The 144,179-nt window shown below is 32.8% G+C and overlaps 3 protein-coding genes across 5 annotated transcripts in view; 2 read left to right on the top strand and 1 right to left on the bottom strand.

Annotated features, from left to right (window-relative positions):
- Positions 1-32,650, top strand: part of LOC145305729 (gem-associated protein 2-like) — a 37,507-nt gene extending 4,857 nt beyond the window's left edge. The window contains exons 6-15 of one of the 2 annotated variants that reach the window (XM_080147469.1): positions 1-47; positions 9,584-9,637; positions 10,668-10,720; positions 13,635-13,673; positions 24,812-24,925; positions 25,879-25,939; positions 26,518-26,569; positions 28,290-28,399; positions 29,782-29,852; positions 32,095-32,650. The exon at positions 1-47 is cut by the window's left edge and continues 5 nt beyond it. In XM_080147469.1, coding sequence (XP_080003595.1) covers positions 1-47; positions 9,584-9,637; positions 10,668-10,720; positions 13,635-13,673; positions 24,812-24,925; positions 25,879-25,939; positions 26,518-26,569; positions 28,290-28,399; positions 29,782-29,852; positions 32,095-32,231 — 738 coding nt within the window. In that variant the 3' untranslated portion in view covers positions 32,232-32,650. Of the gene's footprint in view, positions 48-9,583; positions 9,638-10,667; positions 10,721-13,634; positions 13,674-24,811; positions 24,926-25,878; positions 25,940-26,517; positions 26,570-28,289; positions 28,400-29,781; positions 29,854-32,094 lie in introns of both variants that reach the window. The other variant, XM_080147470.1, reaches the window with a different exon arrangement.
- Positions 21,939-23,182, bottom strand: LOC145305673 (uncharacterized). Its single transcript, XM_080147385.1, has 2 exons — positions 22,855-23,182; positions 21,939-22,316 (listed from the first exon to the last, which is right to left on the bottom strand). Exons 1-2 carry the CDS (start codon positions 23,138-23,140, stop codon positions 22,228-22,230), a joined length of 375 nt encoding a protein of 124 aa, XP_080003511.1. The 5' UTR covers positions 23,141-23,182; the 3' UTR covers positions 21,939-22,227.
- A 31,246-nt stretch (positions 32,651-63,896) lies between the features above and the next one.
- Positions 63,897-129,421, top strand: LOC145305728 (glycine receptor subunit alpha-4-like). 2 transcript variants are annotated; one of them, XM_080147467.1, is made up of 18 exons: positions 63,897-63,976; positions 69,007-69,116; positions 69,809-69,876; positions 72,341-72,387; positions 81,643-81,703; positions 82,488-82,606; positions 94,083-94,165; positions 95,647-95,718; positions 97,313-97,430; positions 99,876-99,948; positions 100,607-100,714; positions 104,550-104,641; positions 111,075-111,186; positions 111,935-112,030; positions 112,626-112,696; positions 113,251-113,323; positions 114,808-114,861; positions 129,231-129,421. In XM_080147467.1, the coding sequence occupies exons 1-18, from the start codon at positions 63,918-63,920 to the stop codon at positions 129,354-129,356; spliced, it is 1,542 nt and encodes a 513-aa protein (XP_080003593.1). In that variant the 5' UTR covers positions 63,897-63,917; the 3' UTR covers positions 129,357-129,421. The 2 variants fall into 2 exon arrangements, with proteins under 2 accessions (XP_080003593.1, XP_080003594.1); XM_080147468.1 differs by lacking the exon at positions 63,897-63,976 and adding an exon at positions 65,458-65,506 and having other exon boundaries at positions 111,935-112,031; positions 112,624-112,696.
- Positions 129,422-144,179: the final 14,758 nt, after the last annotated feature.

The following is a 144,179-nucleotide window of genomic DNA, read 5'->3' as shown; positions in this document are numbered from 1 at the left end:
GGAAGAGTGAAACCAGAAGTACCTGAATCCTATTTGCCAAGTAAGAAGTAAGTAACTAATATCCTTTCCTATAACTTCTCCGTCAGATGAATATTAAACCTGTTATGATCTTAGTTGATACCGGAAACTCAAAAAAAACTATTTTTAAATATACCTCCTAGAAACCTTTTTTCATCAATTTTCACACTATTTTGACTCAGTAGAAGTAGGTAATTTTCTTATGAGTATTATTATAAAAAAATACCTATACATTTTCAAATGTCTGATTTATATCTTGACTGCCCTTAAATCACTTACATACTTAATAATTATCGACATTTTAGAAAATAAAATTTTAAAGACCAATCAAACCCTTGGTTTAGTTACTTTTTGAAAACGTTTTTTTTTCTAATTCTGGTTAATACAAATACACAATACACACCTTTAGGATACAAATATTGAGTGGATGATAATTTAGTTAGATTGTATCTTTCATCTAAAGTTTACTGTTGTGATTCTCACTTATCTTAATAAAGAAGGAAAGATAAACAATAAACAAGAGTGATTAGGTCCATAAGTGGCGCAGTTTTAAGTAACTAATATAACATCATATTGAGCGATAAACGATCAATAAATTAAAAAAGATGTATGCTTTTTAGTTTTTCTATGCATGTCCCATACTTTTAAAGTTCCTTGTTCGGTATCCTGCTCCTTTGCTATTTTTCAACTAATTTTTGTTAAACCTAACTTAAAATGATTTTCAAACATTCTTTGCAGCAATTGGATGTCTTATCTGCCTAAGTAGTAGGGTGTAAGTATAATGAAATGTAGTTTTAACTATAGTAAGTGTGTCTGTCTGAAAATAATTTCTAGTCGTTCTAAGCTACCTATAGGTTTTTTATGTCAATAAGTATTAGTAATCTAATTGACTATAGTAAGGCCTAAATTTCATAAAACTAATCTGTTTCTTTTTAAAAATCCATTAAAACTTATGTAAAAGTTTTGCTTTCCTGCTTAATTGGACGTACGTATATACAATTGTTTTAGAGTAGCTTTGCTTGTAATGATGTGAAGAAGGAAGGATAAATAATTGAAAGTGTCAATATAAAAGTTATTCTGACAGATTCCATTGTATGTATACCTACCATGCATTGAAAGGACACTCGGGGAAAATAATATTTCTGTAAATTCTCAAAAAGTTTAAATATTTTAATGGCAAAAACTCTATCGGTAAAAAAATTTGTGAAATATTCTATTAACGACAAATAATAAAATACTTAAGTCTTTGAACATGCGTGTTCATTATCATGACATAAATTTGTTATTCTAATTCTAATATTCTGATTTTTGATTTTATTTTAAAAGGGTAATTTCTAGGACGATAAGTTTTTAGCCCAACATCTGGTCATTTTTGATACCTTAATTTTTAAATTGTTTCTTCTAATTTAAATTGTTACTTCTGATTTGTAAAGCCTCCCATTTATTGAAGTAATCCTTGTTAAAGATTACAAATCTATATTCTACATATTGTCCCTTGGATGCATTTCTTTGCTTGCAAATTAATTTGGTAGTGTAAAAATTATCACTGTCAATTTCAATTAAAAACTCTGCAAACTTTTTGGATAAATCTCAACTGCATTTGTGTACTTTTCAGGACGTTAAGTAAGAAATAGGCGTATTTTTAATCGACGAATAACGTTTTAATGGTTTCTTAGAAGTAATATTCTTCATTCAAGCTGTATTAGAGTCAGGAATCTAAAGAATAAGCATATGCACGATAAATTTATATGGGACCCCAATGATGATAGACAAAATTATCTCTTCTGTAGATTGAAAGTTTTGGTGGAAATGTTAAGACCAATCAAAATATAATTGAAGTACTCTAAGTTTTTAAGCCAGCGAATAAGAAAAAGGGAATGTAAAACATTGGACATTAGTGTTTCTAACAGTCCAATGTCCCCTGCCTCCCTTGTTAGATTTGATTTTACTAAGGTAATTAATAATTATGTAAGCCTAATGACGTTCTGTTTATTTGATTGACATAAACTGTTCCAAAAATAATCTGAAGTAGCTGTAACCAAAAAACTAAATTAATAAAAAATTGGTAATATCAGCTGATTTTTCCATGATTTTTGGGGGCAACGCTTCACTCTAAAGACGACAATTTTATCTGTTCCCCAAATATTATCTTAGATTTATTTTTCACGTTGACTACCTATACCTTTTCATGAATCTGAAAATATAAGACAAGAAAAAATGATGGACATCCATAATTATGTTTCTCGTATTTATTTGAATCCGGTGGATAGGAACCGGTTCTCATGAATACGAAAAAACTATGTCTAGCATCGTTTTATATCCAGTTTTCTACGAATATAGAAATGTACAATCATAAGATTAAAACTATTTTTTTTTAGCCGGCGCCTTCGGCACCACGGGGCAAAAAAAACTAGTTTTTATCTTATAATTGTACATTCTATATCCGCGGAAAGCCGTTTATAATGTGGTATTCGGCAACCGTGAGCCATGTCTATGGCACCCCTGATCTGGGGTTCGGTGGAGGGTCAATGGCCCTCCCCCGAGTCCTGGGGAAGGGGTCTAGTGACCCCCTCCCTACGCTTAGAATTAATGATTTGAATCTGTCATGTTTATTATGGTTAACTGTATTCTTAATTCTCCCCCACCCTTTCCAGGGATGGGGGAATCATTATTGCCCAAACTGACCATTGTATATGTATTATTTATGCTTTTATGTTATGATTATTTATTCCTATCCATGTAATTATTGTTTGTTGTATATAACTCCAGTATCCTTTACACCTTCAATAAAGTGACAACTGAAATAGATGTTGATTCTTGTCTAGTGAATGCTAGAGAAGCGTAGCTTCTCTATAGTAAGGTGTCCACGTCTGTTCACACTGCCGTAGTCTTTATTCGAACTCTGGTGTCTGCCATTTACCCTAGGCAGATACCACAACTTTGGTGACAGCTGTGTGAGATTACGGCGAACCACAAGTGTAGAGCAGACGCGCATCTGAGGCTAAGGTACTCCCAGCAGTGAATCTGGCAAAACTGACGCAAGCAACCTGAATTACCCACCCTGGACAGCAAAGTTTAACTCTGCATCCGGCAGTTGTGGAAGCAAAACAGCGAAATCTGACGAATAACCGCGAGCAGCGCTGATATCTAACGGAGAATTGAGCGCCAAAAGGGCTGAAACAGGCCTGCGGACCGGCTGAAACAAGCCAAATACGTGTAGACGGCTGAAAATAGGCCAACTTTACTGCAAGAAATAGCAGGATCCGAACCAGTGGCGCTAGCAGGACGGGACATTCCCTGCCGCCGATAGGCTGAAACATGCCACATAGCTGCAAGCTGCGAGCTAACATACGGGTGTAGTGCACCAGAACAGAGAAAAACTACGTCAACCCCGAGTATCCTGAGAAGCTACAACGCAGCCACCCATCTAGAAGACAGATATTATATCACATTTGCAGGGATTACCACCCTAATGTGATGGCCAAACAATAGATTTATGAGCAAAGCTTGGCAAACAAATTGTTGTGTTGTGATAAATCTAAGAATAGAACAGGCTTGGATTACTGTGTATTGTGATAACAGCTAAAAATAGAACAGAGTTGGTCAACAAATCTGTTATGCAATTGTGATAAGGACAGCAATAAAAGCTAGATGTAATATAATCAAAACAATCTCAAGCCCACAGCACAATAACAATACACCCCTTATTCCAAGGGAAGGGGAGGGGGCCCCTCTCCATTTGAAGACAAATACAATCAGGGTTATATAACAGATAAGCCTAAGATTAAGAAGCAAAGGCCCCATTACACCAGCACACAGTTACCCCCTCCCTCACAGTGGGAACGGACGGAGTTACCCCCGTCCCCTCACGCGCTTCCCCCTTCCTACCCACACTAGACTAAGTCCGTCTGTAGTGTGGAGCTAGCGATCGGATATACAGAGCGCCATTCACGGGTAGCGCAACAAAGTGCGGAAAACATCATAAATCCAACGGACGAAGCGGACCAATGAGGGAGCGAGCTGAGGGGTGAGAGCGCGTTTTCCCCGTGTGCGCGGATTTGACGGCGCGAACGCGCGTTACAAGGACAGAAGATTCCACGCACACACACACACACACACACTTTCACACCAGAGCAGAGCTACTCCATAGCATCTAACAGGGGTATTTTTAGCAAATAAAGAATTGCAAGTTTCTTTCCTCCTAGCTCTAGTGTGATAAGGGAAAACCCAATCAGTTCCTGACAGCAGTTCAGACCCTCAACATCTATCTACCTCAACACCTAACTATTGATAAGTACAGCTAAGTTATATCTTTGCAACTAAAACTCCCAACCTAGTGATACAAACAGTGTTGGCTGTTAGGCTAGGAAGCCTCAAGTGACAACCCATTCATTGTAGTCCTGTATAACTTTGTGCCCGCCGTTTCACCGTTGACCCAATGGACCAGCATCAAGTCCCAGGAGGTGACCAAGCCCCAGGATGGCTCCAGGATGACCCTCAGCCGGCTCCAGCCGAGTACCGCAAGCTGATGCTGAGCAATCTGCCGGAGTTTAGAGGGCCGCCCAAGCAGTCCTGGTCGGCACATATCCGCCGACTGGAGATGTCATGGGCGGCTTACCGCGTGCCACCTCATGATTCCCTCAACCGCCGCAACGCCCTACTACTGTCATTGGTAGGGCAAGCGGCGGAAATGGCGTCCCATCTGTTTGGCGAGGCAGGCCAAGCCTTGACCTACGAACAGGTCAAGACCGAGTGTGAATTGTTATTTCGCCCTGCTTTTGAGTCCCAAACGCTTAAACAAGCGTTTAGGGACTACAAGCAACACTCGACAGAACCTATACAGGCGTACATATCAACAAAGTGCGCCTTGTATAGGGACGCCTACAATCATGAGGATCTTGAATTGTTGGTGGACGAATTAAACCGTGGAATTCGTAACGCCAATGTAAAACGCCTCATGATGAACCATGAAATTGCGAGTGTACCTGAGTACACTCGCAAGGCCATGTTCACCGTGACCATGGTTACTAAGCAGCTGAAGGAAGGTGTGTGCTTAGTGGACTCGACCGACGGGCTGACTGGATCTGCCTGCATCCAGTTGCCCCAATATGACGAGTCGGAGCCAATGGAGATTGGCTCCTTGGCTCCGGGTCTCCACCAGATGGGGAAGGTCGCTCCAGATGACAAGGTTCCAGGCCGCTGCTACCGCTGCCAGGGGAGAGGCCACCGAGCTCGAGACTGTCCAACGCCTGTGGAAGTTAGCCTAGAGGAGAGGCGCACCCAGCCACGCCGTGACCGTTCTGCCAAGTGTGAGCGTTGCCACTATGACGGCCACACGGCGGCCGAGTGTAGAGCTGACTGGGCCCAGGTAGCCAGCCGCAGGCGCACCGCCGACAAAGGTGCCCCTTCAGGGAAGCCCAGCAGAGTGGCCCATATGGAAGGGAGCGCGCCCCCAGCACCACCACCGCAAGCAGCCGCCCCCAGAGCTGCGGACCGAGCCGATGGGATGCCGCAGTTCGGGACTGTCCCAGCTAGGATCAACGTACTGGGCGGCGCGGCTGAGCCCAACCGGGTTGGCCTAGGCTTCAGTCTTAACCATCTGGGGCCAGAGCTGATACAGCCCAACAACATAGCTGAGCCAGAGGTGCTGAGGCCCCAGCCTTTCAGCCTCAACATGATGGAACCTGCCCGACTGAGCCTACCCAGCAAGAGTGGAGGGGCGCTGCCCAGCGTCCCTGAGACGGTGTATGGGGAGGCCCTGGCAGCCGCTGAACGAGAGAGGCAGGAGGTGCTAGCCAGCACCTCTGCATCGATGTATGGGACGCCACCCGGCGTCGCCACCTGGGATGATGGGGGGGTGCTATCCAGCGCCTCCCACCGTGTGCCTGGGGCGACAACCGTCGCCGCCACCGAGATACCTGGATCCTGGAACGAGCCAGCATCCAACCTGATGTCTGGGGCGACAACCGTCGCCGCCACCGAGAGACCTGAGTCCTGGAACGAGCCAGCGGTCCCAGAGGAAGGGGTGACACCCGTCACCCCCAGCCAGCCAGCGCCACCAGCCTGCAGGGAGAGCCCAGCTACATGCCAGCCAGCGCCACCAGCCTGCAGGGAGAGTCCAGCTACATGCCATCCAGAGCCCTCTACCAGCCAAGGGAACCCAGCGGCTCACCATCAGGATAAGTTGAATTTGTTAAATGTATTGAATCCAAAACCTTGTAAACACCCAGCCTTGCCTGTGCCCCCTGCACTTGAGGCTGGGGAGATTGAAAATTGGGAAAATAAGGACTTGCCTGTGCCACATGCACCTGAGTTCCTAGGGCAGGGGAGGGCATTGAGTAAGGGCGAGCCTGTGCCACATGCACTTCAGCCCCATGCCACTGGGCATGCCTTGGACCAGGGAAGGGAGCATTTAGGGCTAGGGGAGCCGACACCCAGGCAAGTGCCAGTCGCTTGCCAGTCTGTCATTGGGGAGGGTATCGGGGTGCCTCGGCCGCATACAGATAACGCTCAATGGAAATTGGTGTCTAGCCAGGAGCAGCCCAGCCGTGTCCAGCCCCAAGAAGCAGCCGTGACCAGAGCCGGAGATCCCCAGCCGCGTGCACGAGGAAGATGGTTACCTGGAAGCCTCTCCCATTGGTGGATGGTCCTGTGGGGCCTCCTGCTGGCAGCCGTGTGGCCTACCACCAGCTACGTCCTGGTGGGGTGGGACTGTGCCAACCCCACCCATGTCACGTCTTACAACAAAGAAAAGATGTGTGACACGGAGCCCCTACACCAGGAGGTGCCCCTGGGCCATGACATCCACGTCCTGCAGCAAGTCAAGGTGAGGGAAACCACTGGGTTCAGCTGTCAGCTCACCGTGTCCCAGTGGACATTCAGGTGTGGGGTATGGGGTCACCTCAAGGTGACCTCGGTCCCCACCCTCATGAGGCCAACCAAGATAGACCCAGAAGCGTGCCGAGACCTGGCCAGGAATCGAGTATACACGTTGCCAGGCAAGACCCAGCCACTGACGTTCCAGCTGAACCACCCCCTGTTCTTCACCATTGATATGGTGGGCGCCCTCGTCAACAGCCCCGAGGGGGTGGGTTGCGAGGGGGAGGACGTCCACTTTGAGGGCCAGCTCTACCGCAATGAATTAGTGCTCCAGGAGCGGCGGCTGCTGGTCAAGGAGGAGACCTATGTGGTGGAGGATGGACGGGTGGAGTCCCAGTCTGACCACCTGACCCTCGATTGTCCCCATTCTGAGCTGTCCTGTATCACTGGGGAAGCAACCTACGTGTGGGACCACCTGGGAAGAGATTGCCCCTTGAGGCTGATCCGCAGCCTCCAGCCCAGCCTGGTGAGGGATGCATATCTGGTTGACCATCAGGCCCAGTTTTTCATCAACATGACCAGCCCCACCTCAATTGTGAACTGCGACTTCGAGGCCCATGCCACCAACCATCCAGCGTTGTTTGTGGCAGCTGACCCAGCCGCGGCTGCGCTGCCCCGAGTGTCGGCCAGGGATGTTGACGTTCCCCTTCAAGCACAGATCCATGCCGGTTATATTGGATTTACCCTGGAAACACGCATGAGAAGCACTGCAGCAGAAGAAGTAGCGGCCAACTGCTGGAAGCTCCAGCAACTAGATCCGGCCCACCCGGTGCGTGTCCAGGGGAGCACGTTCTCGGTACTGAGGGGAGACATCCTGCTGCAGCTGACCTGCCAAAGGCACAAGTATGTTGTCCGCGAACACAAGGAGTGTTGGGACAAAGTGCCAGTGGAGCCCACAGGTTTTGTAGACGCTGTGACGCGGGTATACAGTGAGCACGCCACCAAGATTCCCTGTTCCTCCACCTACCCCCTGACTGTGCACGCGGAGGAAGGCTGGATAGAGTTAACCCCTGCTCCCAAGAAGAGGCCACCCCCGCTGGATACGCCTAAGCAGTTGTTGACAGACCCCTTAGATGACTTCAGTTCAGGTGGTTTGTATTCACAGGCTGAGTTGAACGACTGGCAACAACTGCTGGCGTTCCCAGCATACAAGAGTGCCATACTGACCGGCCTATCCTATGGCTCCTGCGTTCAGCAAGGCAGCTGTTCGGCCACAGGAGACCATGGGATAGTGTCCTACAACATTGACCGACTGGCGGAGGAAGGAGAGGCAGCCCTGGATGTCTGGGCAGGATTTAGACAAGCCATCCACAAGTGGGGAGATGGCGCCGCCATCCTGTGCTTGCTGCTGCTGATCCTCAAACTGCTGGGGGACCTAACCATCATTTCTCTGGCAGCAGCACAAGGAGGAGTCCGGGCAGCCCTGAATGCGATATCACAAGTGTTCCTGTACCACCCAGCCTTGTATAAGAAGGCGATGGCTAGAGCCAGGCTCAACCATGCCAAGTCCCGGGACTTTTCAGTGGACTGGGATGCCATTCCCATCGGCAGGGAAGCAGCCGAGGAAATGGTGTCTATGAAATCAACGGACAGCGGGCATGACCGCCCAGGTAGGCCAGGACCGCCCTCTGGCAGACCCCGCGGCCCCTCAGGAGGACAGGCCGCTGCTCAGACAATCAATCTGGCAGCCAGCGCCCCAGCCGCTGCCAACAACAACCCGCAGGCCCCACTGCTGACCGTTCCAGCCACAACTGTGCCACCAGCAAACCTGATGCCTGCCGGCGCTGACCAACGGATCCAACCCAAGTCAGCCTCTGCCTTCTATCCCACATTGGGAGCCCATCAACCCTAAGAAGATACTCACCACTAGGATTCCATTGAATCATTATCGTTTGTATATATTTTAGCCCTAAGGAGCGGGCCGAAGGCCTCAACCACTGTCGGAAGTCTGGTAGGGAAACCATCTCCCAGCCTTCCGAGGGGAGAGTTGTGGTATTCGGCAACCGTGAGCCATGTCTATGGCACCCCTGATCTGGGGTTCGGTGGAGGGTCAATGGCCCTCCCCCGAGTCCTGGGGAAGGGGTCTAGTGACCCCCTCCCTACGCTTAGAATTAATGATTTGAATCTGTCATGTTTATTATGGTTAACTGTATTCTTAATTCTCCCCCACCCTTTCCAGGGATGGGGGAATCATTATTGCCCAAACTGACCATTGTATATGTATTATTTATGCTTTTATGTTATGATTATTTATTCCTATCCATGTAATTATTGTTTGTTGTATATAACTCCAGTATCCTTTACACCTTCAATAAAGTGACAACTGAAATAGATGTTGATTCTTGTCTAGTGAATGCTAGAGAAGCGTAGCTTCTCTATAGTAAGGTGTCCACGTCTGTTCACACTGCCGTAGTCTTTATTCGAACTCTGGTGTCTGCCATTTACCCTAGGCAGATACCACAATAATACGATACGAGAAATAACTATTCTCAAATGCACCTTCTTTAGATTAAAATTATTGGTTGAAAAAATTTGGTCACTCAAAGTTTAAGCCAACCAGTCAAGATTTAATAAAAGCTATCGAATCAAAGAACATGTTTATAAAACTTTGGCCACCAGTTTAATTTACAGGCCCCATATCCTCTAGAATATAGAAAAGCTGTAAATACTAAATATTATTTTTTAGGTGGCAAAATGAACAAGTAACTGAGTTCAGTGATACAAGGCTTAAATTAAACAGGTAAAAAAAAGAACATTAATGATATGTTCATTAGTAGCGCAACAATATTAAAACAAAAGTACAGGAAAGATAATGGATTAATGATACTGGATATATGTTTTATGCACGTCTATGACTATACAATGTATATATAGGTGAGTCCATGTGATTAAGTGAATAAGAAAGAAAGTATTGGGGTGAATGAATAAAAGTGGAGTAAAGGGGTGATAACCATAACCCTCCACCCCCAATAAAAAAGCTTGGGCGTCCTTGCCTATATAATATGCCATAGGCACTCACAATTTTTTAAAAAAATTTTAACCTCCTACCCTAAATGAAAAAGCTTGGACGTCCTTAGGAGTATGTATTGGTCCACTTCATTGGTTTAAATAGGAGATTTTTAAACAGAGCATTTAAAATACATTAACTTTTTAATGGATGGATGGACACAAGTATAAGGTATAAGCAACAAGTGAAATAAATCTTATATGATATTTTTTTTTGGGGGGGGGGGAATGGAGAGGTTGTCAATTTTTCGATATGTTGCCCCCAAACGACAGTCGAAAACCACTTATAGGTTTCGTGATTTTTTCGAATTAACTTCATTATTGTTATAAGCAGGAATGGACCCTAATTATAAAGTAGGAACAGTTAAGACGTCACGTGAAGGTGAAAAGTATGACTCATCATACACACACACCCACACACAGTCACCACATACACACACACCCACCACATACACACACACCCACCACTTACACACACACCCACACACAGTCACCACATACACACACACCCACCACATACACACATACACCCCACATACACACACACCCACCACATACACACACACCCACCACATACACACACACCCACACACAGTCACCACATACACACACACCCACCACATACACACACACCCACCACATACACACACACACCCACACACAGTCACCACATACACACACACACAGTCACCACATACACACACACCCACCACATACACACCCACACACAGTCACCACATATAACAATATTTTTTTATTTTCAGGCATTTATCACTTATCAAAAGTAAAGGAGAATTCAAACCCTTAAAAATTCCAGGCATATTATTATTTTTCAAATCAAAGATTTAAAAGATAAGTAGTAAGACACAAAAATTAAAAATTAAAAAGTACAAATGTAAGGAGAAGATGTTCTTAAAAACGAAAATCTTCTCAATAAATTCCATCCCCCACCCCTGTCCTGGATAAAATGTTTATTTAAAAAAACATGCGCGTTCAGTTTTTTTCATTTCCTGAAAAATTTTTGTCCCCTGATTCCAAAAATATCTTTCCCGAAATCCTAGCTGTTCTATAAGATCTCCAAAAATGCAAATTACTTTTTCACTGATTTTTCAATAATTATTTAAATAACTAATACAAAATTTTGTTCAAAACATGTTTTAGTGAACAGTAAAAAGTGTCTAACACACCTAAGAATATACATTTCTTGAATGCCAACAAGACCTAACAGAATCAATAAAAATATACCTGCCATTTTGACCGTTGTTAACTGTTAAACAGAGCCAATTTGGGTTTTAACTAGAAAAGACATTGAAGGAGCAGTTTTTCAGACTTGACTAAGAAAAACAAAGTTGTAGAACTTGCCGAGCCTAACAATAGTTGTAAGATGCACTGTTGCAGCAGTGGCAGAGATTATCTGTGTCAGAAATATATAAATCAGCGAATAGCAACGTTGTGCCCATTTTTAGACAAGAAGCACTCATATTAGGGGGACCTGAACATCAAACACGAAAATAAAACCAATGAAGACCTAATAGAATTTAAGCCAAAAATTTGAACCTGCCAATGACAGTTTAATCCATAGTGGTGGTTAGCTGTGGTTAAGAGAAACTGAGTTCCCACATAGACTTTGCACTTGGTTGACAAATGCTGTCGCAATTTGTCAGGTTATTATCACACAACCACCACTGAGCTGCCCTAAGGTTGTAAGGAGGGAGATTGGTAGGAAGTTCTACATATCAAGCAGCTTTTAACATGCTTTCCCTTGTCTATGCTCCTTTTATGAGAGTGCCATTAATTAGTGTGGCTTGATATGGAACAGCTGCCAAAACTTTAGGCCAGGGTGATGTAATAATTGAGTAGCTTCCACGAGAATGGCGGTTCAGCTTGTAATTTAACATAGAATACAATCAGGTGTGTGCAAAGCTTACCAATCTAAGATTGGCCAAAGGATTCTCACTTCCAGTCTCCGTGTGCATCTGAGTCCTAACTTCAACAACAACTATTATCAACCATTAAATGTCACAACTTTCAGTCTTTCCCAAAACAACTGTTTTTTGTGCTTTAACATTAAATACAAAGTTGTAGAACTTGCAAGGCCTAATATTGACATTATTGGCATCTACCTGTCTAAAAATGGAGAACATCATTGAAATGTTTGGTTTTATTTACTTTTAACACAGATAATCTCTACTACCATTGCTAGCAGTGGTCTGTATGGTCAGATTGATGGCCAGTCAATAGGTATTGGTTTTATTTCATCACTCAATGTTCTTAGATTGGTAAAATTTTTGTTTCTTGATATATATGTTGTTCTGGGGCCATCTTAAGGTTAACAGTAATGAGTTTGAGAGTTTCTGTGATCTTTGCAACTTATTCCAGCTGTTCTCTGAGATGACAGAACTACATTTGGGTCTATTTGTCCAAGTTTCAATGATATTCTCCATTTTTTTACAGGATGCACTAATATTAGTGTGGTCTGAACAAACTAACAAACCAATTAGGACAGAATTAGATAAAAATTGTAACCCACCAATCACTGTTTTGACCGTTATTCATGTTAAATTCACAATTTTTAGTTTTTCTCAGAAAAGTGTGTCCTAGATGGATGCCAATAATGTCTATTATTATTAGGCCTAGCAAGATCTGCAATTTTGTATTTATTGGAAAAGCACAATAACATTAGTCCTTCCAGTCTAAAAATTGGCACAATGTTGCTATGCGCTGTTTTATATATTTTTGACACAGATAATCTCCGCCACTGGTGCAACAGTGTATCTTACAACTATTGTTTGGCTTGGCGAGTTCTACAACTTTGTTTTTTTAAGTCAAGTCTGAAATCTGCTCCTTCAATGTCTTTTCTAGTTAAAACTCAATATGGCTCTGTTTAACAGTTAATAACGGTCCAAATGGCAGGTATATTTTATTGAAACTATTAGGTCTTGTTGGCATTCAAGAAATGTATATTCTTAGGTGTGTTAGACACTTTTTACTGTTAACTAAAACATGTTTTGAACAAAATTTTGTATTAGTTATTAGTTGAAAAATCAGTGACAAAAGTAATTTGCATTTTTGGAGATCTTATAGAACAGCTAGGATTTCGGGAAAGATATTTTTGGAATCAGAGGACAAAAATCTTTCAGGAAATGAAAAAAACTGAACGCGCATGTTTTTTTAAATAAGCATTTTATCCAGGACAGGGGTGCCCCTACCCAGATCATTTAGTAAAGCCGAAAAAATGATGTTTTCTATATTCAAATGAAATATTCTGCTTATAGTTTCAGGGGTGTATATTCTCAAATTTGACCCGGGTGTAAAAATTAAGAGGACTGATAGCTTTTTTTCTATTTTTCTCCCCTCTTTGGTGAAAAAACAAAAAAATATGTAGTAGGGGGCATAATATGAATAAAATAAAGAGTTCTGAAAATATTTTTCCATTTTATCACCTTCCTTGCTGGAAAAAAAACTAGGAGGGGAAAAAAATAAAACAATTTGCAGCAGGGGAAAAAAATGAATCTTGTGCAGAATATACACCCCTGTATAGTTTTGAACAGAAATGGTTAAATATTAGATGATCGTTGCTAAGAAGAGACTGAACACAAATATTCATCCGTTTATCTTTATTATTAGCCGAGAAAATTACGTTTACTCATAGACAGACAAACTGGAAAAGCAAGATTTATTTATTTAATCAATTTCAATGACCTAATAATAATACGAATACAATGATACAGATAAAGAAAATGAGATGCTGTGGTGTCTTTTTTGTTTTGGTAAGTTTTTTTTAAATATCAGGGGTAAACTAAATAAAACTGACTCTTTTTTTGTCACACCAGTACATTATGTAAAAAAGCGGTAACAATTTTTTTTCTCTGTATAAAAGTTTCAAAAACATGACGAACAAGTAGGTACCTTGTCGATCATCTTATGCTTTTGTAACTATTGTTAAATAACTTTATAAAGTCGTCTTATAGCTGCGTTTCTGGATAATTTTTCCTGTCCCTTGGTCACGTTTTCCTGTTCAGTTTGGAAGATTTTCTTTTTATACATCAGGTTTTTAAACTTTGTTGCTATTCATTTTACCCTCATATTCTGTATAAAAATCTTTCATCTTCCAATTCCTTTGCAAATAAGGTATTTGATTCAAAATGGCTGCTCGTTTGCCGTTGTGTACAGTTATCTATTTGACTGCTTTGGTGGCAGTTAAGGTTGCCAAAACATAGACAACATGCGATGCTTTGAGAGTAATAATATCACTTATGCTTAATTAGTAGGATGTGTGTTTGCTTGCATTATTGTGAGATTTATAAATCACTGAACCCATTAGTATACATGCGATCATAGGGAATTTGCTTCAGTTAGGTATGTGTTTGGAGTAAAAGGAAGTCGAGTTTGCCTTTTTTGGCACTAAGCCTTTGCCATATGAGAAAGAATGTAATTGTTTAGCAATGCATTTTTTGTGATGCTATTTTTTACTTCGTTAAATTTTTATTTTCCTTGTTTTTTCTTTTTACTATCTTGGCCCGCAAAGAAATGTAAAATATGAGAAAATTATTTTCATTACCTGCATCAAATTGAAAGATAAATTGAATTTGTAGAATTTGGACACGTGTTTGAAAATATGTATGAGGAAAAAATCAAACATGTATAAAAGTGGAGTTGAAAAAGTCAGATTTGAGGTTAAAAAAACAGTCTGAACAAATAAAATACAGAAATGAAGGTGAAAAATCTATTACACAAGTCCTTTAAGTTTTATAATAAAGTTTTTTATTCATTGGATTAACAACTATAGGAACTTTTATTGAAATTTTATTGGTTGGATCAGTAAGTTAGGTGCCCAAACGTTTCAACCATTAATTGTAATCTACAGAAGAGTTAATTTTGTGTTTATATTTGAGATACACATCAATTTATCGGCCATTGTCTTATCCCTTAGATCCCTGAATAAATTCCCTGATTCTGTTTCATGTAGAATCATGTTAAATTGTTCATGCTTCGCTATTTATGTGCATGATTGTTCATGTTTTATAAACAAGGATGACAACATCCATAAAAGCGAAGCACTGAAACGGTAGGACAAAGGGACATTAACACTTGTATAGTATCTGAACTGAAAAATCGGAACATAAATGTATAAATGTCGAATCAAAATTGTAAGTAAATTTGTTGAAAAACTGCTTAAAAACAGGATAATGTTTATGGACATACTTACATTTTGGACTTGATTATAGAGTTGCTTCGCTTTTAATATTGTTCTTTGTTGTCTCAGGAATCAATATACCAAAAATCAGATCAAACGGATAATTAGATCAATATAAAAATTTGTTCTTAATAAAGTAGAAAAATCAACATGTTTAAAATGGACGTACGGACATTCTGGTAATGATTATAGAGTTGCTACGCTTTCTAAATCGTACCCAACTACTACAGGAATCATCATAAAAGTTTGAATTCGATAGGACAATTCTAACATGCCTAAATTAAGGAATAAAAGCTATCTATCTCGGACGGACGGACCGACCCTAATTTTAGAAAAGCTTCGCTTTTAAAAAGTTGAAAGTAAAAGTTTTCTATACCTAATTAACTTGTCTTCCTTCCTGACTCAGGAAGGGATGTGTATTAATCACTACCGCACGCAAAAAAAACGTTATCGGTGCTTTCTCATAAAGTGCCTATTGAGCCCTGAAATCTCTCCCCTTATCTATAAATAAATAACAAATAAGAGGGTGTATTTCTATGATTGATACTGCTGTGCTGTGCTACCCAGTATCCATTATAACCAAACCTAACCTGTCCTAAAGTAATGATAAAAACTTAAATCTATCCACTCCCCCCTCCCCCTCCCCCCCTTATTTTCAATCTTGTTTCAAAATATGCGGCTGAACAATGCACTTAAAGTGTAAAAGGTAAATTATTAACCGCATATTAAAAACAATACCTAACAAACTACCCCTTCCCATTTTCTATCAGTTATTAATCAGTTAAGGACTGTTTTGAATTATTTTGTAATTTCATCCTTTTTCAAATATTGAAAACTATGTGAATGGTGTTAATGTTCGGAAGTGAATTCACACCTCAGGAAGGATTTGATGCCAGGAAGGGGGATTGGTATGGAATAAACAAATCTGCCCTAGATTATCCAACACCATTAAATAGTACCTTACAGTTAAAGGGTGTGCAAAAAAAATGCGGACATTTTTAAAATTGAAATTGAGCAGCTTGTGTTAATAGTAGAACAAGGATGACAACATCCATAAAAGCGAAGCACTGAAACGGTAGAACAAACGGACATTAACGCTTGTATAGTGTCTGAACTGAATAATCAGAATATAAAAGTATAAGAGTCAAAGCAGAAAAACTGCTTGATATAGGATAATGTTTAAGGACATACTTACATTTTTAGGACTTGATTATAGAGTTGCTTCGCTTATAATATTGTTCTTTGTTGTCTCAGGAATTAATATACCAAAAATCAGATCAAACGGATAAATAGTTCACATAAAAATTAGTTGTTTAAAAAGCAGAAAAATCAACATGTTTAAAATGGACGTACGGACATTCTGGTAATGATTATAGAGTTGCTACGCTTTCTAAATCGTACCTAACTACTACAGGAATCATCATGCAAAGTTTGAAATAGATAGGACAATTCTAACATGCCTAAATTAACGAATAAAAGCTATCCATCTCGGACGGACGGACGGACCGACCCTAATTATAGAAAAGCTTCGCTTTTAAAAATACTACGCATCCCGTTAGAACCGCTAAGAAGTCTATTTTTAGGAAATATAATAGTTATTTCTCGCATCGTATTATAAACGGCTTTCCGCGGATATAGAATGTACAATTATGAGATTAAAACTAGTTTTTTTAGCCCCGAGGTGACGAAGTCACCGGCTAAAAAAACTAGTTTTAATCTTATGATTGTACATTCTTATATTCGTAGAAAGCTGGATATAATACGATGCTAGACATAGTTTTTTCGTATGGATGAGAACCGGTTCCTATCCTCCGGATTCGAATGAATACGAGAAAAACGATTCCTGTGCTACGTTTTATATCAGTAGGGACATTTTAACACGTAGCTCGTGAACTAAACGTAGCACAGGAATCGTTTCTATATTTACTAAAAATAGACTTCTTAACGGTTCTAACGGTATGCGTAGTATTTTTCTACTATTAACACTAGCCGCGCATTTTCAATTTAAAAATGTCCGCATTTTTTGCACACTATTTATAATGCTTGACATGACTGCTTGTAGGTTTTAGATTCGCATTTATGGATTCTTCCCTATAATAAAATGTAAACTGACATCTGACTAAGTAGTGCTGCAATATTATGCACTACTTTTTCCCAGTTTATTAAACATGATAATTTAAAGATTTCTGCAAAAAGTTTTTGAGGAAATAATGTTTGTTGGATATTTCTGATTATTCATATAATTTTTAGCAAAACAAGAATCGTATTGCAGGAATAAGGTAAAGCCAATAAACGAAATAAATCTAAAACAAGGATGACAACATCCATAAGTAGCGAAGATAAAAAAATATGATTGTATATCAGGAAAAAAATACTATAAAGCAGTGTCATATAATAAATATTAATATTGGTAAAATAGGGAAATCATCACACCTCTAAAATCACGCAACCTTATAATCATGAAAACTTAAAAATCTAGGAATCGATCTAGCACCGCAATTAATAGACAAATCTTAATGAAACTTGATGGAAATATGTAGAACATGACATACTCAATCCCTGATAATTTCAACCGTCAATCCTGATTAGGAATTGAGAAAACCATGAAAACCTAAAAAATCTAAAAATCAATCTAGCACCCCAATTAATTAAAAAATATTAATAAAACTTGGTGAAAATATGTAGAATATAAAATTGATTAATCCCTGAAAATTTCAGCCCTTTATCTTGCTTCGCTACTAATAATATTAGGAGGCCAGATACAAAGGTATCTTTACTATGAAGCATCCCCCCCCCCCCCAAATCATGAAACTTTTATGAATGTTTTTTTTTCTTCAGATTAATTCTTTTGTTGATCACAGATGCTCCTATTGTCTACAATATTATTCTCGGTTTTATCGACTTGTTAAAGGAAAGGCCTGTGCTTGCAAGAATTTTTTTTTATGTGAGTAAAATAGATATTGATTTTGAGGAAGATTTGATGATGAAAGTAAAGCTGGGGGTTTTGTGCTATTGTAACTAAATGAAAATGTGTGGATATCAATGCATACTTCTGGTAGTGTGATAGTTAACACGTGGAGAGAAATAGAGTTTCTTTTTTCACACCAAAATATTCTAAATAATATTTTGTTTGTCTAATGTATCTACTAACCGCTAGCTTGTTGGGAGGTGATGGATTTGACTTTAAAATGTTGCCTATTGCTGCTAAGTCACATTGTTGTAACAAGGATGACAACATCCATAAAAGCGAAGCACTGACTTAGGACTTGATTATAGAGTTGCTTCGCTTATAATATTGTACTTTGTTGTCCCAGGAATCAGTATACCAAAAATCAGATCAATCAGATTATTAGATCACATAAAAATTTGTTGTTAAAAAAGTAAAAAAAATCAACATGTTGAAAATGGACGACGGACATTCAGTGGTAATAATTATAGAGTTGCTACGCTATCTAAATCGTACCTAACTACTACAGGGATCACCATGAAATCAATAGAACAATTCTAACATGCCTAAATTAGCAAAAAAAGCTATCCGTTACGGACGGACGTACGGACGGACCGACCGACCCTAATTATAGAAAAGCTTCGCTTTTAAAAAGGGGGAGTAGAGGGAAGTGCCTTTTCCTACAAACTGATTATACTGTTGTACGGTTAGAACCTACAGATGAAAGTTGTGAAATTGAAGTGTTGAAAGTTTAGAATGTTTTTTCAACTTAACAATTTTCCTGTTTTGTAAAATACTACGAATAAATACATTTTCCATGAGTTTGTTATTTTTCAATTTTTTGCCAATTTTGATATATTTACAATCTATAAGTATATAGTTATTTTTATAATCTAAAAAATAAAAAAAAAAGATTATCAAGATGAAGAAAAATTGTTAATCATCTAAACTAATGGTAATTTGAATTTATATTTGCTTAATCATCAAAGAAATCATCATTGTTCCCGACTTCTGATATAAAATTGCTATTTACCATAGCTTTGTAGGCAATTAGACAGATTAATGAAGGGATGAAAAAAGATCTTTAAAACGACTAAGCTAATATTGCTTGCTTTACTTCCACAATTGATGAAAATGACAATAAGTATTTTTTTACCTAAAATAAATTTTTGAATACCTAATAAAAAAAACTTTTTCCTTTCAAATTGGGTTGAGAAAGATTTCTAACTAATTGTTTTTTTTTCTTCTAAAAAACCATGTGGTTGAAGGACACGGCACAAGACAAAAACGAGCAATTCTGTAATACGAATGAAGTAGTAACAAAGTTAAGTGTTACGTATGATATAATGTTCACGCACACCCTAGTTTTAGAGCAGCTGCTCTACCAGAAAAGTCTGGAAAATTTTTTTCTGAGATTTGTCGATTTCCTTCCAATATTGATATTTTTAACAGATGTTATGTTGTATGTATAAGTGCAAAAAAACATGAGTTACCATAGATTAACCAACATGTGCATTAAGATATATAAGTTTTCCAGAATTTTAATGTTAGGGGGAGATTTGAAATCTGCATCAAATTTTAAGGATTTTTTTTTTATAAAATTCGTTTTTTGTATAATTCTTTATCTAAAAGCGGAAATGCATTTTAAGTTAATTAATTTTGACCAATAGGATAGGTGGATTTTAAACTACCCTCGCTCTAATTGGTTGAATGATGTACGCCATCCAATCAGAGCGCAGATTTTTTAAATCCACCAATCACAGATGCCAAAATTAATTAACTTAAATTGCATTTCCGCTTTTAGATAAAGAATTATAGAAAAAACTAATTTTATAAAAAATCCTTAAAATTTGATGCAGATTTCAAATCTCCCCCTAACTTTAAAATTCCGGAAAACTTATATATCTTAATGTGCATGTCTGAAATTTTCTATGATTGAAAGGAATCTACTACATAACTTGTTTTGTCCGTTTGTATAATGCTGTATATAATATGGTATGTGATATTTAAGAGCACATTTCAAAAATTGATGGCCACGATTTTCTATATAAGGGGCCATAGACTGTAAAAGATATTGCCCCTTTATGTCGGAGTGTATAAATTATTGATTTCCAAACTTATCCGCCAATAATTTTCAACTTATACTCCATTAAATTGGTGGTTTTATTAAGAAATTGTTTATTATTCAATCCCTTAACATGCACATTGTCGGTTTTATCTTTACCTTGTTCAATTTATTTAGTTCACTGTTAAGTTAAGAATCTTTGAGCTAATCCTTTTATGGATCTTATACACCTTGTTGTGCTTGACATTTATAGGAAATTATGAATGTATCCAATTTAATATCCGTTTAAATAGAAAAGAAAAATAAACATGAATATGAAATATACATTTAAATGTATAGTTAGATAGGAAGTCTATATTTAATTTTTTTTAAAGTCATAATTTTTCAACTCCCCTATCAAATAATAAAAAGTTTCATCTACAGATATACTAGTTTAGCTGTTTCTGAGATCTTCCTGGAAACACATACTTATTAATGTTAAGCTATATAACTAACTATTTGTCTCGCCCCTAGAATCTAGGAGAGTGTGGTAGAGGTAAGGAAATTAGCCTAAAACCATTCCAAGACATTTATAAAGCGTACCTTAAAAGGATAACCCAATAAGACTAGCAATTTCTGAGATCTTTAGCTTCAGACAAAAAAACTTGCTATTTTATATTATAGGATGGGCAAATAAAAAAGAAAACCAGGAAAAGCTGCACAAATTTGAAAACACGTTCTATTCAGCGACATACAAAAAAAAGTAGAAAAAATAAGATTTCCAAGATTAGAAGCTGATAAACCGTGTGTATCTGTCAATTATGTTCAAATCATCTTGTCAACGTGCCCAGAGCTAAATAGGAACTTTTTTTTATTAACCAATATAAACTCAATTTTCTCGGTGTTTATCTTTAACATCCTGAAATTGTGAACATGAAAATGCACAAATATTTATAAAACAAAAATTGGACAATAGAAAGGTTATTAGCCTTACTACTTTGGGTAGGTTAGGTTTTCAGTTAATTGCTGAAATCGAATGAACCTTTGCATATTTGTCTATGTTTGGATAAGTTTTTTCGTTTTTAGACAACAAAATGAAAAACTTTAATTTATTAGAAATTTTATGTTCACTGTTTTACATTAGCTTAAATTTTATTAGCTTTAAAATGGATTTTACATTGCACTTTCCACTCTTCATTCCTATATTTTTATTCTTTGCAATAGAAAAAGCTTAGAGCATATTTTAATGTACATATTTTAGTAATTGAATCTAAATATTCACTATTATTTTCTTACTTAAATGCTTTATGACCTCATTGGCCATGGAAAATTAGATTCAAAATAAATTTGAAAATTTAAAAGAGGGGTTGGGTATATCTTTACATGCCTTCAAGAACTCCTGGGACAAGTTGATAACAACAGAAGTATGTTTCAACTGCCTCTAAAAATGATTTTTTTTTATAGCTTCTTTAAATTTATTTGTTCTAATGTCGATGCCTTATGCAAATTGAAAGATTGCAATTTTATTTTGTTAAATTTTGTTTACACTACCTGGTCTTGTAGTGTAAAATATAGTAAGTAGCCTTTTTATATATAGTTATCGCTATAAATCCCCGAATATTTACACTGTTACAAAAATTATGAAAAAAACTAATGGTGCAAAAAATTGTATTAATCAATATTTACTAATATCCAATGTGTTTATTGATTATTGATTTTTATAATATTTGGAGAAAAATAACATTACAAAGGTTTAAGCTAATCTGAAGCCTGTAATCTAGATAGTTTTTCCAAAAAAAAGTAGAAACAACAGTAGGTTTACATGTTTATAAATAAAGAACATACCAACAGCTTTTAAATTTATTTCTTATAAAACAAGAAAAAAATAATAAAAATCGAAAAATAACAAACATTTGTAGGTTTTTAACATAGCCAAGTTAGATACATGGCAAGACTACAGTGCAGTGGCATGGTTAATTTAGATATCCTGTAATTTAAAGAAGATCAGTTTAATTTTGGTTGCTTTGTGTAAATAAATATGCTTGTAGCAGAAAAAAACAGAATATTGGCTTATTAGTATTTGGCAGATTTAGTTTTGATAGAATCTTATACAATATGCAATGAAGATTACAGTTATTAACCAGTTGATGCAGTACATGTTGATGAAGCTATACCAGAACAGGTGTAGGGTCCACAGGTTATCAATCCAAGAAATCCACACCTACCTGAAAACAAAAAAAGGGTATTGAGTGAAAACATAATTCAATAAAGAAATAAAGATATGATTTCTAGTAAAAACAATGTATTACCAGTTGTAAAGTTATTGAGATTTAAACATCTGGAGTGGGGTTTAACTTTGAAGGAGATTTAACATATAGATTACAGAATGAAAATTTTAAAAATCGAAAAAGGATTTCTGTGAGGATATTACCCAATTATCATCAGTAGAAATTTATTTCTTGAATAACTTTAAGCATAGGCTAAACTTTAAAAATCCGTCCAACAGATTTCCCAAAGTCTGTGTTGGCTATCAAACAGTATGGTTTCAAACCCAATACATCTTTGCATTACAAAATCTACCTTTAATTTTTTAAATAAAAAAAATATTTTCTCTTATTTTAGAACATTTTATAATCAAATTTGGAAGATTTAATTTAAAAAAATTTTTTTTGTAGGTTTTACTTAGGAGATGTCGCATTAGGATGATTGTTGTTTAGGAGGTTTGTCGCATTAGTACGTTTGTTGGTGTACCATATAAATTACCTGCACAAGTAGCTGTACAGCTTTGTCCAGCACAATTTGTTGTACATTGAGACTGGGTAATTAAACAGCAGACTCTTTCCAGAGCTTGACGATTGTAATCTTCCTGCTTCACAACAACCTCCAGCTGGCCGCTGGCAACCTCCAGATCAACAAGGCAGATAAAGAGAAGTGCAGAGAGGGAAATGAGCTTCATGATATAAATATTGTTGTATTTATAAAATATTTCAAATAAACAGATGAATTTAAAAGTTTTCAGCATTATGTACTCAATTTTTAGAGCTGACATGTGTTTGTTTATCAAAAGTGCACTAAAAAAGGATCAAATGTTAAATGAAAAAAAAAAAAGAACAGTCTAGATTGCAAATATGCAGAAGTGTACATTTGATAATTTCATATTTTATTTCATATTTAAGTGTGTTAGGTATTGTGTGTTAAAATTTAATAATTTGATAACTGTTTCAAAGATAAATAATCATAATTAAATTATTTTAACATGTATTTTGCTGAGGATCCATATTCCATAGGAATGACTACTTATAATAGCCTTTATCTTTCTGAATCTAATTCATATCTGTCCTCAATCAAATTGGATTAGGTATTAAACATATATTGGTATGTAAATGGACCCAAGCATTGAAATAATAGTTATTTCTTGCATCGTATTATAAACAGCTTTCTGCGTATATAGAATGTACAATTATAAGATTAAAAACAGTTTTTTTTTGGCCCCGAGGTGCCGAAGGCATGGGCTAATAAAACTGGTTTTAATCTTATGATTGTACATTTTTCTATTTGTAGAATGCTGGATATAACTAGTTATAACAGTCCAATTATGAAGAGTCTATCCCTGCTATGTTGTAGAAGTGTTTATGACGTAGTCATGATTTAGAAAATTATATTGTTAAACACCTCACCTCAATTGGATCAATCAAACATTCAATATCAGATAATAATACAACTAATAACTTTTTATGATTATGTGTGATGGCAGGGTTATATATCCACATCAGTTTTATTAGTTCTTATTGTCTGCCATTGTGACTTTTTTTTGAACACTCGGCAAGTTGTTGCATTTTGATGCGGCCATTTAATTTTTTGACAAAGGCTAGATGCAACATGGCTTCAGAACATCAACTGCAGTGGCCTTTTTAACTGATTGTCAATTAGTCAAGATGTAATCTTTGTTAAAAAAATGATATCAAACAACAATGTTGTCAGTCAATTTTAAGACAGTTGAGAATATAATTTTTGCAAATAAGTTTTGGATCCCTACCACTGCACTGGAGATACTCAGAATAAATGATTTGTATATTTTTGATTGGTCTAATATACATTTGGCAAATAGAATTCTTATTTTCATAAGAGAATAATATGAAGTTGATAGATTATTTTTAGCGCTGCTACTGTACAATTTAGGCTAGTCTGGCCAATAAAAATTACTTGGATTAGTTCTCTTATATCATACTAGCAGTTACGCCCCTAGATCATCTAAGATGCCTCTAAGAGCCCTAGCGTTAAGGGGGAACATTGCTTTGACATTTATGATCCTTGTTCTTGCAAATAAGATATATGATTTAGAGATACAATGTTTATTGTAAACTGTATCCTTAAAGTTTTATTTTCTATGAAATATATTTGTTTTATTTCATTTAGACAGGTTAAATTTATTATTATTTTGGCATTTAAACATTAATTATAAGATTTTAACAATGATCTTTTAATACATCTTGTGTTCATACTAACAACATAAAGCCTTTGTATTGGGTCCCAAGGTGATTACATTCAGCCAAAAAATCCTTTGTTGGACGATCTTTGTCTAGAAGTCCTAACTACTTGATCATAAAAATCACTTTTAGGACTGACAGACAAATTAATTTATAGATAAGATTTACAATTCAAAATAATACACAGTACGTCATGAAGGTTTATTACTCTAATTAATATCTTTGTTTTTTAGGTGCACAGATGTGGAGTGAAATATCTGACCGTAGGAATGAGGAGAATATTGATGAAAATCTGGAGGGCGGACAGAAAAGAGGATCTGATAAATCCATTAAAACCAAAGATTTAGGTAAATAGGGAAAAGGAAATAAACAATAAATAAAGCTACTTCATATTCTAATTATTCTTTCCTCGGTAGTGGATAAATTTTGTAGAGAATAAGGAAATAATACCAAACCAGTTGTACCATCCCTTTCTCTATTTGCCTATGAACAACAATCAACAAAATTAAAATTGTAAAATCTTGTGACAAAGGTTAAATATGCTTTTAATTGTATGCGTTTGGTTAACATTTAGACTCAATAAGCGTATTTGACTGGAAGCTTGCTCACAATTTTACGGATAATTGCATAAGCTACTATTCCCTTTATAAAGAGAGGGGGGGGGGGGGTTAATGCAACCATCTCGTAATCAGTGACCAAATGGCACTTAGAATTCGAATTTCCATCAGAAATTTTGCATAAGTAAACCTTGGTAGGTCTATTTTCCCTAAATCGAACACAAATTTTGAAAAGTAATTGGATATCTATACTGCAAATTAGTCACGAAACCTATCTCCTCGTAATACTCTTTTCCACTACAAAACGCTATCAAACGGTTCTAGACGGTAGCTGTTGGTACTAGAAGTTTTAAAAATGGTTATTGCTATCATTTAACATGAATTAAACCAAAAATATGTTTTAAAAAATTGATTCCTACGTTATTAATGATGAATTTGCCCTGAAAATAGGCAAACAACGGCTAAACGGCTGAGCCGTCAGTCGTTACTTTTCCACCTTTTTGTTCGATTTAGGGAAAATAGACCTACCAAGGATTACTCATGTAAAAGTTCAGATTTAAATTCGAATTCTAAGTGCCATTTGCTCACTGATTACGAGATGGTTGCATTAACCCCCCCCCCCCCCTCTTAAAAAACCACAAATTCATGATATTTCAATATTTTTAAATTGTCCTTATAAAAAAAAAAATTAGGCACCAAGTTTAAGTTAAACTGATTGAATATGAATATTTTTTGTCATTTAGATGAGAAGGTTTTGAAAGAGGTGATGGATAACAGTGAAGGTGGTACTCCTCCTATGATAAGGTATAACATTTTTAATACCATATTACATTAAATAACTTGGTTCCATCAATAAATAAGGATTTCGCATTTTATGGACAAACACTCACTCATCGGAATCCATGACTAATATTAAAATCCAGGGAAAAGGGAATGTGATTCTGACAAACAATTCTAAAGGAAAATTTCACCACAATTCCTTCCTCTTTTCCTCCCCTTCTTACCCACCCCTTTTCAGTTACATTAAAAAAAAAGATATACCCCAACCTTACTTCCAAAGGTTTCGTGCTTTATTGTAGAATTGATTGTTACAATAGCCTAGCTAGGCCTGATTATAATCATTCTATATTCAACCACCTAGATTTTAAGGCTTATTAGATTGATTAATGATAGTGGCTAAGCTCCTAGAGGCCTCTAGGATAACTTGATTTGAATGGGGGGAGGGGGTCGATTGACCCCTGTCCATTTTTAAATTCAGTTTTTAAAAGTTATGGGGGTTAATAAATTTTTTCTCTTTGTTTTTTCTCCCAAACTAGGTATTAATAGTACATAGAGGCACAGACAAACATTCTGAAATTTTAAAAGTAATATAATTTTTTCAGTGTGATATTGTCGATGCCAACACATGTTGTCGAACAGATTCTTGAATATCAGGTCAGATTTGTATTTTTTACAGATTTTTATAAGTGAAGCTATTCTATAATTCTCTTAGTCTGTTGACCTATCAGTCCTGCTTCATAAATATCATAAACATATAGTTGGTGCATTATTTGCCAAATGTACCACTTTTCTGCACTACCTCTCCGATTTTGTTAATACTCTATATTTTGGTCCGTTGGGTCATTCAAGGATGCTGGATGGCCAAAAAAAAGTTTCAGAGTCCCTGGATGTCTAGATATCTAGCTATCTATGAAGGTAGGTAACAAAAATGTAAAAAACACCCATTTTTTCACAATTTTAAAAATTAATTTTTTCATCAATCTTACATCCAATCTATACATTTTATACACCAAAATGATCGTTTATTCATGTAAAAAGCGCACATAATGCTATTTTGGCCAAAACTCTAATTTTACAGGGTGTCCAACAAAAAGTGTATTTTGGATATCTAGCGTAATACCCAAAATACCTGTCTGAAAAAAATCATTTTTTTTTGGCTTAAATCCTGTGTTTTATCTGTGTGCATATGTGGTATATAACGGTTCGGACCACCCGGGACTATAAGGTTGTCAAATTTCACTTTGGGACACCCTGTAAATGTGATTTTTGCGTCTGTAGAGCTAAAACTTTTGGCCATAGTGTTTTCTGACTAGATCAATAATTTCATATTTTTTGGACACCCTGTATTTTCAAAAAAAGAGAAAAAATTTTTTTGTTTTTTTTAAATTTTTTTTCTATTTTTTAGTTACTTAAAACTGTCATATAGATACAGATTTTGACTAATAACAATAATATTTGCCTATTTTACAAATTTTTACACTTTTGGGACACCCTGTGCATGTTTTGAAAAAATGATGGTTTTTGCCCATTTTTGGGGGGAAGGAGTCGTTTTAGGGCCATAGACTATTTTTTTATTTTTGTAGAACTTTTCAAGACACATCATTTGTTATTTATGCAAAAACCGAACCGTTTAGCCGTTATTCACCGCCAAAGGCGGAATTTTTTTACGTTTTTGCCGTTCCGGAGGTTATAATGGGCATTTGTGGTAAGAAAACGTTGATTTATCAAGATCCCTCTTAAATACTTTTATTTAGGTAATTTAATTTACTAAATTTCATATTAAGTAAAAATTTTGTGCAGCTAACCGTTTGTCGTCGAGATGGATTTCAATTGTTAAAACAAGAAAATGAAGTGAATATAACATAAATAATTGCTATAACATAAGTGATAAAAGAAACATAAATCATGTGCATTTGAAATTCCTTTCGACAAAAATCGGTTGGATATACAAAAAAATTTACTTCACATGAAATTTAGTAAATTAAAATGCATAAATAAAAGTATTTCTCAGTTATCTTGATAAATCAACGTCTTCTTACCACAAATGCCCATTATAACCTCCGGAACGGCAAAAACGTAAAAAAATTCCGCCTTTGGCGGTGAATAACGGCAAAACGGTTCGGTTTTTGCATAAATAACAAATGTGTGTCTTGAAAAGTCCATAATATAATATATCAATTGTTTAATCATTTGGTTAAAATTTTTCATGTGAACAAACGAAATAGAGATAGAAACTAATCCACGAAAAGAACTATTAGGAGCTTCTTTAAAAATGTGGTTCTATAATATGTCCATTGATAGGGTAAGCAAGATATTTTGGTATAGGCAGGCAAATAGACAAACGTTTTTGATTGGTAATTCTTCTAAATTCCAGGTATCCTGGGTGCAAAGCACAGGTTGGCTGCAGAATTATGGACCCTGGCTGTATGCCCTGCTTACCAGAATTGAGAAACCTCTCACACCTGATATGGGATCTATATTGAGGTAAATCTCAATCTTTTTGAAACTTAAACTAAAACTTAAAGGAACTCAATTAAATAAAGAGTTACAGCTTTGAGATTTGGCATGGTAGTTGCTTTAAAAAGGAACAATATGAAACTGTGAAAAAACGGCGGCGGAACCGCCGCTCCCGCCGAAAACCGCAGTTTCCCGCCGAATCTTTTTTTGCCTGTTCTCGTCAAATTAGACAATTTTCAATCATTTGAGACAAACTTTTTTTCAATAAAACAAAATTCCTAATATTTGCACTTGACATTTTTTAGGAGCTCCTTTTATTTTATCTAGTGGTTAAATTATCTTTTAAAAGCCAATTTATTCTTTTCTATAAGTATTTTACAATCAAAGTTTAATTTTCAAGCCTCTTAGGCTAAATTTAAATTTATAGTTTTTTGTACTCCTCAATTTAGTACACTTTCTTTTTAGTCGCTTATCTTTTTAAAACTAAGATATGTTCGTATATCACTCTGTTATAGTGGACTAAGAAAGTCTTTTAAAAATGTATATAAGTAAATTTGGCCTAAAATTAAGGAAAAATTTTCCAGTGTGGCTTTAAAACTGAATATCTGTAGGATTAGAAGTGGTTCTAAGTTATATTGAAAAATTATGTATCTTATTATAGACAATTTTCTACGAATAATAGAATAAAAATATTGCTACCAGTTTTAGTATTTATCTGTTAAAAATAAATTTGTATGGAGACAATTTCTCTTGTTTATTCTATGTTTTACTAAATTGTAAATGCAGTAAAATATTTACAGTTGTCTATCTTGACACTTAGTAGTTGATTTTTATGTAAGTATAAACGGAACAATTTAAAGGCAAAGAAAATCTTACATAACTTTAATCATTCAAAGAAAAGATATTTTACATACAATATAAAATATATGTTATGCTCTTTTAAGTAAAGCAATAGGTGTTTTACGTTATCTAATGTTTTATATAGTCAGACTTTTTAGTATTTTATTTACAATATAAAATATATGTTATGCTCTTCTAAGTAAAGAAATGGGCTATTTTACGTTATCTAATATTTTACACAAGCAGACTTTTTAGTATTAAAATAAAATAAGTATACAGGTACTTCCAATTTGTTGTGTTGCAACTCGCAGCTTCTTGCGAATAAAGTTAGCGTTTGTTATGTACATTCCATTATCATTTAAATACATAATACAAATCTGGGACACATGCCATACTTAACTGAAGTTGAGGTAATATTGATAACTAGATGTTCAGTTGAGACAGTGTTTCAGGGCTTACTATCCTTAAACCTGTAGTTGTAGTCATAAAATCCTTCGTTTCTCGTCCAACCTTATGAGATCTAAGGTCCTAACCCTCATTAAGTTATGAATAATAATTTTTATTTCTAGGGACCTGGCCTTGTTTTGTAGTCAAGAAAGAAGTCGGCTAGTCAAACTATCTCAAGACAATGATTCTCAAGGAATAACAAAATTTAAATTATAGATAAGATCTCTTAAACGGCTTGACAGAAGATTATTAAGGATGTACGTTTCGGTTCCACGACAAACGCAGGAGTCCCAAACGTCGGAGTGGACAAACGCAGGAGCGTTAAAATATTAATTTAAGTTAGTATTTCTATACAGGTTAGGTTAGGTTAAGATATGAATATACAAATAAGCCTCCCGCAGGGGTTAGGCATTTAAAATAGGTTAGGTTGGTTAAGGGTCCACTCCTGCGTTTGTCCACTCCGAGGTTTGGGTCTCCTGCGTTTGTCCTAGGACCTTCGTTTCTTTTCACAGTGGGGCAATTTATTTATGACTATTGTGTAAGCCGCGAAAGGCATCTAGGGCTACTCTTTTGTAGGGGAGGGGGTATTTTTTATAGAGAGGCTTTTAATACCCTTTTTGAAAAGATTATGAATGAAATAAAAACTTGATTGAACTGTCCTAGTGCTCTGCAGTGCATAGTTACTTTAATTTGTCAAAAAATTTAAATTGAAAAGTCGGATCAAGTCTGAGATAAGAGGAATACCCCATAACAATTATTTACATCCTTGTTAAATGTCTGATAAGGTCTAAAAACCTGGCCGCAAACCCTACATTCGTCGATCATTAAAACCCTCACATCCAGTCCTTCAAAAAGTCTGCAAATAATCTTTAAATTACTCACATAATTCCTATTTTAAAGCGCATTTTGATTGGCTGCTAGTTCTCAAGACTTTTTTTGAGTAAGTTTAACAATGAATAATCAACACTTTGGTACTTTCCCATTAAAGTGTCTGTATAGCACTAAACCCCTTCTTTCCCCCTTATTATTAAAATCAGGGGGGAGGGTAGTTATTTTTTCTTTCCCTAACCCATGCGGGGGACCTAACCCTACCGGGCTACCAGTACCAAATATAAATAACCTAACCTCACCTGACCTAAAATTATAAGGAAACAAACGAATAATAGTCCCCTTTTCTTTAAATTAAGGGGAAGGGGTTCATTTGCTCCTAAAGGCACTATGCAGAAAATCACCACAGCTTTTAAAGTAATTGAAAAAAGATTTTTGGAGGGTTCTTTACTTTTTTTCTAACTTGTTCCTTTTTTCTTTAATTTAGATGATTTCAGAGGAAATTTGCAAAATTGCACCTAATTGCTTTTGTGGGTTTAATATAATTTTTATGATTTTGGTTTGTTATTGGTCATATTTTGTAATTGAATTAGTGGTGTATCTGCTCTTAGATTAACTTACACGGAAAAATATATGACATATTATATGGTATCTTTTTGTGTGTTTGTCTGTTTACAAGGTAGGGTTTGATACATCGAGAAAAAAATAAAAGAAAGGAATTGAAGCAACTAGAAGACGAAAATAGGCAGTAGGCCCAGGGGCCTAATTAGCGCTGTTGCCGCGCTAAATTTTATTAATATTCCACCACTTTCCAAATGGGAGGATTACAAAATTAATATGTAAAGTTTTAATAATAAGAATATAATATTTAAATTAAAAATAAAAGAAAATTTTGTTATTGAACATAAAAAATACTAAAATAACAACATCTAAAAAAATATTTTTTTTTACTTTTTACTTTTAGATATTGTCGTTTTAATGTTTTAATTAAAAATTACAAAGAATTTATTTTTATTTTAAAAAAATTGTGCATGAAAGATGAATCCTTTCATTTCTAAAAAGGGGGAATTTTTTTTAATAAACATTTAGCTGATTCTGACCGCCCACGGCTGTTTGCTAAATATCGGTTTTCTTTTTATTCACATTATTATTTATGATTGACATACAAAAAGACCTGGGCGGCTTTTGATTTTCGCCTGCTAAATTTTCTTTAAATATTTAGGGATGGGGAAGTAGTATTTTACCATGAAAAGGGGGTGAGTATTCATCCTCTTCTCCTTTTTCCTTATGGGTTTGATAAGATATTTTTGCGTAGAGAGAAACTGCTTAGTCTTTATGTTGCAAAGAAACTGAATTTTCAACGAATGTTGAGGTTCCGTCGGACGGTTGTAAATAATAAACTTCCACTTTTAATTGTGCATTTATTATCGCAAATGATATTGTTCCATATTCACAAAAAGAGAATGAGCAGAGAAAGAGTTTGCAATAAAGGGGAAGGTACAGTTTGAGTTGTAGCATTAAAATGCAGTCTTGCATATTATCATACATTTGCGAAAGCGAATACACACTCAAAAAAAACTGTCTTCAAATCAATTTTGTTAACACAGATGCAGGGGAGAAAAGCAAGTCTGAAGAAAATACTGAAGATCCTCCGCTGAAATATGAAGCTGAAATTGCCTCCTTTAACCTGTTCATCTGTCTGGTGGCTAAATACTTCAACCAAGGAGATTTGGCGGATGTGTAGTGGATGGACAAAAAATTATGGCTGTGTTTTTATTTTTAATATCATTGTAATACTATTCAGAAATTAGACAGTGGATGATAAAAACTCCCCCCCCCCCTCCACACACACACACACACACACACAATTGTAAGCTACCAAATGCAGGAAATAGTTATAAAAGTTTTGGGGTAATTTATAATTCATTTTCCTCCCTTCTCTCTTTACTATCTAAGGATACAAGGAAAGGTAAACTCATTAATTTTTTTGCCATATATGTTTGTTTATAATATTAAGTCATAAATAAAATAAAATAGTATCCCTATCTGTCATGAAATTGTAGTAATGATCTTCCTTTGCCCAAATATTAATTTTTACCTATGTAATTTTGATATAATATAATACCCAGTGAAAATCATGATAATAAATATTTTTTCATCTTATTGGTTATTATTAAATAGTAGAATAAAATTATTGTTTGAATATTTTAACACCCTTTGCTTAACAAACCAATCCACTTATGGCAAAAAATACCTAAAGTTTTAAAGCCAAAGATTGATAGGGTGTTTATTAAGTTTATTTTTCTCGCTACGCATGTATAAAGCAATTGTATTGTTTTAAAACGTCATAAACGAACGGACGCCGCACAACATGAAGTATAGAGTTGCTCTTCTACCATATAATGATCCTGTAGGCATAATCTGTTGATATTTATTTATTGATTTTCTCAGCACCCCAAATAACAATTTTCACTATAATAGTATCACACGAAATATTATTAATACATAGTTTCTTAGGGTCTATTTATTTTAATTTAAACCATCGGCTGCGCCAGTATCTTAATGTAGCTTTGGTATGAAGAGGAGAATTTTTGTGGTCTTGTAGTAAAGATACTCTACAAGTCACTAGGGTATGTTATTGTCCGAAGTTGATTTCTGATTCTTAATCTTACTAAAGATTCCATAAAATAATTATAACTTAATTGTTTTTTGACAGAACTTAAAACATGAGTTGAAAAATGAAAAGGTCACAGTGGTGTTTTGGAAACACCTGCAAAAAGTTTTTTATATTTGGTGTACTATAGTACTAGGTTTAATTTACCGACATTTAATAGTTATTTATCACATCGAACTATAGGCAGCTTTCCGCGGAAAGTAAAATGAATTTTTTTTATAAGAATAACTCCAGCTTCATTTGTGAGAGGCCGAAGGCCCATGGCAATTAAAGTGGCATTAATTCTATGATTTTTAAGTATTGCGCAGAACTCGTTCTAATCCAAAAAGTATTAATCTGTTTCGAAGCATTACTGGAAAATGTCAGAAAGGCATTGATTATTGCTGAAATATAATTGTTGACAGTTTAACTTTAACAAAACGTTCGATTTAGATTATTTTTTGCTTAACCTTATTATCACTAGGGTTGGGCCGGATATTTTTTTGGCCGGATACCGGATATCCGGCTAATTTCAAATGCCGGTATCCGTACGGATATCCGGTCAACGCCGGATATCCGGCAAATATCCGGTTATCCGGCCAAATTACCGGATATCCGGCCGGATAACCGGCCAAATTACTACATATTAAAGTATCAAAAAAGGATAGTCCCTTTCGTGGCAACGCACCTTAAGGGGCGATTCGTTTTATTTTTTAAATTGCTTTTAATAGGTTATTTTAGGTTAGGTTAGGTTATATTTGGTAAGGTGATTTCCCCGCAGGGTAAGGCAATTGGCCCCGCAAGGTTAGAGTCCCCCGCGAGGGGCTAGAAATAGGAGATACGCTACTGTGAAAATACGAATAATTGCTCTTTAAGGGGCGTTGCCACGAAAGGGACTATTCCCGCAAAAAAATTTCTTCATAAACTGGTGTTTTATATTATACTAGCGTCTGCGTCCCTAGTATCTAGGGATATATATTAGAAGGGACATGAAAGTGCAGAAAAATAACTTAAAACCTTACAACGACTTTTTTATAAAAATAAAACAGCCTAAAACCACCCTGGGACTTATAAGAAGCTTCACTCTAAAAGAGAACCATATCAGTTCAGCAAGATCCTTTGCTACAGACAAAAAAGCTTAGTAAATAAATCTAATTAACTATTACTCTTCTCAATCTGTAATATCAATCTCTAACGGTTGGAGGATTGGCGGGGAGGTGGTGTTGAATGCCTCCCCCCCCCTCCTCTGATTTTTTTCTATCCCATTTTCTGTGTATAAAAAGTAGAGGGCTATAACTGAGTTACTTTCGAAATATGGGTATGACACATAACTGAGAGTTGAAATTTTTTTAATACCTCCTTCCTGGCAAGCACAGGATACCAGCAAATCTGGTAAGGTCATTTAGGTAAAAAGTAAAAATATTTACTTAAACAAAGCATTTCATGTTATCTAATACTAAAATATCCTATAGTCGTATCTCATATGTAATATAGGTGTTTAAGTCGATTTCAGGTTCCAGGTATAATCCTGCAAGTCCTGAACCTCCAGGTCTCCAGATATGTTTAAATGGTTCCTGTGACCGCAAATTTTTACTTGAATATTTCAAATTTTAAACTTAGGCTTTTTTATATATCTTCATGACATATTACAATTTCATAAAATCTGTTGCCGTTTACCTGCCAACCGTCGGTTTGCGGCTGGCAGCTGCCAAGTACTGCTGCCACCGCCAAAATTTATGTCTTGAGATTTTAATATAAAATTTACACAAAAACATAAACATATTCAGAAAAAATTGTTTTTCTAGCTTCAATAATAAGAAAATTAAAGCCATTGAAGATTTAAAAAACCAGAGATTTTAGTTGTAAAATATAAAAGATTATATTGCCGGATATCCAGCCGGATAGTTTCAATATCCGGTATCCGGCCGGATATTGAAAATGGCCGGATATCCGGCCACACCGGATATTTGGCCCAACCCTAATTATCACCCTATTGATTTTCTTTTTAACAAATGTCCCTATATACAATGATTGCCAATGGTCATACTGTATTTAAATCCTTACATACATGTAGCCCCAAGAAAATTTGTTAAACAAAGCACATATATTTAGGGATGGGATTATTATTATATTTATTAACTAAAATAGTATATACAGCAAAATAATAGCAATTTAATTTATAAATTTAGTTAAATGTACAATGTACATAGTTCAAACTGAGATGACGTCATAGATTGCAGTTTAACCAGGGGGAGAGGATATGTAGATTCTGTTCTTATAAATTCAAATTATTAAGCTTTTAATGGATATTTTCCATCCTTCCTTACTTTTACTGTAATAAATTTGTTGTTCTTTTTTATTAAAATTTTTAGTTTTCCGCTTCAAATCTTCGCATGAACATATTTTCCTTTGCTCCCTGTATTTTTAAAAAGTAAAGCTTCTCTACATTTATGCTCAGGCCGGACGTTCGTACTTGATAGCTTTGTTTGTAGATCAGTAATGATGAATCCTGTAAAAGTTAGTACAATTTTGATGACGTTGCAACTCTATTATCATAACCACAAAGTCTTAAAGTCTATTACAAAACCTTTTGACTTTTCAAATACATAAAGTTATTAAGCTTAATTTCTGGAATATACAATCCTATTAAGTTTGGGCATAATGTCCTGTATTGAAGTAATTTTGTGATAGATAGATTTACATAGAATCTTTTTTTAGACAACTAAAAACTATTAAATATTAATAACACTGTTTGTTTGTCTAAAAATCTAATTTGTTTAACATTGCTATAATGTGATGTTATCATCCTTGTTTTGTAAGTATTTTTCATCAAGTTGAACCAGGATATTCATGTGAGAAAAAAAAGTTTTGATGCACAATTTATCGCAGTAAAAGTTTTAGTAATTACATACTTTACAACAGAGATTAACAAGCGGCTCTGAAAATCATCCTTGTTGTGTTAAACAAGTTGTACTTACCCTTAAAGTTTCTATCGAGCACTAGAACCCCCATTACCTTATTTTTGAAAAAATTTAAAAATAAGTTTAGGGATTTTTTTTATAATAGCTAACCTCTACAATGTGCTAACCCTGTGGGGCTACCAAATACATAATCTATAGTAATAAGCAAAAACAAGTATGTCAACATCCATAAAAGCGAAGCACTGAAACGATAGGATAAACGGACATTAACACTTGTTTATTGTCAGACTGAATAATCAGAATATAAATGCTTAAGAGTCGAAGTAAATTTGTTGAAAAACTGCTTGATACAGAATAATGTTTATGGACATACTTACATTTTTAGGACTTAAATATAGAGCTGCTTCGCTTATACTATTGTTCTTTGTTGTCCCAGGAATCAATATACAAAAAAATCAGATCAAACGGATAATTAGATCACATAAAAATTTGTTTAAAACGTATGGACGTACGGACATCTGGTAATTATTATAGAGTTGCTACACTTTCTAAATCGTACCTAACTACTAAAGGAATCACCATACAAAGTTTGAAATCGACAATTCTAACATGCCTAAATTAACGAATAAAAGATATCTGTCTCAGACGGACGGACGGACCGACCCTAATTATAGAAAAAATATATCCCCAAACATTTTCTTAATATATTTCAAAAGAAGGGAGGTAGAGGATTTCTGTGCTTGAATTGGAACTATGAGGAAAATTGCTTAACAAGCTCTCTACTGATTTAAAACCTTGTTAGCTTGCTGCGGCTGCGCTATTTATGGACATGTCTATCCTTGTTAAATTTCAAGTACATTCAAGGTAAAAAATGTTATAATAGTTATTTCTCGCATCGTATTATAAACAGCTTTCCGCGGATATAGAATGTTCAATTATAAGATTAAAACCAGTTTTTTAGCCCCGAGGTGCCGAAGGCACTGGCTAATAAAACTGGTTTTAATCTTATGATTGTACATTTCCGTAGAAAGCTGGATATAATACGACTAGACATAGTTTTTTCGTATGGATGAGAACCGGTTTCTATCCACCGGATTCGAATGAATACGAGAAACAATTTTTAAAATTATTTTTGAAGAATATGTAAGTTTATACTTTTATAGACAGGGATGATACTATTAATTAGTGGGAGCAACCCCGATTTTAAAAAAAGGACTGGATCAAGTACGTTTCACGGTAAAATGTTCCTGGTAACGTTTATCTCCAAAAATATATCAATTTTAAAGGCTGCTATAGCTGCCAAACGGCTGTACGTACGTCTCATGCCCACACACCAAGTTAAGAAGCATTACAAAGCCTACAAATAATCTGGAATAGTCATTAAAGCGAAAAAGACTTATTTTACGCTTTTTTCTTCAGTGAAGCTCTCCTTGTGAATCATTGGATCTTGGCTATTCAAAACTATTTATAGGCCGCCTTAAGCTGGTTAACACGGTGTAAGGGCATGACATGTAAATTCAGTCGTTTAGCAACTAGCAGTCGTTAAACAACTTTCCATCATTATACCCTTTAAATGTTAATTATAATATTGTTGTTTTACTTATGAAATTAATAAGTCTCAATAACTTAATTTTTCTTTTAACTTATTTAGAACAACTCAATCGTTAAAATAAAAACATAAAGATTACAATTTTAAGTGTGAACAAGGATGACAACATCCATAAAAGGGAGCACTAAAACGGTAGGACAAACGGACATTAACACTTACATAGTGTCAGAACTGAATAATCAGAATACAAATGTGTAAGAGTCGATGCAAAATTTTAAGTAAATTTGTTGAAAAACTGCTTTATACAGGATAATGTTTATGCACATACTTACATTTATATCAATAAAAATTTGTTGTTAAAAAAGTAAAAAAATTAACATGTTTAAAATGGACGTACGGACATTTCGGTAATGATTATAGAGTTGTTACGCTTTCTAAATTGTACTTAACTTCTAAAGGAATCACCATGCAAAACTTGAAATCGATAGGACAATTCTGACATGTGTAAATTAACGAAAAAAGCTATCCGTTACGGACGGACGGACGGACCGACCCTAATTATAGAAAAGCTTCGCTTTTAAAAATACCTTAAATAACTATCCCTTTATTTAAAATGTGCACATATGGGAAAATCTAAATATATTATTAATATAAATTTGATTATTATACTATTTCAATTATTACAACTATAGCATGTACAAATCCATTACAATTGAACATACAATAGTATTAGTTGATATGTAATATTCGAATTTATATATGAATATGTTGTATTTATAACAATAAATGGAAAGCTAAATCAATTAATAAGTACCTCCCAATTTTGACTGTGTTTTTCCTTTTTTTTGTTGAAATTTTAAACTATTTCTGAGATCAGATCCAAAGCCCCTAGATGCTAGTATGATAAGAACAATTTGAGAAGCTCTGAAACAACAACCTTTTTTCTTCATACTAAAAATCTCGTAACAGATACTCTCAAAACTTTGAACATGCCACTTCTTTTAACTATAATATTTTACTTTTATACTTCTTACTGTTGTAGTTATTATGCAGCTTTAGAGTTATCTAACTTCTGAGATTCCCAAAAATACAAATAAATAAAAGGGGGGGGGGGGGTTAATGCAACCATCTCGTAATCTTTGAGCAAATGGCACTTAGAATTCGAATTTCCATCTGAAATTTTACATGAGTAATTCTTGTTAGGTCTATTATCCCTAAATCGAACAAAAAGTAACGGCTGGCGGCTCAGCCGTTTTGTCATTTTTTTATATCTATATTGCAAATTAGTCACGAAACCTATCTCCACATAATATTCTTTTCCACTCCAAAACGCTTTCAAACGGTTCTAGACTGTAGCTGTTGGTACTAGAAGTTTTAAAAATGGTTATTGCTATTATTTAACATGAATTAAACCAAAAATATGTTTTAAAAAGTTGATTCCTATGTAATTGATGATGGATTTACCCTGAAAATAGGCAAAAAAAAACGGCTAAACGGCTGAGCCGCCAGCCGTTACATTTCCAACTTTTTGTTCGATTTAGGGAAAATAGACCTACCAAGGATTACTCATGCAAAAGTTCAGATCGAAATTCGAATTCTAAGTGCCATTTGCTCACTGATTACGAGATGGTTGCATTAACCCCCCCCCCTCCCTTATGCCATTTCACAACTTATAAAACTGTTTCGTCCTACGTAAAGTTTAAACCTAATTTTAATAAATTTTAATTTCATTACCCAATATTTCAATTTAATAACAATTTTGTCTCATTTAATTATTCTCGAAAATCCTGTGATATTTTTCAGGTAGGGAGGAGACATTGGGCTGTCTATTACACTAGTCCCAAAGTTTTACAATAACGTTTGTTTGTTAGTAATCTAATAACTTTGGGGACTTTCATTGAATTTTGATTGGTTGGTTTATTTAGTTGAGTATTCAAACGTTTCAGCTTCTAATTGTTATCTACAGAAAGGGTAATTTAGTTTAAATCATTGGGGATCTACATTAATTTATCAGCTATTGTCTTATTCCTTTAGATATTTTTTAGACACTCTTATAAAATTCTAATAAACTTTACTTCTGTAGGGTTTCAATTAATTAAAATATTTTATTTCAAAACTTTAAAGCTAGAGTATAATAGGTTTTAATAAATATAATTTAGGTACGCGTCGCCTATCTAATGATAAGATTAATTTATGTATTACAAATGAAGATTGGGTAATAGGTATACTTTTAATGTTTCCTGTATAATAATTGCAACTAAAAACTGAAAAAAATAAAATATCAATCAGGTGAATTAATTTGAAACCAAATTTAGATTTAATAACATTTCCTAAAGTTTTAATGCCAACGAATGAGAGGGTGTGTTTATAAAACTTTGGGACGAGTATGGTTTACAGTCCAATGTCCCATTCCTGCTGAGATAAAGATTCATTTTATAGGAGGAAAAACAATAATGTATTTTCAATCCAGACCATCTCAAGAAGAATACATTTGTTTAAATAGTGATCATTAATTAGACCTGGATAAAAACTGATCAGACATGGGTATACAGATAAGGAAATAAAACAAGGATGACAACAATCATTATAACTGTAAGGGAAGCATAGAAAAAAACACTAAGTTAATAAAACAATATTTTTCTTGCAGAAATAACTTCAGAGGCCTATCTGGACGCATTTGCAATAATGATAATAATTTAGACCCAAAACTTCCCACTTATATAAGATTTTGAATTATAGCCCTTTACTTAAGCCAATATAAAATACCAGCGGCTTTGTATAGCTTGTCTAGCATCTAAGGGCTTAAAATTCGAAGGGATAAGGAAGGGTAGAAAAATAGCCTAAAACTATACCCATTACCCATACTTATCTATAGGATAAAATAGATTAAAACTATTCCAGGACTTATAAAAAGCTTAACTGTTAAAAAGACCATATCGGTTCAGCAGTTAGTGTGATCTTTCGTTACAGACAAAAAAAATATGTTATATGTTATAGGATGTAAAAAAAAATCAAAAAGTTTGTAGTGGGGCCCGTAAAAAGCCAATGCCTGCCTATAAAAAAGAATATCTCCCCCAAAAGAGACATACGGTCGGACTTTTTATGTTATTGTGAAGATTCGCAACTAATTTATAACCACACACTATAATTGTATGCTTGGATTAAAAGCATCTACTTTATCCAATTTTATGTTCTTGGAAACATATTGGAAAAATCTAATACAAAAGTAGTAGGATGTTTTTCTGTTTGAAAGTTTCCTAAGATCTCGCAAACAGCTGATTTAATTAGATTCATCTTTTTTGGAGGAAGCTTTGTATTGGATCCTAGTATGATATAATCTTTTTTAGTAGAGGGTAGATTGGTAAATCTCCCGTTACTGAGTTAAAATTAAGGCCTTTAAATAATTTTTTACCAGATTTTTATATTTAATATATTTTTTTTATGATCAAAGAAAATTTCTGACTAACTTAAAGATAAGGGGGGGGAAGTGAAAACTTTTTCTAAATTTGGGAGTTTCACTACACCTACCCCCCCCCCTCATCCCAATTGTTTCCATGACTTCCTTTGGTTTGTACTAGGCCGGATACCGGATATCCGGTTGATTTCTAATGTCGGATATCCGGTTCCGGTCGGATATCTTACCAACGTTCGATATCCGGCAAATTACCGGATATCTGGCCGGATATCCGGCGTTAGATATCAGCCGGATATCATGTAACCGGATAGTTTTAATATCCGGTATCCGGCCGGATATTGAAAATGACCGGATAACCGGCCAGACCGGATATCCGGCCCAACCCTAGTTTGTACGGACACCATAACAATTAGAATAGGTATTGTATTGTGGGTGCAGTCTAGTAGTCAAATAATTTATCTCACTAGAAATCAGGGAATTCAAGGGATAAGACAATGGCCGATAAATTGATGAACATCCTCAATGTTGATACACAAAATCATCCCTTCTCTAGCGTAAAATTAATTAACACTTAAATTAATAATCCAACTATTCAAAATTCACCTTAGTCCCCAAAGTTGTAAGGCCAACGAATAAGAAACCGTTATTATAAAACTTTGGGGACTAATGTAATAAACAGACCATTATCCCCTCTCTCCCTGACTATAAATACTATAATAGAGGATTTCGAAACCGTAGCATTAGCGTAAATTGCAGATTGTCCGCTTGTTCTTTGTTATGTTTAGGGTTCCATAGACGTCCAGGGGGGGGGTTAAGTGGGGATACCCACCCCCAAGCAAATTTTACCCCTGGGGTAAAAATTTTGGGAGAGGTAAAAAAAATTTGCGGCGCGCTCCGCGCGCCATTCCCCCCCCCCCTTAACAAATTTTTTACCACCCCCCCCCCAAAAAAAAAGCTTGGACGCCCGTGTAGGGTTCTATTCTAAATTAAAATTTGTCAGATTATTGGTTAAAAAAATAGTACCTACTGCTCTACACACTGTCCCAACTTATTTCCATGCAAATTTAGGACTTTCAGACAAAGGTTGTCCAATCAAGACTTTCTAAAATTTCCATTAAACATAATTTTTATTTGAAAAGAAGCTTTTAAAATATTTAAACATTAACTAGAATTATAAAAGACTTTCTACTTTTAAGTTTAAAGGTTGGGGAAAAGCCAAAAATACAATATTTAAAAATTCCGGCCACGATTGTTAAACACTCTAATAAACATATTATACAACGAATATAGAGATACAAAATAGGAAGATAGAAAAGAAAAGAACACAGTAAAAGTGTCTGACTGATTATGACGTAAAAAAAATTAGCCAATGAGAGGCCATTATTGACCAATGGTAAAATTTATAGTGGCCTCTCATTGGCTAATTTTTTTTTATGTCATAATCAGACCGACACTTTTACTGTGTTCAAAGAAAACAATTAAAGATTTAAAACAAAATTTGGATCATGGAAAGAAAACAAAGTCATTCCTAAATTAGGACAGAAGTCATCTTCCTAGGAAGGACATAAGTGGCCTTCCTTAAGTGAGAATTTGTTAGATGAAGGGCATACCATGCCTCCCTTAACAAAGATTTTGCAAGATTGAGGACATAAGTAGCCTCTCTTCACCTCACAAAACCTAGCTTTTTGATCCTTCACATAGCAAAATCATGCATAAAATTGGTTTTTGGTCCATCACATAGCAAAATATTGGAAAACTTAGCTTTTCTGTCCTTCACATTGCTAATTCTTGCAAAACATAGCAAATTCTTGGAAAACTTAGCTTTTCTGTCCTTCACATAGCAAATTCTTGCAAAACATAGCAAATTCTTGCAAAACATAGCAAATTCTTACAAAACATTGCAAATTCTTGCAAAACATAGCAAATTCTTGCAAAACATAGCAAATTCTTACAAAACATAGCAAATTCTTGCAAAACATAGCAAATTCTTGCAAAACATAGCAAATTCTTGCAAAACATAGCAAATTCTTGGAAAACTTAGCTTTTCTGTCCTTCACATAGCTAATTCTTGCAAAACATAGCAAATTCTTACAAAACATAGCAAATTCTTGCAAAACATAGCAAATTCCTACAAAACATAGCAAATTCTTAGAAAACTTAGCTTTTCTGTCCTTCACATAGCAAATTCTTACAAAACATAGCAAATTCTTGCAAAACATAGCAAATTTTGCAAAACATAGCAAATTCTTGCAAAACATAGCAAATTCTTGCAAAACATAGCAAATTCTTGCAAAACATAGCAAATTCTTGGAAAACTCAGCTTTTCTGTTCTTCACATAGCAAATTCTTGCAAAACATAGCAAATTCTTGGAAAACCTAGCTTTTCTGTCCTTCACATAGCTAATTCTTGCAAAACATAGCAAATTCTTACAAAACATAGCAAATTTTTGCAAAACATAGCAAATTTTTGCAAAACATAGCAAATTCTTACAAAACATAGCAAATTCTTGCAAAACATAGCAAATTCTTGCAAAATATAGCAAATTCCCAAACACAAAAACGAAGTTTCAGCGTGATCCGACCACCGGTTCCCAAGATATGGTGACCTGGTGTCCTTGGTAGCGATGGTAAGATTTGGGAAATGATTCGAATCTTTAGTAAATTTGGCTAAGTCTAAAAATTTTTTGACACTTAAAATATTTTCGACCTGGTGTCCTCTCAGTAGGTACGCTTGGTGTCACCTGGGTAATTTTTTTTTCAAAAATTGGACCAAGTGTCAAAATATTTTTGGACTTTACTAAGGATTCGAACCATTTCTCAAATCTTACCGTCAGTACCAAGGACACCAGGTCACCATATCTCGAGAACCGATGGTCGGATCGCGCTGAAACTTCGTTTTTGAGTTTGGGACCCTTATTGCAAGTATTTGCTATGTTTTGTAAGAATTTGCTATGTTTTGCAAGAATTTGCTATGTTTTGTGAGAATTTGCTATGTTTTGCAAGAATTAGCTATGTGAAGGACAGAAAAGCTAAGTTTTCCAAGAATTTGCTATGTTTTGTAAGAATTTGCTATGTTTTGCAAGAATTTGCTATGTTTTGTAAGAATTTGCTATGTTTTGCAAGAATTTGCTATGTTTTGTAAGAATTTGCTATGTTTTGCAAGAATTAGCTATGTGAAGGACAGAAAAGCTAAGTTTTCCAAGAATTTGCTATGATTTGCAAGAATTTGCTATGTGAAGGACAGATAAGCTATGTTTTGTGAGGTTTTGCTATGTGAAGGACAGAAAAGCTAAGTTTTGCAAGATGAAGGACATAAGCAGCCTTCCTAATGTAAGAATTTGTCAGACAAAGGACATAAGTCACCTCCCTTAAGTTAGATTTTGTTAGATGAAGGACATAAGTAGCCTTCCTTAGATCAATTTCCAGTGACTTCTGTCCTAATTAGGAATGACTTTGTTTTCTTTCCATGATCCCAAAATTTTAACACTTTTTGAAATTGACATCAGAACTTTTATATTTATATGCATGGTTCCATCATTTTGAATTGGTAAAAATACTTTTTGATATCCTTTTGGCTTAGCCCCTTAAACGTGCTGGCTTTACACCAAAATGGGTTTTCCAAACATTTAGATTTATTTGTTTTGAATAAAAAAATTGAAAAATTGGGCTTTTTTAGCGGAGAGACCTGTATTTAGAAAGAGTGCGATCCATCCAATAATACATAATATGTTTGTAAATATATTTCTCGTATTTATTCGAATCCGGTGGATAGGAACCGGTTCTCATCCATACGAAAAAACTATGTCTAGCATCGCATTATATCCAGCTTTCTACGAATATAAAAATGTACAATCATAAGATTAAAACCAGTTTTTTTTAGCCGGTGCCTTTGGCACCTCAGGGCTAAAAAAACTGGGGGTTTTTAATCTCATAATTGTACATTCTATATCCGCGGAAAGTTGTTTATAATACAATGCGAGGAATAACTATTATTCTAGGAAAACCACATTTTTTTGTTTATCTAATGTGTTGTTGATTTCATCCCCCAAAATATAGAAAGAGAAGGAATCTATTATTATCGTACTTAACCCACCTTAACTCTGTAAATGTTGCATTTGTTATGTTGTTGATGCCGCCCCCAAAATATATCAACCTTCTAAGCTTTATTGAGTATATAGCAGTAAGTGCTGCCGTGTATAAGATCTTACTGGACACACTTATAACTTACTAAGCAATGAATAAATTGATAAATTTTCAATTTGTGTCCGTATTTAATTGGTACACTCTGTATAAGTTGGAAGGAATTTTATAAAATTCGTTTTTTGTATAATTCTTTATCTAAAAGCGGAAATACAATTTAAGTTCATAAATTTTGACCAATAGGATAGGTGGATTGGAAACTACCTGCGCTCTAATTGGTTGAATGATGTGCGACACTTGAGCTTCTCCAATCAGAGCGCAGATAATTTTCAATCCACCAATCACAGATGTCCAAATTAATCAACTTAAATTGTATTTCAGCTTTTAGATAAAGAATTATACAAAAAAACGAATTTAAAAAAAAAATCCTTAAAATTTAATGCAGATTTCAAATCTCCCTTTAACATTAAAATTCTTTCCAACTTATATATCTTACTGTATAACCACTGAACCGATTCTCCAATTAAGGTATTCTTTAGTATACATAAATCCTAGGATGGTTTTAGGCAATTCTTTTTTAATTACTAGCGGCTATGCCTCAATATGCCTCTTTTGGCACTTTAAATGTTTTTTTAATATTTAAAATTGCGTTAGACGTTCATGTTTGCGTTGAACTCTCTTTCTAAAATCGAGAATTTCTATTTTTTTTAAATTTCTCTTTGGAGGGTGGTGGTACCCTCCGCCAAAATAGTTAAAAACCTTCACGGGACCTATGAGAAGCTACCCTGTAAAGGAGAACCCGATCGGTTCAGCGAGATCCTTCGCTACAAACAGACAGACAAACAGACAGACAGACTTTGTATTATAGATGTATTGGAATGGTTTTAGTTTATTTTCACTCCTCAAATACAAAGCCCCTAGATGCTATGGGCTCATCCGTTATCTTTTTTTATATAAACTTCTATTATATTTTCTCTTTTATGTATAAAACAATAAATGATTGGTGGGGATAACACAGGGATCTGTAGGGATAGGACAAATGACGTGGACAATAAACTAAATTATCCCTTTTTTGTAATAATAATAATAATAAAAATTCAACTTTTATACAACAACTCTTTAATCCTGTTATGAGAAATCACATAGATATTTATAGTTAATATTAATTTATTATGATATCTTTAATACAAAGTAAAACGATGTTTGTTTGTCTGTCTGTCTGTGTGTAGCGAAGGATCTCGCTAACCGCTGAACCGAGCTGAGGGTAGCTTCTCATAGATCCCGGTAAGTTTTATAACAATTTTCTTGGGGGATGGGACACCCCTAACCCCCCAAAAAATGAAAAATACCCCCCCCCCAAAAAAAATTATTTTTTAAAAATCTAAAACACGAAAAATTAGTTTGATAAAACCTCTTTGGGCAAAGCCCCTAGAGGCTAGGGGCGAAGCGGCTAGTAATCACATAAAACATATTAATAGGTAACTGATCATGTTTTTATTTATACTGGTGAATATAAATATTTGTTGAAATTAAACTATAGTAATCTCTCTTTGGCGGGGTCAGGTGCTGCAAAGCCTCCACTGCACTGGCTGAACTGTCGGGATGTTGGTATGACTTCAGCAGGCCGACGTCCGCCAAAAACAAAATTATGGTTCAGAAGGATTTGATCAAATATATTTTGGGCAAAGTAGACAGATCCTAGTGATCTATTTATGGTTACCCGGGCAGAACTGAATAGGATTTGATTGCTTATTGATATAGTAATTTTATTTGTATTTGTATTTATATTTTTTTTTGATTTTTTGACTATGTCTAATTAATTTTTATGCCCAAATAAATATGTTTATGTTTATTTTTACCTAAAGTTTTTTAGCCAACGAACTTTTTAGAACTTGTTTTTGAAAACTTTGGGTACTACTACTAGCATAATTTACCATGCAACGTCCCCTCCCTCCCTGGGGTAATGATATTTTTTGTCTGTCGGATATATGGTGTATAGAATAGAATGCCAATCATTTAACCGCGCCACGATATGTAATATGCATTTATTGCTTGTTTTTACACATGTTTTTAGTTTCGAATTAAGTCGAATAATAGTTATTTCTCGCATCGTATTATAAACGGCTTACCGCGGATATAGAATGTACAATTAAAAGATTAAAACTAGTTTTTTTAGCCCCAAGGTGCCGAAGGCACCGGCTAAAAAAACTGGTTTTAATCTTATGATTGTACATTTTTATATTCGTGAAAGCTGGATATAATTCGGTGCTAGACATAGTTTTTTCGTATGGATGAGAACCGGTTCCTATCCACCGGATTCGAATGAATACGAGAAAATTTCTTATTATGATTCTCATGGCCAGTAGCCATAATTTATAAGATCACGGACGTCCGTACTTTTTTCTCTTCAACCCTTATAATAGACAGACAAACTAAACTATAGAGTAAACTAAACTTAAAGCAAGGCAGTATTTAAAAGAAATTTCATTCCTAAATCTCTAATAGAAGCTGAGTAAATGACGTTTAACACACATAAATCAGACTTAACCTTTTATCATAACCAACATCCAAGTAAGACCAAGTAAGTTATTTTACAGAAAATGAATTGCTACAGGAATCTTCATCAAATAATTCAGCCGTCTATCTGTAATAGCAACCAAGAAAATCATGTTGTTCACATAGCCGTATGGACAAAGTTAGCTGTAGAGCAGCGTCTCTACTATTAATATAAATAATTCCCCTTTAAAAATTTGGCAAGGACAACCTAACAATTGATTTGGGTAAGTAGTGTTATGCAGGTATCTAAAGGGATAAGACAATGGTCGATAAATTGATGTACATCCCCAATGATGATAAACAAAACTACCCCTGCTGTAGATTATAGTTATTTATTGAAAAGTTTAAACCAAGATTTAATTCAAACCATAGTTTTTCGACTGACGAATGAAGGAATAGTTATTTCTCGCATCGTATTATAAACGGCTTTCCGCGGATAAAGATAAATTATAGCCAGTTTTTTTACCCCGAGGTTTCGTCACCGACTAAAAAAACTGGTTTTAATCTTTTGATTGTACATTTTTATATTCGTAGAAAGCTTGATATAATTCGGTGCTAGACATAGTTTTTTCGTATGGATAAGAACCGGTTCCTATCTACCGGATTGGAATGAATACGAGAAAAAAATTTTATAATAGTTTGGGCACAGTTTAATTTACAGTCCAATGTTCCCTACCTCCCCATGAATGACCATAACTTAAACAACCAATATTTAATTAAAGTACCTAAAGTTTTAATATTATAATTGAGAGAGCTTATTTATAAAACTTTGGATGCCTTATAATTTACAGTCCATTGTCTCTTCCCTCCCTGAGTGATATGAGATATTAGAAATACCATCAATATACACTGAGCTGGATCTTTAAATAATTTTAGTGGTGAGCCAGATCAGGGTGAGCCGAATTTCAGCCAATCACAGCGCGGCATTTCATAAAATGCTGTGCTCTCATTGGTGGAAAGTTGGCTCACCCCGATCTAGCTCACCACTAAAATGATTTAAAGATCCAGCTCTGCACTAAATATCCTCTGGATGAATGGATTAAATAATCTTTTTAAAAAACTATGAAGAAATAAATAGGAATGGAATTTCACATCTTTTTTGAATAATTTTTTAAGTTTAAATGAAAGCATTGAACTACAGTTTTTTTGGTTATATATAATGCAATACTACATGTTTTTTTATTTGGTTTTAGGCAAAGGAAATCTTGAATTAATGGGTTCATTTATGCTTTTATGAAAGCTTAGTATATGCCCTACGATGGTTTGAGTCTATTCACCATACATCCATTTTAAGGTAACTAGGCCACTAGAGTCTAAGGATACATTTTATAATCAAAATTAAAATAATATCTCTATGTTCGTACGAATTAAGCTTCAAATCTCCCTAATTGCTGGACGGATATAGGATCTGCTTTTCAGGGAGTTTAAATCTATTTGGTTGTACAAAGGTTTTGGGCTGTTTTTGAAAATAAACTCTCACTAATAAGTTTTATTTTTTGTTACTCTACAAACTGTGGATCAACTATATTTAATTTATTCTTAAAAAGTTTATAATTATTTCTTAATTTATATGAACATTTTCCTTATTATCTTAAACAATTTAGAACATTGTTGAGTTTCCTTTTAATGCTTTATTTATGCAAATATGTGTATAATGTATGCCAAAATCTTGATGTACTACGAGACATAATAATAAGCACACCTTACCCAGAGGGAGGATGGGTTAAACATTGACAAAAGATACAATAAAATAGATGCGTCTACTTGTGTAAATGCAACCCCCAAAAAGGTTGGTAAAATGGTCCTTTTTAAAATTCTGTAATTCACCGTTTTTAGTAGAGAATTTTCTTTGAAATTTACTATGTTTGTCAATAAAAAGGTGCGACAAGGTGTGTAAATATAATGACCTCTAAGGAGGTAGGTGATATAGTCCATTTAAAATCATTTTAAAGCTGTAGTTCTTCGTTTTTGATAGCGAAGTTTCTCTATGATTCACTCGTCAATGCAATAACCTTCAAGGAGGTAGGTAAAATAGTCCATTTAAAATCATTTTAAAGCTGTAGTTCTTTGTTTTTGATAGCGAAGTTTCTCTATGATTCACTCGTTAATGCAATAACCTTCAAGGAGGTAGGTAAAATAGTCCACTCAAAATCATTTTAAAGCTGTATTTCTTCGTTTTTGATAGCGAACTTTCTCTTTGATTCACTCGTTAATGCAATAACCTCCAAGAAGGTAGGTAAAATAGTCCATTTAAAATCATTTTAAAGGCTGTAGTTCTTCACTTTTGATAGCGAAGTTTCTCTATGATTTACTTGTCAATGCAATAACCTCCAAGGAGGTTAGTAAAGTAGTCCAATAAAAAAAAAAACATTTTAAAGCTGTAAGTCTTTGTATTTGATAGCGAAGTTTCTCAATGCAATAACCTCTAAGGAGGTAGGTAATAATAATATAGTCCATTTTCAAATGTTTAAAAGGAGTAATTTTCCATTTTAGTAGCAAAGTTTCTCTATGATTCACTTTGTCTGTCCGTCAACCATCAGTTTTTCAGTCCTTACCGAGCTATGGTAGAAATAGGATTTCAGGACGGATTTTAGATACATTGCTGATTTCTATTGTAAAGAGCATTCATTTCATTACTTACTTTAAAATTAGGGGGGGGTGGATGGGTATTTTTTTGTTTTTGGGGGGTTGGGGGTGTCCCAGCCCCCAAGAAAATAGCCTAAAATCACCACATGACCAGTAGGTATATTTCCTGAAGAGTAGAATCCAATGGTTCAGTGGTTTCCGAGATCTTAAGGGACGGACGGACAGAAAGACATCATTCTACTTTGTATTATAGATTATATCATTCTATACTTACATCTTTCTTTTCCTCCTTCTCTTTTTAATGATCACTGTTTGTCTGCTATGTAACTTACTTTATCTGTTTGTCCTGCCATAACTTTTCTATTTGTGCTTTGATACTTACGGATGTTGTTATCTTGTTAAGCTAATGATAAGGAACAATAAGGTATAACATGAAAAGCAAAGATTCAATATAATTGTTACTATACACTAACATTTTCCACTTTTTTAAATACATTTTTTCTATGGAATAGTTATCATATATCTTGATTTTAAAAATAGTGAAAATCTTTCTTTATTATTATGGTCGTTTGTCCAACTGTTAGATTTATTGAGCTTTGCTTTCATGAATGTTGTCATCCTTGTTTTATAAGTTAGAAGTTCCCCGCGCTGGAAATACTCAACAGATGGTAAACTCCTCAACAAATTTTCTCTCAATGTGTCAGTTCCAAGGACAATCTGTTTCAGTATTTACACCTCACTCAAGGGTTAAATCTTAATGTTTTCATATTAGAACTTATGTCTACAAAATCGGCGAATTCTCTCAACTTTGAGTGTTCATTCTTTTAAACCAAAAAATTATATCCATAAGTAGCACTTCAATTACAAAAAGTATGACTTGAATCATCGGTGTTGTTAAATAAAGTGAAAGGATCTCAAGATATAAGCCAATCAACAATATATTGTTATAAATCCTCAATGATGATAAACAAAATTACCTCTTCTGTGGATAAAATTATTTCTTGAAAAGTTTGGACTATTTTACCTTGTAATAGTAATAAACCAATGAAGTTTAAAAAAGCCCACAGTTTTGAGCTTACGAATAAGATATTGTTTTAGTAAAACTTTGGGTACCCGTGTAATTTATTGTCCAATGTCCCCTCCCTCCCAGGTCATAGGGTCATTAACCTATTTTAACAGCAGACGGTCAACATTTCCTAGTACAAGACGATGCATGGATGCTCGGCATAAAGTTGAACCAATACATTGGCCTAAATTGACTTTTTTGGTCATCCTAAACATAGCTGCAATAAGCAATACTTTAACGTTTTTTGTAGGTCGCAACATGAGGCATTATCCCGAAAATTTAGATCTTATGCTGAAATAGTTTATTTGAATAAAAGTTTGTTTTGTGTGTATATACTTATCTACCTTTATTCTAACCATCCCCCGACTTTCAAAAGTGGGAGGGGGGGGGGGGTGATCAAGCCCACCCGCACCTTTAAACTTTTCTCTTTTTCATTTTGTCTTTTCCTATCTCTCTCTCTCTTTGATCATATACATTTTTCTCTATCTTTCCTTTTTCTATCTCTCTTTCTCGCATTTTCCCAATGCATATATCTCCCTTCATTATTTTCTCTCGCCCTCTCTCAATAATTTTCTCTTATTTCATCTTTTACTATTTCAAATTTCCCCTTTCTCTCTGTTTCTCTCTGTTTCTCTATTTTTCCTTCTCGTTTTTCCCTTTAAATTTCAACCTACCTCACTTTTTCTTTCCCTCTTACTCTCTCATTTTCTTTTTGATTCTTTCTCCCTCTCACAACCTATTTCTCTATCTTTTTTTCCTCTCTCCCCCCCTCTCTCTCTCATTCTCTCTATCTATCTCTCTCTCTATCTCTCTCTATCCCTTGTTCTCTCTCTCTCTCTCTCTCTCTCTCTCTCTCTCTCTCTCTCTCTTTCTCTCTCTCTCTTTCTCTCTCTAAGATAGGCCTACCTATCTACTAACCAAGACTCATTGAAGTGACTCCGTAAAATTTGTTTGTGAGCCGAGGATAGAGAAATAGTTGAGTACAGTTAGTTTGGATTTAGTTCCCGATGGTTTGTGTTGTCTAGATATAAACAAAGCTTTTGACAGTGACCAGTAGTAATTACAGCATGATCAAACATGATATTCTCCCGAAAAAAACTTAAAAAATAATATTGTTATATGTGTAATTATTAACCCAATAAAAAGAGTTTTCTTACATTTTATTTTTCTTAAAATAAATGTCAAACGAATTTACATCTACGTATATTCAAAATTAAACTTTAGATTAGACAAGTTAAAAATTATAAAGAAATTCAATTCTTAAACTAAATACTTTTTAAACCTTTTTAACAAATAAATTTCATTGCCAGATTAAAGCGAAACTTCTATTAATATGCTATAATTTTAGAAAAAAAAAGAAAAAAATTTATGGGGGTTGAGGTGATTTTTTTCTAGGGATGATATCTCTTGGGAGGGGTTAGGTACTCTCTCCCAAAATGGGCATTAACCTTATGAGAAGTTTATAGACCTATCAAAGGAGAATCGTTCCGGTTTAGCGGATTTCGGTACAAACAGACAAACTAACATACATCCTGTTACTTTTATAACGTCTGTTCGGCTTTTTTGACATTTCAATAATAAATTTTCTTTATAGTTTTGTGCTAAGCATTCATATCTTAACCTAACCTAATCTGTATAGAAATACTTAATTAAATTAACATCTTAACACTCCTGCGTTTGTCCACTCCGACGTTTGAGACTCCTGCGTTTGTCCAGGAACCCCTTATTAGTTTGTAATCGGCCATTTACCTTCAAGTGGTTTTAATTGTCTTTAATTAGTGACGATAACTTTTTATTCATACTGTACAAAGAAAAAAAAGGATCAAGTCCGTGTTGTATTTGGACCATACAGCCATTGGAACTGTTTCAACGTGGCTTATACATAACCTGTTGTAAACACTGTTGATATTCTGTTAATATACAATTTCAATTGTTTATCTCGACATTATAGTCATATTTCTAAGATATTTACGTCTCCTATTTAGAATTAGAGAAAGTGATATTGGCTGACTTAATATCGACACACCGATAACTTAAGTAATACATAATTATTTTGACATAAAAAAAACTATGCTATCAATTTAAGTCTTATTATGCCGATTCTAATGGTGTGCGAACTTTTTTACTGCGCCTTAAGGCATGCCGTAAACATATATATGTAGTTATAATGTAAATATACTATTAATATGACGATGTTAGGTCATCCATGACAATTTTTGTTAAACTTATATAGTCTACGTAATTATATTTAAAAACATTTAAAAGATAACAAAACTGGTAATAATCTTATGATTCTTTATTATTCGTAGAAAACTGAATATGATTCAATGCTATACATGATTTTTCAGATCTGATCAAGCGGATATTAATCGGTTTTCAAGCTATAATGGAAATACATTTCCTAGTATCTACGACTTGATCCGAAAATAAGTTTAGATTGTGTTTTTGCGTGCCACAATAAAGAAATCTAATTTATAAATGTTATTTCACTTGTCCGCATAATATAAACAACAAAATTCTGGTTCTTCACCTTTTCAGGGAAGCACAAATATTTTTGTGCGTGTGTAGAATATCAGGACACGCACAGATTTCGATTTAAATTAAGCTATAATGCTTATCCAAAAGAAGTTAAGATAGAAATTAAAATATCTAAATAAAATCGACTAGACATTCTAAAATGGTGTTGGTTGCCATTAATATATATATTGACATACAATTTTCTATTGGTATTTTAAGTGTCGACGTTTTGGTAACAGGCGGCCATAGCTGACGCTCCCACTGAAAAAACACCCCTTTAATTTTTTTCCTTTTTAAAACTAAATTTGAAGTGGAGGGTCGGGTCCCCACCCATCCCTAAAAAGCCACTAGAGGGATAACCGCTGGCAATATATTGATATAAATATTAAGACATCTGAAAAACAGATAGGTCTGTATTAAAGAATAATCTATATGCAATTTGTTTTTATTATTATTTATTTATTTTGTATTTTCCAGAAAGTCTTTCATTCTTTAACTTAAAGACTCTTGATACTTTAATTGAATCTTGATTGGTTGGTATAAATTAGTATTTTCCATTAATTATGATGACATTAGAACTTCAGAAGAGGCAATTTTGTATTATAATTACCAATTACCACCCATTATTTGCATCTAAAGATTAATTAAGATTATTTTGGCCTGCTGACAAGTTGGAAGTCATTTAAAATGAAAGTTTCTCTTAGGTTGGTATGTCCCTGCCGCCGGGTTAAAGTTATTTGTGATGACAGCTACCTCTGCAACTGTCAAGGAGAGGGATATATCTATTGAACAAAAACAATTTGACTTCAACTTTTTTGCCAGTTCCTTAAGAATTTTGTTATATTCAAAGAGTTTTGTATTAACGTTAGTCTGTCCAACTGTTCGAGGATAGGATCATAAATTATTTTATCCAAAATGTTGATTATTGGTCGATTTAAACTAGCAGTTTCCAATACTTTCAGCCAATATTTTAAACTATAGAAAGGATAGTTTTGTGTATTATATAAGGGGGTTGTACATCAATATAACGTTCATTGTCTTATCCCTTAAGATCCCTGGATTTTTAATCAATATTACATGATTCTTAGGTATGGCTGAGAACCGGTTCTCATCCAGCGGATATTAACCGGTTTCTAAGCTAAACTTGAATATTTGTTTTTGTTTGAATATCTCTGTCTTAAAAGCAGAGTAAATTACTTCCAAGAAATTATACAAAACTTTTCTTAGCTAATAATTGCAAAGGAAACACAGTCCACAGTAAAAAATTAAAAACCTTTTTTTTTATTATAAGGGTAGACCAAGGTTTAAGATGTTAGGTATTTTTAAAAGCGAAGCTTTTCTATAATTAGGGTCGGTCAGTACGTCCGTCCGTCCGTACGCCTGAGACAGATAGCTTTTTTCGTTAATTTAGGCATGTTAGAATTGTCCTATCGATTTCAAACTTTGAATGGTGATTCCTGTAGTAGTTAGGTATGATTTAGAAAACGTAGCAACTTTATAATCATTACCAGAATGTCCGTACGTCCATTTTAAACATGTTGATTTTTCTATTTTTTTAACAACAAATTTTTATGTGATCTAATTATCCGAATGTTCTGATTTTTGGTATACTGATTCATGGGACAACAAAGTAAAATATTATAAGCAAAGCAACTCTATAATCAAGTCCTAAAAATGTAAGTATGTCCATAAACATTATCCTGTATCAAGAAGTTTTTCAACAAATTTACTCACAATTTTGCTTTGACTATTATTCATTTATATTCTGATTATTCAGTTCTGACACTATACAAGTGTTAATGTCCGTGTGTCCTATCGTTTCAGAGCTTCGCTTTTATGGATGTTGTCATCCTTGTTACACTTTACAGTGGGGGAAATAGAAAAATAATAAAATCTACTTATTATTTTACATACCTCTTTAGTGCTTTAGAATCAAAGCTATAAGGTAATTAAAACTCTATTTTATTGTGTACATAGATTAAAAGTGTCTATTTATTTAATCTTACTTTATTAGTCTTAGCCCTCAGGATTAATAATTTGGTGATTATTTGTATTTTAGGTGAATAGACAGACGGACAAAATAATATATAGATAGGTGCTTTTATGCCAGGAGAAACTCCAAAGGAAAGTGGAAAAAAATATCTCACACAAAAGCCAAGAAATCACTTTTTCAAAATAAAATTATATATTCTCAATAACGTTATAATAATTAATATAAAAACACCTCTTATCCCTAAAAGCAGTTGAGAAAACTACAGTACTACAATGGACTGACAGACTAACATTTAGACATATAGAGCAGCATCGCTACTTTAGGTTACACCTATTCTGGATGACGTACTAGGATTTGCGGTGTATAAAAGTTACTTGTTATTGTTTTGTTTTTGTCTACCTTTAAAAGGGAAATTGGCAACCGACGGACATTAGGGTTTATATAGAGTATACATGAACATTGTTTAGGGTGAGTGTTAGAAAAATAGTGGTCAGTTGGAAGGAATTTTAATTGCATCAAATTTTAAGGATTTTTTTTTTATAAAATTCGTTTCTTGTATAATTCTTTATCTAAAAGCGGAAATACAATTTAAGTTAATAAATTTTGACCAATAGGATAGGTGGATTGGAAACTACCTGCGCTCTAATTGGTTGAATGATGTGCGACACTTAAGCTTTTCCAATCAAAGCGCAGATAATTTTCAATCCACCAATCACAGATGTCATCCCCTCACAGAGAGAGAGAGAGAGAGAGAGAGAGAGAGAGAGAGAGAGAGAGAGAGAGAGAGAGAGAGAGAGAGAGAGAGAGAGAGAGAGAGAGAGAGAGAGAGAGAGAGAGAGAGAGAGAGAGAGAGAGAGAGAGAGAGAGAGAGGGAGGGAATGAGTGAAAGGTAGACAAAAAGAGATAGAGAGAGAAAGAGAAAGATAGATAGATAGATAGATAGAGAGAGAGAGAGAGAGAGAGTAGGAGAGGTAAACAGAAAGAGAGAGAAAGGTAGACAAAAAGCGATAGATAGATAGAGAGAGAGAGAGATTTTTGAGTAAAGCAAAGACGCCAAAGACCGCACAATGCGAATACCGAGTAGTTTCGCTACTTTACAAAAACGTTATTGGTGTTACTCTAAAACTTTATTGTCTGTTGTCGGGTTGTCGGTAATAGAGAAAAATAATGTTGAGTTACAATACACGAATATTCGGGGATAAGACAATGGACGATAGATTGATGTATATTAAACACAACCCCAATTATGTTAAACAAAATTATTCCTTTAGATTAATAGACTGCTAGTATGTACCAACCAATTATAATTTAATAAAAGTTTTAAAAGTTTAGCTTTTTTGCTATCGAATGAGAAAACGTGTTTTAAAACTCCGGGTACCAGTATAATTTACGTCTAATGTCCATGCCTCCTACCTTCCTCCCTGTTACTATAGGAAAACTAATTTATCGAGCATTAGTTGAATACCATGCAGTAAAAATAGACGTTTACTAGAGTGCTCAAACTAAATTTTTGTGCAAAACGTATTTTTCATTTGATTTTAGGTTGGGTTAGGTCGTGAAAAGTTTGGAAGAGGTCCGCAGTGATGGTACCCCGTAGGAAAAGAGCCAAGCTGGGTTAGGGCCTCTCAAAGGGGCTAAAATATTTATGAATAATAAGGGGGGGGGGGGGGGGGTATTGAGGTTCGGTGGTAAAAAGGGTTTGATAGAAGTACCATCAAAAACAATTTTACTCTTTTTTCATCTCCAACTAAAAAAGACATCTCATATCAAGCTGCCGAGCCCTGTTTTATTTTGCCTTGTTTAATAGAAGTAAATTTGAAAATTGTCGGTTTCATAAAGCAGTTTTGGTTAATCTATAATTAATTAGTCCACTGGCCTAAAGCATTTTAGTGCTTTATATTAACCTTGTTCGTTCCAAATTGTTTTTCTTAATTATGTTTCTGTTTCTGTTTTACATTTTTTGTTTTTATATCAAATTGCAATACATTTTAGAAATTAATTAAAATAGAACTATAAATAGCTATATACATTTGTACATACATATATATAAATAGATTGATAGATAGATAGAGAGAGAGAGAGAGAGAGAGAGAGAGAGAGAGAGAAAGAGTGTACATGTAAAAATACTTTTTGAGCTTTTTAAAAAGAAGTAGTGTTAAGTTTTAAATAAAATTTTAACTATCTTTATTGGATTATCTTTAAATTCAAATTGATTTAAATTTCTTTAAGTTTTCCTTTAATGTGCAAAATTGAGAGTATATGCAGTACATTTTATTTGATACAATTTCATATTGAATTAATACTACAGCAATTTATCTTGAGCATAGAAACAACACCTTCTTTATTTTGAAATGAATTAAAAGTAAGGGGGAAGAGTAGTTTTTCGTTTTTTATTATTTTGGGTTCTGAGTACTGTAGCCCTGAAGTGTTAAGACAACGCAGGTATAGGCCCATAAAAGAGATGAATAATCCCTCGTTTTTATGACGTATCATGCTGATTTTTTTGAGAGAATTTCTTCGTCTTCGAAAAGCACAACTATTATTATTATTGTAACGTTTAACATGTTAAAATAGTCATATCACGATTAAACCTTGAGTATTTTGGCAGTAATACAGTAATAAGCTTTGAAAGATAAGCATCTCTTTATTCATATTATACTTAGTAAAAAGTGAATATCACCCATAAAATAAAAGTCACAATTACATGGCAAAAATTGATTTTTTTTTATATTGCATTGACCTATTCGCTAAAAATTATGATATCAGACATATATATATTATCGGAATTATATTGTAATATCTGTTTTTTCAACAGACATAATTGATATTAATACTATTTTACGTTTTAGTAGCGGAGCTATTCTATAGCTAAGGTATTAAGACAACTGAATTACTACAAATACACAATATAAGATCAGGGAGTTAGGGAGGGGACAATGGATCGAATATTCAATTTTTAGGAGTCTCAGACTTTGGGTACTGGCTTAAAGGGAATGTACAAGAATTTAGCAGTTTCTGACTGACTTTGGGTACTAGCGCACAGAATGCCGCTAACTCGTTTGTTAATTTTGAATATTGCAGACAAGTATCAATAAACTTAATTTGTTATGATGTGGCTGGTTTTAACATTTTTATTCTCTCCAGAAAATATCATTTCATAGATAAAAACTTTATTGTGATATTTGTTTAATAAAAAATTTAAGAATCCAATTAAATTTTGGGTTATGGGGCTATGGGTTCCAGGGAGATTTTTCTAGTTATTGATTACATAATGGTTACATCAGTCTGATGTGCTGGTAATATAATTTTTAAATGAATGCTTTTTTCTTGGAACTTCCTTATTATTTCATTGTTTTCTGTATTGTATTAACTCTCCCTTTAAAATTTCATCCATTTTTGCTGGATTAATCTGGATTTCAAGGTCTTTCAGCAAATACTCTTAAATTGAATTAATTGCCCATTGTCCAATCCTTACTCCCTGATATAAGATACTAGCTATGCCTGTAGCTTCTAGGAGCTCTGTATTCGAAGGGGCAGAGAAGAGCTGGAAAAATAGTTTAAAACCATCAAAAAAATTAAAATCTGAAAGTTAAGTAGCTTAAATCCATAACATGACCTATGTGAAGCTTTTCTGAAAAAGAGAACCTGATCAGTTTAGTAGAGATCTCAAGCTTCAGACAAAAACCTTACCTATTTATACAATTATTATTATTATTGGTTCTAAAGTCATTGGTACAGCATGTACTATTTTCATATTTACATTAATATTCTTGAATGTGGAAGTAAATTCAACATTAAAAAAATAACAATACTTGTTATTGCTGCGCTTTTTAATGATGATTTATCATAAATCAATGAAAACAAACCATCAAAATTAAATTTTATGAATTTATAGTTCTTAAATTACTTTCGCAAGATAAAATCGTAATGCCCTAATTTAGTGTAGCTTTGACTTAATAATGACGTTTGATAGCAGCGCAGAGAGAGAGATAGAGAAGGAAAAAGAGAAAAAGAAAGAAAGGAGAGGGGGAGAGAGAGACAGAGAGACAGAGAGAGAGAGTGAGATAGACAGACAGATAGACAGAGAGAGAGAGAGAGACAGACAGACAGACAGATAGATTTAAATGGAAGCTAAACAATGAATGCGGGATAAAATTTCATATCCTTAAAATTATCTTTATTCAACAGGCTTGACAGGGTTTAGGCTATTTATAGGAAATTAATACGTGCTCCTTATTATTATTTATTGAAAGAAAACATTTTGCTAAGTCAACATTGCTCTTATTATGAACAAACATCACGTATTGTTCGCAGGGAATAGTTATTTCTCGTATCGTATTATAAACGGCTTTCCGCGGATATAGAATGTACAATTATGAGATTAAAACTAGTTTTTTTAGCCCTATGGTGCCGAAGGCAGCGGCTAAAAAAACTGGTTTTAATCTTATGATAGTACTTTTCTATATTCGTAGAAAACTGGATATAATACGATGCTAGACATAGTTTTTTCGTATGGATGAGAACCGGTTCCTATCCACCGGATTCGAATAAATACGAGAAATGGAAATTCTTGTACATGCATAAATGTATAAAAGTAACACGATGACTGTGTGTGTTTTTGTGTCTGTCTGTTTATACCGAAGGATCTCGCGCTAACCACTGAACCGATATGGTTCTCCTTTTCATTGTATCTTCTCATAGGTCCTGGTAAGGTGTATGACTAGTTTGAGAGAGGGTACCACCACCATCCCAACAAAAATAGTTCCAAGTTTTTTTTACTCATGAAAATAAAATAAAAAATGGAGTTCAAGAGAATAAACCTCTTTAACCCTGCTGTGCTCTACCCCAACCTGTCCTTGCGGGGCTTACTTACTTTACTTAACCTAACCTAAAATAAGCATTGAATTTATGGCTTAAAAAAGACATAGTTGTTGATGTAAATTTTTTTTAGCATTTTTACCTAATTTTCTTATGAACAACTCTCCCTATCAATTTACAACAATAGAATTGCAAAATAAACATTATTAATCAAAAATATTTATGAAAATATATGTATTTACTTACTACAAATATTAAAAATACTATATTTTAGAACTTTATAATATTCTTGCAGTATGATATTAAATAAAACATCCAACATGGATGTTTTCCCTCAAAGCGCCTTGTTAGGAATATAAACCTCAACCCTTATGTTGAAATTTAAAACAAGAAGGGGCGGAGGGGCAATTTATTTAATACTTAGGTCAGGTTAGGAAGGGTTATAATGGGTACTTGATATCCCCGTTGGGTTAAGGCTTCCTCGCAGTGGTTAGGCAAAGGAAAAGAATTTAACACTTTATTTTCAACTAGCGGCTACGCTCCTAGAGGCCCCTATGGATACGTAAAATTGTTTCTTTTCAATCAATTTTAAAATCAGCTATTTACTAAAAAGACATTTTTTTACCGATAAATGTTGTTAGTTATATGTATTTTTAGCTAATTGCAAAAATTTCGCAGAGCGGCGTTTTTTTATTTTCTTATTTTTGTTTATTTCTCTGGGGGTGGGTGGTGGTACCCTCCCCCAAAATAGTTATAAACCTTCCCAGGATCTATGAGAAGCTATCCTGCTAAGGGGAACCCGATCGGTTCAGCGGTTAGCGAGATACTTCGGTACATACAAACAAGCAGACATCCTGTTACTTTATTATAAGGATAATAAGTGTTGGTTTGAGTACTCGACATGTACTTTTTGGGAAATCACCTGTACATGAAGCTAAACTTAAACAATGCCTTCCTATGATCGTATCTCAACCTAAACATGATAACAACCATCTAGCTTAAATTATCTATTGCGCAACAGAGAGAATTGTATACATTTTTAAAAGCAAAGCTTTTCTATAATTAGGGTCGGTCCGTCCGTACGTCCGAGATAGTTAGCTTTTATTCGTTAATTTAGGCATGTTAGAATTGTCCTATCGATTTCAAACTTTGCATTGTGATTCCTGTAGTAGTTAGGTACGATTTAGAAAGCGTAGCAACTCTATAATCGTTACCAGAATGTCCGTACGTCCATTTTAAACATGTTAATTTTTTTACTTTTTTAATAACAATTTTTTATGTGATAAAAACATCCGATTGATCTGATTTTTTGATTATTGATTCCTATTACAATAAGGTACAATATTATGAGCGAAGCATCTCTATAATCAAGTGTTAAAGATGTCAGTATGTCCTTAAACAGAATTCTATATTTAAGAAGTTTTGCAACAAATTTACGTATAATTTTGTCAAACCTTATATTTTCATATTTTGTATATTTACACTCAACAAAAGTTAATGTTCGTCTGTCATATCGTTTCAGAGCTTCGCTTTTATGGATGTTGTCATCCTTGTTATAATAAGACAATAGGATAAGTGGGATTAAGGTAGATATCAATATACAAAAGTATTCATGATTATAGAGAGATGAAAATTATTATAAATAAATGGAATATTTTCTAAAAAATTTGCTCATTTGGTTGAAAAAACCGACTAATTCTCATATTTATAAATTTAGGTTAGGTTAGGTTAATCATATGTGAAAAGAGCCCTGCAGTAAATAAAAAATAAATAAAAAGACAAAGGAGGGGAGGAGGGGGTTAGGTCCAAAGATAGGTTTAAGTAAGGCACAACAAATCTTTTATTCTTTTCTTGATCCATATTTGTTATTGGTAATCAATAATTTGTTATTAGATCAAAGGCATCCTATAAGCTATGAATCTACCTTATAAGTAAGTCCATCCGTAAGTCTTTTTACACTTCCTTCCGTTCTATACCATTATCCAATTTATAGTTATAAAAGGATAAGACAATGGTCGATAAATTGATGCACAAACTAAATGATTAAAATAACACCTTGACATTAAAGGTTGAAAAGTTTGGACACTGATAATCTGGATCTAACCATTCAATTATGCAACAAAAGTACCCAAAGTTTTTGGGCCAACAAATAAGATAATGTATTTACAAATCTTTTGGTACTAGTGTAATTTACAGTCCAATGTCTCCTCCCCCCTCCCTCCCCTCCCCGCTGTTAACTAAGAATATCAGCCGTTGAAAATAATAAGCAGTTTCATATTTAGTTGTTCTATGATATGTATTAGCGGCTTCGCCCCTAGCCTCTAGGTGCTTGGTTTCCAAGGAAAAATTTTTGTTTTTCGGGGAGGGGGATTTTTCATTTTTTAGGGGGGTTGGGGATGTCCCACCCCTCAAGAAAATTGTTAAAAACCTTCCCGGGACATATGAGGAGCTACCCTGTAAATGATAACCCGATCGGTTCAGCGGTTAGCGAGATCCTTCGCTACAAACAAACAGACAGACAGGCAAACAAACAGACAGACAAACAGACAGACAGACAGACAAACATCGTTCTACTTTGAATTATAGATATCTTACCATCCAAATGCCTATCAGGCATATCCTATTATTGTACTTATCTATAACTATTGTTTTTCTTTGAGTAGTATAGTTACTCGTTAATTAACTTGCTCTGTTGGTCTACATATTCTCAAATGGTTATCAGCGTATGTTGTATTTTTTGATGTTATGAAGATTCCTGTGGTAAATATAAACATATTCATGTTTGGGACTTCAATTTTTTAGAGAAGATTCCTTCGACAAAAAAGCATACATTTTAGGACTCTTTTTGTCGGACTGTTCGCATATTTATACCAATACCAATAGGCAACTATTCTTTAACTGATTCTTACCATCAATACGTTTGGCTGTTCCGATTAGAAGCAGCAAATAGTGCCTAATAAAAAATGACGTCATACAATACAAATGACCAATAATAGGACAATATACAATTTATTGACCAATTGTAAAATATATGCTGGCCTATCATTGGTCAATTGTATTGTATGACGTCATTTATTAGGCACTATTTGCTGATTCTTCTGATTATTCTAGAAATGTTAGTATATTTGAGCTTAACCACACATGAATATTGTCATCCTTGTTGCATATTGATAAATCAAATAACATTTCAGATCAAAATGCATTAGCCGTGAAAAAATGAAAGAAAGTTTTTGGATATTTCTGTATCTAAATATATTCTTCACTGTAACTCTCAGGTAAATATATTTTTGATATTTCTGTATCTAAATATATTCTTCACTGTAACTCTCAGGTAAATATATTTTTGATATTTCTGTATCTAAATATATTCTTCACTGTAACTCTCAGGTAAATATATTTTTGATATTTCTGTATCTAAATATATTCTTTACTGAAACTCTCAGGTAAATATATTTTTAATATTTCTGTATCTAAATATATTCTTCACTGTAACTCTCAGGTAAATATATTTTTGATATTTCTGTATCTAAATATATTCTTCACTGTAACTCTCAGGTAAATATATTTTTAATATTTCTATAACTAAATATATTCTTCACTGTAACTCTCAAGTAAATATATTTTTAATATTTCTGTATTTAAATATATTCTTCACTGTAACTCTCAGGTAAATATATTTTTAATATTTCTGTATCTAAATATATTCTTCACTGTAACTCTCAAGTAAATATATTTTTAATATTTCTGTATCTAAATATATTCTTCACTGTAACTCTCAGGTAAATATATTTTTAATATTTCTGTATCTAAATATATTCTTCACTTTAACTCTCAGGTAAATTTATTTTTAATATTTCTGTATCAAATATATTCTTCACTGTAACTCTCAGGTAAATATATTTTTAATATTTCTGTATCTAAATATATTCTTTACTGTAACTCTCAAGTAAATATATTTTTGATATTTCTGTATCTAAATATATTCTTCACTATAATGAGAAAAATGCGCTAAAACCATTTTTAGATGTTGACACCTAGGTTTTCAATTTTTTTAAATATTTCTGTATCTAAATATATTCTTCACTGTAACTCTCAGGTAAATATATTTTTAATATTTCTGTATCTAAATATATTCTTCACTGTAACTCTCAGGTAAATATATTTTTAATATTTCTGTATCTAAATATATTCTTCACTGTAACTCTCAGGTAAATATATTTTTGATATTTCTGTATCTAAATATATTCTTCACTGTAACTCTCAGGTAAATATATTTTTAATATTTCTATAACTAAATATATTCTTCACTGTAACTCTCAAGTAAATATATTTTTAATATTTCTGTATCTAAATATATTCTTCACTGTAACTCTCAGGTAAATATATTTTTAATATTTCTGTATCTAAATATATTCTTCACTGTAACTCTCAAGTAAATATATTTTTAATATTTCTGTATCTAAATATATTCTTCACTGTAACTCTCAGGTAAATATATTTTTAATATTTCTGTATCTAAATATATTCTTCACTTTAACTCTCAGGTAAATTTATTTTTAATATTTCTGTATCAAATATATTCTTCACTGTAACTCTCAGGTAAATATATTTTTAATATTTCTGTATCTAAATATATTCTTTACTGTAACTCTCAAGTAAATATATTTTTGATATTTCTGTATCTAAATATATTCTTCACTATAATGAGAAAAATGCGCTAAAACCATTTTTAGATGTTGACACCTAGGTTTTCAATTTTTTTAAATATTTCTGTATCTAAATATATTCTTCACTGTAACTCTCAGGTAAATATATTAAAAGACAAGTTTTTCTATAATTAGGGTCGGTTCGTACGTCCGTCCGGGCGTAGCAACACTATAATTGATGAGAGAATGTCCGTATGTCTATTTTAAGCATGTTGATTTTTAACTTTTATAACAACAAATGATTGTTTATTTTATATAATATTCCGATTGATCTGTTTTTTGGAATACTGATTCTAAGGACAACAAAGTTCAATCTTTTTAAAGAGAAGCATCTCTAAAATTAAGTCCAAAAAACGTAAGTATGTTCTTAAACATTATCCTGTATTTAAGCAGGTTTTCAACAAATTTACTTTTATATCGACTTTTATATTCCGATTGTTCAGTTCTGACACTCGACAACAATTGGTCTGTGATTTTAGAATGACTGCTTGCTGTCAGGGAGGTTTTGTATTCGAGACTGGTCCACGACGCGTCATTCTAGAGACGTTAATACTATGTCTGGCACGTAAAACTAATACAGTGATTAGGGGGAATGCCCTGACAAATAAACAGGCGAAACGCACTACCATTTACAGTTAGAATTTCCACACAAAGGTCTTGCAATCAAAGGGTTGGTTGTCAGTTGGATGTTACTTATCATACACTGAGCGTTAAGGTATCGCACCCCCTTGAAAGTCGATGATGCCCTGACATCATTGTGTTATAGATTTATATATAAATGAATCTTATTTTCCCAATATCTGAACAGTTAGACAGACAAATAAAAAGGCAAAAATAGTTATAGAATAGTACCGCTGCTAAAAAGCATACTAAAGTATCTGTATAATTACTATTAGCCCTAATTTGTATAAAACAATCCAATAAGATTAATTAATGCTGGTATTTTGAATGTGTATTCACTACCGCACAACATGCATCACAACATAAGATTTATTACTACAGTAAATTAGTAAATTATTTCTCGCATCGTATTATAAACGGCTTTCCGCGGATATAGAATGTACAATTATAAGATTAAAACCAGTTTTTTAGCCCCTAGGTGCCGTAGGCACGGGCTAAAAAAACTGGTTTTAATTTTATGATTGTACATTTTTATATTCGTAGAAAGCTGGATATAATACGATGCTAGACATAGTTTTTTCGTATGGATGAGAACCGGTTCCTATCCACCGGATTCGAATGAATACGAGAAAAGTACTTTACTCTCATGATTAAGAAACAATTACGTCCAAAGGGGGGATGGGGAAAAGGGGTGTTTTACTTTCCCCCCAAACTAATTTTTGAAAAGATTAACACCCCCACAAAATAAAAAGCTAGGTCGATCTTGTAAAGTACACCCTCATGATTTATTTGCTATTTAGTATTTTTGCCAAAAAAAAAATCACAACTGCATATATTATTATAAAAACACAAATTGCCCCTTCCATTTCACTTCTGCTTATTTAAAAAAGAAAATGGGTATAGTCCCTTTCATGGCAACGCCTCTTCAGGGGCGTTTCGTCGTATTTTCACATCAGCTTTCCCCCTATTTCTAGCCACTGCGGCGGCTCTAACCTTACGGGGCAATCACCTAACCTAACCTAAAATAACCTATCAAAAGGTACTGTCAAAATTCGACGAAACACCCCTTAAGAAGCGTTGCCACGAATGGGACTATACACAATACTTTGCAGTTCTGAAAATATGGGGAGGTGAAGGCACAAAGCTATTTTGTCCTTATTTAGAACTAATCAGGGAGGGAGGGGACATTGTACTGTAAATTACACTTGTCCCCAAAGTACTCTCACTCGTTTTGGGTAATTTTTAGTGAATAATGACCAGAAGTATACAAAATTTACACTAATGATTTTATTCTCTCTAAGGGGTTACTTTTGTTAATTATAATCAGAGGACATCAATTTATCTTACTTTTTAATATCCCTGGAACTTATGGCCTAGTTTTATTAGCAAAGCTACTATACAATTTCAAGTATATTTGCTTTTGTTATCAAAGTAAATTTTAAATTGGTTCTATGCAGGTTTAAGGCTAGTAATGAGGAAGGTGTCTAGAAAAATGTCTATGTATTACAAAATGTCTATGACGTTATATGTGTAAAGATATAATAATGGAATTCTTATGTCGCGTGTCAAGTTTTTTTTTTACGCTACAGAAAAATTTATATTTTACTGTTCATTATGGTTATTTTAATATCCTTATATAATTATTTTTCGTCTTCTTTTATATAAGTTCATTGTAAAGGAGGACAATTTCGGACCAGAGATGGGTTTTTGAAAGATGAATGCCGCGTTTCTTGATTGATTGATTGACTAAACAGAGTATACAACTATTTATTTAATCATTTCGGAACACAGTAATAGTGTCTGACTGATTATGACGTAACAAAAAAAATTAGCCAATGAGAGGCCACTATAAATTTTACCACTGGTCAATAACGGCCTCTCATTGGCTAATTTTTTTTGTTACGTCATGATCAGTCAGACACTATTACTGTGTTCATCATTTCGCTTTTGTTTAAATGATTAAATAAATAGTTGTATACTCTGTTTAGTCAATCAATCAATCAAGAAGCGCGGCATTCATCTTTTAGCGATGTCTTTTTGAAAGATGAATGCCGCGTTTCTTGATTGATTGATTGACTAAACAGAGTATACAACTATTTATTTAATCATTTCGGGACACAGTAATAGTGTCTGACTGATTATGACGTAACAAAAAAAATTAGCCAATGAGAGGCCACTATAAATTTTACCACTGGTCAATAACGGCCTCTCATTGGCTAATTTTTTTTGTTACATCATAATCAGTCAGACACTATTACTGTGTTCATCATTTCGCTTTTGTTTAAATGATTAAATAAATAGTCGTATACTCTGTTTAGTCAATCAATCAATCAAGAAACGTGGCATTCATCTTTTAGCGATGTCTTAATCTAAGGACAGACAAAGACATCCGGTTACTTTTACATTTTCAAGGATAGTGTAGGTGTTATTTGGCCATTAATTTCGATTATTATATTACAAATAAAATGCACAAAACGAGGAATTTCAAAATTTAGTGCTGTTTTTTTTTCTTCTAAAAATAGAGGTGTCACTGGGCCATTATCATTAACTATCTATCTATTTAGTTCAGAGAAAAGCGCATACTGTAATAATCAAGGCGTTACTGAGCCATTCTATTATTAAATTAAAACTTATCATACAATGTAGAATTTAAGCATTACTATACTTAATAATGCCGCGAAACATTTCAAAATGTTTCTTTATTTAGTTCAGAGAAGAGTGCCGATTCAAACAATGGAGGTGTTACTAATCCATTTTTAATATCTATAGTTTAAAGTTTTTCTTATAATTGAAAAGGTGTTACTGAGCTATTATCACCAATTATGTATCTTTTAGTTAAAAGAAGTGCACATACAATAATAATTGAGGTGTTACTATGCCATTTTATCTATTAAAACTAATCATAAAACGGAGAACTTACGCGCACGAATATCTGATAATGCCGCGTTACATTTTAAAATTGATTTTCCTTAATTTAGTTCAGAGAAGAGTGCCTATTCCAACAATGGTGGTGATCATGAACCATTGAAATTTGACGACATCGTAGACAGACGATACTATGATAAAATGCGACCACCAAAACCTGGCGGTAAGTTTTTTTTTAAGTTTGTCTATCAGTCAGTCTGTATGTCACAATTATATTGATTCAATGAAAGATTTTGTTGATATTTTTGACGATTTTTTTATCTTTTAATGGACTGTAAATTATTTTGGTCCCCAAACTAAAAATAAACAAGATTTCTTATTCGCTGTACAACAAATTTTAAGGAGCTTTTTCATCAATAATATAAGATTAGGTTTATTACAGTAATTGAATAAGGCAAGGCATTAAGATTACATACTTATCTAAAATACAAAGCATAATGATGTCTGTTTGTTTGTTTGTACCGAAGGATCTCGCTAACCTTTGAACCGATCGGGTTCTCTTTAACAGGATAGCTTCTCATAGGTCCCGGGAAGGTTTATAACTGTTTTGGGGGAGGATACTACAACCCTCCCAAGAAGATCGCTTTAGAAAAAAATTATCCCCCCTTCCAAAAAAAATCATTTTTAAAAACACTAAAATAAAAAATTATTTTAAAAAAACTTTTTTAAAATCTAAATTTTAAGGAATTGGTTTTGGGATTTAACTCCCCCATCACTAGAGGCCTTTAGGGGCAAAGCCGCTAGTTTATTATATAAAAGGAAGGTTGTAGATGAGGAAAGACATTTACAATACGGACAAACAGCTCGACACATCACACGTTTAGAGTAGCCTAGCAAAAAATATTATTTTTTCAGGCGCCCCCACAAAAGTGTTGTTTCACGTGACAGTCCTTAGTTTGGACAGTATTAATGAGGGATCTATGGTAAGTTTTTTTTCAAATAAGAATGACAACAACCGTAAAAGCAAAACTAAACCAAACAGACAGTTATACAAACAAACATTTATAATTGTTAATTATGGCGAGAAAAAAAATCCGCCATATGACGTCATAAAAATGAGGGATTATCCATCTCTTTTTCAGGGGTTTTCTTTCCCGCTTCTTCTCTGATCTCCCTCATTTAATGACGTTACATGGCTTTCCATATTATAACTAACTGATACATGTCCGATTTGAAATCGAAAGAAGGATTCTAACATGCCCAAATTAACAATCGAAACTACATGCCTCTTTTGTTTTTTTATTCTGTAATATAAGAATACCAAAAACATGACCTGAAATATGAACACATTACAAAATTACAGAAAAAGATACAGAGATAGTGCTCATGAAAAAATTTAATCCTTTAATATAAAACTAGCGGCTTCGCCCCTAGCCTCTAGGGGCTTTGCCCCAAGAGGTGATAAAACAAATTAAGGTTAAATTCGTAAAAGGACCAAGGAAATCTCCTGCAAAAAAAAAAAAAAAGACCAAGAAAATTTTCTACAAAATAAAAAAAAATAAATAAAAATTGAGGGGGGATTTTTTGTTTTTGGGGGGGTTGGGGGTGTCCCACCATAGGACCAGTAGGTACATTCCCTGAAGAGTAGAGCCCATTCGGTTCAGCAGTTACCGAGATCTTAAGCTTCAGACGGACAGACAGACAGACAGACGGACAGACATCGTTCTACTTTGTATTATAGATAGTTCATAAAGGATTTTTACTTGGACTAAACCGATTTAGCTCTTTTTTAGAAAAGTTTTAAATAGGACCTTGATGATTTTAGGCTATTTTTTTTTAAATACATTGATCTCCTAGATGTCAGGGGCGTAGGCGCTAGTTATTTTAATGGTTGCTTCTCACAGAACTTTTTCAGCTCATTTTTAGACAAAAAGTCTATTGCATAATACGTTTTCTCTTCTAGGGGTGCCATTTCCCTTTCCCATTATAGATAGAATATAGATAGAAGTGTGCATTCAATTCCTCACATGTGTCAAATCATCAAAACCGCAAAAAGGGTAATTTATTTTTGCGTAGTTTCGTAAAGTTGGGTGTTTGGTTGTAGTCAAATACTCTTATTAAGTCAAAGTGTTCCTAATTAAAACCAAATGTATAATATATATGAAATAAGAACAAAAAGATCATTTTCCCTTTAATTAAATGTCTTCGCTATTTTGTCTTCTTAGAATTTGATGTGATAATATGCAGAAGTAAATACTCACCAGATAGTACTATAACTACATGGGGAAATAATCACTGTCTGCTTCAAAACCAAATAAAGTTTTATGTAAAGTTTATTCTAAAAGATAAACCCAAAAGATCCATTTTTCAACTTTGAAAATTTCAATAGCTTTTTTTTGCATGATAATTATTTTTTCGAAAAAATGAATGTAGCGAACCTAGTAAAAGTGTCTGACTCTGATTATGACGTAAAAAAATTAACCAATGAGAGGCCACTATTAACTTTACCATTGGTCAATTACAGTGTATACTGGCCTCTCATTGGCTATTTCTTTTTACGTCATAATCAGAGTCAGACAATTTTACTATGTCCAATGTTGCAAGCCTTAGAAATTTTAAAACATCAAATTTTCAATTTATATCTACAATTTTGCACAAATTGCACAAATTATGTTTCATTGAACTGTATATTATCCCAAAGTATTTTGAACATATTGTCTTATTAATTGGCCAAAAAGTTTGGTACTTTTATGAAATCTTAATTGTTTGGAACAAACCAGCGGAGTCAAAATTTTTCAAAGTGCAGAAGGGGTAATTTTGTTCATCATTATTAGGGAAGTACATCAATTTATTTTCCATTGTCTTATCCCATAAATTCCCCCAAACTTATTTTGTTTTCTAGCACTCAGTGTTAAGTGTCAAGGCCTTTTGGAAATAAAAGTTAGTTTGTCCACCAGAAAGAAAAAGTTATTTTTTTCAATGTTATACTTTTATATTATATAGACTGTTTTTTGTTCTATATTGACTTTGAAAGTATTTTATTATCATTTTATAACGGATAATAAAAAAGTTTTAGTTTTTGACCTTTAGTAGTTAAGGTCAAGATGGATTTTTTTTCCAAAATTAATAACTAGCGGCTATGTCTATAGGCACTAAAGGGAATAGAGAGTCTACATCGCTCTCAATTTCAATTTTAGTTTTCAATATTTCAAATATTTTTCTAAGTTGGATTTTTTTTCAAGGGGCGATTACTCTTGAAAGGGTAGAGGTACCCTCCCACAAAACAGCTTTAAAACTTCCCAGGATTATGAGAAGCTTCTCTGTAAAGCAGAACCATATCGGTCTAGCGGTTAGCAAGATCCTTCGTTACAGACAGACACACAGACATCAGAGTAAGACATTGATTATAGAGTAGCTATGTTGATAAAACCTGTTTCTTTTGTTTAGACGTATGCGGCTGATATTTTCTTTGGACAAAGCTGGCAGGACCATAGGTAACTACCAGGATAGATAGATAGATAGATAGATAGATAGATAGATAGATAGATATATAGATATATAGATAGATAGATAGATAGATAGATAGATATATAGATATATAGATAGATAGATAGATAGATAGATTGATAGATAGATATATACATAGATATATAGATAGATAGATAGATAGATAGATAGATAGATAGATAGATAGATAGATAGATAGATAGATAGATAGATAGATAGATAGATAGATAGATAGATAGATAGATAGATAGATAGATAGATAGATAGATAGATAGATAGATAGATAGATAGATAGATAGATAGATAGACAGTGTACCTATTTGTATTATGATAATATTAACATAATATGTGTCAGATGTAAGAATATAATCAATAATCAAATAACATATTTCTTTACACAAAACATCCTAAAAGTAATTCTTATATAAAAGTAACAGGATGTCTATGTATATGTGAAGTTGTCGATTTGGGAAATTGTTAACCAGTCTAGCAGTTTAGGTTATCTTACTTGACAACTAACCACACATGTACATTGATATAAAGATTTGCCTAATTGTATGGACATACTCTTATTGTGGGCAAGTCTAAGCACACTGGGCCAGAATAAAATTAAGTTAAAGGCAAGATCATGTTTGGATAGATTTAGATTAATAATCTACTTTCCAAAAAATTTAATTTTTTCCATCTTAATAAATAATTTTTGCGGTTTCCCTTAAAGAGCCTAGTAAGACCAGAACCCCCCTATCCATTTCCCCCTTATTTAAAAATCAATTTTAAAAAAGGAGATAGGTTGTAAATCTATATTAGGCACATAGTTGTTCCGCAGGGTAAGGTCCTCCAGCAAGGGTTGTGCAGAAAGAAAAAACACAACCACCCCCCCTCCTCCCTTATGATTAATTTATTTTAAAAGTAAGAGGATTGGGGGTATTCTGTGCTCGCTGGGCACTTTGAAGAAAATCACCATAAATCTACAAAATTAAGAGGCTAGGAGCATAGTCGCTAGTATATCAATTAATTTAACCATTTATTTTGGAAAGTGGGGAATATTAGTTGCCTTTAACTTATTTTATGTTGAATGCTAGTGTGTGTGTGAGGATGAAATAAGAAAAAAAGAAAAGAAAATTACCTTACTTTCACTTATTTCATTAGACAACCATACCTCAAACCTTCATAGTGTAATCAGGGGTTAAGGGATAGGATAATGTATGATAAATTATCTCTTTACACTATTTTTTTCGGGGTTGGGTAAATGAAATATAAATTAATCTTCTTGCCGATTCCATTAGAGCGCTGTAAACTTTTATTTTTGTATGCTCTATCTGACTTTGTGACAACACACAATAAAAGCTGATATAAAGCATTATAAATCAACCATTGACCAGTCCTTACAGCAATGGTTAAATCCTACTAGGTAGGCATTGAATAAACTTTACAACTACTCATTTAAGGCTCAGGCTTTATTTTGACCCTTTACACTTTAATTCCTATATCCCTGGTAATACCTGTATATAAGGAAAATATAAATATTTGTATAATTCTTATAGCAACAAAGCTTTTTATAGGCTTGGGTAGGTTTTCTTCTATTTTGGAGGAGGGTACTTAATTCCCAAGAAAAAATTGTACATTCCTTCCAACTATTTATGTCCTTTAAGGGTCAACCCTCCCCCTCCCCCCCAATTTAGATTCCCCTTCTCCTAAATCAATGTAAAAGATTTTTTCATTTATTTTTTAAAATGCGAAGCTTTTCATTATTAGGGTCGGTCCGTACATCCGCCCGTACGTATAGGATAGCTTTTTTCGTTAATTTAGGCATGTTAGAATTGTCCTATCGATTTCAAACTTTGATGATGATTTCTGTAGTAGTTAGGTACGATTTAGAAAGCTTAACAACTCCATAATCGTTACCATAATATCAGTACGTCCATTTTCAACAAGTTGATTTTTAACTTTTTCAACAACAGTTTTTATGTGATATAATCATCCGATTGGTCTGATTTTTTGAGAACTGATTTCCATTACAATAAGGTACAATATTATAAGCGAAGCATCTCTAATTTCAAGTTCTAAAATGTCAGTATGTCCTTAAACAGTATTTTGTATTTAAGAAGTTTTGTAACAAATTTATGTATAATTTTGTCTAAACTTGTATATTCATATTTTGTATATTTAGTTTTAAACTTAACAAGAGTTAATGTTCTTCTGTCATACCGTTTAAGAGCTTCGCTTTTATATGTCATCCTTGTTTTATGTACATATAATCTGTAACTGAAATGTCTCGCCAAAATTATTAGTCGAAATTAATCTAATCTACATCTTATTAGTTTACAAATAAATTTAATCTAAATTCAAATTAAGGACTTTAGGCTAAAAGAATAACCAAATAAGTATCTATATGAAAAAAGAATAAAATAGAATAAATTTCTTTCGTTAAATCAAGCATTATCCAATAATAGTTATTTATCGCATATAGTATTAAAGTCAGATTTTCGCGAATATTAAAATAAAAAATATTTCTTTTGAACCAGTGTTATAAGCCGAATGCCCGTAATTTTATGATTCTTTTTTAATATTCGTGGAATACTGTCTGCAATATAGATGCTATACATGGCTGAAAACCGGTTCTAATCCAGCAGATATTAATTGGTTTTAGGCCATTCTGAAAAAGTCATCAAATGCTTTTGTTTGAAAAAAACTTTAAGAGAATTGGGTTGTTATGGTGTCTTAAATGAAGAAAGGACAGACTTTAGTTATAGAACAGCTATGCTATCCTATTATAATAAGTAGTAAGGTTTTGTTTTGATTGTTAATATTTCGCTAACCACTCAACCGATTAAGTCCTTTATTTTTGATAATCTACTCATCGGTTCGAAATTTGCTTAGCCAAATTTAGCCTCTAAGTCATGGTTTTAGGCTATTTCTCTGCCCTGGCCCTTCCCCTTAAACACAATTTCCCTGGATGCAAACCATTCAACCGACTAAGTCCTTTATTTTAGATAAAATACTCGTAGGTTTGAAATTTGATTAGCCAAATTTAGCTTCTAAGTCATGGTTTTAGGCTATTTCTCTGCCCTGGCCCTTCTCCTGAAACACAATTCCCCTAGATGCAAGGGGAGCAGCCACCAGTTCAACGTAAAAGAAAAGAAACTTGATTATTTAATTTTTTTTATTGATGTTAAGAGTGGAAAAACACTCATCCGAAGCTGTCAATAAGCAAACAAACAAGAAGGATTTTTCCCTCACAGATTTTGATTAAGAAAGCAAATAAAAACATTATGAAATGGGTTTGATTCCCGTCGGGAGCCTGCACTTTTAAGAAAAATTATACCATTGCATTGGGGTTTAATTTAAAGGGAAGGGGGGGGGGGGTAAAATGCCCCTCAAACACATGAATCTAGTTTGTGGGAAAAACACATCAAAATTATAAACAAACAAAAGCTTTGAATAATCGGTTATACCCCCCTTAATATTTTTAAGGGTAGCTATATTCCCCAAAAATAAAAAAATTAACGGGCTTCTAACTTCTACTTTGCTGTTCTACTTCTGCCTTAAATAACAAAAAAGTATAGAATTCCACTTTCATTCATAAAAAAACAGAAAAAAGACATATCAAATTTTGACTTACTTTCCTCTAAAAAAAAAGATGAAAAGAAAAGGCAAGAAGGAAAATATGATTTCCTTCCCTGTGTTGCTAAACCCTAGATATGTTTATACAGTGTAACTAATCCTATAGCAGCTTTTAGTAATTAATTTTGTATTTTTTTGTATCTTTATATTTGGCTACTGGCCAAACGGCTTGTTGTAACGACTAAGTTCACTAATGAATACTAAAAAATTCCTTAGCCTAGGAGCCTAATTTAATTAATAATAGATATAAAGGAATATGTTAGGCATAAGAAACCCTATCTCTTTTTGTTATTGTAAAAGATTTTGTCCAATATCACTTATATTCTAACTAGCCCCATATGCAGTTCTACACACCTATATGGGTATGAGACAACAAGGCCTACAAATAATCTAGAAGAGCTACAACTCAATAATGCATAAAGGCTAAAGAGTCATTTTCGGATTATTCTTATGCTTATTTTAATGATGGCCGTTATTATTGAATCTTATATGATCGACATAAACTATTGTTTCAACCCAATGCTTCCTAGGATTAACCACAGTGTAAAAACAGTTTTTCTAAACCTTTTGGTGCATTTTCATATCTGGTGCTGCCAACAAATGGTAAAATCTTAAATCAGGATCAAAAGAAAAGAGGTGGATCAAGCCCAATTGTAGCTTGTATGCAAACACCTGCGGAGAGCCTTCAATGTGCGATACTTTTTGCCCTAAAGTTTAAACACATTAGATTTAAATTTTTTAGGCACCTAACCTTACCTAACATATCAATCAAAACAAGGATAAATATTATTCATAAGAAGAAGAGTTCAAAAACAAATAAAATAGGTTATTGCAAACAATAGGGAATATTTAGGATTCTCAATGATTAAGTGAATATTTATGAGAATTTTCAGACAATTATCATTAACAGCAGCCAAGATAATCACTTTTTCAATATATTTGTTATTCATTAGTCATTAGAATCTTCTCAAGAAATTTTAAACATCTACCTTTAATCACAGCTAAGAAAATCAATTTTAGTTAGAGTTGATTTTAAATTACGAATAGATTCACTCAGGGATCTTAAGGAATAATGCAATGGCCGTTAAATTTAATGAACCAACCAATTAAAATTCAATAAAAGTCCCCATAATTCTTAAGTCAATTATAAGACAACGTTTTTAAAAAACTTTGGGGACTTGAGTAATAAACAGACCAAACAGTCCGCTCCTCCCCTAGATTCACTAGTTTCTAATATATTTGTAAGGAAGAAAAATGGCGCGATTCGTCTTTTTTTTCAAAATGGCTTTTTATAAGTTATTTAAGGTTAGGTTAGGTTATATTTGGTTAGGTGATTGCCCCACATGGTTAGGCAGGGTTAGTGCCCCCCGCAGGGGCTAGAAATAGGAGAAAAGCTACTGTGAAAAAAATACGAAGAATCGCCCCTTAAGGTGCGTTGCCACTATACCCAGAAAGGGAAATTTAGCATGAGATTTAGCAGGAAATAATTATTAGATTTAAAAAAAAAAATACTAGGTAATATGTTCTTGATCCATAAAGATACATAAATTTATCTTTCTTTCTCAAATTAAAAAGGCAAAGGAAACAAAATATCTAAGAAAATGGTGACTACAGTGATTGTAAATTTTGATAATGAAAAGCAAAGTTTTTATTATTATTACTTAAAAGTATTATAAAAAATTCTTAAATAAAAGTTGGAGAATTGAATAAAACTTTTATAGCTTAAAGTAAAGAAGAAAATGGGTGTAAATCAAAGGAAAAAGTTGCATGATAGAATATTTTTCAGTTGATCTTCTATAATATATGGTAGTAAGGTTTTTTTCTGTAACTTATAATCATTTCAACCGCTGAGTCCTGGGATGGTTTATAACTACTTTTAAGGAGGGTACGACCATCCTCTCGAGAGAAATCACACCTTGAATAAATTTTACTTTTTTTTTCAAAACCAAATTGGAAAGTGGAGGAGGTTCGACTCCCCTCCTCGCCAGAGGCCTCTAGAGGCTTAGCCGCTAGTATAAGCCTTTATATTTTATTAATAAAATAATGTACAGTTTTCTCATTTTTTATATGATTAACTTTGTTTGAATTACAAAATTATTAAAGCATTTATGGATGTTTACACCCTTGTTTTCAATAAAGTCTGATTTGATGGCTTTGAATTAAACAAAGTGAATTTGCATTATTCTGTAAAATAAGTTTGAGAAATACTTGGAATTTTGGCTGCTGTGTTGATAAACATAAAACTTATCCAAGTTTAAGTTATAATTAAAGTCGCAACCTATCCCAAAGAATTAAAACCTTATGTTTGTTGGTATTTTGTGAGATTTATCAAAGGTATATGTAGCTTGAATTCTTTCTTTTGGTTATATAAGACTTTTGGTCATAAATTGATGTACATTCCAATGAAGATACACAAAATTACCCCTTATGTAGATTAAATATAGTTGTTGAAACGTTTGAACACTTAACTTAATTAGCAAACCAATCAAAACTCACTAGAGTCCCCAAAGTTGTTAATCCAACCAATTAGAAAACGGTATTATAAACTTTGGGGACTAGGGTCATAAACAGCCCATTGTCCCCTCTCACTCAGTATTCTATACCATTTGAAATGTATGCGATAAGAAATGAATGAATCAACCTATAAGAGAACAAAACTTGGAGAACACAGTAATAGTGTCTGACTGATTATGACGTAACAAAAAAAATTAGCCACTATAAATTTTACCATTGGTCAATAACGGCCTCTCATTGGCTATTTTTTTTGTTACGTCATAATCAGTCAGACACTATTACTGAGTTCAAACTTGGAGGATTACAGATAAAAAAATGATAGATTCGCTTTAGGCTATAAAAACAGCATGACCAAAGAAAACCCACCATTTTTGTGAAAATTCATTGTTAAAATCCAGTTTTAAAGTAAACATTATATTGAGGAAAGTTTTCCATATTCAAACTATGAATTTAAACTTTTTCACATTCGTATGCTGTATATGCCATTTATGTGGTCACAAATCAGCTAAATTCGATTCAAAGAATATTTTGTAGCATTTTTAATGACAGAGATGTAAATTGTCACTTTAACAGATTAAAACTGAGGTGAATTTTCAAATTATTTTTTTGGCATTTTGCCTCACTAAAATAATGAGGCAAAATTATCCCCTCTAAAATTTTAGCAAGCCTCACTAATTTTAGTGAGGTAAAGAATTTGTAGTGAGGCAAAAGTTTTTTAATCCACCTCTGTTTAGGTGATATCACAACTTGTTTTTGTTTTGTTACTTATGTACATAATTGTACATTAATTGGCTCTTTTTAACATGAAGAAACTTGATTACATTATTCTAAGATAAAACATACGAAGATAATTTCTCTTAATCTACAACATTGATTGATCGAATCTAATTTTAGCTTTTTAATTGACAAATTACTTCGTTTTCTAATTAATTCAAATGAAATCATTAAAAATCTTATTAGAATCAGTTGTCAGATATCAACATGCTTTTTTTTACCAACTAGTGGTAGAGTAGCAGCTGAAGAAAAAAATTTTTATGATTCACATTTAAATTTTGCTGTATCAAAGCCACACCCCACTGCTGTGCTGTTAGCTCAATGAGATTATGTAATTTCATTCAATTTGCCAATTTTACATTCCCCTGCTTGTTGAGAAATAAAATTTAGATTTTTAAGCAAAAAAATATTTTTTACTAGCAAAGCTATGGCATACGTTTTTTTCCCTGTCTTTCTGAAATACTAATCCAGGGAGTGAGAGGGCATTAGATTTTAAAATAAACTCAGTATTCCAAAAGATTTTTCTCAATCGTTGTCTAAAAAATACTTTTAATAAATCTTGATGACGAACCCCAAACTGTCCCACTTTGAGAAAGACGATTCCAGTGACAGCATATACGTTTCGGGAAAGAAAAAGGGAAGGGGGGAAGAAAATCTCTTCAAAAGAGATGGGAGAAAAGGGAAGAGATTTTCTTCCCCCCTTCCCTAAACGTATATGACGTCACTGGAATCGTCTTTCTCAAAGTGGGACAGTTTGGGGTTCTTCATCTTGTTTAGTTGGTGCAAACTAGAAGTGTCGAAACTTTGAAACCAATGATATTTATCTACATTGCCTTATACATTGTTCCTGAACTTAACTTACTAAATCTAGCGACACTTCTTTGACTAAAACCATGAACATTTTCTCTTATCCTATTAATCTATTATATAAAGTAATGAAATTTTTTGTCTGAAGCTTAAGATCTCAATAACTACTGAACCGGTTGGTTTCTCCATTTTAGGTAAGCTTTACATAGTTCCTGTTATGGTTTTAGGCTGTCAAATGCAGAGCCCGTAGATCCGAGTAGCGTATCCGCTAGTTTTTAAAATGTAATTTAAATTAGATTTGCCTTATTAATATGTTAGAAAGAGGTAACTACCAGGGAGTAAGGGAGGGGCCAATGGATCGAATATTCAATTTTTAGGACTCTTAGACTTTGGGTAGTGGCTTAAAGGAAATGTGCAAGAATTTAGCAGGTTCTGACTGACTTTGGGTACTAGCACATCAAATACCGCTAACTCGCTGATTTAGTTTTGAATATGGCAGACGAGTATCAATAAACTTAATTTGTTTTGAGATGGCTGGTTTTACCAATTTTCTTTCTCTAGAAAATATCATTTCATAGATAAAAAACTTTATTGTGATATTTGTGTAATAAACAATCTAGGAACCCTTAAATTTATGGTTATGGGTCTATGTGGTGAACGGGTTCCAGGGACTATTTTTCTAGTAATTAATTACAGAATGGTTACGTCAGTCTGATGTGCTGGTAATCTAATTTTCAAATGAATGTTTTTTTCTTAGAACTTTTTTCTTATTTTATAGTTTTCAAAATTTGATTAACACACCCTTTACAATTTCCTTCAAATTTTCTGGATAAATCTGGATTTCATAGCCTTTTAGCGAAAACTCTTAACTTTAATTAATTGCCTATTGTCCCCTCCCTTACTCCCTGGGTAACTACTAACTAACAGTGTTGAGTTAGTTTTAGCCAAGATTTTAGGGATATATCAATGAAAGATGAAAACTTTTTCCCTTATTTATTTAGGGAATAAAAAACTAAGCTCTTGATGTTAAGTAACATAAGTCGTAAGAAATTATTTTGCTTAATAGGAAAACTGCATGAAAATTTATTTCTTTTGACCTATCCCCACCTCCATGGTTCTAACCAGCCCACCAAACTGACTAATCCTATTAATTTAAGGTTGAAACTTGTAGCAAATATGGTTCAATATTAATCATTTACCTAATGTTCTATTTCATTTATAATTTAGATTATTCATTAAATTAACTTTTTAAAAAAAGAAAATTTGTTTTGAGGGAATTTTTTTCTTGGGATGATTTCTCTTGGGAGAATGGTGGTACCCTCCCCTTAAATAGTTATATACTTCCCAGGACCTATGAGAAGCTACACTGCACTGTATAGGATAACCATATCGGTTTAGCGGTTAATGGGTTCCTTCGGTATTGATACTGTTTCTTTATTATAAGACATCTACCTTCTATCTACATAATATTTTAACTTTTTATCTATCTAAATTCCTCACTATCAATCCATTTATCTATTCAGGTTGAAGTTACCAGCAAATATGACTGAAGAATATAGAATTTTACCTGTCCAATGGCTAGAGGTAATCTATCTTTACATCCTTACTTAGTATGATGACCGGCAGGGTATCGCTTCGGGTTATAGAACTTTCTACGTACCTTGAAACATACTCCGTTTCTTATACTTGCATTGTAAAGTATCCATTTCGGATAGACAACCAACCCTTCGATTGCACGACCTTTGTCTGGAAGTCCTATATGTGCATGGTAATGGGTAGAACCTATTTATGGGCCAAGGAATTGCCACTATTTTACTGTTGATATCACGCGCCTGACATAATAGCATACCATTTTTAACGTCTCTAGTTATACACAGAGTCCAGACTCGAACAAATTACCCTAATTCTGCGGGTTCAACATGCATAGTATGTTCTAGTAATCTTTATGTCACCCCTATTATATGTTTGTTTTGTATATTGGTAATTAACGTTACTTTAATTTTTACATCAGTTATTTTGGTTCATGTACAATTTGCAAAAAAATTAAAATCCTTTGAAAAAGTAAAATCCTTAGATGCCTTTAGGTGCACTTAGATGAGGTTGGGAGTGGGGAGGCGACCCTCCAATTTCATTTTTAAAAGGAAAAATTTTTTTTTTTGGAGGGAGGGTTCTTTTTTTTCCATAGGCAATTGCTCTTTGGAGGGTGTTGGTAAACTCGCCATAGTCATAAACCTTCCCTGGACCTATAAGATGCTTCTCTGTAAAGGAGAGTAATAACAGTTTAGCAGTTACAGAGATCCTTCGATACACACATACAGACTGTCAGACACACATTCAGTTACTTTTATATCATATTTTTCCTTTCTAGGATATCTGGAGACCTGATTCTTTTTTCAAGAATGCCAAACAAGTCACATTTCAAACCATGACAATTCCCAACCATTATCTTTGGCTTTACAAGAACAAAGAAATTATGTACATGGTCAAGTAAGTCATTTACAATATTTCTTAAAATCCAACTATTAGAGTAAAACACTAGAGGGAGAAAGGGTTAAATAAATGTATCTCCCCATCGCAGCCACCTTGTGCAACCTTTCTATTGGGTCATTGAAAATCAACCAAATGGTGTCGCTTATATTAACACAGTCAAATAGCAGAAAATAATTTAGAAGCAGACAAAAGAGGTCTTTGAAAAAGGAAGGGAGGTAGTTGTCTGTATATACATCCATACTATAGATCTCTTATCCAACTTATACACAGCGCTATTAGACATCAATCGCATATACATTCTAAATTGTGCGCATATTTAAAATATTGACACTTATCCAAATACTGTTTGATATAAAATAGCTTTTTTAATATTTGTAAAATTTTATTGTAACAAGGATGACAACATCCATAAAAGCGAAGCACTGAAACGGTAGGACAAACGGACATTAACACTTGTATAGTTTCTGAACTGAAAAATCGGAACATAAATGTATAAATGTCGAATCAAAATTGTAGGTAAATTTGTTGATAAACTGCTTAAAAACAGGATAATGTTTATGGACATACTTACATTTTTGGACTTGATTATAGAGTTGCTTCGCATATAATATTGTTCTTTGTTGTCCCAGGAATCAATATACTAAAAATCAGATCAAACGGATAATTAAAACACTTGAAAATTTGTTGTTAAAAAAGTAGAAAAATCAACATGTTTAAAATGGACGTACGGACATTCTGGTAATGATTATAGAGTTGCTACGCTTTCTAAATCGTACCCAACTACTATAGAAATCATCATGCAAAGTTTGAAATCGATAGGACAATTCTAACATGCCTAAATTAACGAATAAAAGCTATCTATCTCGGACGGACGTACGGACGGACGGACCGACCCTAATTATAGAAAAGCTTCGCTTTTAAAAATCATAAGGTGTAAGATGACACATATTACTAATATTAAACTTTCCTAATGGTGCGTATATATTACTTTAAATGCAGATACTGCTTCACTAAAAATAAACACTTGTATAACGTGTTCTATAGACCTTTCCCAACTATTTATTAAAACCTATTTCTCTCCAAAATATAAAGTAAGGTTTTGTATGAAGCAAAAGATTTCATTTGTTGTAATTTTCAGTGAAGCCCGGGTCGAAGAACTAGTAACCATTCTAGTAACTATAATATAATGTAGTGCGTTTTCTGACTGTCTTTTCAAACTACTTAATCTTGAAAGTTCTTCAATTGAGGGAAGCTTCCCATGTGTCATTGGCAGTACGAGGATGAATCTATTTTTTCCCTTAGTTAATCTATTACATCCTATTTTCAATTAATTATAATGTACAAAAATACTAATTTGGAGCTATAAAATTGCCATCTGTACTTTTTACACAATACTTTAGTAGCGAAGCTACTATATACCTTACTTTGGGTATACGTCTTTTTTTGATAGGGATTTTATGGTTTTCTAATTTGCTATTAAAAATGAATATGAGAAATTTGTTGTAAATATTCCAAAGAATGGCATATACTCTTTCACTCATTTTGTTAGTCAATAAGTTTTGTTGGCGATGAAAAATCAGAAATGTAATTTTCTCAGCTGCCATTAAAGATCGACACATAATTTTTTTTTTGAAGATTCTGCAGACCAACAAGTATTCACTAAATAACTCATTTTCTTGGATAAACCTTGGTGATTCTTTGTCTGTTTGTCTGTTCTTACCTTGTTTTATTTTTAATTGCTTCGCTACTTTTGGATGTTGTAATGTTTGTTTTACAACATAATGCATTCAATTAGGGCTACAAATGTTATAAAACACAATTAGCAAGAACGACCAAGTTCCAAGGAATTTCAATTTTAATATTACTTTAAACTGGTAGATTTATTATTACTCATGTCATAGATTCTTTGTTAAATTCATTTTGGTTCATTTCGTTATGGCTGCCGAGCCCTGCTTTATGCCTTAACAAATCTAAAATGCATGTGCAAATTATCTGGTAATGATCATAGAGTTGCATTTATAACGTGCGGTCGGAAGGTGTTGGGGTTGAGTCAACAACCCCCCTTAAAAATGCAATAAAAATCCCTGTTTTCACCCCATCACGAAATTCACGAAATATACCTAATTGTTACTGGAATCATCATAAAATAGTTAAAACTGAAAATAAGTTCAAACATTTCATTAATTGTATCAAATGTACACATCCTAATTATAGAAAAGTTTTTTTTTAAAAACTTATAAGCATAGACTTTCCTTTTAAAAATATAATTTATTAATAACAAATTACAGGCATCATTACACAAAATATTAATATTTATTACATTAATTGATTTCATATTAATATTATTATAAATGTTCCTATTTAATGCATCTACTAATTACTTTTTTATGGGTGGGAAAAAACAGGCCATATTTTTTACTGTACAGTTTTAAGAGGTTGCCACAGGCAGCTATTCTTCATGTCAGACAAACGGCTGAAGTTGTATCGGCTGCGGTTTTAAAATTTGCAATTGCTTAGAGTAAGAAGATTTTTAGTCATAAAGAGTTAATGAACACTTGTGCTCAAAGATTTATTTATAACAAGGATGTTTTCTTTAACTGATAAGCAACTCATAATGCCCAATATAAAATGACGTCATACAATACAAATGACCAATGATAGACCAGTTTACATTGTAATTGACCAATGGTAAAATTTTTGTTAATTTTGTTAATCAGCTTCGCGCCTAAAAATTATGATATAATAATAATGATATTATAAATGTATAAATCAGATAGTACTTGCTTCAGACTGCTGACTGTTAGTAAATTTATGGAGTATAAAGGACAGGAAAAAAGCGACGTTAAAATTACAATTCTTAAAAAAAACAAGGTCGATCAGGTGCATAAGTAATACCTAATTACTATCAGGACAGCATAGGCTTTGGGGAGGTAAAGTGGTGTTCACCACTAATATTTTGGAACCCCTCATTCTAACCCCCTCAAAAATAAAAAAAATACATAAGATCCCCCCCCCCCTCCACATTCCTTATTTTGCTCCCTTGGACTTGAAAAGACTTGGATGTCCCTACTGGAAATTGTCGGGTTTGATTCTGGATTTAGCCACGCTATACTAGAGACATGCAAAATGTACCAGCTGTGAGTGACATTTATGATTTACGGATTAGTGGGATTGCCTTGGTGTAACTTAGTAAGTTAAGACTCTTTGGGGCTGGTGTCGCTTCGGGTACTAGACCTCTCTCCACGCACCTTGGAACATACATACAATACTTATGATTGCGGTGTAAAGCGTCCATTTATCCATCGGTTAACCAACTCTCTGAGATGCACGACCTTTGTCTGAGAAGTCCCAACTGTGCATGGTAGCGAGTTGCACATGTTTTGGGCAAAGGCATTCCCCCACTCTAACTATTTACGTCGCGCATCTGACATAGTCTTTAACATTAACGACTTTAGTTTTGACGTGGTGTCGGACCGAGATTCGAACCTATCACCTTCCCGGCGACGAGCGGATGCGCTACGTGTTGAGCCACGGTCGCGGACTGGTGTAACTTAGTAACACTAACATGCACTTTGATAACTTCTAGATAAAGGTCATGCAATCAAATAGAACTTATCCATATATTGCTGATATTGCCTGTTTAAAACTGTAATGATCAAATAAGAAGTAGACAACTACGTCATCAATACCTGTAACACCAACTGTAAAACAGCCATAAAATAAGATCTGAGTTACTAGCGAATTTGAAAAATCCTATAGTAGCCTATCAATTGGAAAATTGCTGAAAAAAAATTAAGTTTAAACTAGGGATTGGACACAGGACGGTAAATAAACTTTTCCCTTCTATATGTGTTATTCTAACTTTTATAGACAGCAGATTTAGGAGAAGGGTGTGTTAAATGATTTATACACTATTGGCCCTTCCATCCCTGCTTGAAATAGACAAAACCTTGGCTAATAACAGTTTGCTAAAATGTAATATGGTATAAACGCAATATTCTTTATTGACTTTTAACTTGGTAAATCTATATGTTTTTACCTTCAAGCAAAAGAAAATAAATCTAGGAGAATGAATTACTACTTTTATGAAAACATAAAAGATGGACAAACGGAAAAAGAGAGTTAGAAAAAGCTGCTGAACTAATTAGTCAAATAATCTTTAAATAAAATTTTAGTTATCTTTTTCAAGCAGTATTCGAAAAATGTCACATAAAAATTAAAGACAGGCGGACTCGTTAAAAAGGTAAAAATCCGAATCTTATATTCTTTTATTTGTTGCATTTCTGAACAAAACTATGGACACTTTAACCTTATAAATTATATAAAACTAGGATTATTTCTGATCTGGTTTTTACCGACTTATTACAAGGTTAATTGTGAAACACTTTCTTTTATTGTATTAGAAACTTATCAAGTAGCGTAGCTGCATAATATGTCATATACTTTGTCTGTCCTTACGTCTTAATTAGGATATGTATGATACATTTTACTAACTAAAGTTACAATCATAAATAGTATCTTTTCCTAATTAATTTTTTCCCGCTTTTTTTCTGTAGTAGCTTATTGTTATCCTATTATATAAAGTAGTAAGCGTTTTTTGTCTGTCCCGAAGGATCTCGCTAACTGCAGAACCGATATTGTTTTCCTTTACAATATATCTTCTTATATGTCCTGGGAAGGTTTTAAGCTATTTTTGGGGAGGGTGTCTTCACCCCCCTCCCCCCCCAAAAATAGTTTTTTTTTATTCTGTTGAAACTCAAATTTAAAATGGGATGAGGTCGACTTTTCCCCCTCCTATCTTCAGTGCCCCTAGAGGCTTCTAGGTGGCGTAGCCTCTAGTACTTATTATATAAGTTATATTTTTTATTGGTGGCGAAGCTTCTGTATAAGTTGAAACGTTTTGGGGGAAATGTATTTTTTTTTCAGCTTCTATAAAAGATAGAAGGCTGAAACATCCAAAGCGCCCAGACTGCTTTTAAACAGCTTTTTAGCCGATTTATTTTTCATTACATATTTTCCCGGCTCCTACAAAAGTTATTTAGCTTAAAATTCTTGCAAATATTCCCTTCATTATGCACCCGAATTAGGTATAAAAAATTATGGTAGTCTGACTGCTTTTAAGCAGCTTCAGCTGCTTTTCTTTTTACAACTTTCAAAAACATAACCTTATTTCTTAAGGTTTTGTGATTTTAAGTTTTTACATATTATCTCTCTTATTATTTTCTTTGTTATGATAAGAGATAATCTGCTTTATAACTCACATTGTCCGTTTGTCTATTTCATAATAGATATTTTGCTTCGCTACTTATGAATGTTGTCATTCTTTTTTATTTTTGATCGACTTTTATAACTAATTATATGTTACTGAAGTTAAACAAAGAACATTTCCCCCACAACCCCCTTCCCCTTTTCCTTCCCTTTTTACCAACCCCTCTTCAGTTACATAAAAAAAAACAAGATATACCCCCACCCTACTTCCAAAGCTGTTGTGTTTTTTGTAGAAATGATTGTTAGAATAGCTAGGCCTGGTAAACAGTAAAAGAGAACTTAATTAAAGGGGAATTGGGAATATCAAAAAATAGCCTAAAACTTGAATACGACTACGGGACCTATGTTAAGTTTTCCTAGAATGAAGAAATCAATCAATTCAGAAGTTATCGACACCCAAAGCCACAGACAAAACAATATGTATAACATTTTTATAAGATCGAAATCTGAAACGTTTTAATATTTATTTCTCGCATCGTATTATAAACGGCTTTCCGCGGATATAGAATGTACAAATATAAGATTAAAACTAGTTTTTTTTAGCCCCGAGAGTGAGAACCGGTTCCTATCCACCGGATTTGAATGAATACGAGAATAAATATTCCCATTAATTAAGAGTCTGCTTTTTTACTCACTCTTAGTATATCCTCAAAGTTATAACTTGGATATTTTACCCTGCAAGGAATTTTACGTTAAAAAAGTCCCTATTTTTCCGACTAAATGTCATATGTATAATTATATTTGTACCTTTATTCCTAACAAATTATGGACCAGTAGGTATATTCCCTGAAGAGTAGAATCCGATCGGTTCAGTGGTTACCAAGATCTTAAGGGACGGACGGACAGACAGACAGACATCATTCTACTTTGTATTATTGATATCTTGTTTTGCAGCAAAGCTACTTTATAATTGGGGTATATTTGTCCGTCTGTACGTTACTGCAACAGACGAACCCCAAACTGTCCCACTTTCAGAAAGACGATTCCAGTGACGTCATATACGTTTAGGGAAGGGGGGAAGAAAATCTCTTCCATTTTCTCCCATCTCTTTTTCTTCCCCCTTCCCTTTTTTCTTTCCCGAAACGTATATGACGTCTTTCTCAAAGTGGGACAGTTTGGGGTTCGTCACTGCAACAGAGTAATTAAGTTATTATATGTTATATTTCCATGCTTTCAAAATGTGGTTAATTGGTTACTGCTTCCTCACTTATGGACATAAATATCCTTTTTTTTGAGATGTGTAAATAATCTGCAATGGTAACTACTGTAGGTGATGGGCCTTTACATCCGCTGTCACATATGCCTAGTGGATAATTTTTGCATGAGTTCAAATTTGCATATTGTATAATTTTTGCTTTATATTATAAAACATACAAGGATGACAACATTCAATAGTAGCAAAGCACAAAAATCATGGACAAAGTGCTCTAAAGAGTTTATGTCCAATAGTAAAGAATCAAAATAACAGACTGACGGTTCAAGTAAATCATAAACTGGACACTCACTGCTTTAGGGAATCTTCACAACAAATTTCAGACGTCTATCAGGAATAACAATCGAGAAAATTATCATTCTCTATAGCATTACATACTGACTAATAGATGAACAGTCAAAGTGAATTATAGAGTAGCTTTGTCACTAATAAGATTGTGTGTTTAAAAGTAAAAAGTGTTTTAAAGTAAAAAAGGGGAAAGGGGGCAATTTTTATGCAGTTATGATAATAAGAAACATGTACGGAAATGAATGCACAATGCAATGGTAACTATGTGTATATTATTTATAACCTTCCAATTATTTGAGGTTCGCCACATATTCATTGTTCACATCTAAAGAAATAAGTAACCGGAGTATTAAGAAGGAAATCAACTACATGCAAAGCTTAACATATCAGGCATTAAGAATAACAAACATAAACATATATTTCAATTTTAAGTCACGATTATAGCTGTGATTCTTTTTATTTTAGATCAGTTTGACATTTACAAAACATTTGACTGTAAAAGTTAGATTTTAAAACTGTATTTTTTTAAAATAAAATTTGATGAATGTATAAGTGTGTGCGTCCAGTAAAAACTTCTTTAATCTTTTTCTTATAGAGATGCTTTAGGATAATCATATCAAAAAAAGGTTAGTATCAAATTTGGATAAAAAAAAATATGCTTTATTAATTGTATCAAGAATCATGAATCATGATGCAATTTTGAAATAGATAGAACATACTCAAATTAACGAATAGAGCTTTCGTTAATGACTACGAACTGTGGAAAAGCTTAGATTTAAAACTAAATTATTTAATACTTAAGGTGGAAGGGAGGGAAGAAAAGTCGATCCCACTTCATATTTCAATTTTAGTTTTTAATAGAAAGTATAATTTTTGTTTTGTGGGGTAGGGTATATTTTTTTCAGGGCCGTTTTCTCTTGGGAGAGATTTGATACCCTTAAGTAAAATAGTTCAGCTGTTTGCGATATCCTTTGGAACATACAGACAGACATCTTGTTACTTGTATTTAAAATTTTTTCAAGAATATATATTTCCCCATATTCCTGGTTGTATATACAGAGAGAAGAAGACAGGATTAATTAGATAATATCAATTACATCCACAAGTAGACCTCAAACATAATTGAGTTAAAATAAACAAAAACTGCCAGGTTTTTCTATACATGCAAAATTTGCTAAATTAAACTAATTTTATAATGATCAATTTATTTCAAATATTCCTTTAATCTATTTCAATTACAAACATTTAAGAATATCCTTTAAGATATCACAAACGGCTCTAGAAAACCGACAAATTAAAAGGAGAGTGTAAACTTTTTCTGAGGTGGTTAAATCATTAAAGTAGCCAAAAACCTGCCGAAAACCAATGTAAATCATAATTAAAATCAATAATCATGATATCTAGCAGTTTCCAGTAACATTATACTTCAAATGGAATTTTAGTTTCCATCAAGTTACACAATATCGCCACATAGCGAAAATTTAGAAACATTTTTGGTATTTTTTGGCGATTTCTCTTGGGAGGTTGGTGATACCCTCCCCCAAAATAGCTATAAACCTTACCAGGGCCGATGAGAAGCTTCACTGTAACGGAAATATCGATTCAGCGGTCAGCGAGATCTTTCGGAACAAACAGATATAGAGATTCTGTTGCAAGGATAATTTTTTGTCATCTTTTTTGTCTAATGTTAATGGAAAAATAATAGTACATTGCCTGTTTATATGCATTTACACTTGGTTCCGATGCTGTGAGTATTGGTGCAAAAAATATGACGTAACAAAAAAAATTAGCCAATGAGAGGCCGTTATTGACCAATGGTAAAATTTATAGTGGACTCTCATTGGCTAATTTTTTTTGTTACGTCATATTTTTTGCACCAATACTCACAGCATCCTTGGTTCCATTACAATTGCACCTACACGAGATTACACCCATAAACCTTGCTGAAGCCTAGACTCTGTGTAAGGCCATCTCAACCTCAACAAAACAATTTTTGCGGTTCTTTTCCTCTAAGTTAAGTAACAGACAACCAGCCCTTTGGTTGCACGACCTTTGTCTGAGAAGTCCTATCTGTACATCTGTTGCGCCTGTTTGTGAACCAAGGCATTCCCCCTACACTAACTATTTTTGTCGCACACCTGCCATAGCAGCAGTAGATTCTATTATAAACTTCTGTAGTTATGAAGCGGTGTTTAGCCGAGATTCGAACAAATCACCTCCCCGACGACGGGCAGAAGCGCTACGTGTTAAGCCACGGTCGCGGGTTTATTAACACAAACTAACTTTTTGTGAAACATTTATTTTTGTTGCTAAATAATAATAAAAATACCTTTTATGGATAGTGCCTCAAAGGGAAAGAATCCACCCCCCCCCCTTCTCCCTACCCCTGTGGCGTTATAGTTTTCCAAAACTTTAAAAGAATGGGGTTGTTGTTGTTATTATGTCAAGAAATAGGTTTCACTACCTAGTGGCTATTTTACGCAATGGGTGCAATGCCGCGCAAACTTTCACCATATGTATGCTGCACAGAACCGAATAATTACTCATAAAGATATATGTTATGGTAGCACAAATACTCTATAATCATTATTATTTAGTTGTAAGCTCCAATATTTAGGGATTTTGCATTTAATATCAAATAAAGAAAGAATCTTTTATCTTGATTTAAAAATGTGGCAAACAAATAGTATTTTTTTTTATATTTTAAACGTTTTTAAGCAGAGCCTGTATTTATTTATTGATTGATTGTAACATGATGTCTATCTCTATATTCAAAAAACAACTTTAAAAAAGATTAACCTATTTGTGATTTTCACCCTTATTCAGAACCACGTGCACCGGTTTGTATCAAATGAAAATCAATATAATCCGGGCTCGCGGAGTTATAAAGTACTTATTTTGTCTTTGAGGGTGATTAAAGTCCCTCCACAGATTATGACGTCATACGATATAATAACCAGTGAGAGGCCAGCATAAATTTTACCATTGGTCAATTACAGTGTATACTGGCCTATCATTGGCTATTCTTTCGTATGACGTCATAATCTGTGGAGGGACTTTAATCATCTTCTTTGTCTTCCTGTTTACACTGTCATAAATATTTTATTGTTGTCAAATACTTTGTTGATGTCAAGCTGCTTCAAATAGCACAAATTAATCAAACAATAAAAAAGCAAGTTACGTAATGATATTTAAGTAGTAAATACCAGGGAGGGAGTGGACATTGGATTGTTAATTACATTGGTATTCAAAGTTTTATAACCTCCTGTGGGTAATTTTCTGAATTTGAATTTTTGAATTACGATTTTGAACTTTTCAACTAATAATTTTGATCTATCGTTAAGAGCATTTTAATTTATCATCATTGGGGATGTACGTACATCAATTTATTGTCCATTGTCTTATCCCTTAAGATCTCTGAGTAAATTAATGTTCTAGTAATTTCCTGATTCTTCAAAATTATAGAATAGTTATTTCTCGCACCGTATTATAAACGGCTTTCCGCGGATATAGAAGGCACCGGCTAAAAAAAACTGGTTTTAATCTTATAATTGTACATTTTTATATTCGTAGAAAGCTTGATATAATACGATTCTAGAAATAGTTTGTTCGTATGGATGAGAACCGGTTCCTATCCACCGGATTCGAATGAATTCGAGAAAATATTTTCTAATTTGTTAAACAGTATGATACAAGTCTAAGCTACTTTATGTTAGGAACGAAGCTACTATATATCTTTGCTTTACTTGTCTGGACGGCCGTTCATGCATAAGAAACAGCTTTTCGTGGTCTTTTAAAAAGAGTAAAGCTACTTATGAAATAATTGTCCTTGTTAAAATAAGGATTTGCATGGATATTAAGGGTTAAGACAATGGAAGATTGACGATGAATTGATGTACATTTCAAATGATGATAACCCTCTCTGTAGATCAATGTCCCCTTCAGCTCTAAAGAATATTACAACTAATACATTTCTATAAAGTGTAAGAAATACGCAAAAATAATGATAAAATTAATAGGAAGCGAAGCCAAGAAAAAGTTATATTTCCAAATCTACAGAAAGACGGACAGACCAACGAACTAAATAACTTGAATAATAGAAGCCAATCTGCCTGATAAATATAATCTGAATTTCAGTTGTCTAGCTTTAATAGAATCCGAGAAATCCTATATCTTTACAGATATACGGTGAGTTATAGAGAAGCTTCGTTGCTATAAAATAATTACTTAATAAATTCTGACACAGTTTAATTAATAACAAAACATTACATTTAATTGTTGAAGATTTATTTGGCAGTTGCGGTAACAAAATTGATTTAGCACAAACCGCATGACAAATTGACCTATATAGTACATTCAATTCATAAAAAAAGAAAAAAAAATATATGAAGGGAAGAATAGATTTACTCAGAGAGTTTAAAATTCAAGTTTTAATTATATAACAAACAAAGCTCTTTATAGTGCCTATAAAACAATGACACCATACAATACAAATGACCAATGGCAGGCCATTTTACATTCTAATTGACCAATGGTAAGCCAGTAAAATGTAATATTGGACAGGCACTATAAAAAGCTTTGTAACAAACACCTTTTAAGCCAAAACAAAATAAATCTTAAAAAAGAGATTATTTGAATAATAATTGAAAATCATAAATGGCGTTGTACTTTATACATATAAAAATATAAAAAATTATTTTTTAGGTTGACATTATTGCTGTCCTGTTCCATGAAATTCCACAAGTATCCACATGATGAACAGTTGTGCAGACTATCTATGGAATCAAGTAAGATATTCACAATAATTGCGGCTTTGTTGCGCTTCAATTTCCGCTTCATGCGACTTTGTTATAATTAAGAAGATATGAGTAAGTTGATTTAGCATCTATCTGTCTAAGTATCTACATGATGAACAGTTGTGCAGACTATCTATGGAATCAAGTAAGATATTCACAATTATTGCGGCATTTCTAGGCTTTGTCGCGCTTTAATTTCAGATCCATGTGAATTTGTTATAATTAAGAAGGTATGAGTAAGTTATTTTAGCATCTATCTATCTAATTGCCCGCATGCTGAACAGTTGTGCAGACTATCTATGGAATCAAGTAAGATATTCACAATAATTGCGGCATTTCTAGTCTATATCGCGCTTCAATTTCCACTTCATGTGACTTTTTTTTATAATTAAGAAGGTATGAGTAAGTTAATTTAGCATCTATATGTCTAAGTATCTACATGATGAACAATTGTGTAGACTATCTATGGAATCAAGTAAGATATTCACAATAATTGCGGCATTTCTAGGCTTTGTTGCGCTTCAATTTCCGCTTCATGCGACTTTGTTATAATAAAGAAGATATGAGTAAGTTAATTTAGCATCTATCTGTCTAAGTATCTACATGATGAACAGTTGTGCAGACTATCTATGGAATCAAGTAAGATATTCACAATTATTGCGGCATTTCTAGGCTTTGTCGTGCTTCAATTTCAGCTTCATGCGACTTTGTTATAATTAAGAAGGTATGAGTAAGTTATTTTAGCATCTATCTGTCCAAGTATCCACATGATGAACAGTTGTGCAGACTATCTATGGAATCAAGTAAGATTTTCACAATTATTGCGGCATTTTTAAGCTGTGTTGCGCTTTAATCGCACTTCATGCGACTATGTTACTAATTATTAATATGAGAGTAGTTTTGTTTATTATTTTATACACAAAGTTACAAAAAATAGTTTTTGAAACATTTGTTACTCATTTAACCCAACAAACAAGAAAACGTTAATATAGAATTTTATGGACAAGTGTGAAATCTAAATGTTCCATTATTCTCAGCTTTTAATCTATCTAAAAATCTATTTATCTTATTGTATTATTATATTCTGTCCATAGTATAAGAGGTATACAATACAAAATATTATAAAGTTTTTATTGTTTAATTAATGCAGCATTTCTATAAGGAAAATTTAATGATTTTTCCAAATGGTAATTACTTGCGTATTAAAGTAATGTGCATATATTGATTATTTGAAAGTCATATATTGAAGTAAAAAAATTGCGGTAACAAGAGTCATTTAAAGATTGCTAGATGCATGCAGATCATCTCATTGGTTAATTTTTTTGACGTCATAATCTGAGTCAGCCAATTTTACTAGCTTCCACACAAATAACCGTTAAGGTAAAGTTCATTTACAGTTGATCTATCTATCTGTAAAAATATCTATTTCTATTTATCTATCTACCTATCTATTTATATATTTATTTATTTAGTATCACACACGACAGATGACCTAATCTTTGAGTGGTTACCAGATGATTTGATTCCATTGGTTGTAGAACCAGGTGAAATTTTGATTTTTGTAACTTTTTTTCTCGTATTCATTCGAATCCGGTGGATAGGAACCGGTTCTCATCCATACGAAAAAACTATGTCTAGCATCGTATTATATCCAGCTTTCTACGAATATAAAAATGTACAATCATAAGATTAAAACCAGTTTTTTTAGCCGGTGCCTTTGGCACCTCGGGGCTAAAAAAACTAGTTTTAATCTTATAATTGTACATTCTATATCCGCGGAAAGCCGTTTATAATACGATGCGAGAAATAACTATTCTTACACTGGCGTAAAATTAATTTGTCTGCAATTGATTTATTTAAATGTGATTATAAAACAATATTTCTAAACTGAGTTTTGCCAGTATGGTGTAAGCCTTAAATGATTTTAAATACTATTTTTTGGGTGGGGTTTGTTAAAATTGTCATCCTCCTACAAGCCCTCTCCTTGAAGGCTATTTTTTTTATTTCTAATCTTTTAGTCTAAAAGTTCTGAAGAAAGTTATTACACTTATATATTTCAAAAGGTTGTTTGTTAAGCTGTCTCTCTAAATTATCATTTTGCTTCTTATTTAAATTTTTCCAAAAAGTTTTATTACAAATGCATTAAAAACTGAATAAATTACAACTATCCATCTAATTTCTAACATATTATCTATTTATTTTTCTGTATATTTATTTATCTATTCAGGCACAAAGCTCCCTCAACAGACTTATTATAAAACTATACAACTGACTAAGTACCTATCTATCTCACTGTTGCGTGACCAGATGAAAAAAGTTTATTTTAGTGTTAGGCAAAAATGACTTTGCAATTGTATCAGTAAGTAGGTCTAATAACACCCTTTGCTAATTTTAAAATCCAACCAAATCTAATTTTTGAGAAAATTAGATTTGAAAATTTTAAGTTCAATATTCATCCCCTAGGAGTTACCGAACAATCATGACAAGAGAAGCAAAGATTATTGATATAAAATTTTGAACAAGTTTGCTTTTATAAAGTTCTTAATAAAACAACTCCTGAAGGGAGTTAATCCATGGCCATTATTATCAGTTGCTTTGCTAAGGTCACGGAACTTCAGTCTTAAATAAATCTTATATAGAGTGGTTTTATGAAAGATTTCATAAAAGCAAAGTTGTAAAGAATTGAAAAGTATGAATATTTGCTTTTCTTGTCATGATTGTTCAGTAACTCCTAGGGGATAAAAATTAAACTTAAAACTGGCCACGCAACAGTGATCTGTATATCCAGTCATAGAATTTCCTGAATTAGAGTTGGTATCAAACTATACAGCTAACTATATATCTATCTAGGCATATTACTTCCACAATTAGAGTTGGTATCATTCTATACAGCTGACTAGATATCTATCTATCTATCTATTCAGGCATAGAACTTCAACAATTAGAGTTGGTATCAGACTATATATCTAACTATCTATCTATTCAGGCATAGAACTTCCACAATTAGAATTGGTATTAAACTATACAGCTGACTATATATCTAACTATCTATCTATTCAGGCATAGAACTTCCACAATTAGAGTTGGTATCAAACTATACAGCTGACTATATATCTAACTATCTATCTATCTATTCAGGCATAGAACTTCCACAATTAGAATTGGTATCAAACTATACAGCTGACTGTACAAGTACGTACAGTACTGGTAACTTCACATGTTTGGAAGTTGTATTCAAACTTCGTCGCAGATTGGGGTAAGTTTATTCTTAAATGCATAGCTTTTTTACATTTTATTAGTACGTCCGTAACTGGTAGCTCTAATAGTTAATGCAGGTTAATTAGAATCACTTTCAAACTTTGTATGAAAAAAACTCAAATCATGGTTATGAAATGTAAATAATGCCTTTTAATCTGTAATGTCTTTTAGTACAACTAGCGGCTACGCCCCCTAGAGGTCTCTAGGGGCACTTGAGGAGGTGGGAGTCGAATTTGATAACCCAATTTCTTATTTTAGATTTTATAAGAAAAAGTAAAAAAAAAATTTTGGGGGTGGAAAATTTTTTTTTTTTTGGGGGGGGGGTTGCCGGTTGCCCCCTATCATTTGTAATTTTAGTTAGAAAATGAAAATTTTTTTTTGGGGGGGGTATTTTTCATTTTTTGGGGGGGTTGGGGGTGTCCCAACTCCCAAGAAAATAGTTATAAACCTTCCCAGGACCTATGAAAAGCTACCCTGTTAAGGAGAACCCGATCGGTTCAGCGGTTAGCGGATCCTTCGGTACAGAAACACAGATACACAAACATCCTGTTACTTTAGTATTTGTACAATATAATTGGGGCGAAGTTTTTTGTTGCTACCATACATATTGATATGATCATCCTTGTTTAATATTAAAATAGCTGGTGTGCAAAAAGTAATTTTTTACATCTCAATCTTTATTTCCTCTTTGCAAAATATCAGGGTTATTAAGGAATAAGACAATGGACGATTGGTTACCTCGTAAGGGCGGGATTAAGTAATCATCTATAGAATCCAGAGAATCATCCACGTGTAATGGGATGCGCTACTCTAACACCCAAGGATATTAGGTTAATTAACATCCATCAGACAACCAACCCTTTGACTGAGAAGTCCTAACTGTGCATGTTAGTGAATTGCGCCTGTTTATGGGCCAAGGTATTTCCCCTATTCTTACAATTTATATCGCGCACCTTACATAGCAGCAGTAGGAACCATTTTAACTTCTTTAGTTATGACGAGATTCGAGCCTATCACCTCCCCAGCGACGAGCGGATGCACCACGATTTTTATGGACAATTGATTAACATACCTACCGAAGCTAAAAAATGACCACCTATATAGATTAAAAGATTAAATTTATTGGTTGAAAAGATTAGACATTAATAGTTGAACACGATTTAACAAAAGTAACCAAAGATTTTAAGCCCACAAATTTGACCTAACGAATTTATAAAACTTTGGCTACCAGTGTAATAAACATTCAAGTGTACCCTCCCTCCCTGCAAAGTACTGAATTTAAATCCAAAGACAAGGATGGTAAAAACAAGGACAATTATGTCAATTAAAAGAGTAGCATATAGGCATATGGTGTATCTTTGAAAACTTATTTCATTATAAGTTTTAATATGTTAATTATAACGGCAGAGAAAATTATCATGAACTCAGCTTTTGGACAGCCCTAGTTATTTTTTTGTTTTTATATGAAATTAATATTTTTTTATGAATGCTATTCCTAAATTTGTTTTCTGTAATATATTTCCTAACCTTAATATATAACTTGCATAATGCAAAAGTGAGATAGTTGGTATATAAGATTAAATTGGTATTGCAAAAAAATTAAAGAAAAATATTAACATAAGTTTTTGAATAACCAGTAAAAAGTTCCTCCCACCCCTTAGATATATTAAAATAGGGGGTGGAGTCAAAAATAAAACATTTTTAGGACCTTTAAAATCGTCACTTTAAATAGATCCACATTGGTCCAGTGATTAGCAAAATCTTTTATTGCAGACATAAAGCCAAACAGATATAAATGTAGAGAGACAGACAGAGGGACAAAAAGACATACTTCCTTAAATAAGGATAACCCTTTAAATGTAATATATTTATTGTCGGGATTAAAATATGCATTTATTAAAGTGTGCACAGTCAAGAAGGCTATCTTTCCATAATTACTCTATCAAACTATCTATCTATCTATCTATCTATCTATCTATCTATCTATCTATCTATCTATCTATCTATCTATCTATCTATCTATCTATCTATCTATCTATCTATCTATCTATCTATCTATCTATCTATCTATCTATCTATCTATCTATCTATCTATCTATCTATCTATCTATCTATCTATCTATCTATCTATCTATCTATCTATCTATCTATCTATCTATCTATCTATCTATCTATCTATCTATCTATCTATCTATCTATCTATCTATCTATCTATCTATCTATCTATCTATCTATCTATCTATCTATCTATCTATCTATCTATCTATCTATCTATCTATCTATCTATCTATCTATCTATCTATCTATCTATCTATCTATCTATCTATCTATCTATCTATCTATCTATCTATCTATCTATCTATCTATCTATCTATCTATCTATCTATCTATCTATCTATCTATCTATCTATCTATCTATCTATCTATCTATCTATCTATCTAGGTACTTCATGTTTCATACCTATATCCCAACCTGTCTCATTGTCGTCATGTCATGGATTTCATTCTGGATTAAGGTAATGTTTTTTTTTATATTAGCGCAACTACTCTCTGTAATTAGAGTATGCCCGTCTGTACGTCCGTCTGTTCGTAATAACCTAATTGATCGATATAGGCATTTAAGAAACTTAAATTGATTATATTGTAAAACAAAGAAAATATGGCAGCTCTACTCTATATTCAAACACAAAAAGTACGTATGCCCTTATTAAAGATTGTGATAGCATTATGTGTCATCCCGTCAATTCTATCTTCGTATTGTCTAGGACGAATAAGTACAGTGAATATGCATGTCTTTTAAATAATTAGCTCTTAATACCCCTAGTTTTAATCTTTAACTAAATATTTTCAATATTTGAATGATTATCTATCTATCCATCTGTATATATTGTCATTTAATTATCAATCTATTTAGCCTGAGGCAGTGCCGGCCCGAGTAACCCTGGGAGTAACTTCGCTCCTAACCCTGTCGACACAGCATGCTAATATCTATCTATCTATCTATCTGTATATCTAATTATCTATCTATTCAGCCTGAAGCAGTGCCGGCCCGAGTAACCCTGGGAGTAACTTCGCTCCTAACCCTGTCGACACAGCTTGCTAATATCTATCTATCTATCTGGCTATCTATCTGGCTATCTATCTATCTGTATATCTAATTATCCATCTATTTAGCCCGAGGCAGTGCCGGCCCGAGTAACACTGGGAGTAACTTCGCTCCTAACCCTGTCGACACAGCATGCTAATAGTCAGAAATCATTACCCCCTGTTTCATACATTAAAGTAAGTATTTTAAGATATTAACAAGGATAAAGGGATGGGATAATGGAGGAAGAAAGGGCTGTAGCTCAATATTATTGTCTGTGCTATTTCCCCTTTCTAATTTTATATTTTTGTAAATCAGAATGGAGGGAATATTGGACTGTATACTAAACCAGTACCCAAAGTTTTTTAACTAGTTCACACATTCGTTTAGATTAAAATCTAAGAAATTTTTTATTAAATCTTGATTGTTTTAAAAACTAAACTTTTAAATCAACAATTTACAATCTACAGTAAGGGTGATTTTGTTAGATATATCAATTAATCGTTCATTGTCTTATCGCTTAATATCCTTGATATATATATACCTTTATTTACAATAACTCTTTAACTTTATCACAACATTTTCTAACATTAGCAAGCTATCTATAAGTTATGACACGGATCATTCAGTCAGTTTGTAGGGAATCTTGATATAGATAACGAAATGGTTTTAGGCTATTATATATATAAATTTAAGTCTTGCAATTGAAACACTCGTATCTTTATTGTTATTCTATTATAAAAATCAGTAAGAGATTTTTTTCTGAAACTGAAGATCTCGGAATGGTTTTATGCTTTTTTTTTAATGCAGAGCCACTATGTGCTAGAGGTGCAGCCACTATTATGTACTAGAGGCGGCGTTCTAAAATTATCCCGCTATTGGCTAGATTGAATATTAAATCGTATTCATAATTTTGTCTCTCTTTCCTTAAAATATTTTAGGATCCTAGTATTTTTTATTTTAAATTATCGTCCTGTAGGGTTAAAATGTTTAGTTAAATGTTAAATTTTAGTTTAATATCTGAACACATTACGGACGCGTCGCTAGTATCAAATTATTTTAAAAGTAAGTTTTCTTTGATTTACTATTTTATAAATTTAAATTTTCTATTTTATGAATAGAAATTTAATACTTTAATATAATTCAAATAGCAACATGAAATAAAAAAAAAGAATTTATTCTTCATAGAGTAAAACAATGGGTCTTATCGTTCTGATCAATGAGAGTTTATTATGGATTTTTGGAGCACAATAAGTATTAAACAATCTACTATTGGAAGACTCGAGCTTATTTATAGACGTTTAATTCCAATATAGATCTGTCATGGATCTTGATGCAATAAAGCAAGCCGTTTTATAAAAAATCTGTCGAAAATAATTCATAAGGTAAAAAACAGGAAAAGTAGTCACTCATATAGGTATAGAATGAAAGGAAACAATAGAAGACAAATAAACTTGCCCTTGCATATTTTTTTGTTTTTGTTATGAATAAAAATGTTTGTCTGCTATTATGAACAATTTGGTACATTGGTGCTACAGGAAAATATAATCTGAAAAAAATATTCATTCCTACACGGAGTAACAGAAACATAAGAAGACTCAATGTTCTTAAAGTACCTCTTTGGGGTGGAATTTTTCTTTGATTTCAAGACATCATACAGAGAACCCAAGTGCATCATCCACTTTTAATAAGATGCGATACTCTAACGCTCAAATTAGGATATTAAGTTAAGTAACATTCAACAGACAATTAACCCTTTAATTGCTCGACCTTTGCGTTGAAGTTCTAACTGTGCACGGTAATGAGCCTCGCCTGTTTACAGGTCACGGCATTTCTCTTACTCTAACTTTAAGTACCAGATTAATAGCAGCAGGTTTCAATATTAACGTCTTTAGCATTATGATACATATAACTCTTACCCGACAACTAACAGACACCATATCATGTACAATAATAATAAACATTTAAATACGGAAAAGGTAGAAGGAAAAATGGTAAACATCTTGATATGCCTGCACAATTTTTTTTATAAAATTCGTATTTTCTATAATTCTTTATCTAAAAGCGGAAATACAATTTAAGTTAATTAATTTTGACATCTGTGATTGGTGGATTGAAAATTGTCTGCGCTCTGATTGGAGAAGCTTAAGTGTCGCACATCATTCAACCAATTAGAGCGCAGGTAGTTTCCAATCCACCTATCCTATTGGTCAAAATTTATGAACTTAAATTGTATTTCCGCTTTTAGATAAAGAATTATACAAAAAAACGTATTTTATAAAAAATCCTTAAAATTTGATGCAGATTTCAAATCTCCCTCTAACATTAAAATTCCTTTCAACTTATATATCATACTGCACATCCCTACGGATGTAAAAATATGCTATTGGTATATCCATCAAAGATGAGTGATATATAAGTAATATTAATCTTATACGTCAGATACCCGACGAATAATAAAAACAGAGAATAGGCTAGTTAGCGGTACAATTTTGTACAGCAAATATTTTGTACATATGGGCTATCACGAGCTGTAGAAATATTTTATATGATTAAAGGTGTTGTATATACTAAAATGTACAAATAGCAGATTTTTATATCAATTATAAATTCTAAGGACTTTTAGAGGTTATTTGCCCATGTGTACTTTTAAAATTGCGTACATTTTCGGCCTAGTGGGTCTCTGTAATGATAATAAAACAAGGATATATCAAGGAAAGAAACAAAAAATATCTTAACAAGGGCGAATAACTCCATTAATTTAAATTTCTTCCTAAATAATACATGAAGATTAATTATTATTAAAAAATAATCAAAAATCTACCAAAGCACAAAATTAAATAAGAATAGATAAATGATAATAATTAATATATTAGTCTGGTATGGTTTGTTTCACTTAACATTGTTAAAAAATTTCAAACAACAATTTTAATTTGCTTATGGAGGTAATTTTGTCTATCATCATCGGGGTGAGGTTGTGGATCAATGTATCGTACATTATCTTATCTCTTAAAGTCCCTGCTAAACAATAAAATTATAGTTTGTCTTGTTCTACTATTTTTTATTATCAGAAAACTTATCCCCAACAAGGATAACCGCATTCATTTATCATAAACTTTGTCTTTATTTCAAACAAGAACAATTATGTCTGACAGTTGCGCAGCCAAGATTAATTATATCTGTACTATATTCATGAAGCAGAACAATGAATGATATAATAAGTGGCGGTTTCCTTAAAAGTGCCTAGTCGAGCCCAGAACCCCTCTTATCTAAGTAAAAAAAAAAAATTTAAGTGGGGGAGCTATTCGAGTGTTTTTATCAGGTTTTATTGGGTACAGGGTTTAAGCATAGAAAACAGGGGAACGGGGTTCTGTGCTCGCCAAGTACTTTAAGGAAAAGAACCAGCTAAGTCTATTTGTACACGACCCTTTGACATTAGCAAATACAATAATAGTTATTTCTCGCATAGTATTATAAACAGCTTTCCGCAAATATAGAATTCGGGGCTAAAAAACTGGTTTTAATCTTATGATTGTACATTTTTATATTCGTAGAAAGCTGGATATAATACGATGCTAGACATAGTTTTTTCGTATGGGTGAGAACCAGTTCCTATCCACCGGATTCGAATGAATACGAAAATAGTTATTTCTCGTATCGTATTATAAACGGCTTTCCGCGGATATAGAATGTACAATTATAAGATTAAAACTAGTTTTTTTAGCCGGTGCCTTCGGCACCACGGGGCTAAAAAAACTAGTTTTAATCTTATGATTGTACATTTCTATATTCGTAGAAAACTGGATATAATACGATGCTAGACATAGTTTTTTCGTATTCATGAGAACCGGTTCCTATCCACCGGATTCAAATGAATACGAGAAAATAGCTTAAAACCATTCTGAAATATTTTTTATGCTTTCCTACAATATATAACTCAGTCGGTTGAGTGATTAGCGAGATTTTAACGGACAATAAAACCTTAGTGCTTAATAGGAAAGGATTCATACTAACTGTTTTTTTTTATTTCAGGCCATCGATATGTTTATGTCATCATGCACCTTCTTTGTTTTCTTCTCCCTCATAGAGTATGCTTTCGTCAACGTAATCATGGGCGATATCAGGTAATCTTTTATACCAGACAATGCGGGGGACTGCCATTTACACATCCAGCAAATTTACAGTGGATGTGTTTTCGCCAGTGCAATGGATGTATTTATGAGAAACTGAATTTTTACTGTTTAATTGACAATAAAATCGATTCTCTTGCCATAAATACATCCAACACTGGCAAAAACACATCCAATATTTTTATACATATGTCAAAAATACATCTGACACTGGCATTTACACATCCATACTTTTTCAATTATATGTCATAAATATTAAATACATCCGACACAGGCATTTATACATCCATAGACATTTAAAGTAAAATGATAAGAAAACAACACACTTGAATATTATTTGAGTTATGATATATTTGTTGGCTTAACATCTTTAGAGATCTATTGAATTTTTATTTGTGGTTTATTATGCTATGTGTCTTAATGTTTCAACCACTAATTTTATGCCCAGCTTACAAATAACTTTTAAAGGTGGACCGATTTTTTTTCTGTAGGTTAACCTAAACAAGTACAACCCACAAATACCTTTATAAAATCGGTCAACCTTAAGCTTCTTTAGGTCGACCTAAAATTTCCAGACGTCGACCTTTGTCTTTTGTGAATTGTGCTTTAAATTACATAAGGGGTAATTTTGCATATCATCATTGGGGATGTACATCCATTTATAGTACATCTTTCTTTTTATATCCCTGAGATGGACAGGCCAGGGGAGGGTACATTGGACTGTTAATTATACTGGTGTCCAAAGTTTTTTAATGTACAATGTACATTATAATGATTAAAAATAGAAAAGTATTATTATATAACTTTTGTACTGTAACTATTATAAAATAATGAAAAATCTTTGATCATCTTATTTTATGCAGCAATATAGAGATAGGAAGATATATTTAAAACTATTTCTACTGTGTTGACAATTTGGGAGAATAATGAACGCAATTTTTCTTAGATTTGTCTATTTTTCAATATCTTGGGGAGAGGGTGCGCGAATGCCGTTGTTTTATTGGTATGACAGCAGACGAAGTTACATTAATTATCAATATCTTTATTCTATTGGTCCATAGCATCCAATAGCATGACATTGCAAATAACCCTTTAAACGAAATATAAAAACTGGCTTTAATCTTATAATTGTACATTCTATATCCGTGGTAAGCTGTTTATAATACGATGCGAGAAATAACTATTATCTTGTCCTTCATGTCGACAACAACATTAAATGTGGCCCTGATTGACATTATTTATACTCTTTATTTGAAATTATATAATTTTCCTTTACACCTGAAAATTAATAAAAACCACATAAGTCAGTACAATTTTTTATAATATGAAAGATTATCTAACCATTTCATAATTAATCTTTTTTTATGTAACATAAAAAAAAGAAAATTTTTGTAAAAATTATTAATAAGGATTTGGTCTTTGTCGGTCCGTGTGTATTATCGCCAGTTTAAATTTGATTGTTAAATTGTTTTACTGTTAGTGGATTTTGTCAAAAAATTTGGAAGATTTTTTATTTCATTATTTTGAAAAATCCTAGGGCATTTACTTAAGAGATGTCCCTTTAGTTCATTTGTCCCTTCAAGAGGTTTGTTCTCTAAGAGGTTTGTCCCCTTAAGAGGTTTGTCGATGTACCAGCAAGATTTTATCATAGATAAAAATGAATGTTAACATATCGAAACAAACTATGTTGACTCTTATATTTACTGAATACAAATTATTCCTTTTAAAAAAAAACGAAAAAATATGTTCCAGATATAAAAAAAAGTAATGAATACAAAGTTGAGCAGTTGCGAAGCTTCATAACTTTTATAAAGCAAAATTATTCATTTAAAGCTATTTTTTTATTTATATCGACAGAAAAAGTTGTAAAAACTGTCAAAGTCTAGCCTCGGTATCTTGAAGGATAGGAGAATGGACGATAAATTTGGAAAATATCCACAATGATAATAAACATTACTCTCGCTGTATATTCAAATTGTTAATTTGAAAGATTTAACAATGCTGGTTTTTCCAACCAATCAACCAAAGTACCCAAAGTTTAAGCCAACAAAAAAAAGACAGTAAAACTTTGGATACTATAATAATTTACAATCCAATAATACTCCCCCCCCCCCCCCCCACCCCCAGCCCTTGTCTAACCTAACAATTACACATTGTAAAATATATATCTATAATACAAAGTAGAACCGATCGGATTCTATTCTTCAGGGTATATACCTACTGGTCCTGTGGTGGTTTTAGGCTATTTTTTTGGGGGGTGGGACACCCCCTACCCCCTAAAAAACAAAAATCCCCCCTTTTTTTTGCTGAAGATTTCTTTGGTCCTTTTACGAATTTCGCCAAAATTTTTTTTGATCACCTCTTGGGACAAAGCCCCTAGAGACTAGGGGCAAAGCCGATAGTGTATGTATATAGACAGACTTGTAGAATAGTCTCGCTGTTGAAATGTATTCTACGTCTTATTCCTAATTTGATTTACGTTTGAATAGGTGTTTTCTATGGGTCCATTACACGTGCTAGCATAACTTAATTAATTAAGGGATAAAGGATAAACGAATTATGAAAAACAAGGATGACAACATCCATAAAAGCGAAGCTCTGAAACGATATGACAGACGAACATTAACTTTTGTGAGTGTCAGAACTGAATGTACAAAACATGAAAGTATAAGGTTTGACAAAATTATACGCAAATTTGTTGCAAAAATTCTTAAATACAGAATTCTGTTTAAGGACATACTGGCATTTTTAATAATTGATTATAGAGATGCTTCGCTCATAATATTGAACCTTATTGTAATAGGAATCAGTAATCAAAAAATCAGATCAATCGGATAATTTTAACACATAAAAAATTGTTATTAAAAAAGTAAAAAAAATAACATGTTAAAATGGACGTACGGACATTCTGGTAACGATTATAGAGTTGCTGCGCTTTAAATCGTACCTAACTACTACAGAATCACCATACAAAGTTTGAAATCGATAGGACAATTCTAACATGCCTAAATTAACGAATAAAAGCTAACTATCTTGGACGGACGGACCGACCCGAATAATAGAAAAGCTTAGCTTTTAAAAATTAATTTATCGACATACATTAGTAGCGAAGCGCTTAGAAAAAAACAGCAATTAACAGAACAGATAAAATGAGATATAAAATCATGGATCTAAAGGGATAATACAATGGCCGATAAATTGATGAATATCTCCATTGATGACACACAAAATTATCTTTTTATATTACAATTAGGGGTTAAAACGTTTGGTCACTCAACTTGATTGAACCAACCAATCAAAATTCAATATAGTCCCCAAAGTTGTTTAGCCAACGAATAAGAAAACGTTATAGTAAAACTTTGGGGCTTGGTGTAATAAACGGCCCAAAAAGGTGATTGTTGAGTGAAGTTTCAGACACCTATCTATAATAGCAGCTAAGCTTTCACATAAAACAATGCTGACGTATGGACAGACGGATTTATAGAGTAGCTTTGCTACTAACAAAAATAACCCTTTCCTTATTACTTGTTACTTTATCTCGATAATCAAATTATAACATGTATGTCCGTATAAGTAATCTTATTCATGAAGCATATTAGAAGAACAGGTCAATACCATAAAAAGGGAGGCAGGATATTAGAGTAAAACACTAGAGGGAGAAAGGGTTAAATAACTGTATCTCTCTATCGCAACCAACTTATGCAACCTTTCTATTGAGTCGTTAAAAATCAACCAATATGGTGTCGTTTATATTAACACAGCCAAGTAGCAGAAAATAATTTAGAAGCAGACGAAAGAGGTAGTTGTTGGTATATAGATCTATATCTGTTGGCAGGTTCCAAGTATTTAATAAAAAAAATCGAAACATTCTAGACAGTTTAAAATAAATATATCGAGAATTCTATTTAGATACCTACTTCAATTTCAATTTAGCTTTCTAATACCTATAGTCATTATGGCATAATAAGAATAGTGCTTTTTAGCATTTAGGCACGTTAGAATTGTCCTATTGATTTCAAACTTTGCATGGTGATTCCTATTGTAGTAGTTAGGTACACTTTAGAAAGCGTAGCAACTTTGTAATAATTACCAGAATGTCCGTACGTCCACTTTAAACATGTCGATTTTTCTACTATTTTCACAACTAATTTTCAATAGATCTAATTATCCTATTGATCTGATTTTTGGTATATTGATCCCTGGGACAACAAAGTACAATATTATAAGCGAAGCAACTCTATAATCAAGTCAAATGTAAATAAATATTATCCTGTATCAAGCAGTTTTTCAACAAATTTACTTACAATTTTGCTTCGACTCTTATACAATTTATATTCTGATTATTCAGTTCTGACACTATAGAAGTGTTAATGTCCGTTTGTCCTACCGTTCCAGTGCTTAGCTTTTATGGATGTTGTCACCCTTGTTTTATTATAGGATTCTAGTTGGCTACAATTTTGACGTAAATGTTAGGCAAAATAGTTCTTTCTATAATAGCTCATTAATGATATTTTCATAAAATTGACATAAACAAATAAAATTGAAAATCGAAGAACACTGCATAACTCTCACTTTTTTCTTTCTTAATCCCGTCTTTTATGTTGCTTCCTTTTTTTTGTTTTATTTACTGTAGTTTTATACAGAAAACGCAAATAATCTGTCCTATTCATGTTCATGAATTTATTAAAATTTTGTAAGTATCGCCCACACAGAATAAAACTCTCTGGAGGGATTATATTATGATAATGTATGTCCAATGAATTCTGTACAAAAATCAGGTTAATAGTAACGCCAAAATTGTCATTACGACGGATATTAATTTGATATTATCCCCAATAATGAGTAAAATCCTGCCTTTTATAACTTTTCATTACCCAGGGTATTAATGCATCCCTGCTCTAATACAGAATAGTTATTTCTCGCATTGTATTATAAACAGCTTTCAGCGGATATTAGATGTACAATTATAAGATTAAAACCAGTTTTTGTTTAATATGATGATAGGCATAATATTTCGAATGGATGAGAACCGGTTCTAATCCACGGGATATTAATCCGTTTCGAATGAATACGAGAAAAAGGTTTATTTACGAAATCATATTCATTCTAAAACAGTTGGGAAGTTGAATCCATTTTTATAGAAGCAGAAATGTAATATATAATTACGGTTTTTACCCTTTAAAAAACGTAATCTACCATTCCACTTTCCCATCTCTTGATGATGATATCATCAACGCCAATACGATTTTTGAAATGTACCATTCCACTTTCAATAAAGGCGAAACTGGAATGGTACATTTATGTTTATATATAAGCTTATTCACAAACATTGATTTCTTTATTTAAATCGACATAATAGTAATGGTATATTCTGGTTATTATTTTTATTTTACATAAAATTTTTTTAATTATAAATAGTATTTTATACATTCCTATGATTAACATAATTTAAAAATAGTATGTATGATTTCAATTATGTCGATGTTAAAAGTGTAAACCACCATTACAGTTTCGCCTCTCTTGAAAGTGGAAAGGTACATTTCAAAAATCGTATTGGAATTGATGATATCATCACCAAGAGAGGCAAAATTGGAATGGTAGATTACAAAACTCATATCGGCGTTGATGGGGAAAGTAGAATAGTAGATTACGTTTTTTAGAGGGTCAAAACCGTAATCATAGATAATATTTCTGCTTCTATTAAAATGGATTCAACTCCCCAACCGTAAAATGCACCTTTTAAAATTCAAATATTTATGTTAACATTAAAATAACATATTTCTATTTGATTTAAAAGTTGAAATTAGTAAATACGTAACTTAAAATTATCAAATTTTTAAAATTAAAAGTTGGCCCATAAGTACCACAGCAATTAAAGCTTGGGTGAAAAAAAAACATTAAATTGTTATTTAAAAAATGCACGAAAACTTGTAAGCTAAAGCGCTTTTAAGTTTTTGACATACACGGACATTCGGATGTAGGACATGTAAAGAGCCCTTATTTTAAAATCTGTATAGAATTTCAAATAGTTACTTACTAAACAAAGTGCTTCTGTCACAACTGACCCAATATGTCTACAATTTTCATACAACTTTTAATTAGTCTTGGGCAGATTTTCATTAAATCCTCTTTACCTTTTCAACCGTCCCCCCCCCCCCCAAGATTTTGTACAGCTGATCAATGCCCTTGATTGCAAGCGGATAACAAAATGACCGGCGTTGTATGCGGGCGTTTTTTACCATACCCTACTAATTAACTCTTTCTGTCCGCCTGTCCATAACACTGTGGAAAAAATGCAATTTTCTCCGCTGCTATTGAAAACAAGCAGCTATTTTTTGAAGATTCCCTGTATAAATGACCATTAAGTATAAAAATTACTTTGACTGTCGGTCATGGTTCAAAAACATTAAAAAACATTTTTTTTCAGTGAAATAGAGCGAAAGGACCGGGGTCTGAAGCAGCAAACCAGCGCACAACAAAAACTTCTGAAATCACTAGCGAACTGTGCCAACAATAAACCACAAAACAATGTACAACAGGTTTGAGTCCCTTATAAAATTTATATAGTATAGGGAGGGAGGGGACAATTATTGTAAATTAATCTACAACCATTTCATTGCCCTAATGGTTATCAGGTAAAATATGCATATTTTTTTTTCTTCATACATTGTTCTATTCCCAAATGCAGAACCCTTTTTAACAGTGTTCACCCCTCCCCCCACCCTCCCAATACTGTGTAAAGTTGTAGGAAAATTTGTTTTGATACCTACTTAAATTATATTGACTATCATTAAAGTGTCAAAAAAGTAAACCCAACTAATATGAATTTGATTAATGTGACATCTTTGATACATTTTTTATGTGTTTCTTTAATAACTTGATCAATTATTAATTCATATAGAATTATAATGGTTTTGTACTAAAAATAAAGTTAATTGATTGTGTTATACTTAAAAAAATTCTTTTAAAAAAATTAGAGATGTGTACAAGAGGGAAAGGAGAGTGAACTCAACCCTCCTGGCAAAATTAGGTGGTAGGTTACCCCTCTAACTGCCAATGTCCATCCCCCTACACCCCCCTTAACATGGATCTACACTTTCCTAACACAGCCGAGCGGGGTGTCAAGGTAAAAAAGACGTATCCCCCTCAATTTAGGTTTAAGATGGGCATTAGTCAATATTTTCTCGTTTGTTCACATTCCTGGCAAAACCCTTTGAACACCACTTTTCAAAATTGTGATTGAATACCAATTATGCAACAAATGTATTTATGGGGTATCTTTTATAGGACCAAATGGATCTGTTTCGTGATACCTGTCTTGCAAAATCGCCAACACAGGCAAATTCTCCCCCAGCAACTACCTCCACTATTCTGCAACAGCAGGTAGGTCAAATTTTCTCTGATTTTTTTTTATAGAAAGGACAAATTTGTCCTAGAAATTTCCCCCCTTTTTCCAATAAAATCCAGTACAAAATTTCCCTCTGCTATAACCTTCACGATATTGCAAAAGCAGTAAGATTTCTTTCAAAAGTTGGATGAATGCTGTTCAGACAAAATTTCCCTAAGCAAACATCCAAAGCATTGCATTAGGTAGGAATTTTTAAAAGACAACGTGAGCTACAGATTTAATTTAAAAAAGAATAGCGGGCTATCTGAAATAGCAGCTACGTAAATCTCCCCCAGAAATATATACAAAAGAGAAATATTGATGGACTTCCAGATCAATTGTAACAGGGGCATTTTTGTCGTCTATTTAGGTTACTACTACAGCCCTCAAATATTGGTCAATACGTTCCCTAATGGCTAGGGGAGGGGAGGGAGAGGGGGTGTTGGAGGATGGGGGGTAACGTTATATTAGCTACCTGGATTTATTTTATCTAGGTTTGCGAGAATCTCTTACAATATTCAATTTTTCTATATCCAATCTATTGCAGTATAAATGTACTCAAAACTAATGATCATTTTCTTTGTATTGGAGGAGGAAGCTCAGTTGAAATTAGAAGAAAATGTTTGTCCCAGACATAGTCAAAACAATCAAGGAGAGTCCAGGTACGATTAGTAATTGTTGACAATAGTCATCACTTATAAATACATAAGATACTATCATAGAGTTACAAGAAATATTTATCTTATGAAATCCACTTCAAGTTCTATAATGGATGATTCTTTATCGGATACCAAACTTTCATTTGACTGGAGCTAACACTTTTCTCGTAACCGATTAAAATCCGGTGGATTAGAACCGGTTCTCAGCCATGCGAAAAAATTATGTCTAGCATCGTATTAATATCCAGTATTCTACGAATTAAAAAATGTACAATCATAAGAATAAAACCAGTGTTTTTTAAAATCCTATAAATGTACATACATTTTATATCCGCGAAAAGCTGTTTATAATACGTTGCGAAAAATAACTATTATATTGAAGGAGATATGTAGATTGCGGATGAATAGATAGATGAATGGACGGTCAGTTAAGTAGATTGGAAGACAAACCTATATAGATAAATTTATGTAGTTTTACAGTTCGATTAATCGGCATAAGTTTATAAATAATGTCAGACAGAAAAAAGAGATAATTTTGATACATTATTTTCTTTTAGAATTCAAGATATTTCAAATTTTCGACAATTGCTGGGCCTAGAAAACTGGCAAGGGGTGCTAAATAAACCTAAGGTGAGTTTACTGGGTTACGTTCCCGCAGGGTCAAAACTTTAAAATTGTTCGGTATTTTCCTCTTGAAAAAATCGTTGTATAGATTTCAAACCTTGCTTAATGAATCTTGAAATTGTATTAATTCTAAACTTTTAACAAGAAAGTCCATTAAAAAAAACGATTTTTTCCGCATACGATATACTGTCTGTAATAACTGAAATTCTATGATTATCCGGCCAAAAAGGCGCCAAAAGCACTTAATTTAAAGATAGGTTAGGTTTTTAATCCTAATTTTGAACTTAGGTTAGTCTTTCAGAAAACCATATTTTCACAAAAAGGTTTGAATAATACAGATTATATAGAATAAAACGACTAAGTCTGAAATACGAAGTATGGTGCCTTATTTGGTTACTTTAACGCAAGCCTGCAGCAAATACTGTATTTTTTCTTCTGAAAGACCGCCATTAATAGTAGGGTTGGAAAAAGTTTTTCAAAACAAGCTAATATATCAACTTATTGTAATTAAAATTGATTGAACTTATTCAATAGAAAAAAACAGCACTGCTGATGACTTATTTTAATGAAAGGCTACTTAAATATCATCTGAAATAGACAAGAAGCACACGTCTGTTAAAAACGCGCAGAGTTTTAGCATATTTACGCCCGCTGCGCGCTTCATGGTTATATCCTTTCCAGATTATCTATAGACGTTGTTTTGTTTTGACATTTAGCCTCATATTAAAGAAACATGATCTATGTGTGAATGTGTGTGTTTCTGAATCAAAGGATCTTGCTAACCGCTGAACCGTTTGGTTCTTCTTATAATGTAGCTAATCATAGGTCCTGGAAAGTTTTATAACTATTTTTTGGGAGGTTACCACCACCCGCCTAAAATAAATCGCCTCTAGGGGCTTGGCCGCTAGTAATTATGCAAGTAATAAGAATGTGCGTCTAGCCGTTTGGCCGCCGACCGTCTATAAAGGGCCTGAAAAAAAACTTTTATTTGTAACTTGATCCAAATAAAATATGGGAGAGAAATTGATAAATTTTAGTGTTTTTCTAAATGTTTTTATTTCCAGAAATGATTTATTACTTTGAAAACTTTTCCTTTTAAAATTTTAGAGTTGTTTGTGTTTTACATTTTAAATTAATTTTGCCAAACTTACTTTTACCTATCTTTCTCTTCGTCCTATGAAGAATCTTTTTTTTTTTTTTTTGTGGGGGGGGGGGAGAGGAGATTGGAGGGCGACAACCTTTCCCGTTCATTTACATTTTTAGATTGGACATTCTTTTGTCATTGCGGAGTGGGGGAAATGAGTATTAACATCACCCTGCCAAATAGATTAAAACCTGCCATAGAACATTACAAAATTGCGAAAAAATTACTCAAACAGTGTAAGATATTCAATCGGACATACATACTAACAGCTTTACCAAGTAAATAAGGTTTTTTTCGCTAATAATGGACAATATCATCTTTGATTTAAAATATTTAATATTTTAAGATTAAGGACTCGAAGGAGATAATGAAAAGAAAACGCGAGAAGGCAATTTGCATAGTAAGTAACTTTTAAAGTAGTGCTGCTATTCTATAGTTAGGGTATATCTGTACTGTACAAAAGTAGGTAACTCCACTACCTAATTAAAAGTCGATTTAAATTATTAGAAGAACGGTTATATAAAATAGCAGCTATGATACGAAGACGCTGAAAGTCGCTCAAAAAAAAATTCTGACGTCATAAAAAAACGAGGGATGATGAGAGGAGGAGTGGGAAAGAAAACCCCCTAAAAAAGAGATGGATAATCCCTCATTTTTATTACGTCACATTGAGCGACTTTCAGAGTCTTCCTATGATACTATGATATAAAGCTCTCTTAAAAATAGGAAAGAACTGTTCTACCTGATTTTTTAAAGGTTTCTTAGAAAATTTGCGTTTTCTTTTAGTTTTCATTATTACAAATTTTATGATTTTTTAGATTTTTAATGAAAACTAAACTTTAATGGTATGACGATACATCATGAATTTTAATTAGAATTATTATAAAATTTGTCCTTCGTCAATAACATAAACAAATATGTATATAACTACATTTTTCAAATAATTAAATTATTAATAAAACTGTGTTAAAATAAGCCAATTTTGAAATATGAAAACAAATACCATCACAAGACGTCAATCTGAATTAGAATAGTCAAAAAACACCCAGGGATCTATGTAAAACTTATTTAAGCAAACGCATGAAAACTTAATCGTTGAAAAAGTTATCGAGATCTTAGCCAACAAACAAAAAACCTCATTATTTTATATACTAACTAAGGAACCTCTAGCAAGTTATAAACTTGCAATAAACCAGAATTTGTATTTGCTACGCTTCTCATGTGAAAATGTGTTTGTCCTTGATATTAACATAAATGTATTGAATATATCTTTGTTGCACTTCTTATGACATGATTAACCCTGTTATGTTAATATCAGTATAGCGTATGAAAGTTACTTTGATACAATAGGCAGGAAAATTATGAAAAATATTATATTTATATTATATATTATATTTATATAAAATCATATGAAAATTATGACTACCCTTATGAAAGCTTTACCAGTACGGCCTATAAAATTTATATTGATATAATAATTATACAACCTTCACCTTTTATGAGACAATTAACCCTGTTATGTTAATATCAGTACAGCCTATGAAAATTACTTTGATATAATAGGCAGGAAAAATTACATAGTACGACAAACATTATTATAGCTTTTATAGAATAGCCTATGAAAACTACATTGATATAATAAGTAAACAATTTGTACTTTTTATGAATTGACTAACATTATTGAAGCTATAGCAGTATAGCCTATGAAAGTTACATTGATATAATAGGTAAACAGTGTGGACAATTGTCTAACATTATTATAGCTATATCAGTATAGCCTATGAATGTTACATGTATAAAATAGGTATCCATAAGTTTACATAAAATTTTCTCAGGTATATCAAAATTGGTTTCATGTGCTTTACTCATAAGTTTGTATCTCTCTGTTATATCAACATTGGTTTCATATTCTTGACTAAATAAGTTTGTTATATTTGTATCAATCCGGTGGCCACGCCTTATTGTTCATCAACATAAAACTATTACATTATATTATAATATTTACATAATATTCTCTCTGTTATATCAACATTGGTTTCATATTCTTGACTAAATAAGTTTGTTATATTTGTATCAATCTGGTGGCCACGCCTTATTGTTCAGAAGCATACAATACACATGGCAAAATAAGTTCAGCTCTTTCCCTCGAGTCGCTAATGGACCACATTACATCCCTCGATTACCTTTTAATCGTTAAAAGAAAGGGAGAGGGGTAAATTAGGACCCTTTACCAAACTTAATCCAACCTAGGCTAATCCTCCCCCCTATTTTTATGATCTAAAAAAAAGTAATATGGGTGCTTTGAAGGATTTCTCCATTGGTTCTTAATAAAAGAAAAGGCAGTAAGATAGATAATAATGGACAGTAAACAAACATGCCCTTCTTTAACTAAACATGTTCGAGTTGATGAATCATGTCCTAACTTTTCCGCCAATGATATTCATCTTTATAGAAGGTAGGTAGTTTTTGGGGTTACACCAGATTTTCGTCCATTGTCCCTTCCAAAAATATCATTGAGAAAAAGGAATAATATTCTGGAAATCAAATGAAAATCCAATGAATTCTATCAAAGATTTATTTTTGAAAATATCATTTGAAAATATAACTTTAGATATCTTACTATACCTATTCATATTATAATTACCAAAAAAACTAGATTTGAAAGAATTTGTTAAAATTTGTAATAGTTATTTCTCGCATCGTAATATAAACGGCTTTCCGCGGATATAGAATGTACAATTATAAGATGAAAACTAGTTTTTTTAGCCCCGAGGTGCCGAAGGCATCGGCTAAAAAAACTGGTTTTAATCTTATGATTGTACATTCTATATCCGTAGAAAGCTGGATATAATTCGGTGCTAGACATAGTTTTTTCGTATGGATGAGAACCGGTTCCTATCCACCGGATTCGAATGAATACGAGAAAACTATTTCCAAAATTGGAGTATTTCATTTTCTAACTTTTATGTATACAAATTCTGATATGCATAATGTTCTACAAGTGCATATAACTATGGGGGAATATCAGGGAGGAAGGGGACAATTTACTGTAATTTATACTGAGCTGGATCTTTAAATCATTTTAGCGGTGAGCCAGATTGGGGTGAGCCAACTTTCCACCAATGCAATGAGAGCACAGCATTTTATGAAATGCCGCGCTGTGATTTAATTGAAATTCGGCTCACCCTGATCTGGCTCACCACTAAAATGATTTAAAGATCCAGCTCTGGTACCCAAGGTTTTATAGAAACGCTTGAGTACTTTTATAAATTTGTGATTGGTTGATTCAAACTAGTTTTCTTCGGTAGGGGTATGTAAAGGTTTGCCAACAGCCCCCTAAGGTCTGGAAAGGTCTTCCAACTATGGTCCCTTGAGATTTCTGGTGAATATAATACAATGTAAACAAAGATACATAGATTATGGGGGTAAGAATTGATAGATTGTAACATTTTCAGAGCTTTAGTAGCGCACCTACTCTATAATCAAGGTTAATCTGTACGTCAACCTTCGTTTAAATTAAGAAAATTGACAATATTTTCCCTGTTTAATGATTGATTTAAAAGATGAAACTTTTAGTCGTAAAAAATGACAATCCCACCTACTTAAACTTTGATTTGGAAAATGAAACATTTTTGGGTGGAAATTGGGTTGATCGACACATTAGCCCCTCTCCTAACCTAGCCTAGAACCTGACAAATTGATATATTGTATATAGCAAAACTTTTGCAAAACAGATAATTAGATGAGTAACTTTTTACATTTCCTTCGCACTTTTTATTAGAAGCGCAGCTATTCTCTAAACCATGTTCGTCTGTTTGTCTATCTGCCTTAAACAACCGTCAATAGCACTTTTTGAATAAAGACATTTCTATAAAAGACATATTAATTACTTGGCTTCTAAATGACATAGAGCTCTGACATTTCTTGAGAAGACTTATGTGATGAAAAGTATCAAAGGGTAAACACATAAAGGGATAAGAAATTTAATAGGAAGATTTCTTTGACTAATGAACATCTACTTATTTTTTCTGTTTGTTTTATTAACTATTTCTCGTATTCATTCGAATCCGGTGGATAGGAACCGGTTCTCATCCATACGAAAAAACTATATCTAGCATCGTATTAAATCCAGCTTTCTACGAATATAAAAATGTACAATCATAAGATTAAAACCAGTTTTTTTAGCCCGTGCCTTCGGAACCTCGGGGCTAAAAAACTGGTTTTAATTTTATAGTTGTACATTCTATATCCGCGGAAAGCCGTTTATAATACGATGCGAGAAATAACTATTATATTTATTTTTCTGTTTCGATAGGAATGTTTTATGTCATCCTTGTTTTATCTTCCTTTTCTCTCTCTCTCTCTCTTTCTCTCTCTCTCTCTCTCTCTCTCTCTCTCTCTTTTCCTCAATATACTTCTTTTGAAGATTAGCTAAATAACATTACAAAAGTTTTGGGCTGTAAATTAAAAGAGTTCTGGAAAAAGGTCAGGGGAACAAACATAAAATAAAATAACTGAAAACTAGGATGGACAAACCAAAAAATGGACTTTTACTTTGGAAATCCATTAAGAGAGAAATAAGAGTAATAACATACCTAATCACCCAATGAATCTTTAAATAAAATTGAAAATCCGTTAGAAAAACGTCACGGCTAGCCGAACAGACGAATACTTTTAAATTCTAACAGCTTAATAGTAAAGCCTTTAAGGATCTAAAGGGATAAGACAATGGCCGATAAATTGATGTACATTCCAAATGATAATAAACAAAATTGCCCCTTATGTATATTACAAGTAGTGTTTAAAACGTTTGGACACTCAACTAAATAAACCAACCAATCAAAATTTAATAAAAGGATGGTAACCAACGAATAAGAAAATATTAATTTGGGGACTTTTGTCCCCTTCCTCCCTGGAAGCCTCTCATGCTTTAGTTATGAAATGAAAGTAAGCGTCAAGACTTTTAAGGAACACGTGATCTTAATGAATGGGACAATGACAGATAAATTAAAGTTCCCCCCAATTAGGATAAACCAACATACATAGACGTCAAAGGGGGGGGGGGAAGGGGTGATTACCACCCCAAAATTTTGGATTTTCAATTTTTACCCCCCCCCCCCCCCCCCAAATAAAAAAATGCCTCTATAAAATAAAGATTACCCCCCCCCCAAAAAAAAATGAGCTTAGGCACCCCCAACATCTTTATTTTCAAAATTATACCCCCCCCCCAAATAAAAAAGCTTGGACGCCCCTGCCAACATACTTTTTATGTAGATTAAAATTATTGGTGTTAAGTTTAGACACTGTTTTTTTTTCCCTCCATGTAAATAATATTTAGCTTCTTTAATATTCATTCCATGTTTATTCATGTTCATTTGTCCTATTGTCTGGTTGCAGTGGCATGACGTGTAGGGCACTGTAAACATTACAGTAAAATACTAGAGGAAGGAAGGGTTAAATAACTGTATCTTCGCATTGCATCAACCTTGTGCAACATTTCTATTGAATCATTGAAAATCAAACAATAGTGTCGCTTAAATTAACACAGCCAAGTAGCAGAAAATAATTTAGAAGCTAGACGAAAAGGGTCATTGAAATAGGAAGAGAGGTAGTTGTCTGTATATACATCTATACTATAGATCTGAGGTGGATTCTTAAACAAAATTTGCCCCACTAATCGCTTAGTGGGGCAAACTTTTTTAAAGAATCCACCTCTCTTCTGTAAATATACCTCTTAAAATTAAATTTGTGAAGGGCTAGATTTCCCTTTTTACTCCCCCCTGGTGAATTACTGTGCACGCCACTGACTGCTTATTGGGGTTTTCTTTTTGTTTTTTTGATATTTTTGTTTAATCATAAAGGGTAGGTTGTGCTAAAATTCCGTAAATGTGTGAGTTTTAAGGCTTAAAAACAGTAGTAGAACGATAATATTCACTAAATATATGTATTCATTATTAAATAGAACCATAGACAACAAATTTTTATATATTTACATTTAGTAAATATTATCGTTCAACTACTGTTTTTAAGCCTTAAAACTCACACCTCTACGGAATTTGAGCACAACCTACCTCCCCCTTTTTTCTTTGCTATTTTACTTATACGTAGTCAGGGAGGTAGGGAGGGGACATTGGACTATAAGATACATTGGCCCAAAGTTTATTATCCTCTTTATCATGTTGGTTGGCTAAAAACTTTTTTTAAATTTTGACTGGTTGGTTCCAAACTTCAACCAATAAGTTTAATATAGTGAAAGAACAATTTTGTTTATCATCACCGGGGCTGTATATCAATTTATCGTCCTTTGTCTTATACCGTAAGATCCCTGATATGTATTACAGCAATTTAATAATTTAAAGTAAAAGTAAATATTGAAAAAAAACTGTAAAAAAATCATCAGGGAAAGAGGAGGGCTGCTATTCAGCCTATAAATTCCATTTGAAATTGCCGAAAATTAAATATTTTGTTGGAGTAAAATTTGTTTTTTGGTGTAACTGAAAGGTAAGTGGGTAAGAAGGGGGAGATGAGAATGAGTGAAATATTCTGTAATTTAATCAATTTTAATCATTTATTGTTTGTGTATTTTTCTACTTTTAACACACATTCACATTTTAACAATTAATCAGGAAGGTAGAGAGATAAAAATGAGGGTTTTTTAATCTACAAAACTTTCTTTTTCCCTTTTAATACCAGCTACTATCAGAAAGAGGGGAATTAAGTTATTTTAACAAAACCATAACATTATTTCTCGTATTCATTCGAATCCGGTGGATAGGAACCGGTTCTCATCCATACGAAAAAACTATGTCTAGCATCGTATTATATCCAGCTTTCTAAAAGATTAGAACTAATTTATTAGCCCGTGACTTCGGCACCTCGGGTCTAAAAAAACTGGTTTTAATCTTATAATTGTACATTCTATATCCGAGGAAAGCTGTTTATAATACGATGCGATAAATAACTATTAAATCGCTAAAAATTATACTTTAATCAACGTAATTGGTTTTATGAAATTTGTGTAAACAAGGATGACAACATTCACAAAAAAATAGATTATGAAAAATTATGAATTTCTATGCCAAATGGGTAAAATTAAGTAACTTTAAATAGAAAAGCTATAGTCATTAGATAAGCTATGTTAGGTTTCGTTTAATTCTGCTTTTCAAATGGTGAATTTAAGAACGATTAGGCATAATCTAAACGTAATAAGGATCCTAAATTTTACCTGTCACTAATTAAAATCGAGTTTATGTTTTGTTGACATTTAGGACATAACTTTAGAAACCTTTTCTCGTATTCATTCGAATCCGGTGGATAGGAACCGGTTATCATCCATACGAAAAAACTATGTCTAGCATCGTATTATATCCAGTTTTCTACGAATATAGCCCGTGCCTTCGGCATCTCGGTGCTAAAAAAAATGGTTTTAATCTTATAATTGTACATTCTATATCCGCGGAAAGCCGTTTATAATACGATGAAAGAAATAACTATTCCTTAATAACTAAATTGGTCCATATTGATTTTCAATAAATTATCAAATTTTAAATTACTTAAAAATTATATACCCGCTAAAAATACTATTCTATGAATTTTGTTTCAATTATATTAATTATTTTATTATTATACCTATGTACGTTTCTAATAAACATTTAGCTGGAATAGGAAGAGGGCGATAGATTGATTGGCGATGTCGGGAAGGTGATAGGTTCGAATCTCGGCCATACACCATGTTGTAACTAATTACGTTAAAAATAGTTCCTATTGCCGCAATGTCAGGTGTGGGACATAATTGGTCAGACCATGGAACAAAGGCCAAAACAGGCTCAACTCATTACCATGCACAGTTAGGACACTCGGACAAAAGTCGTGCAATCAAAGAGTTTGTTGTCTGAAGGACGTTTGACCATGACCATATAACCCTACACATCGTTCAGGAAGTTTTTGTTCAGAGATACAATTAATAAAATCTCGTGGGGTATCCCCTCCTGTCTTAGGCTAACTTATATTGTCAAAATGTTTACCCAAAATTTTGCAAAATATTTGCTGCAATTTGATAAGCAATCGTCCTTATTAAATATAACAAAACTTTCTAATCATCTGAAATGGGTTTTTGAGTCAAGAATGCCGCGTTTTTTCGACATTTTTTAGACCTGTCGTCTTCCGTCAATCAATCATTATTATGAAAATGTCTCGTATAATTTAAACAGAGTATACAACTATTTATTTAATTATTTCGCTTTTGTTGGTACGGCTTTTACAGAATTAAAATAAATAATCTTAAATCCATTTTTGCTGTATATTAATTAAAGCATCTTTTTAGAGCTTTATTAGACATTATACAAATGGCTAAACTAATAATTTTAAAATTTTGAATTCTTAAGTTGTGTACTCCGTTGAAATTCTCTCGTCTTCGTTCAATCAATCAATGTCTAAAAAAATGTCGAAAAACGCGGCATTCATCTTTCAAAAACCCATCTCTGAGCTTAGACATAATTATTGTCAGTACAGACGAATGCATGGAAAAAAAGCATATAGATTAACAAAAGTTTATTGATATAAAAGTTATTACTTTTTTTACTTTTCATCTCATGCATACTAATAACTATATGAATATACTTTTTAGTTCTTTCTTACAAAATGGATAAAGAATATTGTGTGGATATTATGACAGGGAAAAATTGTCGTCCGTTTAGGTTGCTAACATGGAACTCATTTATTTTTATTTCGTTCATTCAGTAGAAGTGGAGAGGGTGGGGTAAAGAGGTGAATGTTATTTCAGCCCGCTGCGAGTTTTACTTTATCAGAGAACATGAAAATCTTGTGTAACATCCAAGTAATAAAACAAATTTTTCTCATTTCTGTCTTTTTATTTTTCCCTCTCTTTCTTTTTCATCTCTTCCCCTACCCAGTCATTTTTTCGTTCCCCCATTCTCTGTTCTCTCTGCCTTTCTTTCCCTTACCTTTACAGTTTCCTATTGTTTTATGTTATCTTGTTATTGCCTAGCTACATATGGGCATTGATTTATAATTCTTTTCTATTCATGACTTAGAAGAGGCTTCTTTATATTGAAAAAACAAGGATGACAACATCCATAAAAGCGAAGCACTGAAACTGTAAGACAAACGGACATTAACACTTGTATAGTGTCAGAACTGAATAATCAGAATAGAAATGTATACGAGTCGAAGCAAAATTGTAGGTAAATTTGTTGAAAAACTGTTTGACACATGATAATGTTTATGGACATACTTACATTTTAAGGACTTGATTATTTAGTTGCTTCGCTTATAATTTTGTACTTTGTTGTCCCAGGAATGAATATATTAAGAATAAGATCAATCGGAAAATTAGATCACATAAAAATTTGTTGTTAAAAAAGTAAAAAAATCAACATGTTTAAAGTGGACGTACAGACATTCTGGTAATGATTATAGAGTTGCTACGCTTTCTAAATCGTACCTAACTACTACAGGAACCATCTTGCAAAGTTTGAAATCGATTGGAGAAATCTAACATGCATGAATTAACGAAAAAAGCAATCCGTTCCGGACTTACGGACAGACCCTAATTATAGAAAATCTTCGCTTTTAATAAATACAATTATAACCATAAGATGCGCAGCTATACAATACAATGCTAACAGCAAACATGGTCCCAAAATAAAACTTAGTAAAGTATCTTTGTCCATATGCAATAAATATGGTATTTCTTGGACTGACATACAAATAAGTGTAGGTACACACCCTAGTTATAGAGTAACTGCGCTTCAATATGAGGTTTCGTGTTTGATATCATTTGGCAAAAGTAAAAGAAATGCTTTTAATGTTATTTGTTTTCTAAGAATTTCGAAAAAAATATAGGATGAAAAGATAGGTCAATTATGTAGCGAAGGATCTCGCTAACCGATGAAAAAAAAAATGATTCTCCTTTACAGTGAAGATTTAAAAAAAGTCTTATAACTATTTTTGATGAATAACCTCTAACCTCAAAAGAGAAATCACTTTTAAAAACTGTTCATCGGAAATTTTTAACCTTTTCTTTTTAAAATCAAAATTTTAAGTGGAGGGTTGATTCCTCCCCCCTCCATCCTACTTAAATAAGAGCCCCTAGAGGCCTCTTTGGGATGGTAGCCGCTATTGGAAGTAACATTAAAAAAGGTTTGTATTTGCTTAAACTTTTGAAAATGATTTTCAAATGAAAACTTGTTTTATACTTCTATGAATTTTCTTGAATCTTAAGATATAACTGTAGAATTGATCCTATATTTTAAAAACCACGCTAATTTTTGTTGAAAAATATTTTTTATTTCATTGATCTATCCCTTTCTCCCAGCTTATAAGAACAAAAACTATAAATCAAACCTAAAAAACTTTATATATTAATGTAAAGGTAAAACTATAAGGGTTAAGAATAAGATCATTAGAGCAAATAATAGTTTTTTCTAAACTTTTGTTTTTATTAAGTAAAGCTTTTCTAGATTTTTTAGTCTTAAATTAAGGCATGATAGAAGCGTTCTATAGATTTAAACCTTGTATAAAATGGAACTCTATAATCCTTAAAATAATTTAGACCATTTCATGTCACAAGAGTTTTAAACTTGATGATGGTTCATTGGACGATTTTTTGATTTTTGTTTATTGGTGGATTTTTTATTTTAAAGATATAAATTTTAAGCTGTGATTTATTGACGATACTTTTCTCTAGTTTTAAAAGGGCTGCTTCTCTAGTTTCATTGTCGTACATTTCTCTGATTTTTTGAGCTTGGCTATTATGGATGTTGTCATCCTTGTTAATATCCATCAGACTTTAAAAATGCACTAGCGGCTTCGCCCCTAGCCTCTAGGGGCTTTGCCCCAAGAGGAAATAAAAAAAATTAAGTACTACTAGTGCTGCCGCCAGTAGTTTTATGTGAACTAACTTCCCCATAAGCAAAAAAAATAAAAAAAATAAATTTGGGGGGATTTTTTATTTGTCCCACCCCCCAAGAAAATAGCGTAAAACCACCACAGGACCAGTAGGTATTTTCCCTGAAGAGTAGAATCCGATCGGTTTAGTGGTTACCGAGACGGACGGACGGACAGACAGACAGACATCGTTCCACTTTGTATTGTAGATATATATTCTAGACTACCAAAGGTATAAGTTAGTTTACAAAGTTCGTGGGAAGATTTATTAAGAGTAAGACTAAATCAGTGTATGTATTATATTATATTCTAAACTTGAACCAACATTATTATTGAAGAATTTACCAATATATCTGAAAATATTATTTGAAAAAAGGATAAATAAGTTATTAAAACTTTTTTTATTTCAATTATATAATTGGATATTTTTCTTTAGCCCCTAACCAGGACTTAAACTAAGATTACATGAATAATTCTAAACTTGTTTAGCCGTTTAGGAGATTTTATTTACAAGTATATGATTAACTAGTATATATATATATCTTTAAACTCTGATTTTACAAGTTTATTATTGAACAGAATATTACTAAATTCAATAAAATAGGATTAATGCTTCATTTTTTGTTAATCTAATTTTAAAGAATGAAAACATAGAATTTAAAATTGTACCTTATCGCCTTAGGAAACACTAATGTATGTAAAAAATTATGTAATGAATGATTCTTAGATCAAAATTGCAAAAAGTCAACAAGTTTAAAATGGACATACTGACTTTCTGATGACTGATATAACGTGGCTTCGCTTTCTACATAGATAACTAAAGAAATATCTAGTTAAAGTTTAAATATAATAGGACTATTTTACCATTCTAAACGAGCTGTTTTGAAACATACAAACGAACACAGTCCAAATGTAGAAAATTCTTGATTTTTAATAAGAGCTTTCTAGAAAATATAATAAGGGTTACATTTAAAGAATTTTAGAAATGCCAGAAACTCTTATTAGTTTATTATACAAGAATTGTTGTTTTGCTGGGAAATAAGGATAGGTCAATTAGAGATTTTAAAACCTTCTTCACATTTCTTTTGATTATTACATTGAAAACCATATAGTCGAAATTATAATATCAAAATAATGTCCATGACATGTCGATAATATTTTGGCCTTCTAGTCGTCATAAATAATTAAAATTATCAATTCAAAAAAATCATTCGAATAACGTAATTTTATTATAATGTAATCCAAGACCACTTTTATCAAAACTTATTCATGCACGAAAGGGGATTTTTAGATTAATTATCTTTTATTTATATGTCCCTCTATCTCTGAAATAAAGGGTATGTCAGGGCTAAGAAACATTCTATTAGGGATATAAAGGGATAAGACAATGGACGATTAATTGATATACACCACAAATTATGATAAACAAAATTATACTTTCTGTAGATTAAATTTATAAATGAAAAAGTTTGGCCCTTGTATTTTGAACCAACAATGTGTTGATAAAAATACCCATTGTTTTTAAGCCTACGAACATGCATATTTGATTTGAAAAATTTGGATATCTATATTATTTACAGTCCATATGCTCTCGCTCCCTGAACTTTATAAAGTCTTATAATATAGGATATTTTACCTAGTAGATGAAAAATAACAGGTTTACCATCAATACCAGTAAAAAGCACTGCGTTAGTATTTAGAGAATAAAACTTTATAAACCTAAGTAGCGCAGCAATAACAATTTTAAAATAAAAATTTTAGAAGGTATGTCAAACGTTAATTGCAACATTAGCGTAAAACACTAGAGGAAGAAAGGGTTAAATAACTCTATCTCCCTATCGCAACCGTCTTGTGCTACCTTCCTATTGGGTCATTGAAAATCAACCAATGCAATGGTGTCGCTTATATTAACACAGCCAGGTAGCAGAAAATAATTTAGAAGCAGACGAAAGAGGTCTTTGAAAAATAAGGGGAGGTAGTTGTCTATACTATAGATCTGTTAGTGCAACAAAAATACTTTCAACTATTAAAATCTACAAATAAGGAAATTGCATCCATTTTAAGGGCTCGACAGTTGTGCTCAAGCATTTAATTCAAACCGGATCCAACTGGTGATTTGTATAGAGTTGTTACAAAATTTATAAATTGTCTAATACTTAATCTTAAGTTTTACACCCCCTCACTCACGTCACAGTTGAATTCGTCATGATTACAAATTCATTACATTTTTCACTGTACAAAGAAAACGATTTACAGTACAAACAATTTTTAAAGTAAATTCACATTTTAAATTATTTTTAAAAAAAATATGTAAGAAAGAGTATATTAAAATTTTTTTCTCATATCTTTCGACAATTGTATTATTAAGATACGTTTTTGAGCAGCCAAGTACCAAACGGTGTGTCACCCAATACTATTGCATTGTTCAGCAATAATCTTAAGGGATAAGACAATGGACAATAATTCCTTCTTATGACATACAAAATTACCCTTCCCTATCTTAAAATTATTGGACACTTAAGAAATGTTCAACCAATTTTAGAAAGCCAAACGATCTTATTCGTAGATCTTAAGTCAGTTTGATTAAGAGTATCCTCTCTCACTGATTATGGAGTCTAAAATAATGAGAAAAAATCAAGACCAGGTCGAATTCGAATCATAGAGTAGCTTTGCTACAAAAAAATCCATAAGGAAAAGAAAAAATACCGGAAATGAAACTTATAAAATCATATAATAAAAACGCTTTGTAATCAAAACTTATAAATAGTTATTGAAAGTATACTTTAGGAGCAAAGCTACTTTTGTATTACTTTAAAAAAGTAACAGGATGTCTGTCGTCTGTGTTTCTGTGTCTGTTTGTAGAGAACAATCTTTATAACCACTGAACCAATGTCATTCTCCTTTAAAGTGAAGCTTATCATGAGTGGCCGTTGCCATTGTTGCCTCAAGTTCCCCTAGATAAATAAATCTTGTTGAATAAGTTATTAAGTCATACACACTTGATGACTATTGGATAGAATAGTCCTTGTTTTCTGGAACCCCTCTCAAAACTGCATATTTTTATAATATCTTCCATCTATTATAAAACAAACAAACAGTATAGTATTTTTTGTACTATACAAAAGAAAATTTGCTGATTAATTTATAAGGAAATGCGTAAAATGAGCGAAATATAAACATAGATATAAAATAAAGAAAAATACATTTTAAAGAAAAATAAGAAAGAAAAGAAAGATTGAGATTTCAAAATTAATAAAATCTTAATTTTTTTTCTATTTTAGATACTAGAGAATTAGTTTAAAATATGAATAATCAAAGACACCTTGACATAATCATAGCATTTAATATAGCGTAAAATATAAGACTGTTAAAATGATTAAAGTCCCCCAACAGATTATGACGTCATACGATAAAATAACCAATGAGAGGCCAGCATAAATTTTCTATTAGTCAATTACAGTGTATACTGGCCTCTCATTGGCTATTCTATCGTATGACGTCATAACCTGTTGAGGGACTTTAATTATCTTCTTAGACTGTCTACGTTTGCTAATCAGCTAAAAGAGTAAGTTGTATATGTCTAGTTAGATCTCGTTAACAGCTTTAATGATTTTACAAATTTTTTAGCGAAGCTTTATATTGGTACTGAACATAATTTTTTTTTTTTTTTCGGTTAAGATCTCGCTAATCACTGAACCGATAAAGCTTGTACATTTTTGGTATGATTTACATAGATCCCAGGCCATTTTGATTTGAAAGTATTTCTAAGAATGGTTTTAGGCTGTTTTTCTGCTCTGTCATAGAAGAGCTACGTTTTTAAATGAAAAACTTGAAACTAACAATATTTTTTTTCTTTTTCAGGACCGAGTGTCGCGAGTTCTATTCCCTTCAACCTTTGTGCTACTCAACATTATCTACTGGCTGGTATTTAGCGATATTATTGTATCTATCGACACAAATTCTACTATTTTTGGAACTTTTCAATAGTAATAAAATAATATGAAATCATAATATAAAGTAAAATATAAATAAATAAATGTTATATTGGCGAATTTTTTTTTCATTTTATATCTACTCTATAATTCAAGTATTTCCGTTCGTCCGTTCACGAAGTTATAGGGCACTAGCCTAGAAATCAAAGTAGTAGGTGTTTGGATGTTTCATTTTATGTCCAGTCTGACCATTTACTACATTACACTTTTCTGGGACGCCTAATGTTGGTATTTTATAGGTAGCTTTGTTCATTTTTTTATTATTTCTATTCAATTTTTTTTCTGTTTGTTTGCCGGTTTTTCTTCCATTTAAAGGGAGGGTCAAATGGACGATTAAATAGCAAAACAACTAAAATTTCTTCCATTGCATTCCCCAAAGTTTTATGCTAAAAATGGAAGAAAGTATTGAGTACAAGTATATTTTACAGTCTAGTGTCCCCACCCTAACCCAAAAGGGAGCGAACACCACCACTAAATAAGAACTATAACAGTTTATTGTGGTTGCTACGCTACTTATAAGACATAATTCTCCGTAACTTGTATTTATACCTGCTAAAATAAAAACTGGATAAATCTAGATTAATAATATTACAAATAATAAAAATGGTAATTGATAGATAATTAGTTTTGGATACACAACAAAAGTTATAATTGCTTTTTGGCCTATTTTTTTGTGATTGTTTATACGTCATAATTGCAAATTTTTGCTAGGGAGTACATTTCTTATAAAATTAGGGTCTATTATCTATAATACAAAGTAGCTTAATGTCTGTCCGTCCGTCTGTCTCTCCGTCCGTCCCTTAAAATCTCGGTAACCACTGAACCGATTGGATTCTACTCTTCAGGGAATATACCTACTTGTCCTGGGGTGGTTTTAAGCTATTTTCTTGGGATAAGAGACATCCACAACCCCCCCAAAATTAAAAATTCTCCCCCCCCCAAAAAATTGTTTTTAAGCAGTTACTTCACAGTAAATGGCAGCACCAGAAATTCTTAATTTTTTTAAAAATTACCTCTTGGGGCAAAGCCCCTAGAGGCTAGGGGCGAAGTCGCTAGTTATGTATAAATAGGGCACAGCAATAACAAGTCTAAACATTTAAAAAAAAACATATGTAATTGTTTAATAGTTGGTTTAATTAATGGGTTTTATTTATTTAAAAAAAAATAAAACATAAAAAGCTGCAAAAGATATGGGAAACTACACACAAAAAATAGACGTCTATTTTACATTTCATTAGAGTTTTTAGTTAACATTGTTGAACAGACGCACGTATGGTTTTACTACGAATGGAAAAACATATTTTTTGAGTATCTTTGTCGGACGTTTTAAGATATGGTATAGGTAACCCAAAATGAAAACTTTTTGCTTACAATTTCTCTCAAAAAGTTATCCATGTTTATAAAAGAAAGAAATTGTGGAGTACATAATTCTAGGTTATCCAGGTTTATAAAAACTATATGATTACTAGGATAATTTTTTGGGACGAATTAGAATTGTTATTTCAAGCAGTATTTCCAGATGCGGCTCCGCGGAGCCGAAGCCGGAGCCGCACCAAAATCAAACGGCTCCGAAACACTGACTTCAAGTATGACTACAAAATTCTAATCGGTGCTCCTGGTAACATAATCCTTTTATAATCATTCAAGATACTGAAAATATAACCTCCGTTTTTTATTTTGATCTGATAATTTTTTTACGCTTAAAATTGTTAACACTATACAATTTTAACAAAAAGTGTCTAAAAATTTTCAGAATTTAAGAGGTGTCAATTCATTTTTACAAATTTCAAAAAGAGGTCAACTTATCTGTAATTTTATTTAGTCTTAAAATGTGAGTTACATCATCGATAATAGTCAAAGATAACACGACTTTTTTGAAGTATTGAAATGTGCCTGCTTGTGTACCAAGCCATTCATCCAACTCTTTTTTAAAAGCGAAGCTTTTCTATAATTAGGGTCGGTCCGTCCGTAACGGATAGCTTTTTTCATTAATTTAGGCATGTTAGAATTGTCCTATCGATTTCAAATTTTGCATGGTGATTCCTTTAGTAGTTAGGTACAACTTGGATAGCGTAGCAACTCTATAATCATTACCAAAATGTCCGTACGTCCATTTTAAACATGTTGATTTTTTTACTTTTTTAACAACAAATTTTTATGTGAACTAATCATCAGATTGATCTGATTTTTGTTATATTGATTCCTGGGACAACAAAGTATAATGTAATAAGCGAAGCAACTCCATAATCAAGCCCTAAAAATGTAAGTATGTCCATAAACATTATCCTGAATCAAGCAGTTTTTTTCAACAAATTTACTTACAATTTTGCTTTGACCCTTATACATTTATGTATATTATGATTATTCAGTTCTGACACTAGAAGTGTTAATGTCCGTTTGTCCTACCGTTTCAGTGCTTCGCTTTTATGGATGTTGTCATCCTTGTTTTATCAACATGGATAATGGAATTCCTATAGGTTCTAATTTTGACGTATTGAGATATGATGTGGATTACACGGAGACATGACAATCAACACTTTAATTGCACGACCTTTGTCTAACTATGCATTTTAATGATCATGGACAGTGGCGACCCCCCTCCCCCCCACTCTACTAATGATATCACGTACCAGACAAAGCAGCAGTAGATAGCTTAATCTAAGTTAGCTGCATGACTTTTCAAAAACACTGGATAAACATGAATTAAATGCTGTTTAAAATCCTAATTGATATAGAAATATTTGTTCTGTCTCGTGCAGTAAACAAGAATAAAACCAGGTTAGAGATCGTGATTAAAAAACATTGCTCGTATTTATTCGAAACCGATTAATATCTGGTGGATTAGAACTTAGCCAATGCCTTCGGCATCTCGGGGCTAAAAAGACTGGTTTTAATCTTTTAATTGTACATTTTATAACCGCTGAAAGGTGTTTATAATACGATGCGAGGAAATAACTATTATATAATTGTTCCTAAATTTTTCAATTTTTATAGATCAAAAAACAATACGATAAATCTATATTAAAACATCTAAAATCATAAAAGATGTATTTACACTTTATATCCCTACTTAAGTAATGCTTTACTTAATAAATTCTACATAATTGTCCAGAGAATCACAATAAAAATTTACGGTATGGAATTAAGGAAGCTTTTAATAGTGCCTATAACAAATAACGTCATACTAGCCTACCATTGGTCAATTTAAATGTGTACTGGTCTGCCATATGTAATTTAGTCGGTGTATTGGCCTATCATTGGTCCTTTGTTTAGAATGGCGTAATATTTTTATAGCCATAGGAACAATAAACACTGTTTATTAAACAGCTTTGGACTGAAGGTCAGACGCAAATGACATTCTAAAATACGGACAAAGTAAATTAAAGAGTATCCTTGCCTTACTAACTTGCACAGACGGCAGACATGCCACGCATGTGACTTCTTGTAAAATACAGCAAAAAAACTTTTCTCGCACGCTACGCGCTTTCTACTAGTATTCAATTAGATTTATATTTTAAAAAGATTTTACTATATTTGATACTAGCGGCTATGCCCCTAGGGGATTCTAGCCTCTAGGGGTAATTGAATTCGACCACCCTCCATATTTTTATGTTAGATTTACAAATAAAAAGTAAAAAGGTTCGAGAGGGAAGATACCTCCCCAAAAATAGTTATAACCTTCCCAGGACATATGGAAAGCTGTATTGTTAAGGAGAACCATTTCTGTTTAGCAGTGAACGAGATCCTTTGGTACAAACAGACAGAGATCCTGTTACTTTTACATAATGGATCAATTTAACAAAACAGTATCTTAAAACTACACGCACCATATTTTCATGAAACTTATTTCCCTTACTTAATTATGTTCGCCTCATAGATGAGAGAGAGAGAGTTGGCTTTTAATTAAAAAGCTTTTAAAATGTATTTTAAGAATTGAAATTAGATGAAGGTTAGATATTTTAATGTGTATTTTTTAAAGAGAAATTTCAATCGGATTCAATCAGAGATATCTTAGTAAAAACATCCTTGCTTTTTCATACGAAGGATAGAATTTGCAACGCAATATATTTCAGTGTCTTGTTATGTACATCTGCCTCCCTGTTTAATTTTACACATTTACTCCACCAATACACTTATCACTTTAAACTTTTTTCCACAAACTTTAGAGACATGGAGACATGGATGTGCTGAATTTTATTTTCTAAATGTATACGCAGTTTCCGCGGTGTTTCCTAACCCTATCTCAATATTTACTACTAGCTAAAAAGCTTCAAACTTCCAAACTTTCAAAATTTTGAACGTATAAACGATTAAAACATTCAAAACTTTAATTTTCAATTTTTTTTTGAAGTTGAAGATTTTTTAGCTAGTAGTAAATATTGCGATAGGATGAGGAAACACTGCGGAAACTGCATACACATTTGGAAATTAAAATTCAGCACATCGGAGACATGTGCCTTAACAAGATGTGCATTCAATTCCGCACATATGTATGAACTGAATGTCAGGTGCTCTCACACAAAGGATCTATTGAACACTACTACCGCTTCCTTTATTTCTAAAAATAATATTAAAAATGGTTATTTTTAAAAGCGAAGCTTTTCTATAATTAGGGTCGGTCCGTCCGTCCGTACGTCCGTCCATAACGGATAGCTTTTTTCATTAATTTAGGCATGTTATAATTGTCCTATCGATTTCAAATTTTGAATGGTGATTCCTTTAGTAGTTAGGTACGATTTAGAAAGCGTAGCAACTCTATAATCATTACCAAAATGTCCGTACGTCCATTTTAAACATGTTGATTTTTTTACTTTTTTAACAACAAATTTTTATGTGAACTAATCATCTGATTGATCTGATTTTTGGTATATTGATTCCTGGAACAACAAAGTATAATGTAATAAGCGAAGCAACTCTAAAATCAAGTCCTAAAAAGTAAGTATGTCCATAAACATTATCCTGAATCAAGCAGTCTTTTTCAACAAATTTACTTACAATTTTGCTTTGACCCTTATACATTTATATTATGTTTATTCAGTTCTGACACTGTACAAGTGTTAATGTCCGTTTGTCCTACAGTTTCAGTGCTTCGCTTTAATGGATGTTCTCATCCTTGTTCCTCTTCCTTTTCGCTACTTTGTTATTTTGCGAATATGAAACATTTTACGGGTGTGATTGCTTACCGCTTTTCATATTTGAGTAGAAGAGGCATAGCTACTCTATTGATTGGTAAAAATGCATCTACCTTTGAAAATAGTGTTTGTCCGTATGTAACCTCTTTAAGATCACTTGAATGTGCCTTTTCTTCATTAGTAATTGTTTCAGCTGTTTATTTCTGAGCTATTTAATAGACATAATTGCCCTTTTTAATAAATGATTAATCTAAAATATGAACATATAAAATTAATTAAAAAACTTGCCTAACTAAATATTTATGACTTTTTTAAAAGAAGGAAAAATGCTCGTCTGGATTTATATAAACGTTAAACTTTTCAAATTCAATTTCTAACTTGTAATGCAAGACGAAATTAAATTTGTTATAAAAATATATAAAAAGATAGATAGATTGATATATCTAAATATGGATTGATAGATAGTTGGATAGATTGGCAGATAAATAGATAGATAATGATGATACCATGGAAACTGTCCCAATTTTGTATAACTTTTGCGGAACATGTTCCAGATACGTCATATTTTTCTTTCCCGAAAAAGGGAAGGGGGAAAGAAAAAAAGGGAAGGGGGGAAGAAAAAAGAGATGGGAGAAAAGGGGGTTTTCTCCATCTCTTTTGAAGAGATTTTCTTCCCCCCTTCTCTTTTTCGGGAAAGAAAAATATGACGTAACTGGAACATGTTCCGCAAAAGTTATACAAAATTGGGACAGTTTCCATGGTGTCGATATATATAATAAGGGATATAAGTTTTCCGTGTTAGGACGAAAATAGGTCCTAAATAAGTGCAAGACAGAAAAAAATGTAGAGAAGCTATGCACCTAGCATAAAGAAAATTTTATGGCTTAACACTCCACATCACACACACACTCAGGGGAATATTTCCTGGATAATATACAGGCAGAACTAGGTAAAGAAAAATCATAAGATGAAAATATTTACAAAAACTGAAACCTATTTTTTTTAGGATAAACACAGACATCCAACTACTACGCGAGAAAACAAAAACAAATAAGAACATTGAAAACAAGAAAAGAAAATCAAATACTCTAACATATATTTAACAATTGTATTACATAAGATATCTAGTGCTTTAGAAGCTTTTCATTTTATAGTTTTTTTACTATCATGACCTAAATTGAACCTAGATTTTACAAGCTAAAAGCTCTGATGTCATAGCCAGAATTTAGTATAAAAAGGGCAAATCTCAAGACTTTTGTATCAGTCTTGGGAAGATTGTTCACTACTCAGCTTCTAGCTCTAATCCAGGTTAGCATTATAATTTAGGTTCAATAAGGTTTTCTATTAGTAGGGTGTAAAGGAGTTCTTAAGCAGATTTCATACTTTGCCATTTTCTTGCTTGAGTTTTCTTTAAATTTTCTAAGTGTCATATCTCTCTTCTACTTTTCCTGAAACTTAGAGATATTTTAATATACATTTTTCTTTAAAGATTCTAAGTGTCAACACACTTGTATTTATTTTTAGTTTATATTTTACCTTAAAGGCCTAAGTATAAAAAAAGAACTTAGAAATATTTTGACACACATTCTCCTTAAAGATTCCAAGTACTAGAACACTTGTATTTATTTTAGTTTAGTCTTTACTCTAAAGCCCTAGGTATAAAAGAAAAACTTAGAAATATTTTAATATACATTTTTCTTAAAGATTCCAAGTGCTAGAACACTTGTATTTATTTTTAGTTTATACTTTACTTTAAAGCCCTAAGAATAAAAGAGAACTTAGAAATATTTTAGCTTACATTCTCCTTAAAGATTCCAAGTGTTAAACACTTGTATTTATTTCCTAGTCTATACTTTACCTTAGAGTCTTAAGCATACATAAAAACTTAGAAACAATTTCAATTTAAATTTTTCTTAAAGCTTAAAATACCAAAAGACTTGGTATAAATATAATATTTTAAATCTAAGGGCATAGTCTTTAAGTAGTATTCATTTCATACAGTATATGCTCTGGTTATATTTACCAGGTATCTTATCCATTGTAATAATATTTCTAATTAGTATACACTTGTGTGCTTGAATTTTTTACCTTTTGTGGTATATATATATTTTACTTTCTAATCAGATATTTGTTTTGTATAACTGTAAGAAGTAAAATAAAAGAAAAGAAAACTTAATCAAATTTTACCTTTGTTGATTTATTCATTTATTTCTTTTTCTCTACTAGTACATAGTGGTACATTCTTGTATCTTCTTATCCACTTTAAACTTGGTAAAAACTTGAAATTTGCTTTGATCTGTTTGTTTGGTCTGTACTGCACCTCTCCCGTTTCCGAGCCGCCTTATTTAACACCTTAATAAAGAAAAGAATATTAGAAAATTACAGCCTTAAAACTTTTGTGGCAGGGAAGTTTTGTTTACACCTAAGGACTTTTTTTTTTCTTGCTACTCAGGGATAATATACCACTGAACCAACGAGCTATTTAACTAATAATTAAAGTCTAAAGAGAAATTATCTGACAACACCTTAACATAAATTTTTCTTTTTCCTCTGAGTAGAAATCAAATAGAATTTTCTCTATCTTGCTTGATAAAGGAACAAACCGCTTTTACATGTGGTGCACGTCTCCGGTATTGGAATAGAGATTGCATTTGACCTAACCTAACTTTTACTCTACGGAAATCCTGCTCTTTTCTTCCTGGCCAGTTGTAAAAGACACTTTGAACCTAATTTTTGTGTGTGTTATTTTGCTTTGCATGCTTTATATTTTCTTTTTCTATTTAAGAACATTTTTCAGGATCCTGCTATCTACATCAACATTTCTACATTCTACCTGCTAGCTACATCAACCAACGTTTCTACATTCTACCTGCTAGCTATATCAAAACTTCTACATTCTACCTGCTAGCTACATCAACATTTCTACATTCTAAGAAGCATCAGGTCTTTGTCAATAGAAATTAATTTTTGACATAAAACTAAAGTTTAGTTTTCATTTCTAACTTAGAAGTTTTTTTTTCCCCTTTGAGACTAAACGCTTATACTTTAGTACAATACAGCTACTAATTTTCTGCTTTGAATATATTCACATTTTCTATATTAAGGACTATTTTACTCTTTGCGCGATTTTATTTTAAAGATCTGTCTCTACTTATATAAAATTTTTATCTACCTTAGGCATCTACCTTAAGTGTACAAACATTTGAAATTTCTAACTGCCTTAAGCTTCTACCTTAAGTGTATAAACATTTGACATTTTTTATCTACCTTAAGCTTCTACCTTTAAGTGTATGAATAATTTGAATATTTTATCTACCTTAAGCTTCTACCTTAAGTGTATGAGATTTTAACAAGTCCCCTTTTATTTTAACCTCAATGTCTAAACTATTTGTCTTTTAAGTCTTTTCTTTGAGTGTTTAACATTTTAACACATCTTATGCATTGAAGTTTTTTTATAACAAAATAACCTCGTGTATTTAAAGCTTTTATACTTAACTAGACTTACTTCAATCTTTTCTCTATATTTTGCATAAATTACTTTACCTTCCCTTTTATTGAGATATTAAAGTTTTTATACATATTTTAAATATTTACACTACAGATATTTTATAAAGACATAAAATAACCTATCTCTCTTCTTTATAAGACACATTCTCTAGACTTCTATTTTTGGATTTTTTGACGTCATTATATTCCCGTTTTCTAAATACTTTCGGGCAAAATCCTTTAGCGCTTATTTTTATCTTTTCTTTGATTATATACAGGCCTTTTATATCACGTTTTAGGGATTTTAAACGTGCTTTATTGTTAATAAGGACTTTTAACCCTTATTTAATAATACTTACTTAATACAGATCTTATAGTCCGTCTTTATTGCTTCTACCAGTAAAGTTTATAATCCACTTTTATTGCTTCTACCAATAACGCTTATAGTTCGTCTTTATTGCTTCTACCAATAAAGTTTTTATTGCTAGCATATTTTTTCTACCTAACTTAGTTACTGTGCACAGTCATTTCTATTCTATAAATAGTTATTTAGTTTAATACTTTGTCATTCCTTTATAGACACTCTTGACTAAATACTTTTAAATCTGCTAACCCTCTTAAATTCTATCTCTCTTCTATACCATTACATCCACTTAGTTCTTGGATTTTATTTTTTTTTCCTCCCATACTTTCAGCTCTACTAAGTTCAAATTATTGTACAAGGTTGCGTGAATTTTATTGACATTACAAATTCAGATTTTTAATTTCTATCATGAAATCAATGTTTCCTCGCAGTAAATCACAAGACAGGACTTTTGCTGAAGTACTTGCTGATAATTTAAATAATGAAAACAAACGTAAATCTAATTCAGATTTACGCGATACTGAGGAAATTGAACATCCTTTTAGGATTGAACACTCTGATTCTGCAAAACCAGATGAATATGATGACTTTTTACTTCAACTTCAACAAGATCCCAGATCTTGTAAATTATTACAATCTCCTTTAGGATGAATTCTTCTTAGCCAAACAGCGTACATTGTTGAAATTGCTAAAAAAAGCAAAACTCCACTTGGTAAATCATTCTTTGATCATTGATTTATTTTTCACTCTACCTAGCTTAAATGAAATTGCAAAAATACAGTTTTATGTCTCCGATGGTATGGATGACCCCCTCCTTATCAATATGAACACATTGAAAAATTTCAAAATCGCCGTCTCCTTTTATGAAAACCCGCCTAAACTTTTTGTTGACATTGTTCCTAGAATTTTCCTGGAGTCTTATTATTTAAATGATACAGAAAGACATACGTGTGTCTCAGATCATGTTGTTTTACAATCCAAAGAAATTAAACTTGTATTTTTTCATGTCCATGCACTTGCCTTTTTCAAAGTTGGTCAACACCTTTTCATTACACAAGATAAAATACCTTATGAAGAAATGGGATTTATTAAAATTATTCCTACTATAGCTGACCTTAGGATTTATAAAAATAATTTTGTACTGCCGGGATATGTTGAAAATTTAGGAAATGGAAATTTTGAAGGAAACATTAAAGGCACTTTAGTTCCTGTACATCACTCTCCTACAATTCCTATTCCAGATGATGACGAAAAATTAATGTCTTTGGTAAGTACTTTTAATAAAAATAATACCTTAATTTATTATGAATGCCGTTTACCAGCACAAACTGAATTTTCCATCCAAAACATTTGCTTTCATGAAAATTTCTCTGATACTGAAAAAGAAAATTATCATATTAGTAATATGAATATACACTTTCCTAAAAATTCACCTTTCTTTTCAAATACTCATTGCAAAAATAATGATGTTAATACTAAGGGTAAAAGTTTAACTGAGGAAAGGATAGACATAAAAGAAAAAATTATTCCTAAACATGAATTGCCTAAATATTATGATCCTAAACAAACTATCCAACTAGGTTTTAATAGTGACTGTATTATTACACCTGATGACCTATTACCTAAAGGACTTGATATTCCAAACACAATGTTAGCTAATGCGACCGATATGGTCCTCGAGAAAAATTTTAAACCCCATATATGGCCTTTTGTTAAAGATATATTCCTTGATAGCTATCCTAAAGTAGTATCACTCCATTCTTTAGATAGGGGGAATATCTCGGCTACATGCGGGTATTATCAAATTAGATTAAAGGACAATGTTGAATTACCTAGAATGAAAAAAATATACTATGAAAATAGCGCAAATGCTGAGCTTTTAAGGGATGTTTTAGAATTCTTAGTTAAAACTAAAGTTTTGAATAAAGCCAGTGTTGAGGGTGGGGATTTACCAGCTTTTTCCTCCCCTTGCTTTTTAGTTTTTCGCAAAGATAAAAGAAATCAAGCTGCTAGGCTAGTAGTTGATTTTAGGGGTATAAATGAATTAATTATGGTGGAACCTGTTGCTATCTCGAACTTCAAAATGCTACTCAACACCATGCGGGACGCTGTAATTTTTAGCAGTTTAGACCTTAAATCTGCCTTTCAATCAATTGAACTTACAGAAGATTCAAAGAAATATACTCAATTTTCAACAATGTTTGGGACTTTCGTTTTTAATACCTTGTGCACGGGGATGGCCAGCAGTCCAACCGCGTTGAGTAGATTTGTGGATAAGATGATCAACATGGTTCCTAAATATAACAATAATAAACTTTTACTTGACTCTAAAGGATTTCCTATTTTGGAATGTAATAAACTTGACAATGTTTTAATTTACTATGATGATATACTTATCTTCTCACATCCAGAAGACACTTATGAAAATACTTTAAAAACACATTTTAAATTAGTAAAAATAGTTATTTCTCGCCTAGCTTGGCACAATGCAAAACTTGATATGACTAAGGCTCATTTAGGATGCGCTCAAATTAATTTTTTAGGCTGGTTGATTGGAAATAATTTTTGTCAGGCTGACCCAAAAAGGATAGAAGCGATTGCTAATCTACCTTTTCCTAAATGTCAAACAGGAATGAGAGGATTTTGTGGTAGTTTAAATTTTCTACGTGACACTTTAAATTTTACTATTTTGAAAGACATTCATTATTTAACCCCCCTTACTTCTAGTAGATTAGATAAATTTGAACCAACTGATTTGCAAAGACAGAAATTTAAACAACTTCAACAAAATCTCATGGAAGGCCCTTTATATTGTAAAATTATCCTTAAAGGCGTCCCTAAGATCTTAATGACAGACTCAGCTTCGGGAGAAAACAGTCAATTTGGGTGTATATTAGGTCAATTGGTTCCCCCCAAACAGAATTACTTAACTGTACCGCCAGAATTAAATCTTGATGATGAAACACATCAAATAATATATGATAATAAATTACCTGTAAAACCTATTCCACCTTTTCTTCCTGGGAGCTGCCCAACCAAATTTATTGAAAATATTTCTCTTTCTCATCCACCTGAAACAAAATATCTTACAGAAAATACTTTGGGTTATGATTTACATGTTGACAATTCTTTAGGCATATCACTCAAATCAATGCTTTTAGCATATAGCTGTACCATGGATTTTGGAAAAATTTGTAACAGTACCTATGAATATATTAAAGGTCATGTGGGTTACCATATGATACTAGATAGAGATTTTAAAGGGGACAAAGCGAAAATGCAAGAATACTTAAATAATATCAAAAATGGAATATTTTATATAGACGAAAATCTGCAAATTTTACAAGCATTAGCACAAGTTCTTATACGTACATTTACAGTAGTAAATTCTACTACCTTATTAAATGGAAAAAAATTAATTTCTTTTAATGTTGGGAAGAAAAAAGTCCCTTTCTTTTTTTTGCTTTATAAAAGGGATGATAAATTAATTATTCGCCCTTCATTTGTAGACAAGCATTCTAGTTACAATTTAGGAAAACATGCCGGGACTTTTGAAATTATTTTGTATCATTCTAAGAGAATTCCTAAAGAATTTAAACATCAAAATATCATGAATTTGGAATTATATGCGCTTGTGGAGAGTTTGAGAGCTGTAGAAAAAATTATTTCACATGATGAGGTGATTTGTTTGGTGGATAATAAGGTTGTTTATTATGCTTTCAACAAAGAAGTTATAAGTAGCAAAAACAATGTGACTAATTGGGGCCCAGTCATAGGCGTAAATTTCCCTGGGATAAACTTAGCTTTTATTAAAACAGAACACAACCCTAGTGATTTCCTTACAAGAATTTTTCATATAACCAAATCGGATATAAAAAGAACTAAGCTCCCTTACTATGTAGACCCCCTTTTAGATTCTCATATGCCTGAGGAGAACATAATTTCTTTAAAAGATTGGATTTCATGGGTGGAAGCAAATCCTCAGTTTATTAAGCAAGGTATACCCCCCCCCTCTGCTAACATAAAACGTTTAACAGTTTCTAATAAGACATCTGTATGGGATACAGTACGACCCTTTATAATTGACAAAATTAATAATAATTTACTAAAATTAGCGTATGGGCCTAATTTCTCAATTTCCCCCTTACCCTTTTCTATAAATGTTACCTTTCAACAAAGCACAGATAAAATTATCAGCCAGCTGCGTTTCGCTAGTTCCCCACAGACACCTAAAGTAAATTATTCTCTAAAGCAGTCTGCAATTTCGCGCCCGCTTCCTTTAAACCCCCCTTCACATTCTTGTTCATACATATTACCCAAACCTATAACAAAGCCTTATTTTCAATGTAGTACACCTTATTTCCCTCATCATCTATCCATCAATGCGACTTTTACTAAAAATCAGTCTTTGGAAACTGAAATACCAGAAGGGAAAACTTTAGGTTCAGCTCTTTCCTTAAACATGGCTTTTAAAAATGCTGAAAGAATATATGACCCAATTCATGATTTGGAAAAATTATTGACACTTGATTATATTATTAAATTGCAACAAATACAATATCAAGATATTTATGATAAATGTGTCATCTCTATATCAAATTCTGTTACGGAAAATAATCGAACTTATGCATTACACAATGGGATCTTATATATTAAATGGGACAAATCTTGCCTTAAATTATTAATTCCTGATAAATTGCTAACAAAATATATAGCTTTAGCACATTTAATGTCTAATCATAGTGGTCCTAGGAAAATGATTTTACTTTTAACTAGCTATTATCATCCTAATTTACAAAATTTATGTTATAAATTTGCTAATGGTTGTATTGCTTGCTTACTGGTAAACCATCCTAGACGCTCAGAACATTTAGGCCTTTTTCCTTTTCACACTGACGTAGGGGAAGTTTTACATATGGATTTAATGGAATCACTAAACCCAAGTTCCGGTTACAACCATATTCTTGTTGTTAAATGTATAATTTCTAATTATGTTATTTTATGCCCACTTTTTGAGAAAACAGCAAAAGAATTTGTGTACGTTTTTGCAAACCATATATGGACCATGCTTAGGCCTAAAGCATTATATACAGACAATGGGAGTCTTTTCACGGTAAAAGAGACTTTAAGAACACTATTTAAAATGGGTACCCAAGTAATTTTCTCCTCTGCATATACCCCCGCCAGTCATGGAAATGCAGAATCTTTTGTAAAAATTTTCAAATATGTCTTAAAAAAATGTCTGGCTACTAAAGATGATTACAATTGGACACTTTTACCTTCATATATTGCAGATATACATAATCATACTCCAAATTCCAAAACAGGTTACACCCCCTCTCAATTGGTATTTGGCCCTGACAGACATCTAAGCTCAACCTTTCTTGATGACCCATTTCCTAAATTACATCCTAATATTAGAAATGAAAAGGAACATCTGATGGCTATGAGTGCAAAACTTAAGACTATTTTGAACCAGGCTAAGCAACAGGAAATCAGGGATAGAGAGAAACGTAATGAAATCCTTAACAAAAATAAAATAAGAGGTTTATTTTATCCTGGTGACATTGTACTTTGTAAAGACAGACAAAAATTACAGGGTAACACACGCCCTTTAAAAACTTTATATGAAAATGTTCCATATATTGTAATACATATTCATGAATCTACACTTTTACTATGCAGATTAGGCGACACTAGAACGCTTTTTAGATCGAAAAATGATGTTAAACATTATACCCCTTTAAACCCTGATTTTGAAGATCTCCCTTCTATTGTAAAAAACATTTGCTCTAACACTAAATTTGATTTAAAGCAAGATGATATTAATGCCCTA

Source organism: Acartia tonsa, chromosome 14 (genome assembly GCF_053477335.1).
Source record: "Acartia tonsa isolate MP-2025a chromosome 14, ASM5347733v1, whole genome shotgun sequence".
NCBI lineage: Eukaryota > Metazoa > Arthropoda > Copepoda > Calanoida > Acartiidae > Acartia > Acartia tonsa.
This window is presented reverse-complemented; position numbering and strand designations above follow the sequence as displayed.

Excerpts from the sequence above, each read along its gene's own strand:
- LOC145305673 (XM_080147385.1), bottom strand. The coding sequence starts at position 23,140 with ATGTCAGCTCTAAAAATTGAGTACATAATGCTGAAAACTTTTAAATTC. Across the intron at positions 22,317-22,854 it reads CTGTACAGCTACTTGTGCAG|GTAGGTGTGGATTTCTTGGA; the intron begins GTAATTTATATG and ends TTTTGTTTTCAG.
- LOC145305728 (XM_080147467.1), top strand. The coding sequence starts at position 63,918 with ATGAAAGAAAGTTTTTGGATATTTCTGTATCTAAATATATTCTTCACT. Across the intron at positions 69,117-69,808 it reads GCGACCACCAAAACCTGGCG|GCGCCCCCACAAAAGTGTTG; the intron begins GTAAGTTTTTTT and ends TTATTTTTTCAG. Across the intron at positions 112,697-113,250 it reads AACAATCAAGGAGAGTCCAG|AATTCAAGATATTTCAAATT; the intron begins GTACGATTAGTA and ends ATTTTCTTTTAG.